The 121,896-nt window shown below is 39.6% G+C and overlaps 1 protein-coding gene across 2 annotated transcripts; it reads left to right on the top strand.

Annotated features, from left to right (window-relative positions):
* Positions 1-28,905: 28,905 nt before the first annotated feature.
* LOC121362576 (synuclein alpha interacting protein) lies at positions 28,906-116,951 on the top strand. Of its 2 annotated transcripts, XM_041484188.1 has the most exons (12): positions 28,906-29,115; positions 63,925-64,027; positions 75,117-75,189; positions 85,330-86,192; positions 87,818-87,997; positions 89,340-89,453; positions 94,802-94,927; positions 100,282-100,451; positions 106,949-107,041; positions 109,448-110,516; positions 112,056-112,123; positions 116,382-116,951. In XM_041484188.1, exons 2-12 carry the CDS (start codon positions 63,971-63,973, stop codon positions 116,464-116,466), a joined length of 2,898 nt encoding a protein of 965 aa, XP_041340122.1. In that variant the 5' UTR covers positions 28,906-29,115; positions 63,925-63,970; the 3' UTR covers positions 116,467-116,951. The 2 variants fall into 2 exon arrangements, with proteins under 2 accessions (XP_041340122.1, XP_041340123.1); XM_041484189.1 differs by lacking the exon at positions 112,056-112,123.
* The last annotated feature ends 4,945 nt before the right edge of the window (positions 116,952-121,896 follow it).

Here is a 121,896-nt window from a genome sequence, read left to right on the forward strand (position 1 = left end):
TGATCTATCATGCATGCCATATTTCAGCTCTGAATTTTCATAAACCAAGTACAAGGGTGGAAGTGAGCACCCACGGAACTCCACTTTTGCGTACTTTACCTTGACATGCCCAGGATCCCAAGAATGTTTTACAGACTTCATCTCATGTAGGTAACATAGCAGACTAGATACCAGATTCCTCATTGACGTGGCACTAAAAATATCTGGTGCAACTTCCAGAATATCAGCTTTAGCAAAATTTAGACTTCTGAAAAGACAAGGGAGGACACCCTTGTCATCTTGTCTTGGCTCTTTGAAAAAGTCTGTGGAAAAATATCAGCAGGTTCTCTAGTGTTTTCCTTTCAGTTTGGTCTGTGAAGCTGACCTGAATGCCAGAGAGAATAGAGAGTGATCCTCTCAAATACTAGTAGTCTGCTATTCTAAGGGAAAATTTGTCTGTGGAGAAGGGGAGTTGGTAACATAAGTCCCAAGGTCCTTATTCAGTGACTACAGACTAACTTCCTAGTCTAGGGGGCACACTAAATGTCAGTGTGTTCTAGGCAATCCTAGGAGTTTCACAGCACTCCAAAAAAGATCAGGGAGGACAACTCTGACCCTCACAGTTCCAGCAATCCAGCCTGAAATAAATGGAAAGATAAACTCAGTTATTTGAAGTCAAAGTTTAATAAAACACAGCCCTTTTTCTGTTTCTGCTGTTTCTTGAGAGTGTCCTTAATCCAGTTTATAGCCTCCATCTGTCTCTATTATCCACAGTTTGAGTCTGCATTTTTTTCGTGCCCAAAACCTGTTTACAACACCTCTCTTTGTAGATGGTTGTTTTGCTTGTGACTTAATTGGCTCACTTATGGGGTAGACTTTTGTATTCTCTTTTCAAATTTATTTTCATCCTGTGTTTTCATTAATTTAAATAAAATCATATAATAAAATGTTGTACAGTAAAGTACACTGATATAAGTAATTCGTTTCAAACAACCATATAAAGTAGCCGTTCTTTTGTCATCCAAAAGCTGCAGTGTCCTAGCAAACTGAACTAGCCCTTGCAAAACCATGTAGAGATATTTTCTATGGATAAAATCGACATGAAGGTATGTCAAAGTATCACTCCTCTCATTAGTGAAAATGGCTATGAAAACCCAGCTTAGCTAGTATTGGGAGTGGCAGTCTCCAATGCAAGCAAGATGTTTGTCATGAATAAAGGGCAGGAAAAGGATACCAGCTGTTGAGAGCAGAGTTACAGAACATACCCAGTGCTTTTCCACATTGTGGTAATACAGATGTTTCTGATCTGTTCTGCTTGGGTCAGTGAGGAGGTTTTTGCCTTTCTGAGAGGAGAAACTGCAACGGAAGCTGTCCAACCACACTGCTGCAGCACTGCATTTAAACATCCAGCTAAGATCAGCTCACCACGTTCTGACCTTGAAAGCATTCTAACTGTGATGATCCAAATAAGCTAACACATTCTATTCGCAGACAGATTTTGCAGCATGCGTGATGTCCCTTGCTCTGAGCTGCACATGGCTGAACTGCCTTAAAAAAGCCCCAGCTATTTCCACTCATGTTGCATTTCTCAGAGTGCATCACCTAAAGTCTAAGAGAAATAGAGGGTTAGAATCCTTTGATGAATGCCAAACATACATGTGAAGCACTTTTTTCAATCACATGTTTTCCAAGAAAAACTTGATTAAACAGCCATAAATCCTCTGACCTGGAAATTGAAAGAATAAAGCAAATACACAGGTGAAAACCAAGCATTTTTAGGGTTGGGTCTTTTGCTAGTTTTAGGAAGTTTGTCCCTGTTCAATAGCATAATGATCAAGGGACCAAAATCTGTTTAGGAGTAGAAGTAAAGGGCCAAACCACAATTTTGACTTTGATTTTGAATTTTTAAAAGTATTCTTCCCACCTCATTTTTTATTTCATCCAAAGAATTTTTAGATTTAAAAATCCCCCAAATATTCTGTGTTCTTAGATTCAGTTTCACTTGTTTCCTAAGATCTGTTTTTGTGGAAGAAAGAATATGTTTTTCACAGAACGTATGACTCTTAATTTGCAAAGTCTCATATGCAGCAATTTTCTACTAGTTCCCATTCTCATGACTTTTCTAAATCTAAAGAGAGAAAAGTGTTCAGGAAGCACTTTTCTTGCTGCAGACTTGTCACCAGTTTGGGCTATCACTCACATTTACACCAATTATGCTACATCATCTTGTAGATGAACTGCATTGCATATAACAGGACTAAATAATGCACTGCACTGACTCAGTTGACTACAGCTGGAACCTGATACAGTCTCACAGTAGCAAACATGGCCCTCTACAGTATTTGTACAACAACAGAAGCGACTAAAACAGCATAGAAGAGATGTAAATTATTCTATTTAAAAGGGTTCAAATACTTATTGTTACCCTGTCTTTGCAGTAGATACCGCACTGCAGGAAATCAGCCCCCCTATTCAGTATGTCAAATATATTTTTGTCCTGTCTTGTAAACAGGTACATTCACACGTGGTAAGAGTGACCAAACATGGACCTTAAAAATGGATTTACTTGTATTTTAACAAAAAACAACTTGTATAGTTAGTTTTCTGAAAAGGGGTTTGGGGATTAGTGAGAAGTAGTCTGCTGGAATTCCAAGCACATTAACACTGATAGGTTTTTTTAAGTGTTTTTGTTTTTTTTTTTTTTTTTCTGTGACTCTCTTTGTTCATTCAACATTAAATTATTGGCAACCCCGTATCTGCAAGAGGCACTTGAGAAACAGTGTGCTTTCTTGGCTGTCTTGTGTGCTTGTGAAGCAATGAAGCCCAGCAGGTGGCAATATAAGCACTTCTCCTAATTTGAAATTGTTGAACTCTTGTAATCCAATAGCATTATGATTTAGTCTTTCATAGGTCTGACTTGCATGGAAAATAAGTCTCAATACTGAAGGTGATTCTATTCACTAAAATAATGCAAATTCCACGTGTGAGAGTCTGGCATTCTTTCCATCTCTGGATCCTTCTTGTGTCTTTGGAATTTACCAAGTACTATTGCAGTCATCTCAGACTGAACAGTGTCTTGTAGCTGTGACCAGATTGCATGTAGAAACACACCTCAGATATTTTCTTTATTTCTGTATGTTGAAAGAATGACATCTGACCAGAAATTTCTTCTCAAGTGCTGTTCTAAGCAGGTTTTACATATGAGTCAACATGAAGTAAATATTCTCATATGGTTAAGGTTTCAAAAGGTCTGCTCTATCTGCAATTAATCAGCTTCCTTCAAAACTATGACCTCCTTCTGCAGTATGACTTCAAGATCACGTCTCCTAGTGGCTAACACTAATTTCCAGCTCTTTTTGTACATAAATGTACATCTTAAAGAGGAGTGAAATTACTTGACGTTGGACTAGAATAAAAGTCCTTCTAAAAAGACTCAAACAAAGAGTTTATGTGAAAAGGCATGTGAAGGGCACAAAGGATATATTGAGAGAAGTTGTTCATAGCCATAAACTACTCTTATGAAGTGTCCTGATTATCTGCATATGCATAGAGAAATATATTGAGAAAGTGAGTAGTAGTGGACATCAAGTTCTCTTCTGGGCTTCTGGGTACTGAAGTAACTGGAGAGTTCCCCAGGATGAAACTAAGAATCAAGAGAGCTACTAGGAACTCCACACAGACTTCTAAGGCATCTGGCAGCCATTCAGAAGAGTAATACTTTGTACTAGCACTGCACCTTCTCTTCAGGACTCTCCAAGTTCTTTAAAACCAGCCATTGGTTCAGGCTCAGAGCCCTTGCCAGGCAAGGCTCATTGCCACCACTCTAAAGCCGATGCAACTGATTGCTGGAGTGCAACGCCACAGCTCAGTCCTGTTTTCCTCTGCCCACTCTAACCTCCAAGAAATGGTTCACTCTAACCTGACTCCGTGGTTTGCTAGGAACTTGAAGTCTGCAGGAAGCCTGATCTTCTGAACTATAGCAGACAATGTAGAAGCTGAAATGAGTATTTAATGTTGCAAACCAGTTCTAGAAAAAGTCAGATGCAGATAGACCAATATGACTATGTACAGTCTTTTGTGTTTTCTGTAATGCTGATGAGAATCAGGTCTTTGCAAATGCATTCCCAAACAGGGATTATGGAGAACACACATGGTTGCTTCTGCTCAAGTAGTTGCTTGAGAAATCTGTTAAGCAACCTGCTCAATCCCAGGTCTTTTATTCCTCAGTACTATTTATCTAATAGCTGCTACTCACACTCCTGTCACATGTCTGGAGTGAAAGATGCACCCACCACAGACCAGTGTAGGAAGCAGTGGGAATGTAGCAATGTACAAAGGAGAAGACAGTTCACTCCCAGCATTCCTCCTGACTCCCAGAGGCCCCTGCTCAAGAAGGAATCCTTCAACAGTTTCTCAAAGCACCATGTGCCAGGATCCTTATGCTGTATGAGAACAATTCAGAAAATGCTATAAACACATTCATCTGACATACTGCACAGCATTTTCTTAACATTTAGGAACTTAGCTTTCTGGTATACGATTTGCACTTTTGGCTGTAATTATGGTTTTGGTTTTTGTTTCCTATTTTTCTCTTTTGTTTTCAAAAAATAATAAAATAAATTTTTAAAAGGAAAAAAGGAGGACATAAACCCCACAAAATGTGCTCTCTCAGGCCCAGTCACAGTCCTAGTCACACTCTAGGGGCTCAGGGGAAGTCACTGTCTGCCTTCTGACCAGGCTGTACCTCGAGAGGACTCATGATTTTCCAGTTAAGATTTGTTCCCAGAGGCAACACCGGGAACCTTAGCAGGTTGCTTCTGCTGGCTGTGACAAGAGCTGAAGCACTGTCAGTGAGAGAGATGAAGACCATTTCCTTTCTAAGTCCGACTGTCTGACAGAGTCTCATGAGAAGAGACCGCAGTCTGACAAGCAAATCTCAGCACTGTGTCACAGTGCTACTCATGGTCTGTGACTCCCTAGCCTTGGGGCCCAGACACAGACCCATGTGGAAAAAAAGCACCAGGACTGTGCTGTTTTCATCAAACCCATCTGGGTTTGATGAAAAGAGCTCAGAGGCAAGGCCACCCATTAAGGGAACCGGTACCATCCTCTTCCCAGCTATCCAACATTACATGCAGCCCTGTGCCTGGGAGGATGCATCTTGCCTGACGTGCTTCCACCTGGGGAAAGAGAGGTGGGAGGTGCTTGGGAGAAGGAGCAAATTTGGGAGTTGCTGGGTGGAACATGGGAACTGTCAGCAGCTTCCAGCCCTTTCCCACGTCACTCCTTCCTGCTGTGTACCACCCAGAGGCTGCACAGAGGGGCTCATTGGCTCAGTGGCAGCTTCCCATGCCCAGAATTGCCACCACTGTGTCACCACTTGGCTGCCCCGCTCACTGGGTAATGCACATGGTGACAGAAGTGATTTCTACTGCGTGCTGGTCTCCCTGACAGCCCTGCCAGGTATCCACAGCCTGCTGCAGACCGGGCACACATGGGAGATTCACAGTGACCAGTCACAAAGGATTGGATGAACATCTCTAAGAGATTTGGGTTCCCAAGTTTTGAAATATATTGAAGGACTATAATGGTCCTTAGGTTACTTTTCCTAAGAAGGGTAAATACACATCATGCTCATCAGTGTAGTGTCAAGAAGGCTCAAGTCTCTTGCTGCCCAAGCTACATTTGTTTAAAAACCTGGGTGTCAAAAATAAAAGACATACTAGTCATGAAGGTGAGCCTTTTGGATTCCATATTTTATCTTCTTCAAGTCCTTCCATCTGTTTTTTCCCCCTCCCTCCTATTTTTATTTATTGTCTATATATCTGACCATGTTTATACTATCCTGCTTTAAGTTTCAGCAGATATACTTTAAATATTGACAAATCTTGGTGGGTAGGATTTCATTGTGTATATCTGTGTATGCCACAGACTCAGAATTTCTGTGGATCAGAAACTTGGTGGAATATCATATTTTGGAGAGGAAAAAAAGGAAAGAAACTAAAGCCTGAACTTTGGTCTTGTTTATATCAGAGAAAGCAGTGAAATTGTTTTTGATTTCTGTGCATGTAATTTAGATCAGACTTTGGCTGAAGCCATGTATTTTGTCAAAGGCAGAAGACCACAGTCACCTTTGGGATATTGATTAATTATAACCACCAGGCTGTCTTTCCGGTGCAGGTGGTGCATAGTTATATCATGTGTTTTTTCTCCCTGAGTATCTAACTTACTGGATCTGCAGACTTCCCAGCCTTTATGAAGTGTTTTGTAACAAGGAAGAAATTAATGGCCAAAATCAGCAATGAGCCACAGAAGTCAAATCTAGATGGGATCTTTGTAAGAGCCGTGGCTGGGCTGGAAGGTATTGTTATAAGGTTTTATCTACTTACTATGGAGAAGTAATGGATTGGGGGAAGGTGTTAGGCATCTGCCAATGTCTGCAGGTGCTGAGCACCCGCTTAGGTAGGGCCCAGTGTGAGTACACACAAGTGTAGAAAGAAATTGGACTATTCCCCACACATGCATGTGGGATTACAGAGAACAGCAGGAATAGCATTTACAGAATCCTCCTGACCTTGAATTCACCTCATCCTTTTCAGTACATAAACTACTGTAAATATCTGATGTGACATACTGCAGCTTGATGCAAGCCAGTACAAAATTGCATTTAAAGAAGTACCTCCTCTTTTAGCAACTGGGTAGAATCAAAGATGACCCAATTTCCCCTGTTTCTTACATGCACCAGTTATTTGCTTCTACAAGGTCTCAGCTGCTACTAGAAACACAGCACGTTTTCTGCAGTAATGACAAAGAGAAAAGGCTTGCATTATACAGGAGAGTAGAGATTTTTATCCTGGTAATGCAGTTCACCTAAATACCTACAGGAAACCCCAAGCTGAGTATTATTTTAAAGGGCAGTGAAAAGATACATTTAAAAGACAGCCTTCCTAATTTCTGCCCCATTTCCTTACTGAAGAGAGGAGTGGAAGATGGGGTTCCTGTGGTGTATGAGAACACAGGTAGGGCCAATGAAGGTCCCACAGATGCTGCTTCCAAGAATATAGATTCAGATTTCTTAAAATGCTGAGCATGTACAAAGAGAACCCCTGAACCTCGTTGTGGAGAAGAACATGCTAGATCCCGGATGATTATCTGCATTGAGGAAGTAACTGCTAAATGGTATGTTAGCAGTGATTCCCAACAATCCCTCTGTATTCCCTTCCTCTGCAGTATCTCAGGATGCCAGGAGGAGCAGCTGCAGCTCTTGGAGGCAGATGTGTTAACCAACTCCATTTCTGAGATCCATCCCAGTTTTCAACAGCAAGAATGGCCAGCCTCTGTCTCTGTGCCAGAGTCTCTCTTAGGGGGATAATGTTTCCCTTGCTCACCAGGTGTCTGCAGAACTAACACCCTCCTTGATCTGCTACATCAACCTCAGTTTTAGCTGGGTTTCTTTCCCCACCAGGCTCTGTCAGGAGCAGTCTCCAACAGTGACTCTCCATGTGTTCTTGTGATGGCCCAGCATGGGAACAGAGCCTTTAGGTCAGGCTGAGGGGTGGAGACAAAAGAAAGGACTATAAAAGCTGAAAGTGATTTCATAAAATGCATCCTTTTCCTCCAGAAGAATTAACTATATGTGACTTCATCAGTACAAAATACATTTGAGAACAAAACCTATTATCTAATGTGGAGAGGAATACTTCTAACTCAACTCATCAGAAGAATTCCTACAGAAAATCACAGCTAAACTATAATGGGCAGTGTCAGGGTTTTACAAGTGATAACCAGTTAAACATTTTACAAAGGATCAACTGAGAGGGAGACCGGATATTATGAATCTGAATTATGGGTTAGCTTTTGCCAAACTCTTGTCTTTTATCTTTGTTCATATCACAAGCTCTGAATCCAATCTCTGTATCTAAAAATTGTTCTAGGAACAATAATAAAAAAGTGCAAGTACTGTGCATCACTAATGTAATTGATGCCTGACAGGTATATGGAAAAAATAACATTAAATACTTTGAAATTCATGCAAGTATTATTTTCTGTTCTATATTGCAGGCTTGAAAAATATTTAAAATTTTTGGTTGTACAATTTTAAAAAATATTTCTTTTATTAGTTACTAATATTTAAAGAGAAAATCACCCAACTTCCAGACTTTATAGTTATACCTCTGCAAACAAGCCAATATACAGTAGTAGTGTGCCTCTGTGTGTTTGTGGAAAAAAATCAGGCAAAGAACAGGAGGAACTAAAGACTACTTCAGAAGTGCTCTAAGGAGATGAAATATGTATGCAAGGCTTTTTTTGTTTCAGCATGTCCAAGGCTGTTTGTTATATAGCTCACTTGCTGCATTTTCGCAAAGTGTGAAATTTTTTCACAATTCTGTGTGCAATGCAAACCTGTCATTGTTTAAAAGTTGATGTATAGTACCAGGAAACACTGCAGGGATGAATTTTATCAAAAAATGGGCTGGGCAAACTTGGCAAGTTGAAAGGTACCAGTAGCCAAAAGATTATCATTTTTATACCAACTTCATTTTATCTTTGCTCTGTTGGAGCATAAGCTATATGCTGTTCCTGGAAGGAGACACTCTGCTTTGAAAACGAGGACAAAATCTTCTGACAAGCAGCAAAAGACTATTTGCTGGTGTCTGGAGCACTCCAGAGGGTCTGATCTCAGCTCTATCACTATTGTGCCATGCAGAGCCATGGAGTGCTTCAATTCCCACGTGGGATACTGCTACTCGGCCTTCCCAGTGATGTTATTTCTCTGTCTCAAGCATGCATTTCAATGAGGGGATTGCAGAAGTTCAGTTTACAGTGCTGCTGTTATTAGTCACAAAGCATAACAAAATAGAGACTAACTGCTTTCTTGTGCCACTGAAATGACCTTTTCCTTTCTTCAGGGCCTTGGATTTTATCTTTGTGTCTGCTGTGCCTTTGTGTAAATTTGGGTAAAGTCTTCGTAGCAAGAAGCCCCTAAAGCTAAAATCCTGACCCTGGAAGCCAGAAACAAAAAACTGCTATTGATTTTGATGCTGGCAAAAGATTCTGGGACATTTACCTGACATAGTTCTTTAAATGAGTTGAAGTATATTAATTTATTGTCCTCTGAATTTTCTGTCTTTTTATCAGGAAAGTAGCCATTATTTTCTTCTGTGGCATGGAGTTGCAAAACAGTCTTGGCTCATTACAGACACACACAAAGTTATGATGTGTTAGCAATAAATGCTTAAGTGAAGCAACTCTAGATTTTCAAAACAATACCCATAATCTGGATGGCTTTGAAAATTCTGCTTTTTCCTGTAGATCCAAATTTCTTACCATATCTTTTCAACCTTTTAAAAAATTGCTGTAGTTATCTTACCTCTAAAATACAATTTATTTAGATTGAAGATGGCTTGCTGTAATTTTTTTTTTAAATCTAAGTGGATAATAATAAGTGAATAATTCATTCATTTGAGCCATGATTTCAAATTTTAACAGCATAAATTCACCTATACTTTTCAAATCAAATCAAATCAAATTTAATGATTTTTTCTTTATTACAAAATGATAAGTTCCACTAATTATTCTCTGTCCTTTCATGCAAGAGGTTTTTCAGTACCTTTGATCATTCTTTATTTCTTCTCTTTATTGCCTAATGCATTTAATGTCCATTAGTTTTCTCTCTTTGGCAAAGGAATGAAACAACTGGTGATGCTGCACAGTTATAATCACCTAAGTGCTTTGTAGGAAAACACAAAAAAAAAGAGTCACTGATGTGTGAAATAAATGTAAAATACTGGTCTGTATAAAAATTGTTTTGTGGCACAATAAGATGCTTCAAAAATAACATTTTTAAACAGCAAAACAAGAAAAGAGATGGTGAAATATTATCTCACCATTCTCCTCATGCACCACTGCCCTGCATAACTCATGCCAGCCTCTAAAATGGAGCTCTGATTTTATCCTTTTTATTGTTTTTTTTTTTAAATATTCTTAATTTGCCAGTGCTTATAGGAACTGCTTTCATTAAAGGGTTGGAAAAGAAAAGATGTTTCGTCTTGTTTTCTTTTTATACTTATACAGCGTTTACTCTGTCTTGGAATGTTTCTCCAAAGCATACTTGTTTCCAAAGGATAATGGCACTAGGCCCTTCCCTTGGTGAAGTGGGCAAACTAAACAACATCATTTTTCAAGGAAGCAGCATCAACAAAAATAAAAATACAATCATCTTATGGAAAGTACCCGATTTCACTGTTCAGTCCTCCTGACTAGATGTTCTTTCCAATTTGAATTTGTGCCCACTGAGACCTCAGTTCTGCAGTTCTCTGCATGTTCAGACGCCAGCCCACCAGAAAACATCACCACAGCAGAAGTCACAACATCCTTTTTCTCTACATGCAGTACTGTTCACCTGTTTTAAAGTGACACATTTTAAACACTTAATTTACAGTGTATGAATAAAGGGTTTTGCAATTGCGACTAATGTCTGCATGTTGAAAACTTTCGATAAGAATGATATGGAAAGTAATTCACAGAAATAAGTTAATGATTTTTTCACCTGCGCTTTGAAAGCAGTTCCAGTACTGCAAGATGAGGATTTACATTATTGCCATGACCCTCATTAAGCTACAAAACAAAGACAGCTACCTGCACCCAGCTATTGGCTTCTCCTTGAGTGGCAATGCCATTTTGTGCGAACAGAATCTGGCTTACTGCCTAAGACAGTAAAACCTGTCCTGCAGCTTCTGTACTGACACAAAATACCTCCAAAGCTGCTATAGCTTATTAAAAAATTCTAGTATTTCAAAATAATAGTCAAGACTTGATCATCACAGCCTATATGAGCCTAAAATAAATACAACTAAAAAGAGGACATATACTGAGTTTTCTTGCAGTAAAACAAACAAACAAAACCACCTTCATACTTGGCATTTAATATTTCAGAGCCTGTTTCATGCTTGAAACCAAATCAGAGCATGCCAAAACTCACACTTGTCAGAAACAATGTACTTTCATTTTGGAGTACTTTTAAAAAATAATAAAACAGGAAAAGATATGACAGGTTGGGCAGGCTGACAGCAACCCTTTTTCATGGCAATTCAGTTATGAGAAAATACACCAAGACTTGCCAATTCCAGGATTCAGTCACATTGCCTGCCTTTGGGGATGTTAACAGTTCCCTTTAGTGTATTCCAGCCACCATGCAGTCCAATACCTGGGAAGTCTGGAAATGGGCTTGTGAACTGTTTTGTTTTAAAGCCTTCCACTTTGTATAATGAACAAAATAGTTATTGGAAGACACAAGCTTTTCCTCCCAAAAGAATGTGAAAGGCATTCATTGATGCAAAGCACATCTGCATCCTACTCCACAAAAAAAAAAAAAAAAAAAAAAAAAAAAAAATTTTTTGCTTTTTATGCAACATGAATAATCTCTCTTAGAAGCAGAGGAACTTTCTTGTTTGTCTAATCCTTTCTGAAGTGACCCAAAATTCAAATCTATGTGGAGCCTGAATAGTGTCAAGCTGAACTTGTCACTCATTTCAGGATGAGCTCTATCATATTTGATGGAAAAGGATAGCACTGCTCAATTAATTCCACACCATTTAGATTGTGACACTACAACCACGGATGAAATCTTCAAAATTTGGCCTACTAGTCATTAACATCAGCAGGATGCTGGATGTTCATCAGCAGGACATCTAAGTTTGGAAATGGGGGGTGAAAAATGGGTAGAAAAATACTTTGCTTTTTTTTCCTTCTGATTTTGCATGAACTCACAGTTGAAAATGTGTGTTTTTTTCTTTTTAATTTTTATTATTAAATATACACTGACCAGTAAAAGTGGATGTTTAAAATCTTAAGGTCTGACTTGTCTTTCATTTCCTGAGGCCAGTGCTTCAGTAGGTCTAACATTAGAGCCAGAACATCAGCTTAGCGCTTCTTTCTCTCAACACAATTGAAAATATTTAGGGTCGTGATTAAGCCCTGCCTGCCAGCCATGCCCATTTGGGAGGCTGAATCACACCATGATTAGTGGGACAGCTGAAAGCCCTGGTGACAGACACAGAGCACAGCACAGAGCTTCTGGGCAAGGCAGGAGCCAGAGCATCAGGAAGGGCTGCACTGTGGATCCTGAGCCCTCATTAAGCTGGTGGGCCCAAGGAGCAGCTTCCACCCTTCCCTCTCTGCCAGTAACAACTGCAGCTGACACAGGCAGAGAAGCCAGAACAAGTCTTCCTTGTGGCCTCCTCTACCTCGTTTTAGGAGGTAAGGGATCTCAGGGCAAAGGAATGTCTCAGTGTACCAGCAGCAGGAACTTGTTGCTGTTGTTACATGCTTCCCATACCATCTGATACAAAGGATAATTGATGTAGTTTTTCCTTAATTTTAAACACTGCACATACAGTAGAAAAAGACAACTCTTATTGTCCTTGTACACCTTCCAAAATCCAAAAGGATCAATTATATCCACAGGAAGCAAAGCCTCTGCCATTGACACTTGCCTGCAGCTTCTTTGAACCTGATACCTTTGGATCTGACACATCTGCAGAGCCATTAGCAGCGAGTGAGCGCCTTTTATGAGACATTGCCTCTGATATTTTTATCGTACTCCCCAGACATTATATCATTACAGCGCTGCCAGTGTGGTGCTCTGATACAGTGTGACACAAAGTTTTTCCATAATGTAGCTGAAACTGCCACAAGAATAGCTTAGCATGGGTGGTATGTGAGGGCATGCAGCTTGTGTGCTGGGGGAGTTGTTTAAAGTAGTGAAAAGCATAATTTTGTAGTAAGAACCAAGGGACTTAGTCTGCATTTCTTTTATTGTTGCCAATGGCTGCTTCTTTTATCCAGAGAGATTAAAATATGCTCTTAAGTGCCTGCAAAGCCCTGGAATGTGTGGTTTACAGCAGTATTAAGAACTGACCTATAATTACAAATAGACATGGCACTAGTAATTTATTTGGTAAGCTTCTGAAATGCTGACTGTTTCATTCCTTCTTATAGATTGAATTTAGGTTGTACAAAAGCAGACAAAGCAGGAGGTCATGGTTTCCCCCCCACGTCCCCTTTCCCCAGGAACTCAAACAAAGCATGTTATTTCTGGATGTAGTCTGGATCTGAACGTTTTCTTTCCTTCAGAATCCATGGCACCAACACATCCACGGCTTCATGTAACCCAGGCTGAAGCTGGTCAGTTGTTTCTTGTATGATACTCTTAGTGACAGGGGTTGTCCACTTTATAAGAATGGTCTCTGCAGATAAAGCAAGAGGTCAACAAGGAGACTTTACAGCGATTGGGAATAGCTTATAGACACCACCTTGCTGTATAAACCACCTTTTGCAGGCAACAAAGTCCAGGCACTCACTGCTTTCTCTGTGCCAAGTGAAAAGACTTTGGCAGAGACTATTCGGCAGAAAATGGAGGCCTTTGTCTTTACAGCTCACTTGATGTACTTGTTGTGTTACTCATGTAAGACTGAAATGTACCCAATCACCTATGGCCTCAAAATAAGGCCTAAAGAGTGAAACTGTGAATTCTGTCTTACATAGATGAACTAGTGACTGATCTTGTGGCTATTGTTCTAAATCAGCTCATCAATTTTTTAAAATAAATAAGATTTTTGGTAGTATATTGGACATTAGTAAGTGAAATACACTGTTATTTTCATCTTGTATGTTGACCTACTTACTTCAGCAATGACACATGCCGAACTGGAATATCCAAAATTAAGTATTACAGCAATAGAAAAAAAAAAACTAAGCTAACAGTGCAGCCCTGTGTCAAGAAAAAATAATTTGAGAATTTCAGGTTTAAGAGTTAAATAAGAATTCTTAATGTCAGTCCTAAATAATGAAATTATTTCAGGATCAACATTTTGGAAAGAGTCAGTAATAGCTGGATCAGTTTCTTGCTCTTATGCTTTTCTGCCACTTCCTTCTCATGCTCCTCATAATTAATGAAATTACATTAGCTGAAACTTTGACTCCTTCAAAAAATGTTTGCTTTTAACATAAAAAACTATCTTTAATGAATATTATGACAGGAAACACGGTCGTAAAACTGCATGATATGTCTTAAATGTTGTTTACTGTAAAGTAAGTGTTATGATGCTGTTTGCTAAAGAATCTTCTAATGGAAGATGTCCCTAAAGCTTGCTGGGGAGAAGGCTGGAAGTGTGTCTTCCTACACAGGTGCAAGCCCCACTGCCTGTGCCCTGAGAGGCAGATGGTGATGGGCCTGTTCCCATCTGGAAGTGCCCTCAGTAGTGACAGTCAAGTGCTGTAATTCAGTAGGGCCTGCTGAGAGTTTTGCTGAAGGGCAAACCTGCTACATCAGGCCCACTGCAATGCCAAGGCACTGTAGCTTCAGCCAGCCAATGGCAGACTCAAACTCAGAAACTGAGCTCTAATTTTGCTGTTCTTTTGATATATTTAAGAAATTCCAACTAATTCCATCACAGATTTTTCCCATGTATGGTTTTTAATGGGAAATTAACAGCAACAAAAAAGAGTTCAATTTTCTGGTTATTTGTTATAAATAAATAATGGAGAGTATCCAGCAGCAGCAGAAGACAAACTTCATCTTTTCTTCATGGATATAAAGGAGGTAGCATGGCAATCTTTACAGCAAAAAAATTTGGAGTTGTAAATGGGGAAGTAACACAAGAGATTTAACTTATGAATAAAACTTGTTGTCAAAGACTCCTAGAAAACAAAATATTTTGGTTCTGGTATATGGAAGAGCTTTACTCATTCTAGTTACAGGCATTAAGCAAAGCTAGGTGCCAGAAAAATAGAATAAATCTCCATGCCTCAGTTAAGATTTATTCCCCATGCCAAAGGGTAGCACAGAAACAGCAATGTGGATATTTTTATCTCCATACTGTCCAACTTTGGTGCAAGTTCTTCTATAATGCATTTCTAATTTGGTATCTTTTCCTTCATTTTGCTGCCCATCTTGTCTGTGGCCTGCTTTCTTTGGCTAGTTACTCCTTCAGTCTTCTCTACCATCCTGTGCAGAGTCCTTCTTTAATCTAAAATAATCTACTTGTTACTGCTTTCTCCATGGATTTGTCACTTTGAATCAAATATCACCAAGAATATAGTGAAAGTGACTTTTTGGATAATGTTGCTGGATATTTATAATTTCAGAAAAGGTGAATGCAAAGGACAGGTGAACTTTCCATGGTATTTTCATGATGTTTCTGTTTTCCTGAGGTCGACCAGTTTGCTGTGATTGTTACAGCTGACCAGAAAGTATGAAAATTCTGTGCTTGCAATCCCTTAATACACTGAGGCATATCATTGTTTCAGGAGCGAAGCTGGGAAAGCAAGTATCTTCCTTTTGCTGTTTGTAGTCACCCCCAGTAGCAACATGTGCAGTGCACCCAACCATTAGGGTCTTCAAAATTTCAGCTCATTGTAGAGTACAGGTGCTTGCATTTGCTCTTCTAATGTAAAAGCAAAAGTTACTGCTGTAAAGAGAAGATTGGTCTGATGCATTGTCCTTCATTTACCACAAAAATTCCTTTTTAAAGCAAATGAATGTACTTGCATGTTCAAACATGAGCTGATAGATCTAACTCCTGCCCTACTTTTTAGACTGTTAATCTCCTTGACTGAAAATCTTACGTGATAAACTTTTCATGAATTAGACTTCAAGGATTATAACTGAGAAAAACACTGACTTATAAAGGTGCTCTTTCGTGCGTAAGGAGAAAGGTTTATCCAGCTTAATCCTCTCTTTGCACAGCTTATACTGTTACCATGGCATGGGTCCTTAACACTTCTGTAGCTAAAAATTGGTCAGCATTTCTCCAACACTCATCTCATTGAACAGCTCCCACCTATTCCTTTCTGCCTCTTAAATTTCATAAGGATATGTGTTTTAAATAATTTGCCTTGACTAACCAAGGCCCATAGGTATTTATACCTCTAGTTGTGTGGGACTGTACGCTGCTTTATGGAGACTGAAAATATGCACTAATGTCATAAACATGAAAAAAACTAGACCAAAATCAAACCAACCACAAAGCCACCACAAAAAACCCAAAAAAACAAACAAAACAAAACAAACAAAAAAAAAAAAAAAAAAAAACCACCAAAAAACCAGTGGTGATGAACTTATTCCTTGGTTTTTAATAATGACACATTGGTGGAATAAATAAATAAGTGTGTATTCCCATCAACTATCTGCATTTTTTTGTCTTTCCACATAATTTCCTCCATAAATCTAAAAGAAAATAAACAAGCCTAGGCTTATTCCACTCTGAAATAAAGCATTTTTAAGACTATCTGGATAGCAGAACTGAGAGACCTGATACCAGAGTAACCTGAAATCTAACCCCATTACTACAAACCTGAATGTATCTTATTTTAAACAGTGGCAAGAGCTTAATTTCAGAAGTATAGAAATTTATCAAATAAAACTTTTTTTTTTTTTTTAGCAGTTTTGTTACATTCTGAATCCCTCAAAAAGAGCAGAACTTTATGGGTCTGTTTCACAGGATATGCAAAAAGCAAGCACAGATTAAGGGCCAAATGAGTTGACTTTTGCAATATGGAAACATGACATCTTTCAAAATGCTGACGCCACTGAAGCCAGTGGAAATGTTGGTTTTTTTCTTTTCACTAGAGCCAGAATTACATTCTGTGTGGGATCTTTCAACACTTCAACAAATTACTTTGAATCCTGTACGTCTTCTTAAAATATATGAGAGAGAGAAGCATGCTAAAAAGGATTATTTTAACTTAGTTAAGCCACTTCTCTTAATCATGGATTTACTGACAGTGTGCTATTTACTCTGAAGAACAATGTCAAAACAGCAAAACAAAACAAGAATTAGCAACATAAAATTACTAGTAGGTATTTCTTGAGACTTTGAATTGCTACTATCCATTGTAGAAATTGGAGCTGTTACTGCATGTTTCACCCATCAAAAAAAAAATAAAAAATTCATTATTCCACTTTCTTAAAGCACAAAAAATATTCCAACAGGGCAAAGTAAAATTATCCAACTGGCAGATGGCAGATGAAGAGAACTCGAAGAGGATATCTCTTATTTCTGTATAACATTTTTCCTTTAAAATAGTGAGGTCTCTGTAGGCAACCATAAACTTGACTATAAACCTTCATCCACTTAGATAGTGGGAGAGTTTTTCAGTGGATCATGATGTTCACAATATATGTAATACCTTCTGTATTTCTGACTCCTTATGTTGGAAATCTAGTTTGACTCTAACTCTGATATATAGTGTTTTCTAATAAACATGAATATCTAAGCATATAATGAATTTGTCTTTTCTGTTGTTGATGGAGTAGTTGATGGAATAATTGAAGTAGGTTAGGAGGTGAATGAATTCTTCTGCAGGATGACCACCAAACACACTATGCTTCCCTAGCACATTTAGGCTATGCCATTCTGCAATCAGAATGAAGTAGAAGAAATTCAGCTCTGAGTGGCTTGTCTACATTGTCATTTCTTGGCAGAGTGTTGTGATTCTGACTGTGAGGGAAAATGCAGGATAATATGGAGTGAAAGTATGGAAAGGCAGGATTCCATAAATTATACATCAAAATGAAAGGAGCTAAAATTGGAGAAGGAGATACAAGATGAGTGATAAATAGATCATGTCTATTAGGAAAATTATCAGGGAAATAAAAATTTTTATTTCATTTCAACAGCAACTATCTGCATAGTTATGTTGAGTCAGATGAGATTATTCTGTCTTTATCTTTTTCCTGATAATAGTCTTATTGAGTTTGTTTTCTGGGTTTTTGTTTGTTTGTTTGCTTGTTTTGTTTTTTTTTTTTTTTTTTTTTTTAATTTTTTTTTCCATATAGGAGAATGACATAAGCCAGCAAAAAAGAAGAAGCAAATAATGCAAACAGAAGGGATATGTCAAGTCAAGGATATAAAATCTAAAATAGCAGCTGGCTGAGACAATGTTTGGCAAGGAGAAGAACAATGCCAGAGATAGACATCTCACTGCTGGGTCAGGATTACTTCATATTCAACTGCATGACATATTTTACCATTTCCTTTAAGTCAATAAGGCATTGAAAAATCATCCATCAATGCAGGAACATCTGCTATTTCTATGCAATGTCACAGCAGATAATTGAGAACAATCTGACACTGGCAAAATTTTTTGATTTTTGTGTAGAGAAACAACCAAAGAAACATGTGGAAGAATTCTTCTCTTTGAGGTGAGGGGCAGCCTCACCTCGAGTGCTGGGGGCACTTTTGGGCACCACAACACAAAAAAGACATTGAGCTGTCAGAGAGTGTCCAAAGGAGGGTAACAAGTATGGTGAAGGGCCTTGGGGTGAATCCGTGTGAGGAGTGGCTGAGATCCCTTGGTCTGCTCAGCCTGGAGGAGAGGAGACTGAGGGGAGACCACATTCTAACCCTGCAGTCTCCTTGTGAGGGGAAGCAGAGAGGCAGGCACTGTTCTCTTCTCTGTGGTGACCAGTGACAGGACTCAGGAGAATCACAGGAAACTCTGTCAGGGGAGGTTTAGGTTTGGTATCAGGGAAAGGTTCTTCACTCAGAGGGTGGTTGGACACTGAACAGGCTCCCCAGAGAAGTGATCACAGCACAAACCTGACAGAGTTTAAGAGGGTTTGGACAATACTCTCAGGCACCATGGGGTGATTTTGGGGGTTATACTGTGCAGGCCTAGCAGCTGGACTTGACTGTCCTTATGGATTCCTTTCAACTCATGATATTCTATAATACTGTGAATACATTTTATAATTACTCCATATGGCCTGAAATTCCTTAAAGGAATTTCTGTTGCAGTTAACACTGCTCTGACCTATTTTCTCTCTGAATCTGCTGACTGTGTTCCCAACCCTCTTACATGCCGTAATCAGATTCTCACCCTCTCACACTGGACACAGTAAAATCCTTTTCTTAAATGTTTTGTATATTTCTAATTCTATCTTCCTTTTCCTGTTTTCATAAATCCTTCCACTTTCTTGTTTTAACCTGTGTTTGGAAAAAAATTGTGAAGTCAGCCTGTAATCTTGACAGGTGCTGAGAGTGCAAATTCCACAGCTTTTCTTAAATTGTGTGGCTTCAAATGGAGATGCAGGATTTTGGCACACATCCGTGTCAGATCACATTTGCTCTTGTTTTGTCTATTTTATCCTTGAAGTTCGTAAATCCTTTTTAGCTAAGTCACAGTTACCTCCATGGTCTCCAGTGCTCAAACTTCCACTTACATTTTGTTTCTACTGATATCATCCTTAAGTGAAAGAACTAACCTCACACGCTTAGGTCCAGTTCTAAACTTTGCCTTTTTATGCTTCATTATTTAAAGCAGACATTCAAAAGCAATAGCTGGCAAAAAAACACCTTGGGATTTTTGGCTGGCCAGGAGACAGCCTGTTTTGACTAATGGAGGATGGATGACCCATGACCCTGTGAGTCTTCAGGCTTCATAACTGCAATGTACCATACCTGGCCTGGGATAACCTCCCAAAGACCGAGGGATGTGATAGCCTGTTGCTGTACAAATTCTAATAGTACAGATAGAGCATCTGACTGAGTAGGTTTCTGGGTTAAACTCTGATTTTTGGCACAGATTGTCTGAGATGTTCAATTTGGTCTTGTCAGTCACACAAAGGGGTGTGGGGGAAGGAGGGCTGAATAGCTTGATCCTCATGATGATCCAAGGCCAGCTCCCAAACCATTTCAAGTGACCAAAAGGCATTTCTAAACTATACCAGCTGATAGTAGCTCTGGAGGAAACATCTGCCAGGTTGGCATATCCCAGTGCAATCATCCCAGCTTCTAGTTCTTGGACTGGGAGGACAAGTTGTATGTAAGGATTCACCTAGATGCTAATATAAAGCTTCCTTGGAAATTAGGAAATTCTGTTCTGGTAGATGATAAGTTTCAAACCCATTGGTAATACTTTCATATTGCTAAGAGTGTAGAAGAAGGAGATGATATAATTTCACATCTGCATTTTCCAAGCTCTCAAGAGGCTAAGTATTTTGGATTTTTTTCTCATTATGCAGGCACACCACAATAACAACCAGCATGTAGAACAATGGAGTTGTCACAAAGCACACAGACTGGTACTTGCATGGTGGCCCATAAGCAGGGAACTTGCTGCCAAGAGAGATTCAAAAAAGTCTGTTTTCTTCTGGAGAAAAAAAAATTGGAACCTGTTTCTTTGCCATTTCAAACAACAATAATATATCAAGGAAAAAGACACAAAAGAAAGAGGAGAAGAAACAGAAACAGCTGGAGAAAAGAGAAAAATAACACTAGTGCAGTACACAATAGTAGTAGGACAAATACAAATAGAACAGGAATACCATGCAAGGTGTGTTATCATTGGCTACTATTATCCTCCTTATGACATATTGTAAGGAAGAAAATAAAATATCAGAGTTGGAATCTTCACGATTGTAAATCAACATCATTCTTCTTTGATTAGAAAAGTTATGACAATTTAGAACAGCTGTTATTTGGCCCATATTGTTTTTAGACTTTTTTTCTGTCTTATTTTTGTAAATCACAACAGTGATCACGGGACAGAGGATGGATTGACAATACGAACTGTGAATCCCATGGGACATGACTGCTGTTTCGAGTTTTCAAAGTCTTTTGAATGCTTAATACAATGCTACTTGAATGACTAACTAAGTTTTCTTTGGCAAAAACCCTATTTGGTATCGAGAAACTAAATGATGCCTTCAAATGATAATTACCAATTTGTGTTATAGCTGGTTGATAATTGCACGTGTGAGTGTTGGGAGAGGGAAAAGTTGATTCTGTATTATTGACCATGTGGGGAGAACTTGTATTCTAGGTTTAGAGAGTATCCTGAGTTCGGAGGGATTTAGTTTAGACTTCAATTCAGCTTGTGTTTTGAAAATATGCCCTCTTCCTCATGAAGAACAATATGTTGTTTCTTAATTAGGTTTTGGTCTATTTTACCCACAGTCCTTATCTTGTTGTCAAGGGTATTTACAAAGAGTACCACAGTCTAATATGCCTTTATAATTGTGATTTTTTATGAATTATTTATTGCAGACAAATACTACTTAGTAGCAATGGCAGAGTAGTACAGAAAAAAGGACATAAATTTTTTCTTCTTTAGTTCCCAATATTTTAAATAGGTATCTGTTAGATATCAAAGATGGCAAAAAGATAGGTAAATTACAACAGTGGAAGAAAACAACAGTGGAATAGAACACAGAAGAGCCAAAGGAAAATGCTGTCTGAAATAAGCTCGTTTGTAACTGCCTCTATACAAGGTAAGAAAAGCAGGTTTTCCTGTGGTTCTGCCCTCTGCTCTGCTCTGGTGAGACTCCCTGGCATGCCTCATCCAGCTCTGGGGTCCCCAGCACATCAGCCTGTTGGAGTGAGTCCAGTGCAAGGCCACCAGGTTGATCAGAGGGATGCAGCACCTCTCCCACATGGAAAGGCTGAGAGAATTGTGATTGTTCAGCCTGAAGGAGAGAAGGCTTCAGACTGACCTAACTGCAGCCTTCCCTTACCTGAAGAGACCCTAAGGGAGAGGAATGTTTTCCAAGAACATGTATTGACAGGAGAAGGGATAATGGTTTCAGATTGGAAGAGAGCAGGTTTGGTTTAGGTATTAGGAAGAAACTCTTTGCTGTGAGGGTGGTGAGGCACTGGAACAGGCTGCTCAAAGCAGCTGTGGATGCTCTGTCCCTGGAAATGCTCAAGACTGGGCTGGATGGCCCTGAGCAACATGGTCTAGTGGGACGTGTCCTTGCCATGGAAGAAACTAGAGGATCTTTGAGGTCCCTTCAAACTCAGTCCATTCTATGATTCTGTGATTGTACAGAAATCAGCATGAAACCTGATTTCTTAACCTTAAAGCAGTCAGGTTAAGTCAACTTTAAGATTTGCAAGACATCTCCCCTTTTCCAAGAGGAATGCATAGTAATAAAAAAAATCTTTAATTCTAAATGTTAAGTATGGTAAAGGAAAGCAGAATTCTCCCATGTTTTTCTTTGTTCGCAGAACTATTTCCAATCTTACATATGGAAGTTCAGGCAGACAGGTGGCTTTAGTAAGCTCTAGTAAACACACATTTGCCAAATAAGGAGTCATGTGAATGGGAATTTTTATTCCTTATGTGAACATTAATGTTCTGAGGCATCTTGTCAGCAACTGAGAAGGTGGTAACTCTCAACATCTGATCACGGCAATGGTCACATGCTACAGGTGACCTAGTCTTCTTCCAGGACAAAGCAGCACCTTTACTAAAGGTGGCTGTAGCCTTCTGTTGGTGCTCACACACAAAATGCCTGTACTCAACCATCTGTGTAAATGCCACAATTTTTGCTGTCATCTCTCTCCATATATTGAAACTCCGTTACTATTTTTACCCAAAATAGTGCCTTTGATCATGAAAAAATCTTCTGAGAGGTTAAGAACACATCACAATGAGAGTGATCCATAATGGGAGTAGTGTGGCCACTGTTGGCACCTTTACTTTTATAAAAACCAAAGCAGACCACTGTATATTCTCATTTGTTGAGCTAACCCAGCAAATGAACCCCCTCTTCTAAGTGAGCTAAGAAGGATAAAGAACTGATGTTTACTTTCCATGGAATAATTTCAGGGCTAGTTTCAGCTGCCATTGTGTGAAGTTCTTCTCATATAGGCAGACATGCAGACAGATATGTGTGTGTGTGTGTGCAACTGCAAGTCCACACATGTCACCTGAGATTCGGTAAGACAAGAGAACAGGAAGCAGCCAACTCTCTAACTGCTTAGAAACACTTTGTTTTCCTCTCTGTCCCCGAGTTCCCTTTACAGAGAGTTATTGTAGAACTCTTCAATTCAACAGAGAAGTAACAGGCCCCAATACACTGGTCAACCCCCAAACTTGAAGCTTTTCTGCCCTAACTTTTTAATAGGAATTTGCCTTCCTTTCAGGCCTTTATTACAGTCAGCTGGTTTACAGAGTGTTTTCTCTAGAGTGTACTTTTAATCATTATTTTAGCAATTACTTAAAGACTGTTTGAAATGTCTTGCTTTGATCTAATTCAGGAAATAGAGTCTTCTGCCAAGGGATTGACAGTAAGCACAGATTTAAACTTTCTCAAAATAATGTTATTAATTGGGGTATCTTCAAAACAGTCAAATCAGTAGTGGTGTACTGGTTAAAGCTACAAAGTTTTTCATTAATTCACAGGGTTGCTGTGACCGGAATTCACTTCTGGCTCTTACAATAAGTTTATGGCGGTACAGATTTTGCTTGAGGCTCAAGTGAAACATAATATTTGGTCTTAATCCAAGTTAATGTGTTCCCCAGTCAGGATTTCCTCTAATGACTCATTCATACCCCTAATGAATTGAAAAGGATATGTGTAAATTGACATTGAACCTAAACTCCAAGGCTTTTGACTTTTTATCTTATCTCTGGATTGGCACCATATAACATCTTTATATTCTAATCACATTGAAAAACAACTCTTTTTCCTTGTTTTTCTTGCCTAATGAGGTCACATCAGAAAAAGCATGTCATATATACAGCATGGGAGAAAACTGGAGTGTAATTCTGTACAGCCAACCCCACGTATTCCCAGTATAAAACAGTAGCCAAGTAATCCCACAAAGCTCTAATACTGTAAGATAATGCAAAAAACGGTCGGGTTCAGCTGCTTTGTGGGATCTGCTTCTGTGCATGCTCTCATCCTTGGAAGAGTGCAAATTCACCCACCCCTTAAACAGGAGCATTCCCCTAGCAAGTGATCTGGCTTCAGCATGGGAGAGAGAAGGAGCTACACCAGGGCAGTTATGGAGCAGACATGTTATCCATTGCTTCAAATTCGGCTTTGCCTTGTGGCAGCTTGCCATTGTGGCCATATTCAAAGGTGGTCTTGGTACATAAAGCAGAGGAATAATTTGAGGAAAAAAAAAAAAAAAGAGAAATTTTATTATTATCTGTAATTTGTTGTGAGGATCACACTTAGAAAAATTTGTCAAAATTAATTTTCAGAATGAAAATCTGTGATGTCAAATATTCACAAATTCAAAGTTGTGGGCTTGTATTACTGTCAAAATATCAGGGAAGTTTTAAGAAATCCTTTATAATCTGTCCACAAAACTTTTGGAAGGGGGCTTGAAAACATACTGTAAATAGATGGTAAGAAAACCTATGAGAATGGACAGCTTCTTATTTATATTGGGCAAAGTCAGAATCTCAAAACTCAAACAAGCTGAATGAGAAGATGGACAAAGCATACATAATTTAACAGTGAAGCTAATGATCTATTACCACAATGTTGTTAGGAGTATAGTAATCAAGATTAGATCACTTTCTGAAAAACATTCTCTAGTTCAACCAGGAATTGAGGGGCTTTATGCCAGAAATCGTAGTAGCTGATTATGATAATTGTCCCTGACCTTTTGATGCAGTAATGCCATGTACTAGCTTTCCAACCATACATACTATGTTCAGTTCTTCTGCACAGCTGTGCCAAATGTGCGAGCAGGACCTTGGATGTCACATTGTGAAATTCTCTGTGTGATTTATCCAGCACAACAGATCAAATAAATAAGCATTTAATAAAGCCCAGGCTTGAGTCTCCTCTCCACCCACAATGCTGCCAACTAAATGGCCTCTTAAGATTGCAGAAAATACCTTCTGCCCAATCCCAGAAACAAAGCTATATGTGCTGAAAGATGGTTTTGAACTATTTATTTATGGTTTTGTAAGCCTCTCTCTTCCTATGGATGAGGAACCGATCTGCATTCTTTTCAAGGCAAACTCTTGCTTTATAAATTCTGCTGATGTGAGATTGGCCCACTGTGGGCTAACAGATCAGGTTCAGGCATTACAAGCACTGAAAACAATGCAAAAACACAGCAGAAAAACAATTGTTATATTGCAGTCTTGCCATATAGTCTCAATTTTCCTTCAGATGTAGCAGTTCCATGAATCCCAGATGGTCAACTTACTCGTCAGCATATGTATGTATGTGTTTGTCATAATCGAGGTGAAACAGTAAGTCTTTACTTCTAGCAGTCTATGAAACATTGTCATCATTTTCTCAGCCTAAGAGAAGTGTGCCTATACCATTATTTGCTATATTGTTTTGTGCTTCTAAGGATTAAAATGTTTTTTTCCAAATTGAGCAAAATATTTTATATATTTATGGTAGGGTAGACTGAAGGTGGGAAAAATTAGGAATGACGCTTTTCGAGAGTTAGATACAAGGTTGACTTGATCTCTGTCTCAGCATCTGAAAGGTGAAGCCAGGAACAATTCACCTGGTTTGGACTCACTCCTTTGAAATCAGTACATAAATTCTGTTATGCTCCAAAAATGGTAGCTGCTTTTACTGATACTCAAAGCTAAATGTGTTTTTAATATTTTTAGGGTTTTTTTTAAGAGAACATCTAAGTGGCCTGATGACTGCCTTGAATGACTGTGAGTCATCATGGTTCATCATTTGACCGAACAAAAGCTTGTTCTTTGTTATTTCAGGAGATACTTTCAGATTGTAATTGCTAGGTTTTGCTAATGTGATACTGTTGGTGATGTTCCTTGGTGGAGATATTATATATCAGCAGTCCTAGGTCACCACATGGAAGTTCAAAGGCTGCCTGCATGTATTAATTACATAAAGTCCCTAAGGTTACCAACTGTTAGAGTTACCTGTACAACACTGATTCCCAGCCTTAATGCTCTGGAAAAAATGGCAACGTACTCTATGTTGCTGGGCTCATCTCTTCCAGGCTTCTGCTGCCTCCTTTCTGTTCCTGCCTACCTTTTGCTTCACAAGACTGCTGCACATACCCAGGAACAAATATAGAGATACTACCACTGGTCCTGCACAGGCATAGAAAAATCTCCTGCAGGAAATGGCTCCAAGGGCTTTGTGCCTTAAGTACAATGTGGTCATGTCTTCATGATCAGTGTCACCAAGCACCACACCTTTACATCTCTCTCAAACTCATCTATTAGAAGAATTTCAAAAGTAATGGAGGGTTTTGTCTTGTTTATTACAGTCAATGTATATGACCACTGATGGATGCTGTGATTGCTGCTGACTGCCATGGGCCCTTGATCTGTGGGCCACAGATCAGTCTGTTCTCATGTGCATCCAGCCATACTCTGCAGCTGACACAAATACTGGCCTTGGCTTCACCACATAGGAATACCGAGGTTCAACAAGCCACTAAGTGATGCTGCAGAGACACACTAGAAGAACAACAGGCAACATATTTTTTAATCACTTTACTCCATTGGGAATAGGATTATCAATGACAAGCTTTTTACTATCTCAGCAAATGTTTGTATCTGCACACACAAGAAGAGAGATAACATTCTGTGATTTTATTTTAGACAAAAAATAATGATGGGGCCATATAACTGCAGTAAAAATCCATCCTGAAGTTCTTACAAGAACTGAAGTTGTGTATCATAATTTAAGGGTTTTTTACAGTCATACAGCCTAATCAGTACTTCTTATTTAAACAGTATTTTCAGTAATGATTTCAGAAGTCCATACACAAACAGGGTTATCAGTAATAATTGCGACACTAATATATAACACATACAAAGACACTGGCAAGCTTTTATCTTGCAAATTGTATTTGCATATGAATGGTATTCATAGACTCTAAATTAATTTTTTTTTGTTTTGTTTTTTCATCAGCACTGTTTGCCAGGCAGGTCATATTCCTATATGACATTGTATTCTGGAGCTGACCTGCATTCCTTTCAAACCGTTTAATCACACACAGCTGACCAACATTCCTGGATAAAACCACCTAATCAAGTGCATTGCAAATACCCCAAATGGTTACTGATCTCCATATAAGTACAAGTGTGAAATGTGCAGTATCCAAATGTCCCTTTCCTAAAGGTGAATTACATAAAAGCAGAAGACCTGTCCAAAGCACTCCTTTCTCCACATTCAGTATGCACTGGTGGTTAAGATACTGTTGCACCACATAGTTGTCTTTGCCCATAAACGCTAGAATCCATCACTGTAATTCACATTCCAGTTTGTTTTCTACACAGCTTGAAAATCTAATTTAAAAAGAAAGAAATATAACAGCTTTCCACTTCTGGGCAACTATGTTAAATAAGCTGAAAATGCATGATGCTGCAGCTCCTAGATAGCTCAAGTAATGTATCAAGGAGGACTGTATTTCTGTTCATGTCCAAGTCGCTGGGTACAGATGACAAGCTTCTCAAGGTGGTTACTGCCTGATGACTTTGTCTCAGGACTAAGCAAAATTAAAATGGGGGGAGTAGGGGAGTTTAGGCACTTTCACTAGAAATCCCTACACGAAGAACAGAGACCTACTTCGCTGGAGACTAGAGCATTTTCTCCATTTCCAGAGACACTCATCCAGAGCAGTGCTACGTGCTGACTGATGTGGGCATGCTTGTGGTAGTGCTGAGTGTGCTCTGTGGGTAGCAGTTTTTCCACAATGCCAAACTAGCATAAATTCACTTAAATTTCCTACATGCATCTCTCGGGCTTCTGCACTCCTCACTCATGCAAGCAAATGAAATTTAAGATGTTCTGTGTTGGAAAGGTAAAAGCACACAAAAGCAGTGGAAAGGTATATCAAGGGATACACTTTAAGACACAGGATGGAAAATGTGCCTATGAAAAGTAAGGGGGAAACAAAACAGGCTGAATCACAAAGAGGAAAACCCAGCCAAAGGGTTCACTTTTCTGCTGTCCTCGCGCTGCCATCAGATGCCTGGCTGGCAGGGCGCTACTCGGGCTAACCTGTTTGGGGGATCCATTCTTCCTGCACCCCTGCAGTGCCCGAGGGACAGCCGGAGGGGTTCTGCCCGGCTCATCGAGCACCGGCAGAGGCAGGGTGAAGAAGCACCTTTTCTCAGAAGCACTGTCTGAGAAAACGCTGGTTTCTTGCCAAGGCAGGTGGGACCCGCGGGATGGGAATGCGTACATGCGGATGCCACCGCCTCTGTCCTCGTGAACCTGTGAACGAGAGTGATGCAGAGAGCCTTTCCAGGTTTTATAGTAGATTAAAAAAAAAAAAAAAAAAAATCTACCCCAAACCGACGGAGTTTTATTTTAAACAGATGCGAGTGGATTGAACTCGGCATTTTCAGGCTCGAGCTCTGCATTTCCATTATTTTTAGCGCAGCGGCGTGCCACGCGATTCGCCCTGCTCACGCCGGAGCAGCGTTTTCAGACGCCGCGGGCAATCGCTCCCGGCGATTCAGGACCCGCGGGGCGGGGGCGGTGGCGGCGGGGCGGCAGCTCCGGGGCAGCGCGGCGGCCGTGGGCCCGGCCCGTCCCGTCGGGCCCGGCCCGTCCCGCCGCTCCCGCCCCAGCGCGGGGTCCCGCCCGCGCCGCCGGTCACGTGGCAGCGCCCCCCGCATTGTGACGCAGCAGGGCCGGGCGGAGCCGCCCCCTCCCCTCCCCTCCCTCCGTGCCTCGCTCCCTCCTTCCCTCCTTCCCTCTCCCCTCTCCCTCTCCTCCTCCTCCTCCTCCCGCTCCTGCCGACGGAGTTTTATTTTAAACAGATGCGAGTGGATTGAACTCGGCATTTTCAGGCTCGAGCTCTGCATTTCCATTATTTTTAGCGCAGCGGCGTGCCACGCGATTCGCCCTGCTCACGCCGGAGCAGCGTTTTCAGACGCCGCGGGCAATCGCTCCCGGCGATTCAGGACCCGCGGGGCGGGGGCGGTGGCGGCGGGGCGGCAGCTCCGGGGCAGCGCGGCGGCCGTGGGCCCGGCCCGTCCCGTCGGGCCCGGCCCGTCCCGCCGCTCCCGCCCCAGCGCGGGGTCCCGCCCGCGCCGCCGGTCACGTGGCAGCGCCCCCCGCATTGTGACGCAGCAGGGCCGGGCGGAGCCGCCCCCTCCCCTCCCCTCCCTCCGTGCCTCGCTCCCTCCTTCCCTCCTTCCCTCTCCCCTCTCCCTCTCCTCCTCCTCCTCCTCCCGCTCCTGCCGGCCGCTGCCCGGTGGCAGGGCAGGGGCGGAGGGCGGGGCGGCGGGGGCCGGGCCGCTGCCGGAGCGCTGCCTGCAGCGGCGGGGAGTGGCGGGGGGCGGCAGCCGAGAGGCGGCACCTGGGTCCTTCCCCCGTCTCCATCACCCCGGCTGCCGTGGAGCGGCCGCGGCCGAGCGGAGCGCAGGGGTGAGGTGAGCAGAGCGGAGCGGACGGGGGCTTTGTTGCCGCCGACAGCCTGCCCCCCGGGCGGTGGGAGAGGGAGCGCGGAGCCGAGCCCGGGGCGCTGGAGGCGCTTCCCCCGGCGAGGCGGCCCCGGGGGCAGCGGAGCGGCGCTGCCGGGCGGCGGGAGACGCGGGCGGCTGGCGGGAGCGAGCGGCGGCGGGGGGCGAGCCCCGGCCCTCGCCAGCCCGCCCCGGGGAAGTGCTTTCCGCATGAAATCAGGGCTGAGCGCGGGGGCTTTCGCTGGGGCTGAGCACATCGTGATGTCAGCCGCGCGAAGTGCCTGTAGCGCGGCGTAAGGCGCTGACACTCGCCCCCGCCGCTGCTCTGCCGCTGCTCTGCTCGGAGCCGGGCGTCCGGGCGGGCACCCAGCCCTCCGCACCCTCCTGTCCCGCCGGGCAAGCCGAAAGCGGGAAGAAAATCAAGTAGGAGTTGCATGTTTGTAACGGTGGGGAAACAAATGCCAAGTTGCCTGGTAGAAACATGCTCCAAGGCTTATTATACTTGGGTCAGTCCAAAATCGTGTTTTTGCGGCAGTGGGGATCAAACCTTTTTCATACCCCCATCAATGCGTGCTTTATGTGAGCAGATGTGATTTATATAAAGAAAAGCTCGAGGATCAGATTCCGATGGTACTGGATATATAAAGATGATTGGCTTAAAGCCACATCTCTTACAGGGATATCAATCAGTCACAACCGGTCCTCAAACAGTCCCCTCACCTCAAAACCCATCAAAAAACTGCTGGTGCCTGTGTTTTCCATAGAAAATCTTAGCATCTTAGCCTCGTTTTGTACCTCAGCATTCCAACAGCAAAAGGTAGCTGAAAAAATGTTAAAAAAAAATAATACTGAAGCAAATCGCTTGACTGTTGGACCCTTCTGTGTTATTTAAATCGCTGAAGAAAGATATACAATCATACCACTTGTAAATCAAAATAATTTTATATTTTGTGCAAATAGCACTGATCCTGTAGCCAGAAATTATATGGAATGATGTGTGTGCATTTAGCCTTGTGTAGCTTGCTGTAGCAGACTTTTAATGGTGTCCTTGCCCTTACTGAATTTAGGAGTTATGTGCACTGCATGTGCTTCCAGCAAGCCATAAAAAGCATGACCTCTTGCCTTACTACCACCCATAAACATGAGTTTCTTCACCCTAAAATCCTCTGCAACTTGCTCATGTGTGAGCTCATGGTTGGTGAACTTGGTAAACCACTTCAGTCTTCATAGCTGCTAAGCCTGCACATATGCCTTGTGGAATACTGGAGACATATTTTGAAGATTTAGCAGGTAAGCTGAAAAACTGGTTGCAAGGGCAAGCTTGGGGGATTGCTCAAGAGGTAGTTCAAACACAGTGAGAAACACTTTTCACCTGAATGAAACAATTAGAATTTGACCTGTTCAGTAGTCAAAGAGACACTTGCCTCATCACTATAGCCCATTTGTGGAAAGGCCTGTAGTGAAAAGGCTCCCTTTCTAAAGGGTATGTGGTATAAAACTGACTTGTGCAGGCTGGCCCTTCTGCTTAATGCAGTCACTTACACTGTCTTAAATTGACAGTTCACTTATTTTTCAGGTGTTTGTGATTTGTGGTCTGTGTCATTGATTCAGGGCACTGCAGAAAGCACGTGTGTGACTTGCAGCTTGTTGAAAAAGTGAATAAAATGAAACTACATCAGAGTGCTGGCCCAGTGTAGAGTTACCTCCAAATTCAAAGAGACTGGTTAAAAAAAATCTCCTTTTTTTGAGCAAGCAGTCCAGTGCAGGCTACTCAGAATGGTTTTAAGTGTAATTTTGGAATAAGGAGCTGAGCAGTGTTTCAGGTAAGGAAGTTCTGTACAAGATAGTAGCTTACATTAGCTAGATACTGCTTGTCTTGATATCTTTTTCTCTAATAACAGCAACATGGAAAGTAAGTATGTCATGTGTTCTTTGGGGCCAGCTTCCAAGTTTACAATGAGCTGCATGTAAAATTAGACTGCTTGGACAAGGTGACTGAAGGTACCCTTGAAGATTCAGTCCCTTAACAGAGTACTGTGAATTAGCAATAAGTCATTTTTTTCATAATTGCAAAACCACAATCCCAAATATTAGGTATTCTGTAAATGTTTCTTGACTGGGCATCAACAGAGCTTGAAAAACTATTAAGTGTCTCTCTGCTTCCCAACTGTCCATTTTTCCTCGCAGCTGAAATCTTTTCCCATGTGGACTCCATAGGTGCAAGAAGTCCCACACACACCTGAGGTGGAATACCACCTGCATTGGCACAGCTCTCTTTCTCGCAGTCCTCTTCCAGGATGTCTCAGACCTTTGCCTAATTCCAAGCAGCTCTGTCCTTGGACACTTGTCTGATTACAAGCAGGAAGGGGAAAGCATGACAGCCCCGCTGCAGCTGCTGTAGCTTCTGTCCTCTGAAATGGAGACACACAAGTAGCGCTGCCTCTGCGTGCTGGATATGCCAGCAAGAAAGGGGGAGCAGACAGCCAGAGGCAGCCCCGTGGGGTGGCTCATCTGTCACAGACAGCAGCACAAAAGTCCCCTTGGCAGTGGTGCAGAGATGATGGTCCTTGTGACATAGTTTGGTGTCTTGAAGTGGTGATGCTGCACCTCGTGAGCGCAGCAACAGTAGTTCAGCGGCCTTTGTGGGATGCAGCAAGTTATCTCCCTCATCTGGTGTTTAAACGTTTCAGCTGACTAGATGAGGTGTGTAGCAGAGCTTTATCTGAACGCTTGTCTGTCTGTGATTGTGTGTGTGAAGCTCTAGAGGCAGCCCATGAATCATGACTAAGGAGGCAGGGAACAATTATTTTGTTATTTCAATTTTACTAGAATAAACCATCTCTTTTCACGTAGATGTCAAGAGGAGAATATTCTCATCCTTCCTTATGCAGGACAATAATTAAAATTAAAATTAATGCCAAGTAAAAAGTTTATATTTTTCATGTGCAAGTCTGTAAGTAATCTATTTGCCAGTGCTTTACTGTGTGTTACTTAGCAAATACAGTGGTTTTTTACAGTTGAAAATATATTACTATATGATCACTGTCAAAATGAAAAATATGTTAGAAAAAGTTGAGAAACATTGGATTTTGGAAAAGCAAATAGTAATTCTTTTCAGCTCATGTCTGAATAGGACCATAACTAAACTAAACTGAAGGAAATGGCGCTTAGATAATTGGCAAGAGGACTTGGAGTAACACAGTGTCTGAGCTCCCTCTTTTTCTGGCAGATCTGTTGTTTCTCAAAGGAGGTAGAAAAGATAGGCTTACATGAAGCAGGTGCATAGTAAACACAAGGGAATTTCTCTTTAAATGCAAATGTGGTTCTATGATAGATTTATATGCACATTGGAACCATTGGAAACAAGAAGGTAGAACATATGCATCAGATAATTTATTGATTTAAGTCCCTAAGAGAGTTCTGAACTGAGGGGGGAAAATAACTAATTAATTTTTGTGGTAGAAATATTGTGTGCTGTTTACCTGTCCAAGGTGGAACGGTGATTTCATCTTCTACACCCAGTGATTCAGAGGTCTGAAGGTCTTCGAGTTATCAAAGAAAAGTACAATTCAGCCGCCACAGTTTGGCAATCAGGGAAATCCTTCATTCGGTATGTTTTCTTGTGTGTTAAGGAGTGTTTACAACAGCTTATTTTGAATATTAATATTGCTGATTTGCACTTCATAAAGGATTACAAAGTAGTGCTTGAAAGTGTATTTTTTCTGGTTAAAGCATAGCATTGGGTTTGTGAGGTTTGCTGTAATCATTTCCTTTTTGGTTCAATTTCCTCCTCAGTTCTTGTTTGTAGTCAAACTGCTGGCATTATTTTTGTTTATACCAGATAAAAAAGCATTGTCTTACTTATCTTTTAAACTCAATACCGTGTACTACATGACCTCTTCTTATATATAAATCTTCACCCTTCTCCCCCCTTCTGTTTTATTGTTACTGCATCAATCTGGAGCTTTCCATTTAAAATGAAATTCTAATCAGGAACTTAGCACTTCCCTTCAACCCCCCTCCCCCCCCATTTTAACCAACTTGTTTACATCTGTGACTAAAAATCAGGCTGTGCTGCATAGCTTTCTTGGAACAGGCTGCCCAGAGAGGTTGTGAAGTCTCCTTCCTGGACCAGCCTGGACATGATCCTGTGCAGTCTGCTCTGGGTGAGCCTGCTTTATCAGGGGGATTGGATTCAATGATCTCCAGAGGTCCCTTCCAATCCCTGCCATTCTGTGAATCTGTGATGTGCATGACAGGGGCATGCATGTGGTTGTGATTTGGGGCTGTGCTTCTCTGCAGGTTATTCATCCATGTAGTTCTTTTGCAGGATCTTGCCATACTGACTGGCCTCTTTTTCTTAGAGAATTAGGAGGTACCTTTAACTGCTTATATGTGCATGTACATTCCTCATGTTCTCTTTAACTAAAATTTGGATGTAAATATTCTGCTTTTTGTATGCTATGCTGTCAGTTCCAGTTGAGTCACAGTAGTAAATTTATGAAGATCCCACGAGCTGTTTTTGAATGGGCTCAAGATTTTAAATATTGAAGTTGTCAGCCTGTTGAGACGCTTATTTGAATATTTGTAGAAGCTGTCTCCAAGATGCTTTTAAAAGCAAACAAAAAAAAGGGCCAAACAAAATGAAGCAAAATATATCTCGGAAATATACCGCACACAGAAGCAGAAGGGTGCTAGTAAGATAAATAAACGGTGTCATATTCCCTGACCCACATTCTACTGTTCTAAGTGTACTCACTTCTCCTCTTGTTACATGGAAAGAGTCTTCAGTTATGTGTCTGAATTATCTTAGTATCTAGGATATTACCATTTTGCAAACTCATTTGCTGAGCTCTGAATAAAGCACAATATTTGAGTTGTTGCTAGGACATGGCCAAAAACTTACCTTGAGTTACAAAATGGAATCACCAGGAAAGTGAGTTACACTTACATCATTAATTATTTGCTTCTCATTAACATTGAAACTCTGACAGGCTTGGTGCTGTGACCACTTCCCTGGATAAAGAACCTTTACTGTCTGTGTGAAGAACTTTTTCCTAATCTCCAGTCTAAACTTCCCCTAACACAACTTCAGGCCACTCCCTTGTGTCCTGTCACTGTCACCACAGAGCAGAGATCAGTGCCTGCCCCTCCTCTTCCCCTCATAAGAAGTTGTAGCTGCAGTGAGGTCTCCCCTCAGTCTCCTCTTCTCCAGGCTGAGCAGACCAAGGGACCTCAGCCACTCCTCACACGGCTTCACCCCAAGGCCCTTCACCATCCTTGTTACCCTCCTTTGGACACTCTCTGACAGCTCAATGTCTTTTTTGTGTTGTGGCACCCAAAAGTGCCCCCAGCACTGGAGGTGAGGCTGCCCCAGTGCAGAGCAGAGTGGGACAATCCCCTCCCTTGCTGGTCTGGTGATGCTGTCCCTGATGCACCCAAGATATGGGGTGTTGTTCTTTTGTTGATAAGAACTGAGGGTAGTACTTGTGTAGTTACCAAATTCACATTTATAAGGCAGAGGAATTCTTCCATGTGCTTGATGCACCTCAGGATACGCTTGGGCCTTTTGATTGCTAGGGCATACTGTTAACTCATAGTCAACTTGCTCTTGATCCGAACCACCAGATCCTATTCCATGGGACCTTTCATTCCTTCTCCAGCTTCTCTGTCTGTCCTTACAGCCAGGAGTGCCCTGTCCCAGGTGCAGAACATGGCTCTTGCCCTTGTAGTGTTTCATATGGATGGTGATTGCCCAGACTTATAATTTGTCAAGGTGTCTGCAGGGGACCTCTTCAATGGAGTCAGCAGCTTCTCCCAGTTTAGTGGAATCTGCTGGAATAGCGCTGCTGGGTGACTGGAGGTTTTGCTGTGTTTGAGTGCTGAGATGCTCAGGTCCAGACACAGACACAGTTGGAGCACAACTGTGCATGTGCTCAGGGTTTCCACAGAGACAGGCAGCAGCACAGAATGTTTATCCCTGCACCCAAAATTTTATGTATTTTACTACCTTGCTTCTTCCCATGGTAAATTGGCCTGTATGTAATCCCTGCTGCTGTGATCCAGTTCCTCCCAGGTCTTTAATTGTCTGAGTTAACATTGGTGTGTCTTTATACTCTCCTGATAAGGCAGTAAAATATGCTGAATAACTGCATTCCTTCTTAACTTCTGGTTGTGATTTAGCAAAATGCACACAAAATCTCCTCAGAGTGAATAATTTGCCTGTGCAGTCAGTTTAAGAACATGCGTGGATCCCTTTGGTCACTTGCTGGACAAAAGATAGTAAGCCATCCTTGAGAAGATGTAGTGTCTGTCGTGGTTTGTTTTTTGTAGCCAGTAGAGTAATGTTACTGCCATGCAGCAAACCGCTGTTGGAGGAGAGGAGGTCCTGAATTTGAAGGAGTTTTTCAGCTCTGGGTTTCTGTATCACAGTAAGTTCTCCCCTTGTTAGCAGCACTAAAAGATAAAGAAAGGCACTGGTGTCTTGATGTCCTTCTGAAATGACTGTCCTTGAATCAGTAGATAGCTAATGTGCCTGCTTGGGTTAGGAGGTCAGAACGCAGTGTTGGCACTGTGTTGGAATGAAGAGGAATGAGTGTTGTTTATATGTCACAAGGTTTCTCTCAGCTGCCTGTAGAGTGTATGGTGTCTCTTTGGCAGATGGTAAAGCTGGGTGAATTGCAGTCCTTGAAGGTTCAGGTTAATCTGGCCCGACTCTGTGAATCCCCACAGGAGAGGCCAACCAACACATGGTACAGGAGTATAAGGGAAGTCCTCCACAATTCCAGCTAATGGAATTTAGCAAAATGGACACTCTCTCCAGCATATGTTCCTCATCAGGTCCCATATGCTTTACAGTATGCTTCCAGGCTTTTCTTTCTGCAAATGCAGTTTTTAGATGAACACATCTACAGTAGCACTATTTCTGGATGTGTCTGCACTGCGATTGAGTAGTGTGATTGCAGGACATGCAGACAGCTTTGTAATTGCTTTGATCTGTATGTGATGTGAAGACATGCCAGCCTAGACTTAAGAGAGGGCTTTCCAAGCCTTCTGGACAGACTATTAAACCATGCTGAAGTCTGCTTTCATCTGTCTCCACTGCTATTTTTGACTGTCTTTCTAGATTCGTGCTGTTGTGGATGCGCCTACACATGCTGACATAAACTCATGCCCGCTTCATGCCCCCTGCATCTGGCTGCATATCCCTTATTCTTTCTACTGAGGTAGTCTGCTTTTCTATGGAGTTTAACTGACTGTCTCACTACTTAATTCCCCTCTCTAAGGAATTGTAGAAAGGGCAGTAGAGTGTCAGAGAGACTTCTGGCAAATTCCACGCCAAAAATTAATTTTATAGTTCCTGTTCCAAATTTGATTGTTAAAGTTCAGCCTTAAAGAACCATCCCAGGCCATACATTTTTGCAAGTGTTAAAACCCAGATGAGAGACCGGTTTAAAGGAGCAGTGTTAGAAAGTGAGCATATTAAAATGTTCAGTATCAAAACATTGTATCTAGAGCACAATTATGAAGGGAAAAAAAGTGAAATTATATAAATGATAAGAAATATCAGCAATAGCACTAAGGTCATTATAATATATAAAATACAATCCAACTCTGTTAAAAGGATTTGGAATTATTTTTAAGGAAAGGAATGTGTATTGTTTTTCAGCATTTCAAGAAAATCCTTGCACTGCTAAGAATTTCTTGGTTTGGTTTGTGGGGATTTTATTGTTGGTTGGGGATTTTTTTTTTTTTTTTAGTTTATGTAGTAAGGGTTATTTTTGGTTTTTCACATTAATTGTTAAGTTACTCCATCTGCTTGAAAATGAAGTCAGTGTACCTTCTTATTAAGGTGCTCTTAATGAGTGAAGTTTGACAACAGGTATAGTTGCACATCAGATTTTAGTAAATTTTTTATGCAGAAATTGATTTTCTTTCTGCATTAAACAACAATCAACCAACCAACCAACAACAAAAAAACCCCGTTCTGTGTCTAAGGATATAGTCTGAAAACATCTGTCAAGTGTCTAATTCTTTCCATGCTATTTAACAAAGACAAGGGAGAAAACATGGCTTAAAAATTAGAACATAAAAGGATTAGTTAGTGCAATGGTTTTTTTTTCATGCCAAAAAAATGTTTCACATAAAATCTGTACTGTCAGACAAAGAGGAATACAAAATAGACTCTCATTTGTTACTGTGACATGAGATATGCTGTAGAGGAGTAAGGTGAAACTGAGCTTTTCAGCCTGGTGGAATGCTACAGCTTACTTGTCTGCCAAGAAAATATTCTGTTTCTAGATAAATGGTTAAATTGAAATAAATAAAATATTCTCTTATCTTACATCAAACAATTCTTTAAAAGATGTGTTTCTTACTTCTGTCCTTGACACCTTTCTGAGGAAAAGGAACAGCCTTAGTTCACTGGATGCTGCACAAGAATGCAAGCTAAGCCTGGTTTCTGCCAGTGGTCTTGAATAAATTATCTAATTCTTTTAACTTATGAGAAGAAAATATAGTGGAGAACTGCAAATTAATAGTAGCAACATCTTTTTGTAATGTGGCAATCAAACAGTGCCTAATATTTTTGTTATGAAAAGGATTAATACTTTATGTTGAACAGCTCCAGCACCTTCAAACTGTGAGGTTCAGAGTGCGGGACAGAGAGAGGGACATCCACCACTTCTCTGGGTAACCTGTTCCAGTGCCTCCCCAGTCCCACAAATTAGGATTTGTTCCTAATACCCAAACTAAACTGGCTCTTTTTTAGTTTGAAACTGTTGCCTCTGGTTTTATACATACAAGTCATGGTATAAAAAGCCTCTCCAACTTTGTTGTAGGCCTTCTTCAGGTACCAAAGAGCACAATGAGGAGGTTTCCTCAGAGCCTTCTTCAAGCTGAACAATTCCAATTCTCTCAGGAGACATGTTCTAACTCTTTTATCATCTTAGTTGGCCCCCTTCTGGGCTTGATACAGAAGGTCCTTGTCCTTCCTGTGCTGGGACCCCAGAGCTGGACACTGCAGTGGGGTGTCAGCAGAGCAGAGCAGAGGGACAGAATCCCCTCCCTGGCCCTGCTGCCCACGCTGCTTTTGGTACAGCCCAGGACACGTTTGGCTTTCTGGGCTGTGAGTGCCCATGGCCAGGTCATGTCCAGCCTCTCACCCACCAGCACCCCCCAGTCGTTCTCCTTGGGGCTGCTTTCAACCCCTTCATTCTCCAGCCTGGATTGATACTGGGAATTGCCCCAATCCGGGTGCAGCACCTTGCACTTGATCTTGTTGAACCTCATCTCGAGCCCATGTGCCCTCCTTTTGAGCCTGTCCAGGTCCCTTTGGATGGCATCCCACCCTTCAGGAGTGTCAACTGCACTGTCAGCTTGATGTCATCATCAGCCTTGCTGAGGAAACAGTTTATCACGGTGGCCAAGAACTGGCACAGGTTTCTCATCTCTCTCCATCCTTGGAGATACTGGAAAGCCACATGGATGCAGACCTGGGCAACAGGCTTCAGCTGAGGCATGGGCAAGGGGTTGGACTGGATGATCTCTAGAGCTCCTTTCCATCCTCAGCTGTTTTGTGGTTCTGTGGAACCCTGTGAAAAGAGGAAACATTGTTGTAATTAACGCGCTCAAGGCTATAGGAAACATCCTGTGTCTGTGGCTCTGTGATGGTAGCCTTGCCTGCTGCTGAGAACAGCCCAAATCATGGCATGGCTGTAGCCAGGAAAGATGTGTGCTTTCTTATTTAGGTTGTCTTCATTGAGCCTTTTGGTGTCAGGTATATGGGGTAAGTGAACTGCAGTGAGAGGCACCTCCCACTTCTGGCAGTGATCAGTACAGGCTGGAGATGTGGATGGATACACAGGAACACCTGTGTGCTCCCGTGCTTCTCGTTCTGGCCCTTCTGCTGTGGTTTTCTGTGGCTTCCTGTAAGCCCCTTTGTTTCCAGCCTCTGGATGGGAATAGTAATGCTTTCTTATCCTGTAGTAAGACTGTGACTGAGTTGAAGAGTGTTAGTGAAACACTTGGACATTACTGATGAGCATCCATGAAAAAAGCTGTAAGGATATCTTCCGCTTGCTGTAGGGCTTCGTCAGTCTAAAATTTTAAATAAATTTAGACTAGTTAAATGCTGGATGGGGGAACACAGGAAATTAAAATGCGCACCTGATACTTCTGAGTAGTTTGGATGTGGTCTGTGTAAGACAGATCACCTTTTGCAAAGCATTGAAGTGGGATCCTTCAGTTAGTCCCTGCATCAAAATCAGTACAAGCAAAGAAATGTGCTCATGCGTAAATTTTGTAACATTGTGGGTTTTCACATATTGAGGTAGTGAGGTTCATTTCTTTAACATAGTTACATTTCTTTTTAATGAAGGGTTTTAGGAATCTCTGAAGACACTACAAAATTTCAGCTCAAAATAATAGTACTACTTCTAATTGGTATTTCTGCCACCTCGTCCCACAGTTTATTACAGCGCTAATAGCTGCACAGCTGAACACTAGTGCTGGTTGTATCTGCTGCCCATAACATTTTAAACAAATAATATTGGATAGCAGTGTTCTACATAGAATAGCATTGTATAGCTGCAGATCTGCAGTTGCAGTCTGTTTCTCAAATGAGCAAATAATGACAGTTTGAGAAGACAGCATTCTGGTTTCAGGGGAATAGATGTCTCTCAGGAATAATTTAGCTGTTTTTCACTGAATATTTCAGTTTCCACCAAACTATAATGGAAATAAAAGGTTCTTTTTTGACAGTGCTTAAATTTACAGTAGTTTGCACTGTTTAATTTTTAAGAAGTTTTGCAAACAACATCATAGTCTGTGTTTGTGGAATAAAGTATGAAAAACTGTGCAGTTTCTCTACTGTCTTATTTTTAATTTTATCAAAATGAAAATATTTGCATAGATGTTAGTGGTCAAGTGTAATTTTTAAGTCAGAGGAAAGTTAATGTTTGCAGTAGAAATGATAAAATATATTTTTTTATTTTCAATGTTTTTTGCTTTAAGAGTAACTATATTAAAAGTATTAAAAATACATATAGTATTTCTCAAATTTATTTTATTCATCAAGTAGCCTCAAATGAAAGTGGATTGGTCTGAGTGACAAGGAGCATGAGTTCTGAGTTTTTTGAGTTCGGGGTTTGGTTTTTTGAGTTTGAGGTTTGGTTCTTTTGGTCTGAGGGCACCATGTGCACAGACATATGCTCTGTGTGAGGTGCCCTGCATAAGGCTGACTCACATCCCAAATTGAAGTATAGTGCTGGTTACCCACTGCTGCCCCTCCGTCCTGACTGTTAGTGGAATTCACCTTGTGTCAATGAAAAATTCAGCTTTGGAATTTGGAGTTTCAGAATTTGCTAGAGTGTAGCTCTTAGATGTCCTAGTCAGTTTCAGGGCACAAAGGATGGGGCAGTGGAATTGACAGTCCAAAAATATAAAAGGAGAGAATAAAAAAGGGTGTAGTTGAAAGACAGGAACCACAGGAAAGTGGTTGCAGAGAAAACAGGCCTCCCACAAGAGAGCAGGACAGTGCATAGGCTTCACACAAATGTTGGATACACTTGGCATATTCTGACCCTTGAAGCAGGGAATCTACTTACGTAGGAGTTTTCCCTTGACTTTAAAGCTCACATGAAGTAGAAAATCATCATGGGACTGAATGTAGGATTTTGGCAGGAAAATGTAAATAAGGCAAGTTCTAAATTTCTAACTTCAAGTACAGCTTTTGAATGTTGCAAACTTAAGAGCACTCTTTGGCATTAATTCTTTTCCAGGATATTTCTAGAAATAATTGAGCAGGCTACTATGGGGCTACAAGGTGTTGAAATTCTACTGGACTGTTATTGAATTTAGGTGAGTAATTTAAATGGGAAAAAGAAAGATGGAAGAAAGTGTTTGAAAAATTCCTTTTATTAATCTGTGTAAAAATAATAATGATTAAAAAATCTCAAACCCTAACATGATCTAACAGATGCTTTCAACATTAAAAGTATGCTAAACAAAGATATTTTCAATTGCTTGGTTTTATTGAAACAACACTTATAAATTAAATGTATTCTTCAGCAAAAAGAAAATGCAGCTTAGGAAGATTTATGGGGATGATACACTGATTAAATTGGTTCCATATTTTTCTATGATCAGTACCTGAAGAAGATAAGGTGAATAAGGATGCAGAGTACTAGGAAGAGAAACTAAAGTCAGGATTCGTGTAACAAAACTTAAGTATCAAATAATATAATTTAATTAAAATTATTGTACTGAGCAAAAGCTTATGAAGGATTGCTGCCCTAGTGCTACTGCCCCCAGTGCTGCTGCCACTAATTCATAGGAAGAAGAGAAACCTCAGTTTATGGTTTGAAACAAGAGTGCAGTGAGTCACATCTGCTTTATTAAAGATGTTGACACAGAATCCTCCACCTCCCCCTAAACCAAGGCATGATTTGGAAAGGCTGAGCTCTGCTATGCTTGATTTCATCCTAACATGAGTGCTGGAGCCTACATTAGCAGTGGCAGTTGCCATAAGGCCTATGTTGCTCTCTCCTACTTTGGGGCCAAGTATCTGGTTCCTTGTGGATGTGGTTACTAGGGTGTATTATTTTTGGATTTTTACATAAGAACTAGGCTACCAAAAGACGGCATATTTTTTATTTCTGTAGTTCATGAACTCACAACAGCTCTGCAGATGTTCGATATTCATTGCCTTTGCCAAAAGACTAGAAGTTGTGAGTGCTTTGACAGCACAGTATTTTTTAAATTGTACCTGGAGTAAAAAGTTGTTAAATCAAAATATCATGCATATTTTTATGTATCAGTTTCTTCTTGAGTTGATTTGGAACCATATCGAACCATTAATTTCTTAAATGTTCTGCTTAATTCTCCTCTAATGCATATCTCCAAAGTCTTGCTCAAGTAAGTATGAGGGTAGTGTACACACATATTTTTTTCTATGCTGTTTATTTACATTAGTAAGGTATTGTGCTGCTTTGAAGTGGTTCTAGGTGACACATATGCTTTACGCTTGCAGCCACCACTTAGGATGTACTGGTTGAATTTTGGTTTTTTCTGTCTATTTCCATGGAGGACATGTAGCGGTTGATGTCTTGAGAAGTGGCATATGGTATGCCACAAAGCCTGATAGGGAATGTAGAGATGCAGAGCAAGACATTATCAATATTCACATAGTTAATTCCTTCTTATTTGACGAAGTTACTGAAAGTTGGTTACACATCTGTGTTTTCTGTGTGTACATTAGCAGTGTGCTGGTTGTGTAAAATACCTCAGGACTCAGTTCAGCTGATTTCCCAGTCCTTGTTTAGCAGTTGCCTCCTGAATTTAAGGGCATAAGCACTGGCTTTATTATGGAATGCACTGTATTTGTCACTAATATTCTTTGAAATAATAAAGAGAGCTGCAAATAATCTTGACATGAAATAACACAGTATTTTATGTCTCTCAGTGTTCCAAGTGACCATGACGTGATCCATGTAAGTCTTTGGTTCAGTCTCCAATCTAGGTTTAATGAAGGATTTACAGAAATGCTTGTACTTTCATATGATTGATGCAGTGTTCTATATATATTTTACAGTTCTGCATTATAAATTATTTGATGTATAAAAAACAGATGCAAACCTATAGCTTTAATATTATGTGTGCAGAGAGGATGGATATATACATACATACTCTCTGTACTTGTGATTGCTGAACCTCTACATATTAAAATGTATTATTCATTTCTGCCAACAGTCATGAGTCAGTGGAAAATAATGGGCACAATCATTTGAAAAATGCGCATTCACTATTTGCTTGTATTCATCTCAAAGTTCAGACTGCAGATGTGTAACCATTCATTTTACTGTTCTCAGTGATGCATGTAAGCCTCCTGAGGATTCACATTTATGAACTTCCTGCATTGGCATTGGCAGAACAGAGAGGTAACATGAAATAAAATTTATTTCTGCTATAGAATTTAGTGATATAAGAGGCAGTTATTAAAAAGAATCAACACTCAACCTGATTTTGTTAGTTCAGCTGCTGAATTTTCACTAGTAAAGTAATAAATTTAATTTGCAGTGAACTTTTCCTACTAATTGCAAACATTATATGTACATTTTCTCCAGGGAGTCACACTTTGGAATAGCAGTGGGGGTTTTTTCCTGAAATTTTGCAGGAAGTAGAGAAAAAAGATGAATGTCTTTTAAGATTAGTTTGTAAAGAAAGCTTTTCTGGTCAGATTTCACTTCTAATGTGACTGAAGAACAGATTTGTTGAATTCCTGATGTTCTGCTCAATCTTAATTTTCCATGGAAAATTATGTCATACATAATCTCCAGATCTGTATATGAATGTATTATTTTAACCTGGGTTTGGTGTTAGCGTTGAATTACCAGTACTCAAAACAAATGTATTTGAAGACTCTTTGGCTAGTTCTGCTTAAGAAAATATTTTTAAAGCTCAGAGGAAGTACAATGAACTAGTTACTAACTGCACAATTTATACTTGAGCCTCTGTACATTCGGTGCTACAAAATATATCAATGGCAGGTTTCCCAGTGTTGTGTATGTTCTGTTTTATTACTGGTTGTTCCAGATTCTGCTTTTGGTCTAATTTAACATTATTCATGGCTTGATAGGATATGTAGTTTTTTCCCTTTGGTTCAGTTGCTTTTGTTTTGGTTTAGTCCACTCATTGATATGATATCCTTTATGGTTTTCACCATTCAAAAGCAAAGGAAAAAGCCCTTTCATAGACCCTGACAGAACTGCTTTTTACATGTTGCTGAGATCTTGCAGTTTCAGAGGTTGTGCTGATTATAGGGTAGTACAGTGTAAATCATAAATTCAATCTTACCAGAACCTCCATAAGAAAATATTGCACTATCAATTCATTGCTGTAATATTGGCTCTGGGAACAGTTTGGAATTCAAATTTAAAAAAAAATAAAAAAAAAGGCTTTTTTTATTTTATTAATATTTTAAAACATGTTAAGGCTCATGGTTGTGATGGGGAAGAAAGCAAAACCAATGTTTTAATTACAGGTATAGGGTAATAAAATGTTCCCCAAGTGTATTTTAGTCCTCCAACTGCAACGTAGAAAATACAAATTTCACCAGGACCAACAGAAATAAATATTCTTTCCTTATTCCCCATAAATGGAGTGGTTTAAACCAATCAAGATGCTTGAAAAATTACAGCACTTGCACAATATTTTAAAAATATTTACAGTTACAATTTTTCTAGACATGGGCTTGCAGAATGGCAACATAATAAATAAACTGCTTTGAGGGAGATGGCTTCCATGAAACTGAGAAAGTGAGAAAATCTCCAGTGCTGATATTTACGTCACTGTAATTCTGCAGAGCAAAGGAAGTAATTATCTTTTGTGCTTCGTAAACTAAATCTAGTGTACATTAAAAAAAGAGATAGTAATAATTGTTTTGCATCCCTCACTCAAACCCTGTGGCATACTTTAAGGTTCCCTGTCCTGTTGATGGAAGTGGTGATGATTTGGAATCAGCACAGCTGCTTATAGAACATCTACATCATTCACTGGTGAAAGTGGAAGGGTAATCAGTGCTTGCTCTTTTCTAGACTCAAAGGGAGCTTTTTATATATCTGAATTGAAAAGTACGTATATGTTACAAGTTCACTTAAGTTCATTTTTGGAGGCTGGCTGATGCAGCAGCTCTGGATTTCAGGTGGTTGGGTGAATCTTTTACATTAAGAGCAATTCCTGCCTTCTTCCTCAGTGTAAATCTGAATTTTAGGTTCTGTGGTAGATTAGGCAGAGTGGAATACTCTGTAGAATTGCTTATTATATTCAGTCCTGGTTGCTATATGTACAGTATGCAACAGTGTATTTTCTGTCTTAGTGAGACTGCCAGCTGATTCTGAAAGATCTTACTTCGGTCTGGCTTTCCTTAAGGAAAGAGCCACTCTCCTCAGCATTAAAGGATTAAGCATTTCTTACTTAAAAGGTCCTGCTAGGGCTTTAAAGAATTTGTACAAGCATTAACTAACTTGCAGGCAAAAGGAAAGTTGCTGTGATCATGCAGTGAAGAATGTAGCTTCCTAAGTATTTTGGTGATAGGCTCTTTGGATCTATCAAGTTGAGGGAGAGATTAGTGTCTTTATCGCTTACAGTTCTACAGATGTGCCTGATCTCTTGTGGAAGCTCTTTCATAAGCTGCTTAGTAGTTTCTTTGTGTGACTTTCCGCCACTTTATGGCTCTGCATGCATTTCTGCAAATCCTCAAAGAATGGTACTGCTACAAAACTCAGTTTTGCTGGTCTGCACTTGTGACGGTGGTGGATCTGTGAGTGTTTGAACAGCCAAAGAGGGTGAAATTCTTCATTAATGGTCAGAACTTTGAAACTTGGCTCTGAGGGCTGGAAACAGTTGGATCCAGAATTTCAGACAGGACTCTGACAGCTGCAGACAGTATACTCTTTTCTTTGCCTGGCGTGGTTCTGCTGGAATTGTAAGGAATCGTCTCTTATCTCCTAAGAGCATTTGTGAGAGTAGCAACTGACTTTTGAATAGCAAGACTATACTTTTTCAAAGACAGATTTTCTAGATAACAAGTAGCCTAAGATCATATTCATCAGTAGCAGCTAACTCCTTAACTGACATAGCCATCCAAAGTTCCTTTTCAGACTGTATGGCTATGATAAATATCAGTGAATCATCTGTGTAATTGAAACACCATATGAACATCCTGGACCACATAAGGTTCATAACTTTGTCAGTATGCCAAAATTCAATTTCTGGGATTGGCAACGCTTTCTTCTGTGTAGTAGGATATACAAAGCAGGAAATCCTTGTTCCTTTTTCTCACCAGATGTAATGCCCCTTCACCTTGCAACAAGTGAATAGAAAGGATTGGAGCTTGTTTAAAAGGAATAATCTCTTAAACAGTTGCAACTGGCACTGATTTGCTCTAAGTAGTGTTAAAGCTGTTTTCCCTTCCCAAAACTGGGAGAGATCCTAACTGGTTCCTTGTTTCAGTGTATATGTGCGTGAAAAAGAGACAGTAAAAGAAGTACTCCTCTGTTGGGAAAAAATGGAATAACAGTCTTACAACACTGCCAACTGCCAACTGGTTGTTGAATAAATGCAGCCAACTGCATTTATACCCAGTGAAGCGACTCCACTTGTACCTTGGTCACATGCCAAGACTAATGATTTGTTTTATAGATGCTGAAAGTTACGTTAATAAAACTACAAATTATAGTCTAGTATAGTAATCCACGAGCACAAGCTTTCCTATGACAGTATTGTTTACTGGAAAACTAAACATTCTACCATTGATGCTTAGTTGTTTGCATAGGTTTTTGAACCAAATCTAGCCAATCAGTGTTTCTGCTTACTTTTCAGTTGCAGACAAGTAAATACTTGCTTGTCATGCTAAACTGCTGTTTGCAAAATATTGTCAATTTGGGCTGGGGGGGTTTCTTCTATTCCCAGTTTTTAATTTTTATTCTTTTACATCCTCCTAGAACTAGGAGTAGAAATGTTCATTGGCAGAATTTTTGAGTGAAAAAACAAGAGAGTGTGGTATTTGGCCATACATTCTTTCAAATCCCTGTCAATAGATTATGCTAAATGTAACAGCTGTTCTTGGTGGGCCCAAGAGTCATGACTTGAAAAGAGTTTGTGAGTGCAGTTCAGGCCATCACAGTGGAGGTGGAGGACTTGAGGAGGTCTGGAAATGAAGATGATAGTTCAGTGGTGAAAGATCAGTTCTTCACTATGTATGATAAGCAATTTGGGTGTACAGCTTATGCATTTTAAATTGTAGTCCTTCTCTGAGGTCATCCTAAGCTATATGTTTGTTTCACCTGTGAAAGCCAGCAGCTAGAAACTAGAATGGGGTATTAGTTAATATAACCAGAGATCAGAATTACCTGGTTTTGGCATGCTTTTCTTGTTGCTGTGAACAGAAATGTAGTTGGAGTGGATCAAAAATGAGGCTACCACAGAGGAAAAAGCTTAATTTCAAATCAGTCAGTAAGTAAGTGTGTCTCTAGTTACTCCCTAGTGGTTTACTGCAAGGGCCTATCTGATCATCTTTAGCTATTAAACATCCTAATTCACTCTTTATAGCTGAATACATGGTTTGGTATGTTTGCAAATGACTATAGGTATGGTGATGTTTGAGTAGAACATATAAAAGAAAACAAAATACGTTTTAATTTGCATAGACTATGTAAAAAGTAAATGAAATTTCTTTTAACAGTTGTGATAGACTCATCCTTACAATGTCTTGAGGGGTTTGGATACATTTGAATCTTTGAGGTCATTGCCCCAATTTTCCATTAATTTGCAGCTACATTTTGTTCATTCAGCTTCATATGCTTTAAAATGAGGCTCTAATTAAACTGTTTCAGTAAGCTGCAAACATTTCCTGTTAACCAGCTCTGATTTTCCTACCGTTGTCACTCGTGTCCATGTATTCTGATGTTTTTCCAGACAACAAGGCTGCTTTTTGGCTCCTTCATTTCCTTTCCATGTGTCGTTGATTAACAGTGACACCCACAGAAGTAGCTAGAGCCCTCTAGGCAAAGCACTTCAAGCCTTGGACTTTAAAGAGTAACATGTAACACAGAGAAGAGAGGTCTGAATAGTTTCTGGAGAGTAGAGTCCTGGATGGAAAGTAACAGAAATGCAAATGAAAAGTTTTCCTGTTTATTTTAGTCATTTATATTGTGTAGTCAAAACCAAGAGATAGATTTAAACTTTAGTGGTAGAACATTTGTGGTCTGCTTTCCAACTGTAGTAGCAAGTCATTGTGGCCAACTAACATCAAAAAGTTAAAAATACTATTGCAATATTTTCGCATGTGGTAAAGGAAAGCACAGTCATTTAAAAATTAATCTTACCATCTGTGATATTTCAATGTCAAGGACATTGGTTATGAGTTTCTGTATGTTCATTAAAGATCTGACTTTTTTCTTTCCCTCCTGCATTTTCTGCAGCTATTTTTACAAATGCAGCCTAAGAATGAGCATAACACTGGTAAATCAGAATAGAGGGGTTGTAAATCCACTTTTTACAGATTTAGTAAATTACACAGATCAGAAGTGTACCATCCCCTTTGTTATCCATGCTGTCTTTTGAACACATAATTTCAAGTTGCACAAACTGCAAAGGTCAGTTTTGTTCCAGTGAGTAGAAGACAATGAGGCATGACTGTTCATCTGTCTGGTAAACAATTCCAGAAAAAACAACAGTTGAAAAAGAAGGTGAGGCATGAGACAACATACACAGTAATCCTGGCAGACTTCTCATTGCTACTGATTCTGGTTTTGATAAAAATAGATAATTACAGTAGGTGATACTGGATCATAGAGCTTTTCAGAAAGACTAATTGCTAGGTTTCTGATTTGGAATATCAAAGAAACTATATTTAAAATAGAAGGCTCCAAATACTTCTTGAGTTTTTCTCTGGTTGCACTGAGAATTTTTCCATGTCTATAATGTGGTCTCATTTTCTCTAACTGAATTGTCATGTTTGATGCAAGAGGGCAAAAACCCAGTTAAGAAGTAGTGAAGAAAAAATAGTTGAGAAAACTGTTCCATTCATTTTAGATTGTGCGATCTACATTTTTCAAATGGTGAAGTTTATTAAAATTTTCATCAATGTTAGTGTTCCTCATCCAGAAATTTGTGACTTTTATATGTCCCTAATGGCTTATAGATATTTAGCTGAATGACAATTAGTAAGAGAGCTGTATTGGTCTGTTTGTGTTCTTTTTGACATATCAGTCAATAGTAATAAAAAAAAAAAAGAAAAAGAAAAAAGTGAGTTCAATTTCAAAACCTCTTAGCAACCATATAAAAAATAACTACTGTATTGATTTTCAGAACCTCTTAGCAACCACATAAAAAATAGCAGCTGTATTGATTTCTCTGATAATTGCCCTGGAAGAATGGTTGGAGCTTAGTGGTACAAACGTAATGAAATGCATTTATCAATAGTCTGTGTTTTGGATAGGCTGCATAAGAAGCCGACAGTAAGATGCTGTCAATAGGCGGTCTAGTTGTAAACTTTCACAACCTCTTTTACAGATTCATGGTAGTGCAGAAACCATGAAAATAGGAGAGAAAATAAATATTACAGAATACCTGTTACAAGAGGTAGACATTTGGAAGGAAAAGCAAGAGTAATGTCCTCTTCCTTAATCTTGCAAATTCCTTAAAAGGATGTGAAGTACAGTCTGCTCTACATATGTTGTAGATTTTATGTAAGAGACTTTGTGAGAAATATTTTCAGGGCCTGCTGGGATATAGTGAGGATTATGGCAATTTCCCATAAGAACATGTGTTTACCAGCTACAGCTTCCTTCTGAAACACTATTAAAGAATTGCTTTCATAAAGGGTTGGGTTTTTTTCTGTTTCAACAGGCAGAACAAACAGGATATCTTGGTCATAATGAGCAGCATAATGAAATTATAAGTACAGTCTAATTGCAGCTTGTTTGTCTCATGATTATGCAAACAATTCTTTTGATAGGTATTTCTGTTTCTACATCTGTTGAAAAGCCTTTAAACAGCATTATCTCTTTTTTGTTCTTATCTCTGCTAAATACTTCAATATATAAAAAGGACATGAGAATGAAAAAGCATTGAAACCCTGCCAACCTGAAAAAAATGCAAAATTAGTCCTCACCTCTGCCTGGGATTTAGTTCTCAGTGTTGGATATCTTACATTACTCGTGTTATGGTATCCTGTTTGAAATATAAATTTCCTATTACTGCGTTTCACACACATTTACAAACTAGCAAAATAATAGAAAATAAATACTTAGAGGAAGAAGTCATTGTTAGTATAAAAGCCACCAATACTATTCTATACATAACTTCAGAGTCCTGCTTGAAAGAATCCCATGAGTGCAGCCCTGGAAAGAAGAGTTGGAAAGCACTTGATGATCAGAGAATTGTAGAAAGGTCTGGGTTGGGAGGTACCTTAAGGAACGTGGGCCATGGTGGGCTACACCCCAGAATAATGAGGGAACTGGCAAAAGAACTTGCCAAATCACTCTCAATCATTTAACAGCAGTCCTGTTTTAGTGGAGAAGTTCCAGCTGACTGGAAATTAGCAAATATAGTGCCCATTTACACTAGAAGATAATCCAAGATAATCCAGAGAACTATAGCCTTGTCAGCCTGCCATGGATGGGAGTGGGAGCTTCAGATGAAGTTTATTAGAGTAGCTGTCCCGTTGAGTCATGAGGTGCGGAAAGGACCTCCTTGCTTTCTAAACTCCTCATAAGAGGGGCCTGAATGCAGCTGAATCCAGTCTTAGCCCCAGTCTTTTGTCAACAGTTTAAATAAGTTTGTCTCACAGAATTAAAGGTGGCAACTCAGACATATATGTTATTTATGATGACAGATGATCAGACAAAATATCTTAATCAGAATCATTTACTACACAGCATAAAATCTAATCTAGTCTAGTAGAATATAGTATAAAATAGGATACTGCACTATATCAGAGGAATGATATTAAAGCTAGCAAAAAGAAACAATTATTAAGTAGAGATTGATGTAACTCACCACACCAATGCTTGTGGGCATATCTTACAAAGGAGTATCCTTGAAGCGACATTCCCACTTTAGAGGGGGAAACTTCATACATACTGCAAGAGGGAATATGTTAGAAGAACCTAACCACATGAGAGTAGACTGGACTTTTATAGTATGAAGTGATTGATTGCCAGTCACATGTCTCCAGTTGCCTCAGTAATCAGGATGTTAATTTGGATTTAGTGAACCAGACTGGTTTTAGCATAATTCAACACCAAAACCAACACACGATTCCCCCTCTCAATCCACTACTGAGAGCCTTGCAAATAGGATGTAGTCCAGTGGCTGAACCACATTCCAGGGCAGAGCATCCTGCTACACATCCTAGCCTTGGCAAGGTCAAGTCCTGGGCAAGGTCATGGAAGAGATCATCCTGAGTACTGCTGCATGGCACATGCAGGACAAGCAGGGAATCGTGCCCAGCCATCATGGAGTTATGAAATGAAGCTCCTGCTTGGCCAACCTGATTCACCTTCTGTGACAAAGTGACCTGCTTAGTAGTTGAAGGGAAAGCTGTGGATGTCGTCTCACTAGAATTCAGTAAAGCATTCTCCATCTCCCACAGTATCCTCACATAGAAAAGCTGGCTTGGATGGGTGTATTCTTCAATGGGTAAAAAACAGGCTGGATGGCTGGGCCCAGAGAGTTGTGGTGAATGGAGCAAATCCAGTTATTACTTTGTTCCTAGCAGTGTTCCCCAGGGCTCAGTTTTAGGGGCACTCCTGTTTAACATCTTTATTGATGATCTGGACGTGGGGATTGAGGATAGTCTCAGTGAATTTGCAGATGGCACCAAGTTGTGTGGGCGTGTTGATCTGCTGGAGTCTAGGAAGTCTCTGCAGAGAGACCTGAACAGACTTGGTCAGTGGGCTGAGGATACTGCAGGATGTTCAGCTGCAGATTCTGCATTGGGATTGCAGTAATCCCCTGCAGAACCACCGACTTGGGCAGAAGAGTCTTGAAAGCTGCTCAGCAGAAGGACCTTGGGTGCTGATTGATCAGCCAGTGTGTGTGCTCATCTGCTGTACTCAGCAGTGATGAGGCCACACCTGGAGTTCAGTTCTGGGCCCCTCACTTTAAAAAGGACATGGAAGTGCTGGAGCACATCCAGGGACAGGCAGCAAGGATCTTGGAAGGTCTAGAAAACATGTTTTGTGAGGAACTCCTGAGGGAGATGGGTTTGCTTAGTCTCAAGGAGAGAGAGAAACCTCATGGGTCTCCACAACTCTCTGGAGGTTGTGGTGAGGTGGGCCTGGTCCCTTCCCGTGCCTCCAGTGAGAGAACCAGAGGAAATGGCCTTAAACTGAGACAAAGGAGATTTAGCTTAGATATTAGAAATTTGTTTCCCTCTTAGCAGGGTCAGGCATTGGGATAAGTTGCCCAGGGTGGTGGTGCAGTCACCATCCCTGGAAGTGTTTAAGAGAGATCTGGATCAGACGCTGGATCATGTGGTTTAGGAATTACAGCAGTGGTGCTGAATTGATGGTTGCACTTAATGACCTTAAAGGTCTCTTCCCACCTTGATAGTTCTCTGCCCCGAGTGATGGGGCGGAACAACTTTCACTGCCTGAGATTCTTCCCATCCAGCTAGACCTCAAGCCTTCCAGGATGGGGCATCCGCCACTTTTTTCACAACCTGTTCTAGTGCTTCACCACCTTCACATTGAAGAATTTCTTCCTAATATCTAATCTAAGCCTACCCTCTTTCAGTTTGAAATCATTGCTCTTCTCCTGTCACTAACTTATTAATAGTCCCTCTCCATCATTCTTGTAGGCATCCTTCAGGAACTAGAAGGCCACAGTAAGGTAATCCCTAAGCCCTCTCTTTTCCAGACTGAGATAGAGTGAAGAAGAGTGAGGCTCTTCTCCGTAAAGACTTCTGCAGTGCATGCTGACAGAACGAGAGGCCATTGGCACAAAGTGAAGCACATGAAATTCCATCTAAACACAAGGAAATGCGTTTTCACTGTGAGGCTGGTCACATACTCGACAACATTGCCCAGGGAAATTTTGGAGTGTCCATTCTTAGAGATATTCAGAAACCAGCTGGGTGCAGTCCTGGGTTTAAACTGCTGTACCTGAACTTTGTGAGCAGAGGGGTTGAGCTAAATGAACTCGGGCAAACCCTTTCAGCCTTTTTCATGCTGCTGTTTTGGGTGATAATGTTGATCTATCTGCTGGTTATTTTTGAGGATATATAAAACTATTAAAAATGTCTTTGCTCATTTTTAATTTTTTTTCTTTGAGAAAATGTATTTTTCTCTTTTATAAAAATCAATTTTTGTTGATGGAAAATAATTTTTTAATTGAGTTTTTGCTGTTACAGTTTTTTCTTGTAAATGCAGTGTTTACCTCAAGTGTCCTTTTTGAAATTACAAGAACATTTCATTTGAGAAAATGAATTATATTTCATGGAGGTGATGTTGGTCTTTTCTGTGGGAAGTGGCCATTTCATACATGAATGATAAGAATTTCACACTTTAAGTAGATTGCTTTATTTGCAACTATTTCTTGTGCCTCTGGGTGACAGGTCTTTAAACTTACAAGTAGGTAATTTCAAATGGACATTATTATTTCTCTTGTAATAGAGATTTGAGAATTTTTATTTTCTGTGCTAAACAGAAACGCTTTGTTATTTTAGAGTCATGCTGTCACAAAAATGTTTAACGGGAAGACTGAACAAATCCATTTTGAGAACAAACAGTAACTGAATGTAACATGACAATAAATACATATTCACAGAGCAGTATAAAGGAAGAAGCAGAACTTCATGCTTCCATTTAAAGACTGTTTCTAAACAAGTGAAGGAAGCAGCCCTCATGCCCAAGTAGGGCCAGTGGCTGGCAGGAAGAAGTACTCCACATCTTAGGTAAGTGTCATGAAAGCAGCAGTAGAAATAAGTAGAACTACAGGCTATTTTCCATGCTTGACTAGTTTAATGGCCATTAACAAAAAAATGGCTAAGAATGAATAGTGCATTATTTCATTTAATCTCCTCTCACAGGTAAAGCCTCTTTTTTTAATATGGAAAATTACTAAAAAAGGAATGAGCTTATAGACATTAATGGTTAAAGTTACTCTGTGGTCCCTGTGTGCAAATATAACAGCATGTCACAGTGAAGGGGAGAGGATGCTGCTGCAGCACACTCAGCAGAAGCTGTACCTCTGTGTGTGGTACCTGGATAACACAATGCTTTTCTTACTGGCATCAGGTGACAACTGGAAAGTGGCAAAGCCAGACCCGATTCCACTTCTAGTGCAAAAGTTAAGACATTAGAAGCTGAAGTAAATCCCACCACCTGCTTTTCTTGCAGTTTGTCTGGGACTACATCCAAGGCAGCAGCTGTGTGTTTCACCCCAAACACAGGGTGTCCAGTGTGGGCACTGTCCTGCTGGAGATCTCTACCAACAGTGGTATTGTAGAAACAAGTTGTGATAATGGAGATAGTGTTTATTCTTGCTCTGTCTTCTAGTGAGGTTTTTGCCCTGTCTTTCCCTGCTTTTACACATATATGTACATGCATTATTTACAAAGGGAGGTGGTTTGATCTGGATTTGATCTGCATGTCAGTAAATCCTAAAGCATATAGAAGGAGTTAGCTGGTCTGAAATACTGAAACGGTTGCCATATAAGCAAGATTGCAATGAGATAAGCGTATTAATTTTGCATGACTGTGGGATATTTCATATTAAGAACAAATAACCATGTCGTACTTCAAAGGGAATAAAACCATAAATTAATCAACTACAGCCAATTAAATATGCTTGAACAGATCAGTTGACCTCTTATTTGTTTTGATCCTGTCATCAAAGTTAAGCAGGCACTGTATTAACTTTTTTACAGTGCTTGAATCATATGCTGTGGCTGTTTTGAAATAAAAGTTATTAATTTTCAACTCCTAAGGTTTCTCTTTCAAGGCTAAGTGAAACAAAAAACTTTATTTTTCTAGGCCTTACTCCAAAATGCTCAAGTGCATATTTCTGGCTGAGTGCTTGGAGTCCCTGTTTCTTTATGCTTGAATATTGAAGGAATATAAAATTATTGAGTGGGAAGAATGTTTTTTAGTAAGAAATCTGAGGTGGTTTGCAGTGAGCAGATGCCTTTCCAGTTGGATTACGGTAAAAACAACTCTTCAGTTTGTCAGATTACTCAGTAGCCTGAATATTAGTTTCTTCTTGCTAGGTTGCTATGTTATTTTGGAAATGAAGGAGTAGAATCCCTCTCTTTTAATATGAATGTAATGATTGTTGATAAGACAACTAAATGGACCAGAATTTAAAAAGCCAGGAGATGCTTCCAGCAGCCAAATAGACACTCCTTGCACTGAGGTGGGTAGGCACCTTAGATGGGTATCTGTCTTAGACACACAGATATCAATGGCAAAGCTTGCTTTTATGTTACTGCAGCTCACAGGCAGTAGGGTAATACTTGCAGGAAGTTATCTGAAGTATTATTCAGCGTGCTAAAAAAAAACAAACCCAAAACCATGAGGAACTGTGTCTCAATAAGCATGCTTTATCTTCACTCTCTGTATGCTGACACACATCTTACAGATGTCAGTCTTTGTAGTAGTTAAATATATTTGATGTTAAAATGCCTGAGGTTGTGATGAATTTTCCATTAATTTCATGGAAGTAGAAGACTACGTGAACCATATATTATTACCTGCTTCCACATGACTTCTTCAGAATCATAGTATCATAGGGAATTTGAAAGGTCATCTAGTCTAAATCCCTTGCAATAAGGAGGGATGTCTTCAACCAGGTCAGGTTGCTGAGAACCCAGTCCAACCTGACCTTGAATGTTGGCAGGGGTAGTTGGCAGATGACAACTTGTCAACTTGTTCCAGTGTTTCACCACCCACATTGCAAAAAAGTTATTCCCTATGTCTAGTTTAAACTAACTTATGTTATGTTTTGTTGTATCTCTACAGTCCCTACTAAAAATCTGTCCCCATCTTTCTTGTAAGCCCCCTCCGAAGTATTGAAAAGCTGTGTAAGGTCTCCTTGGACTCTTCTTCAGATTGAACACCCCTGACTCTCTTGGCCTTTTCTTGTAAGGAAGTTTTTCCCTCTCTCTAGTTATTTTCATGGCCTTCCTGCAGACCCATTCCAACAGGTCCTTTCCTGTGCTGAGGATCCTAGAACTGGTCACACTATTTGAGCTGAAATCTCATGAGAGCAGAGTAGAGGGGCAGAATCTCCTCCCTTGACCTGGTGGTCACTCTGCTTTTGGTTTGGACATGTTTGGCTTTCTGGGCTGCAGAAATTGTGCAAATTGTGCATCTCTCTTAAGGCTCCATGGGATTGAATAATAGAATTATAGAAGTGTAGCAAATCCCAAGTCAGTAGATAAGCATGAGAATCATCAAAATCCAGCTCCAGGCCCTGCACAGGACAGCCCCAAGAATTGCAGCCTGTATCAGAGCACTGTCCTAACACTTCTTGAGATCTGTCAGGCTTGGTGCTGTGACCATTTCCCTGGGAAGCCTGTGCCCCACCACCCTCTAGTTGAAAAAGCTTTTCTAGATATCAAACCTAAACCTCCTCTGGCAGCGTTTCATGCCATTCTCTCAAGTCCTGTCACTGGTCACCATGGAAAAGAGATCAGTGCCTGCCCATCTGCTTCCCCTCAGAGGGAAACTGCAGAACTAGAATGAAGGCTTCCTTCAGTCTCCTCTTCTCCAGGCTGAACAGACCAAGTGACCTCAGCTGCACCTCCTATGGCTTCCTCTCAAGGCTCCTCACCATCTTCATCCTTCTCCTTTGAACACTTTCTAATAGCTTTAGATCATTCTTACATTGTGGTGCCCAAAACTGCACACAGGCGTCAAGGTGAGGTCACCCCAGTGCAGAGCAGGGTGGGACAGACCTGCCCTTTATATGCAACCCATATGGAAGAACACATGTTCTCAAGGTCTGTGTATATAATCAGGAGAAGTTCAACTATGTTTGGCCAGGAATAAATACATTTGTTCTTGTCTCAAACCAGTCCTCTATTTATGCTCCTTCACTAGGATCAGAACTGGGCTCAGTATTTGGGACTATTCAGGGCTGTAGGTGGATTGTTTCCTTATGTCTGGAATACAGAATTTTTCTGAAGCAAAATTTTGCAAACAGCATCTTTTGAAAAATTGTGCTCTGCTCAGTTCTGTCTTCTTGTTCTATCTGTGTAGCTTGTGCACTGATAGTACTTGAGTGGTGATTAAAAGCAGTGCTTTTATTTTTACTTGCCTTAGAGGTATCATATTATGATGGATTGCTGTTGTGAACTTTTAAACTCAGGAGTATTCCTGAATAAGTGTGATAAGGGATTAGGTAATCTTAGTTGAAGAATACATTCCTTTGCTGAAATAAATCACATAATTTTCCAGCTTCACTGTTGCTTCTTCTTTTTTTTTTCCAATAAATTGTTACTTAAAATTCATCTTAACTCTTTAATATCTCCTACCACTCCTATTGAGCCTTCCCTTTATATTTTTATGTTTAAGGTCTGGCTTGATAGGTAATTTCAATGACAAGTTGTAGAAAAAATGTTACATCGCATAATCAGAAAAAATACTTTGGGAAATCTAGGGGGTAACAAAAATTGGTTGCACAATGCAGTTCAGAGGACATTATATTATCACAAACCCTTATATGACTTAAAAATACCAATGTAGTCTAACGTGTCATGTTGTCATTTTATTTGAATGCATGAAGTTACAGTAGTATGCCTGCAAAGGAAATCAACCTCCATTTGAGCTTCATTGTTGCTCTTTATATTCCTAAAATCACTGCTTAAAAATTTATTGATTATATCCAAGTAATTTCCCCTTTAGAGATGATGAAGATAATAGAAATATGAGTTGGAAGCTGGGGTCTTCTAAAAGTGGATATAAGTATAGTGTTAAATTTAAACAATTACTCATACCTGCATGATCATGGTAGGTCTCTTTTAACTCAACTGTTCTCTTCTATTCTAATGAAACTGTATGCTTCCTATGTGATCAATGCTTTCTATGTCTTTGATGCTTTCTCTTTGACTTTGGCATTTATCACCTGCAAAGGCACCGTCTGTATTTAGTGAATAAAATATTGCATGTTGTCTACAAAGCTTCAAATGTGTCCTCTTCCAGGGCCCACTCCAGTGTATCTGCATTATGTTTATATTTAACTGGATTACTCTTGCACCACAAAGCTCTGTTAATGGACAAGGACACCAGCTATACGAAAAACCAGACAAATGTAGAGTGACCATGCAATCCCTGTCTCAAAGAACATGTAATCTTTAATAGGAGACAGCACACAGCCAGGTACGAGGGAGCATAAGAAGTGATGGCATAGCTAGAGATGGTGGCGTAGCCCAGAGTAGCTAAGCTTTCTTGCCTTCATTCATCAGTCCAGTTCTCACATCCTCCAGCTGTGGCAGTGCTCGTGGGCTTACTGTACTGCTATCTGACATTGTGTATTAAATAGAGGTGGAAGGCCAAATTAATTTTTGGTAGAACTTGGATGTTACAATAGAATATGAGGATGGAGGAACTAAATTCAGCTTTAGGCATTTCCTTATGCTGACGTCCCTTCCTCAACAGTAGATTTTAATTGTGTGCTGGGCTTTTCATTGCATGCAGAATAGATTTAACATAATGTAATGTTACACTGTTGTGTTTGTTTGAAAGTGAAGAAATCTGGGGTTATCCCCCAAATCTTGGTATTTCTTAATGGTAGGGAACAAAAGTCAGATGCTTACTAGATTTCAAGCATTAGTTGAAATGCATACTGTGTGCTTAAATTAAAGATGTAGTGTCTTTCATGTCTGCCCACAGATTTTGTTCATCCTGAGCTACTATAGCTCCTGGTGCTTAGGAAACGACCATATGTTTATTTTGTTATCTTAGACCTATAATTGGAAAATGTAACCTTATCCCCTAATTAAAAGGCAACTGTCATGGCATTCTAGCATTTAAAGCCTAAATCTTTAATATTGACTGTGCTAAAGGAAACTTAGAAGTATTTTACATCTGATACACTTTATATTTAAAGTTTAAGTAAATCCCCAAATATTTTGTTAAAGTAGTCCTGACTTGTGGAAAATAAAATCCCATGTGGCATTTAGGAGGATTTCTTTGACTTGCAACTGAAATAAATATTTAATTGACAGCAGATCTTTTATTGTTATTTGTTCTGGGTTTTTATGTATCCATAAATAATTAAAATTATGCATTTTCAATTACATGTTTTATTTTGGCTCAGTAAAGGACATTTTCCCTGTGCTCCCTCTTGGATTTAGCCTTTCACATGCTATACACTGAGTCTGCTTTCATCTGAGGCACTGGATCAGTTTGCTTTTGAAGCTACTGAATTCGCTGCAGCCTTGTGGCAGAGGCATTGCTACAAATCAGTTACGCTGTTTTGTTCCACAGTTTTGCACTGAGCAGTCAGAACGAGAGTCTGAACCTGATGTTTGCACATATCCTGCCTCCTCTTGTCAGTCTTCTCATTCACTTAGTTAATTGCCTGACAGCAGATGCTCACCTGTAGGACCATGTTCTTGCCTATGAGCACTAGTATGGGTTGTGTGATGGGACTGATCCGACTCTTAAAGCATTCCTGCCATACCTGTGTTGAGTCTACTTCATCCTCAGAAGGCACACCGGGCCCTGGGGATTGCTGATGGTGTGACTGTTTGTCTGAGACTGTGTGGAGAGAACAACCCAAGGCTTGATCTATCTTAGAAACTAAATCTGTGAACAATTATAAGCATTACACCTTGGTAATATGTTCCATCAACCCAGAGTGGGCTTTCAGTGTTTGCAGGAGTTTATGGATTTGTTCACTGCATCTAATACTTCATTGTTACTATTATTAGTAATATTAGTATTATTCTAGAAATTGCTCTTTTTGTCCCTTTTTTCCCTAATTCATCTGATTGTACTGAATGTTAGCAACAGGATTTGAGCTCAGGTGTCTAGTTTTAGCTGAGAAGGAAAACAGCAGAGGAAATCTGTTTTGAAAAAACAGTGTTTGAAAAGGAGAAGGATGAGTTGGGTTCCAAATACTGCTATCTGTTGCAATGCAACATATGTAATATGTTATTGTACTGATAATCCTAGTATTACCCCATTTCTTTGTAGTAGTTTTTAGCTTGATTTCTCCTGCTGAACTGATTCACAAAATTGTAAAAAGTTACTTTTTTCTCTGAGGATATTTGGGTGATGTTTATGTGGTTTTCTTCTTTTAGCTGTGAATTCTGAGAGCGGACCGAATTTCATTAACCTGTATAGAACATACACGTGTGTGCATATGTATCTCTGCAAGTCAAATTGCCAGACAGAAATGCCCTTTTTGGGATTAAAATTTTGTGGAATATTAAATTACTAGCTTCCAAAATACAGTTAGGAACATTTATAGGTTAAATGTCAGACATTTCTGCTGACAAGCTAGAGACAGTCATCTGTATTGCTTTGATGTTGGTAGTGGAAACACATTATTCATCTCACGTCAGCCACTGCTAGCAGCTGTAATTTTGGTTGCAATTATTTCTACCTTGAATTTGACCAGTTGTGCTTATGATCCTCCTATGAATCCTATTCAGATTGTTTCTGCTTCTGGTGTTGTGCTGTATTCAGCCATCACAAAGCTCTAAAAATAGTCACAGCTCTGAGTACCATCGTTCCCATATGGTTTGGATTATGCATGGTGGAGTTCTACTGTGTTAAATTGTATCCAAAAAGTACACCTTTTGCATAAAACTCCAAGTATAGTCATGAGCAATCTTTTTTAGTAATAATAATTGAATTGAGGTGCTGTTCAGTTTTACTCTGGATCACTTCTTGGTTCTTCCTTACGTGACATGTGTAAAGTAGCTTTATTTATCTCTTCTGTAGGCTGTTAAATATAGTGGGTGGGCAGCTTTTAGTCCATTTAGTTCCAGTGGAAAATGGAAACTCATTGAAGCTTTGGTTTGATTTCAGACTATTTCTGTGTTATATGGTCCATATATGTTTTTAACATTTAAACTTATTTTTTAATGCTCATTCCTTCTTCATACATTTATCACCTTTTGTAGTAACACAGTCCTTTAATTTGTCTAGGACAGTACATACAGAGTCCTGGAAATATTCTGAGTTGGAAGGGGACCAAAAAAGGATCATAGAATCCAGCTTTCTACACAGAAAGCCTCAAGAGTCACACCATGTGTCTGAGCACATTGTCCAAATAAACCTTGAACTCTGTCAGGATGGGTGCTATGACCACTTCCCTGGGAAACCTGTTCCAGTGCCCAGCCACCCTCTGGTAGCTGGCACATAGAGCCAGAATTTGTCAAATACATTTGGCATAGACAGTCAGCCTTTGTCTTGCTTCAAAAACTGATAATAATTTGGTTTGAGCTGGTGTCAGTAGTCACAATGATAGACTGACAGCTAGTCTCTACTTCTCTGGAGGGAGGTCACAAGTCCTGCCTGCAAGCTGCTTCTGTATGGTCTCCACTCTCCACATGCTCACAGGTTCTGCAAAAGACCCTGCTCCAGCATGGACTTTCTGTGGGATCACAGCCTCCTTTTGGCTTCCAGCTGCTCTGACTTGGGGACTTCCACAGACTCCTCCATGGGCTGCAGGCACACAGCTGCCCTGCCATGTCCTTCACCATGGGCTACAGGGGAATTCCAGCTCTGGCACCTGGACCATCTTGTCCCACTCCTTCACTGACCTTGGTGTCTGCTGGGCTGTTGCTCTCATATTCTCACTCCTCTCTCCTGGCTGCTGTTACACACTAACTTATTCCCTCTCCTAAAACTGTTGTCCCAGAGGTGCCACCACCATCAATGACAGGCTCCGGTCTGATCAGCAATGGATCTTTATTGGAGTGCTCTGTCTGGAAATGGCTCCATCAGACACAGCAGAAACTTCTAGCATCTTCTCTCAAGCCAACCCTGTAACTCTCCCACTACCAAAACCTTGCCTTGCCAATCACTGCAATACAGTACCAGTGCACAATTTACCTGTAATGTCTACAAAATATGTAAATCTTTAAAAAATATACTGACACTTTGTGTTTCTGTAAAGGAAAATCTGCAGTGCAGAAATTTTTAGACTTGAATGTGTCATGCCTTTTCACTATAGCTATTTCCTTTCATTGTCAGGCTTTTGTCTGATTTTAGTGGGTCCCTCTGAGAATAAACTTAGCATTTGGGAATGTGCAAAATAAAAAGCTTCTGATGTGTCTCACAATAGAGACACTTCTGGTTTTACCTTTCTGTAGCTTTTTCCCACTGCTTCACTCAAGTCTAAGAGTCACGGTGAGAGAAAATTGTAGGTTGTTGAGATTGTTCTTAAATGCTGCTTTCCTCCAAAGTGTTGCCACACAATTGCTTGGAGAGTTGAAGTGAGAAAACCCATGAGTTGAGATCAAGACAGTTTAGTAGGGAAGGGCAGAAGCTGTGCATGTAAGCAGAGCAAAACAAGGAATTAATTCACCATTTTACATGAGCAGACCAGCCATCTCCAGGAGAGTAGGGCACTATCATGCATAACGCTGACCTGGGAAGACACAAACTCAACCACTCCAAACATTCTCCTTTTCCTTTCTTCCAGCTCTCTATGCAGATCATGATGTCATCTGCTGTGGAATATGTCATTGAGTTAGTTGGGATCATCTGTTGTGGCTGTCCCAACTCCTTTTGCACCCCCAGCCTGCTCACAGGTGGAGAGGGGTAAGGAGCAGAAAAGTCTTTAGCTCTATGTATGCCCTGCTCAGCAGTAGCAAAAGCATCCCTGAATTATCAACTCTGTTTCCAGCACAAGTCCCAATCCCAGCCCCATACTATCTGCTGTGAAGAAAATTAACTCCACCCCAGCCAAAACTAGAACATTGACTTAATGACAGAATGATGCTGATAGAGCTTCAGTAACTTGGTGAGAAACAAACAATTGGCTTTTCCGTCTATTTCAGCATATTACTGGAGTTTTGCCTGCTGGTTCTCTTTCTAATAGCTTCTCAAGAACAGGTGTATTAAGGTCAGCTTTGTGCTTGGATAGTGTATTATTAGGGAGATAAATTACTGAGGTTTTGTTTTGTCTGACACTTACAGAAAAGCTTTTTCTTTCAGACCCTGTATCCTAGGACATTTTTAAAGGCATGTGAAAGTTTCACACAGTGGTTTTATTTAGGTCTACACAGCTGATTTCATTATTCACAGACATATTTCTTGGTAGTTGTCATATGAATAAATTGGGTTTGTGTATTTTTTTTTCCTTAAGGTTTTTCCTTTGCTATGTACAAGTACTGGAGGATTTAATTTTCTTCTATAATAATACTCAATCCTTATGTGATGACTCAGATTATTTAAAAATGCATTGTGCTTTTGTTTTTCAGTTTCCTTTAAAATACCTTCCTTTTTTCCTTTACTTCTGTGGCAGTTGTTTGTATGATAACACACACCTTTATTATAGTTAGGATTGACAATGAGGGATTTATTGTCTTTGGTCTTTTGATTGTTGAAGCTTCAGTTTATTCAGATCTAATATTGACTTCCTGACAAATTTACTTTGCAAGAGAATTTGGTCTTCTTTTCCTCTCGCTGTAAAAAAATGGTTAATGCCCCTGATAATTAGTGCACGTGATATAATTCTGGTATTGAATTTGTTGCCCTTCTGGGGGATGTGCACTCAGAGCCTAAGGGGTGGTAAACCATTAATCTGTAAAGCACTGTCTGCATTGTGTTAGTCTGCTTGTAAGCAGAGATAAGGTGCGATAGGACTTTGTTGTCTGTGCACAGCAGGAATCTCAGCTCTTTTCTGCCATCTTGGGCAGAGGAAAACTACAGTAACTGGAGTTGTTGTGAGTAAGTGTCTCGTCCTTATGAGAAGGCACATCATTTACACAGCTATGGTTGCAAGGTCGTGAGGGTGTTCAACAGCTTAGGTCCTTATACCTGTATTGAACTTCTGGAGGCACTGAGTGGTGCTGAGCCAAGTATTTTTTACTTCTACTTCAAGTAGCACTTAGCTGTTCTCCCAGAAAACTGGAATGTCTGATGTACAATGTGCCAAGTAGAGGTGGTAAATTGTATTTGCCTTCTAAGATAAAGTTATGAAACACTTTACTATTCAAGTTAAATGTTTCAGTTTTGTAGCAACTATATGAAAACTTTTCTGTGTGATTTTGGCTCTCTAAAGGCAACACATTTATCTTTTCTTAATTAGGTCTTTACTAATGTGCTGACTCACCCAAAATGTCCATAAGAGAATAATGGAAGCTCCTGAATACCTTGATTTGGATGAAATAGATTTCAGTGACGATATATCGGTAAGTAGAAGTCTTATTTTATTTGTTCAAGTTGAGACCATCTTAGATATCTCAGTCCTGGTGTACAAAGCAATACTCTTGTTAGAAGCCACACTTCTTTTTACTTCGTTTAAGGGAATGTTTAAATAGGTTGAATCTAGAATAAAAATCAGATGTTTTGTAAAGGAAATCTCTCCACAAAGCTTGGAATGAAAGGAAAGCTTGATTCCTCTCCTTCAGGCAGTAAAAATCACTTGTAGACAAAATCAATAAATTAGTTTCATTTCTGGGTTGCTTCTCTCCTGAATGTTTTGTTTTGTCCTGAATGAGCTATATGTGCTGTAGTGCTGGCCTTAGACACCAACATTTTAAGTTTACTTTTTAAAATCAAATGTATTTCAGTTGTAGAAAACCTGTTTCTCTCACCTTTGCCTTTTTCACGAGTAGCCATTTCCCAGAACAGCTCGATTTTATCAATAGGTGTGATGTGGTAGTGTACAGAAAGAGATAGAAAGACTTCGAGACAGTCATAGGCAGCAGTGATCCTTAGAGTCACAAATAAATCAGCCCTAATTGCAAACAAAAATATGTGCTACTTTCTACATTTTTAGTGTTTTTATAGGAGGCACTGATACTGTATATTTCTCTACTACTTATAATACTACTCCTACTGCTAGTGTTTTAGCTTTTTGTGCAGTGGAGTTGTTCATGTGTTCAATAAAAAATAACTTGAATACATCAATTAAATCTCCTGTAAGAGAATGTATTAATTCTATTTTCAGATTAAAGTTTCATAGTTTTATAGTAATTTTTTTTTCCACAAAGGTCCTCGTTTTCCAGTTAGCATTTGGGACTCCTGATTCATTTTAAAACATTCCAGATGCTTTATTCACTGACAAATTCCTTTTGAAGAGATTTTTTTTTCCTACCTATTGTACTGTTGAATTTTTATTAAAGCAGAGTATGGCAAATGCCCAAAATATTACAGGACAATGAGCCAATCTTGAGTGAATACCTTATTGTGGGCAACTTTCTTTATATTGCTGTTATATGCCAGATTATGTCCTGGTATCTGTTTCTATACTCAGTTTAGTAAAACTGTAAAACTTAATAGATGTAACCTTTCCATGTCCCTCCCATTGTGGCTGTTGCTGCATACTGGTGGGTTAGGTTACTCACTTTTCTGCTGGATAGCCCACGCTGCCTGCTCTCATAGGCTGTTCTTTCAGTGGATGCTGAGCATTAAATAAAAAATCATCACAAGTGATGGAGGTAGCAGTTTTACTCCCTGCTTTAACAAGTAAGAGGACAAAGCATTTGTTGCGAGAACCCAAATCAACAAGAGAATTCATGGTTATTCTAGTGCTCTACTCATATCTTATCATACACAGTTTAGAAATACCTGACCTTCACATTTTATCATAAGCCTGCTCTGGTAAGAACAGCTGCATAACATCTGTATTAGCAAATTATATTATTCATGTTAGCCCTCTGGTTCTAATCCAGTGCAGAAAAGTGACTAATAATAATGGCAGCAAGAAGGCTGTTAAAATGATGCACTTACAGATGTACCTCATTTAGAAAGCCACTGTTTGTAGTCCTGATCCTTGTCGTCCATTTCAGCAAAACTGACCAAAGTGTAATAATCAAAAAAGATAGACAGAAAGACAGGAATTATATTTAAAAGGCAAATATTTAATATAAGTAAGGGAAGGGGGTGGGGGGAGTGTGTTTGGGTTCTTACTTTATTTTCCTTTGTTTTGTTTGGTTGATTTTTTGTTTGTGGTTTTTGGGGTTTTTTTGTTGCTTTGTTGGTTTGTTTTTATGTTACATTTGTACATGAGAAACGGAAACTACATTTTTCCAATATCATGGAATCCTAGAATGGTTTTGGTCAGAAGGGACATTCAAAGGTCATTCCTTTCTAATCTCCCTGTCATAGGCAGGGATGGATACCTTCCACTAGATCAGGTTGTTCCAAGGCTCATTGTGATGGGTTGACATTGACTGATCATCAGGTGCCCACCAAGCCACTCTGTTAATCCTACTCCATCAAGAAACTTGTGCTTTAAGGAGAGGGACACCACTCACCAATCAATGTAATCAGAAAAAAAACCTCCTCTTGGTGATATTAATTTATTGCCAATCAAAGAGCACAGGATGACGAGAAAAAAGGACAAATCTAGAAGCACCTTTTCCCCACCCCTCCCTCTTCATAGTCTCAACTTCACTCCTGAGTGCTTTGCATTGCCACCTCAATAAGCACAGGGGGATGGGGGAGGATGGGGTTTGCATTCAGGTTAGGTACTAGTTTGAAAGCAAACCAGTGGGAGATCCCAACTCAGAAATTCAATTTAATATGAAAATTAAAATTACTGCAATAATACAGAAACACTGACAGAGTCCAAATATGACCTGACACCTGTTGGTCAGGTGTTGGTAGCAGTCTGATTAAATGGTGGCTGCAGTCCTCTGGAAGTGATATATGTGGTTCTGTTGAAGCAGTGATCCTGTAGAAGGGCCTGATCTTCCTTCAAAGATCCAGTGGTGGTTATGGAGCTCTTGTCCTCTAGGAATTCAGTGGATAAAGCTGCCTGTTGTGTTCCAAAGTTCAGATGATATCCAGGTAGGAATGCTTGGATCGTCCTTCTGGGTGGAGCATCTCACAATGGATGATGTAATTTTATCAGTCTTGCAGTGACACTTGATGGCTCATTAGCAAAAGTTACCCCCTGGAGTTATCAGGGATAAGTCATGAACTAGATAAGGAGCACTGTCCTACCTGGTTTTAACAGCTTATGAAGATCGTGATAGAATACATTCATTTTGGGGTGCATCTTACATTGTACCCTAAGACAGGTTATCACAGAGTGTCTCTGCTGTTCCCTCCTCATCCTCTTCATGCTTATGGCAATGTGGGACCCCACCCACAGAAGGCAGTCCTCTGTGAACTTCACCAGTGTGAGTTCTTCCCAAGGACCAGCATTCTTCATGGACTGCACCAGCATGCATCCTTTCCATGAGATAGAATCCTTCAGGAGCAGACTGCCCCAGCATGAGTCTCCCACAGGGTCACAGTTCCTGCCAGAAAACTCCAGTGTAGTCTCCTCTCCACAAAATTTAGTTCCGGCCAGGACCCTCTTCCAGCACTGTCTTTCTGCAAGCTGCAGGTTTCTTCAGGGCACGTCCACACACTCCAGTGTGAGGTCCTCTGTGGTCTGAAGGCTGGGTATCTGCTCTACTATGGTATTCTCCTGTGACTTCTACGGCATATGGAACTCTGCCTTTTGCTACTTCTTCACTGACCTTGGTATCTCACATTTTATGGTTCCTCTCTTCCAGCTGGTTTTATGCGGTGGTTTTTACCCCCACCTCAATAAGCACAGGGGGATGGGGGAGGATGGGGTTTGCATTCAGGTTAGGTACTAGTTTGAAAGCAAACCAGTGGGAGATCCCAACTCAGAAATTCAATTTAATATGAAAATTAAAATTACTGCAATAATACAGAAACACTGACAGAGTCCAAATATGACCTGACACCTGTTGGTCAGGTGTTGGTAGCAGTCTGATTAAATGGTGGCTGCAGTCCTCTGGAAGTGATATATGTGGTTCTGTTGAAGCAGTGATCCTGTAGAAGGGCCTGATCTTCCTTCAAAGATCCAGTGGTGGTTATGGAGCTCTTGTCCTCTAGGAATTCAGTGGATAAAGCTGCCTGTTGTGTTCCAAAGTTCAGATGATATCCAGGTAGGAATGCTTGGATCGTCCTTCTGGGTGGAGCATCTCACAATGGATGATGTAATTTTATCAGTCTTGCAGTGACACTTGATGGCTCATTAGCAAAAGTTACCCCCTGGAGTTATCAGGGATAAGACATGAACTAGATAAGTCTGATTAAATGGTGGCTGCAGTCCTCTGGAAGTGATATATGTGGTTCTGTTGAAGCAGTGATCCTGTAGAAGGGCCTGATCTTCCTTCAAAGATCCAGTGGTGGTTATGGAGCTCTTGTCCTCTAGGAATTCAGTGGATAAAGCTGCCTGTTGTGTTCCAAAGTTCAGATGATATCCAGGTAGGAATGCTTGGATCGTCCTTCTGGGTGGAGCATCTCACAATGGATGATGTAATTTTATCAGTCTTGCAGTGACACTTGATGGCTCATTAGCAAAAGTTACCCCCTGGAGTTATCAGGGATAAGTCATGAACTAGATAAGGAGCACTGTCCTACCTGGTTTTAACAGCTTATGAAGATCGTGATAGAATACATTCATTTTGGGGTGCATCTTACATTGTACCCTAAGACAGGTTATCACAGAGTGTCTCTGCTGTTCCCTCCTCATCCTCTTCATGCTTATGGCAATGTGGGACCCCACCCACAGAAGGCAGTCCTCTGTGAACTTCACCAGTGTGAGTTCTTCCCAAGGACCAGCATTCTTCATGGACTGCACCAGCATGCATCCTTTCCATGAGATAGAATCCTTCAGGAGCAGACTGCCCCAGCATGAGTCTCCCACAGGGTCACAGTTCCTGCCAGAAAACTCCAGTGTAGTCTCCTCTCCACAAAATTTAGTTCCGGCCAGGACCCTCTTCCAGCACTGTCTTTCTGCAAGCTGCAGGTTTCTTCAGGGCACGTCCACACACTCCAGTGTGAGGTCCTCTGTGGTCTGAAGGCTGGGTATCTGCTCTACTATGGTATTCTCCTGTGACTTCTACGGCATATGGAACTCTGCCTTTTGCTACTTCTTCACTGACCTTGGTATCTCACATTTTATGGTTCCTCTCTTCCAGCTGGTTTTATGCGGTGGTTTTTACCCTTTCTTAAGTCTGTTATCCCAGAGGTGCTACCAGCATCTCTGATGGGCTCAGCCTTTGTCAGCAGCCAGTCCTACATGGAGGCAGCTTCCACTCTTAGTTTGCTACATAAACCAAATACAATCATGTGTGGTGGGCACCCACAACTTCTCTGGGCAACCTGTTGCAGTGTCTCACTACTCTCATTGTAAAAAAATGTCCTTGTTGTATTCAGTCTAAATGGATGTTTTTTCATTTGTGCCTTGTCCTGTCACTACAGGGCCTGGAAAACAGTCTTTCTGTATTTTTCTTACAAGCCTCCTGTATATATTGGAAGGCTGTAAGAAAATCTCCCTGCAGCCACCTGTTCTATAGGATGAAGAATCCAAACTCTCTCTCAACCTTACTTCACAGAAGAGGTGACCCAGGCCCCTGGCTATTTTCATGAACTTTTCGTGGATGCACTGAACATGTCAATGTAATTTTTGTCCCAGTGGAGACAGTACTCCAGGTGGATTCTCCCAAGAATGAAGTCCCTGGGAGGATTGCATCCCTTACTCTGCTGGCCAGACTTTCTGTGCAGCCCAGGATATGACTGATTTTCTGGTCTGCAAGTGAGCCGGTTTATGTCAAATTTTTCATCCTCCAGTATTCCATGTCCTTCTCTACAGGGCTGCTCTCAGTATCTGAGTCTGTGTGGATACTGGGCATTGCTCTGACACATGGACACAGGCTCCTGACCTTGTTGAACTTTATGATGTTCACATGGGCCCACACCACAACCTGTCCCAAGGTCCCTGTGGATGGCATTCCATCCCTCCAGCAAATCAACCACTCAGCTTGGTGTCATGTGAAAACTTGCACCTGATCCCATCATCTATGTCCTTGACAATGATATTAAATGCTGCTGGTTGCAGTATGCATCCTTGAGGGACACCACTCATTGCTGAGTTTCACTTGGAGACTGAGCTGCTGATTGTAACTCACTGGACATGGCCAATTCCTTGTCCATATATCCGTCAAATCCATATATCTCCAAATTAGAGGCAAGGAGGTTGTACTGGTATACAGTGTGCCAAAGGCGTTACAGAAGCTGGGGCTCTCTCTGTAGCTCTCTACTTTGTTGTAGGAGGCCACTATCTTATCAGGCACAATTTTCCCTTTGTGAAGCCATGCTGGCTGTCTCTAATCACCTCTCTGCCATCCATACAGCATAACTTCCAGGAGGATCTGTTCCATGCTCTTACTGGGCACTGAGGTGTGTCTGCCCTACTAGTAGTTCCTGGGAGCTTTCTTTTCATCCTTGTTAAAGGAGAATGTAAATATGACTTTTATCCAGTCATTGGAGACTGACTGCTAGGACTGTTAAAATATTATTGAGAGTGGCTTAGCAGCTACATCTACGAACTCCATCAAAGTTATGGAATGTAAATATGATGCTCATTTTATAAACTAAGATATTCCTGATCTAAATGGTATAGTATATTTGACTGTAGTTCAGACAGCAGAATAGGTTTCTGGGGCTCTTCTTTACGTTAAACAAAAGTAATATTCTGTGTGCAGTAACATTAACCAACCCAGCTGAATATTTTCATTTATTTCTTCATTAATAACTGCTTACAGAAAGGAAGGGGGAAAAAAAAGACCTTTAGGTTGAATTAAATGATAGATACATTATCCAATGTATGTTTTATGCTTTCACCTTTTTGCTATTTCTCCTGATTTTGGCTATAAATTTATTCCTGCTCTGAAGTTTTATGCTGTTGGTATGGTTACCTGAAGGTTTCCTAACCCTTTGGTTGGAATGCAGGATTTATATTGCACTGGAAAATTGAGGAAATTGAAACAATTTTATTTTTTGGTTTACAGAAACAGTACAAGATAACCTCATCATAACCAGAGTTCCTCATGCTAAGATACTTGTAAGCTGCTAGAGATTGAGTGTGTAGATAACTGCTGTGATCGTTCTCTTAGCTCTGGGTGAATGAAAGCCAGGTTTAGTGGTGCCACTGTGAGACTGCACCTGATTTAAAGGTTTGTGAAATGCAAGTGCAGTAATTGATCAAATCTAAGTAAACAGCTGTTGAATCATCAAGAATTTTGGAACAGCTTTAAAAACTTCTTGTGAATCCTTGCCTGGCAGGGAAGACATAGACTCTGTGTGGTCAGGAGTATGCCCAAGCTGCTAGCCTCCCATTTACTCAACAGAGGGCCCCTCCTGAGCCTGCTGCACCCTTCCTTGGCCACAGGAAGAGCTGGGTCACCCCTCAGGCTCACACACAGCCACCAGTCCTGCTGGGCTCAGTGTGCGGGCTCCTACATCTCTGTGCAGGCACAGCCATTAGCTCCAGCAGATCGATTAGTTTACCATCCAGCTGAAGTTCTCTTTTACATCTCTCTTTTCTTCCTGTCTCCTGTTTCAGAATGAAGCAAAATGCAGATGTCCACTGGGTAGCTCATAGAAAGTGTTAGTTTCAGACAGACATTTTGTACCCCCAACAGTGTTAGAAGTGTCTATATAGGTCCCCTTTTAAGCTAAAGGGAAGAATAACATATCAAGTGTCTATGTAAAATGCATAACACATAGCATAAATAACTTAACTAGTGCTCCAAAGATGTTCATCACAGCTGTAAGAAAGATATTTAGTTTGAGGAGGTGATATTTCCCACATGCACCATACCAGTCTAATCTCTTTCATTCTCTGTTTTTTGTTTGAAACCTGCTTAAATTGACACTACTATTGAGAAAAATTTTCCTGCAACATCAGGCCAATTATTGTTCCTTTACTTTTTCTCAATATATCTTGCTATTCCCAAATAAATGTCTCAGAAATATGATGGCATTGCAGTTAAAAAATTATTAAGAAAATGCATTGTAAAGTCACTAATTTAGTAGATTTTTAATATCAATGAAAATTTTTTTTTCCACTATCACAAATAAACTGAAATGAGACTATTTGCTTGGACACACTTGGAAAAAAACTGCTGTAATGAAGGAATGTGTCTGTTTTCAGTACCAAAATGAAAACAAAAGAGCTCTGCATTTAGGATCAGGACAGGGTCATTGGTGGCAGTAAATTATTTGAGTTCTGATACTGCAAACAGTTCTACGTGGTCCTTCATGCTTTGGTGGTGTCATGGTTGTGACAATGTGGTCTGAAAATCACACTATGTATACAACTTAGCACTTGGAGTCCATTTAGGATAGAGCAGAATGTTGAAAAGTCACTTTTGTTTCTTAATTTACTTGAGGTTTTTACAGTTTTCTGTAATATTCCTCTGCTACTACTCATGATCAGTTATTTCTTCTTTCTGATACTTCTAGACTGTAAGTGCATGTGCAAGTGGTAGACAAGTGGCACAGAGCAGAACAGCCCTATTAAAGATATTTTTTCTCATGTGTCTTGTTTAAAATTCATTGCATTAAAATTTGAAAACCATGTGAAATTTGAAAGGTTAACATTGGCATTAATTCAGATTCTGCAGTGCAGTGTTACATCATGAACAAATGTATTGTATTATAAGGAAGTCCCATTTTTCCCTGTCTGTTGCAAAAATATCTGGGAATACCTTGCATTTGCCTGGAATGCTTGCTACTGTTTCTTGTCTCATTTGCTGTTGATACTGCTCTTTCATCTTAAAAACTTCTTTAGGGGCTTATTAGAATTCACTCTTTCATCAGGCCTTAAATGCAGAAAAGGAACCCAGACCTCAAACAGTAATCAAAAATTCCATTTAATGTGTTATCTTAGGAACAAGCTCTTAGTTTGTTACTGAAAGTCACCATCAACCACAACAGACTTTAATTACATACCAAAGATCACAGTAAGCATAACTGAGGAAGTAACACGATGTTCTCAGTTCTTACATGGTCAGTTATGCCCATTGGCTTGTCCCTCAGCTGGTGATATGTGAGAAGTGGTGTTTAATTTTGCATGAAAACAAAAAAATTGAAATTATTGAATGAAGAGTTGGAAGTAATTAATTTTAAATGCAGATGAATAAGCATTAAGTCTTAAATTCTGTTCCAAGGAAGAGTTGCAATCTCAACTTCTTTTGATGTCCTATGTAACCTTGAAATTTACGGTTGAAGAAAACATTACTGATTGTTAGAACTGGAGCTAGATATGTGAGACAGTTCTAGTGGGAAGAGCTGGGAATGGATTGTTTTTATGGTTGGGAAAGGTCCATTTGAAAAAGTAATTTTATTTGTTTCGTGGACCAAAAGCTGGTTCTTTGCATTTTAACCACAAAATACAGAAGGCAGAAATGTAAATTTGCATAAATATTTTTGAGAACAGAGGTACATGGGAGGAAATCTGTTAATGAAATCAAACCAATATAATTAAAATGCATAACAAATTTATAAACATTCAATAGATTTTTGGTGGTGGGATGACTAACTGAATACATTTTAGAGAAATGTTGAAACAGAAAAAAAATCTGGTTTTCCAAGAAAGAACAGGAAAAAGACAAAAAGAAAGACGGCTTTCTGTTTTTGAAGTTGTCTGACAAAATACATAGCAATAGAATACAAAAGGCCTCTTTCTAATTGAATTAGAAACTGTGTAATAGTTTAAACTGCAACAGCTGGTCTTATGAAGCTACCATATTCCTTGGAGACATGCTCCTTGGGTTCTTTTAAGAATCTTACTAGACCAGTTCAACATTGCATTCTAAGTCTTTGTGCGGAAATAGCAAGATGTATAGCTTAACAGCTCAGGCTTTATTAAACAATAACTAAAGTGAAGCACAGCACATGGTGTTTGTCCATGTATTAATTTGTCTTCAGTAGCATCCTTCTCCCTGTCTCAACTCTGTTCTTTTTTGCTTTAGGCTGTCATATCCTGAAGCAGTCACAGCCTTATAGACAACCCCTTGTTTAATGGGGATTGGAATCACTGGGTAGTTTTGGAGTGCTGCTACACATTTTAATTAATAAGTTCAGTGTTGATCCTGGTAATACTTACGAGGGTTTCTTCTTGTGGTTGAGGTTTCTCAATGCATCCCTGAATTAGGTCAGCAAGGGAAAAAGTAGGGCCTGGGAGATTTTCTAGGCTTAATGAAGTAACTACAGTCATTTGAGTAACAGTCTTAAACTTGCACCAGAAAAGTATGTTACTCTGCAGTTGGTTACAAATGAGCTTGAATTTAGATTATTTTGAAGGAGATTGCCAGCTGTGCTTTAGGAACATTCAAATGTCAAACACCGAATGACAAACTGTCAGCAAAACCCAAGACAATGTATCACCATTTCTTCTTTTTTGTGTGGAAAGTTCATATGGTTTTATGTGTAGTTGTTTTGCTTCATTGGTGAACAGCACACCAACTAAAAATATCTGTTTCTTTGAAAACATATGGTGTTTATGTATTCTTAGAAAAATTTCAGTTGTGCTAATCCTAAATGCTTTTTTGATATTTATATTTCCAAAATACTGCTTTTATAGGGTCTTTTTTTGTATAAGCAAAGTAATTGATATTTCTTTCACAAACATAATGATTTTCATTTGTTTAAGTGGAGATTCCTGTAACGTTTAAACATTCAATTTAGAAAGACTTGCTATAAAGCAACTGCGTATGTATGGTTTTGTAACACTGGATCCTGTGTCTTTCTAAAGGTATTCCACAAGTACATCAACAAAAAAATTCTGTTTAGTAAAACACTTATGGCACCTCTGGGTTTTGGTTTTTTTCCATTTTTGAATGGTCAATGTGGAGAATAACATGCTGATTCATAATTGATGTGTTTTATTTTGTAAAAATTTTATTTACCTCAAAATAGCAGTACAAGTTTACTGTAATAAAGCCCAGGTTAGGGAAATGAGCCTGTTGTCTGATGTGTGTGGGTACACACCCTCCTCTCTGAAATCAAATCTCTGCAGCACAGATATTCTGCATCCCTTTTACATATTGGTTTGTGACAGCTTGAACTGTAATTTTTAAACATGGTAATTGTTGCACAGGTGCAACATGGTAATAGGTGCACAGGTGGGCGAAGTGAGACCCTTGAAGCCTGAATGTGGTCTGACCTCTGTATATCTCACGTTGTGTTTGTGCCTTAAGTAATGGTAACCTGCAGGAAGGAGAAATCTGAGGTGAGGAGGTGCTTTGCTCTGCCTTTGAAAGTCTGTTTCGTATGTCTCCAGGTGGGAAACAAAAGCAGGTGCCGTCTGCTGTTCTCATGCAACCTAAGAACATCAGACTGCCAGAAGCAGCCTTGGTTTGTAGATTTACTTCGTGTCCATCACACTTGAACCTCTCGAAAATCTTAACTTTTTGTATTTTTTAATTATTACCTCTATACATTTTTTCTCCTTTTTTGCAGTATTCTGTAACTTCTCTGAAGACCATCCCAGAATTATGTAGAAGGTGTGATTCACAAAATGAAGACAGATCAGGTATGATGCCCACTTCTGTCCACCCATAATATTGTAGGCTTTGTTTAATCCTGTACAATTTGGCAACAATAACTTCTTGGCAGTGTCCTGTTGTTTTGTTTTTTCTCATTTATGTACAGTGTTCTGGAAACATGAGTTTCTTTTTTTTTCAACAGATGTTAGTTCATTAGAAAGAAAGAAAGTTCCAAAAAAGGATTTGGCTGTATACAGATAAATGTAGGGCTTCATCTCAGCAGCTCCAAACCACAGTATGTGCAACAATTTACTTGAAAACCCGAGAAACCATTGGTGACAAGACGTAATAATGTAGGCGCCAATGAAAAAATGTTGGATACATTTACTACCCATATGGCCACGACCAGTCTGAGGGATGATGTTTTGCCAGACTCTGAAACTGTATCAAGGATGCTACATGATAGAATCTACTCTAAGGCATACTGTAATGGTTAAGATTAAAGCAGAGTTTTTTAGTTTAATAGTGTAAACTAAATGAAGAATCATGGCATATAGATGAGAACCAGCTGGAGACCTTCCCCCTGCCCCCTGACAAAAAGTGCATTCACCGTTGTTTTTCACTCTGTAAATCAGATTAATCCACTTTTATTTTTCTCTTCCTGATGGAGGAGCAATGAATTGGTAAGAGAAGCATTTTTGTTGAGCTATGAAAAGTTTATTGTGCTTTTTTGATCTTTTAATTGAACTTTTGTTAATGTTGTTTCATCAAGTACTTTTATAACAGAAACAGGAGATCTGGAATTGATGGGATGATACAAGGACTTAAGAACCATGCTATACTTCAGCAACTTTTATTTCTATATTTCCTTTTAGACTTTTAAAAATTTCTACTGTGTTTAACTTAAGTGGAAACTTTCTGATTGCTGCTTCTTCTAACAGAGTTATTAGAGGCCAGGTCACCACATGCCACTGTCCTTGGCAATGAAGAGATGCAGAGCTCTCCTTACAGTACTTATTTGCATATTACTTTCACAGTACTTACTTGCCTACACAGGGCACAGCAGTGATTGCACACGCAGTATTACTTGTTACAAGCAAGAGTAGGGCAGAAGTGTAATGGGTGAAGACTCATGATGCACCCCCCTCAAATTGCCCTATCTCCTCCTACCCCAGTCTCTCCCCATCCGCCCCTATCCTCTCCTCCATCCTCCCCGTCACATTCCCCTCTTTCTTTCCATCCTGCCTCTTCACGTCCTTCCCATCTCTTTCCTATTCCTCTTCTTCTGTCTTCTTCCTTCCTTCTTGCTGGTTCTTCCCCCCTTCCTCATCCTTTGCATCCTGCCGTTTCCCCCCTTTCTTCCATTTCCTTCCCACCTTCTTCCTGTCTCCTTCCTTTCTTACCCATTCTTACTCCCACCCTCCCTGTTTTCCTATTGTCACACCATTGCTCCACACTATTCCTCTCCCACTCTTCTCTCATTCCTCCTGCCTCCTTCTCTCCTCTCTTTGTTTTCACCCACTTCTTCCCCCTTCTGCTCATTCTTCTTCCCTGCCATTCTCCATAACATTTAATCCCTCATTGCTCCCCACATGCTCCCACCAGTCTCTCCCATATTCATCCTCCCGTTCTTCTTTCTCCACTTAAATTTAAGGTGGTAGTCATAAAGTGAAATGTAATCCAGTAGTAAGGATGAAATTCTGGTTATGAGCTCTTCCTTTAGATTGTGGGATGCTGACAGCATACTGTGTATTTCTCTTGTTCCGTGGTTGCCTCTGCAGATGGACATTTTTTGATTATGATTTTAATTACATCAGTACTCATCTGTTCCTTTAAAAAGGGGTAGACAGAAGCAAATACAGGGATTGCTGGAAGACAGTAGTAGCCTTGGGGAGTCCGCCAGTAGAAGTTAATTGCAGATTGGTTAAAAGTCTTGAGTAAAAAAGAGGTCTTTTGCGCTGTTAGTAGTATTGGCAAAGTGGAAACAGTACTAAAAGCTGGGTTTTCTTGTACTTACCACTTATTTTGGTGAATAGGAGATAGTACTGAAATATTTTTATTTTTACCCTGTTTATTTACTGAGTAATAATACAGTGTGGAACAGGAGTGTATCACTTTACATGTCTGTACAGACACCAGTATTTCAAGTATCTTGAAATATCAACAGAGCTGGATTAGTAAACATTATATAAGGCTCCATTTGATAACTTTTCACAATTGCTTTTGACACAGTCTTTCATCTTCCCTATACTGTAGATCATTCAAATAATGTTGCCAAAGTATTGATTATATCTGCTACTTTTTATGAAAATGGGTTATATAATAAATCTTTCATACTTTAGCATGAAGCATTCATATTAAGTTATATCTGCATCCCACTGTTAATTCAAGTAGTTACGAATAGAAAAACTCAGAGGTTTTACAAAGTGCTGATCCAGCTTTTTACCTCATACTGACTCCTGCTTAGTTAGAGGTTGCATTTCTCCTTTAAAACAGAGAGGACTATAAAAGTAGCTATCCAATAATTCTTTCTTCAGAAGAACTAAAAGGTAAGCAAATGTTGACCATAGATAAGACATGTCATAATCTAAAAAGTAATTGTCTGTCATCTTTGTCTTAGGAAAATATTTAGTTCACTAATACAGTTAAGACAAAATTGTAGAGAAAGTAAGATTTGAATTTATACTTGGAAAAATAAATATGTATGTATATATATATATATATATATATATATATATATATATATATATATATATATATATATATATGCAACTATTTTCACCAGCAGGATTGTTAGAACAGATATAAACCAGACCAGTTTCTTGTTATGGAATTACATTTCTTAACTATGGCTAATAATATGGAAGTGTTACTATTCATTTTTTGCAGATAAGTTTGGTAAATAGCGCTGTCATTGTGATTTTCTTTCCCCCTTTCATGTAACATTTTAAAGTATTTGGTTACATTGTTTTCAAATTACTCCAAGCACTTTTAATCCTAGGCAAGTACATTGGGAAGGTCTTGTTCCTGCCTCGCTCTTTTGCAAGGTGTGCATGACACCATGAAGCAGCACAGTCTCTGTCCCGACTCAGAATCAAAGAATCACAGAATATTCTGTGTTGGAAGATACCCACAAGGGTCATCAAAGTCCAACTCCTGGCCCTGCACAGGACACCCCAAGAGTCAGCCCATGTGTCTGAGAGCACTTCCCAAACAGTTCTTGAGCTCTGTCAGGTTTGTGCTGTGATCACTTCTCTGGGGAGCCTGGTCTGTGCCCAGCCACCCTCTGGGTGAAGAACTTTTCCTGATATCAAACCTAAACCTCCCCTGAAAGAGTTTAATGCCATTTTCCGGAGTCCTGTCACTGGTCACCACAGAGAAGAGAACAGTGCCTGCCTCTCTGCTTCCCCTCACAAGGAGACTGCAGGGTTAGAATGTGGTCTCCCCTCAGTCTCCTCTCCTCCAGGCTGAGCAGACCAAGGGACCTCAGCCACTCCTCACACGGCTTCACCCCAAGGCCCTTCACCATCCTTGTTACCCTCCTTTGGACACTCTCTAACAGCTCAATGTCTTTTTTGTGTTGTGTCACCAGAACTGTCCCCAGCACTGGAGGTGGGGCTGCCCCAGTGCAGAGCAGAGCAGGACAATCCCCTCCCTTGCCCGGCTCTGATGCTGTGCCTGATGCCCCCGGGCACGGGGCCCTCCTGGCTGCCAGGGCTCTGCCATGTTCAACTTGCCATTCACCAGGACCCACAGATCCCTTTCCATGGCTCTTCCGTCCAGCCTCTCATTCCCCAGTCTGTCCATTCATCCAGGGCTACCCCATCTGAGGAGCAGAATGTGTCACTTTCCCTTCTTAAGCTTCATACAGCAGTTGGTGATTGCCCTCTGATTTGTCGAGGTCTCTCTGCAGGGCCTCTCTGTCTTCAGAGGGAGTAATTTACTCCTCCTATTTTGTATCAGCTGCAAACTTCCTTAGTATTCCTTCAAGTCCTGCATCCAAGTCCCTTACGACTTCTCTGAGTCCTTCTTGGATTTAGGGAATTCTGACTCAGGAAAGTTCCAAGGGATCCTTTGAGCCAAAGTATATGTGTTCAGTACAAGGGGAAAGAGATACAGTATTGGCAAAAAATTGCAGGGAAAATTATGGTTTATCCACAATAAAGTGTGATTAAGGGTGATTGTTTTTTCTACAATCATGCATCAAGATAATGATCTTTTAGGTAGCATAATAACCAATAAGGTGGACATTATGTCAGCTGATTAGAGCAAGGTGCTAATTAGCTCCAAGACTGTGGGTTTCAGCCCTGTACAGGCCATTCACCTAAGATTTGGCCTCAATGATCCATGTGGATCCCTTCCAGCTCAGAATATTCTGTGATTCTGTTGTTATTTTACCGTCAAAGATAGAAAATTAAAGAGTGTGGTTTAGAAATGGAACAAGCTAGCACATTTTTCTTGAAATGAAGTGTTAGCCAGAGTGTCCATTGATTTCCAGCATTGTTTAATATAGACTGATGAACCAAAACAGAAATCAGTCCTTTATGCTTTTGTTATTAAGCATGAAATTGGTTCAATTCTTTCTGGTCAAATTTTCCAAGGACACTTGAACAGATGGTTCAAGACAACAATATCCAACAAGCTTCACTGAACCATGTCATTGTTGAAGTATATTCTGTCATCTGTGACGACTTTCAGTTGTCTTTAAATGGCTGTTTCCAATGAAGGCAATATACTACTCTAGATCTTTATTCACTGATTGGTAAAAACAAATTCACTTTTAATGTCCAGCAGTTATCCTTCTGCACTGCTTTATTCATTCCCAAAGAAACTGCCATTTGAAAAATTATTCAAAGTATTAGTTTCCTAATTGAGGAAGATAAATCAACGAGCAGAAATATCGTGTCTCAAGCTCTTGGTAGTATTTAGTTGTATGAGAAAATAAAGTAAAATTTGGTTTGGAAGCAGTGCTAAAAACCATCAATTTCACTGACTTGTTCTCCAAATATCTCCCAGGTAAATATGTCTGAAACAATAAAATACTGATTGGATCATTCCTTGGTAGAATACGAAAGAATTTTCTTAGTAAAAAAAAAAAAATTGTGCTAACTACATACAAGTTCTTTTCCTACGTAATTTTTGCATCCTTTATCTTCTTTTTCACACATTTTGTGCCAGAATAACCTCTTCTGATTTTTCATTAGAACTTTGCTTGCTACCTTCCTTTTACATCCATAGAACACTCTAAACAAGAGTAAACAAAATTTATTGATTTCAAAATTTTATTTGCCTTTCCGTTATTATTTATTTGACAATGACAGCTTTTGTATTATTCTTCCTCAAACCAAGATAAGAAAAAATATTCATTCACTGAGATGCAAAATGTTTGAATTACCTGGAAAAGATGCACTGTTATTTAAAAGCATTAATTAATATTTACACTGTATACTCTTCCTTTCTTCTTTAGAGTGACTTGAAATTCCACTTAAATGGGAGCAAACCTCCTCCATTTTTATCTGTGCAGGGTTGTTCTTTAATTGAGATTCTCATGGTATGCAGTTTATGTTAAAGAACTCCAGTATGTTCAGGTTATTGATATATTAAAACTGTAAAACAGTGCCACCTTCAGTCAAAATGAATTCAGTTAAATATGAATTTTGTGATATTAATAAAGGAGTAAATAGATATTTGGATCTGGCTCTGATTATCCATTGATTTGTAAGAAACACCCCTTCCTCTATCACATGGAGCCCAGATACTTCTCTAAGTGCTGGCAATACATTGGTGATAATAAACATGAGTTTTTGGAAAGTTTCCCTAGAGTAGTTAACACCTTAGCACCTGTATACAAAGTCAGAATCACAGTGCTTTATTTAGACCTGGAATTAATGCGGGTCTTATTTGATTCAAGTCTCTGCTGAAGGCATATCACAAGGAAGAAGCTCAGGCATTTCTTTCAGATGACAGTAAAACTCCAAACATGAAACTTTGTGTAGACTTGCTGCAGGTCCCCTCCTAATATTGCATGAGCAATATGTTGAAATATTGCATTTAAAAATGTACGGGCAGTGGTCAGTGCTATTCACAAACTTCCTTAAAGTAAAACATGATACTAATATTTTCATTATACTCAGGACAATTTAGAGGCATTTTGATGTTTGGCATTAGACTGTAAGTATCACAGAAACTGCCTGTCACAAGTGGAAAATTTCATCTGTGCATGATTTCCATCTTGATGATTGGAAATTCAGTTACCCTGTAGTTCTACAGATGCTTGTATACCAGACAAAACTCCACCTTTCAACATGCTCTAGACATAGAAATGATTGAAAAATACCCTAAAGTCAACAGGTGCTTCCAACTGGAGACATGTTATAAGGATCAATTTTGATTCCTGAAAATAGAATCTGGTGGGGATTAAATTGAAAGATAAGTTGCTTCCTTGTTGCCCCCTTTTCTGCTTATTTGCCCCCAGTAGTTCTAGGACATCTCTAAGTAAATAAATATATAAGAAAATCTCTAAATAAGCCTGCAGGCCTCTGGACTCATTTGCATTTTGTCTTCTTCAAAAAAAACCCCAAAAACTAGAGCACAATGTATGGTGAGGAACTACATCTCCAAATTGGCCCTTGCAGGCTTGTGTCAGATAAAGTTTTTTTTGTGCCAAAGAAATACTTTGACACCTCAGGTGTATCAGGCAGCTAACACTTCTTTACCAATGCAAAAGAAGTCTGCAATTTTTGTTCCTCACTCTTTTTGCCTCAGTAATACAATAGTAGGATAATCCAAGTCTCTTATATTAATGAATAAAAGTTTGGGAAACAATTTTGACACATAGTTGGGGAAAAAAAAATTTCATCACCTTTTAGGATTATACCAGAATTATTTGTCAGATTCTGGAATCAAACTAGCTGCTCCGCATTCTAACCCCTTGCCTTAAACTCAGGCCATCTTTTACTGTTGTTTATAAAATAATCAAACAGTATTTATTTGACCCAGACTTTTAATAGCCCCTGTCTGAGTTCATAAGTATGGAGAGATGAGCAAGAGGCTTTTCCTCTGGAGCAGCTGTTTAAGACTACTCAGTGTAACTCCTGCTGTGCTGGTGCTTTGGGATTTATAGGCAACACTTGTCTTTGCTTCTTCAGGGAGCAAGCATCTGAAAGCAGAATGAAAGAGATTCAGGCCATGTCGTGGTCCACTCCAGCCTATGGCTGTCATGTAGAGGGAAATCATGCTCTAACTGCCTGAGGACTGATGCAGCTCCCAAGGAGTAAATGGCACAAAGAAATACTGAGTCTGCTAGTCTGACTTGCTAGCTGTTCCTTCAGCTATAGGGTTAAATGCCAGTTTCTAATCCTTTATTAAAAACAGTGGAAATTCATCATCTCAGTTAAGTGAAGAGGATGTTCTTAAGTCAGTGAAAATATTGCTAACAGGTTTCGGTGTTCCAGTTTGGTTCTTTTTCCCTGAAAAAGCTGTGTTTGTAAGGAGATTATGGGAAAAAAAAAAAAAAAAACAAAACAATGAAAAATGGAAGTTCCTTACTCTGCTCTAACTTTAATGAAAGAAAGGAGAAGTACATGACTTCACAATTATCTAAGGCAGATTAGTAACAAACGTCATTGCTTCTTCTCAGTGCTTGATTGTACAGTTTGGTCACCAGTGGTTTATGTAAATGCATGTTATTAAAGTTAAAAAGTGGAGAGACTGAAGCAGCAAAATAAATGTAATCTTAAATAAAGTGACGACAAACAAAATGTTGATGCCTTTTCCTCTGTCTAGACCCCTGTGTTGAAAGCACTGTTTTCATAAAACTCAGACAGAATTCATTTCCATTCTGAGTGCTTAATAGTTCCTGTCAGAACAAAACAGCTGGGAAACATATGGTATCCATTTCCCTGTATCACTTGGAAAAAATTTCACATGTAAATAAAACCGACATAAAAGTGTAGGCCTTTGAACCTAGAATCTTATACAATACATAAATAAGTCAGTACAGTGCGTTCTTTGTATTGGCCCACTAAGTTACATGCCTTTTGATTATTATTATTTTTATTTCTTCTTCGGAAATGTTTTCTTAAGCACTTCCAAAAGCATTAATGTAATTTTCAGATATCCATAACTACTAAGCCATACTAATCTTTTGCTTCAGATATTAATGTTGCACTGAAAGTGTATATATCTGTTTCCTTAGGAAGGTGTTCATGGCAAATTGTGTGTTTTGACCACAAATTAGATCCCACTGATATGCAGTTAGCGCATGTTATAAATCTGCTTTGTTTAAACAGTATTCTTGACTTTTAGACTGCATTAACTCTTAGTGTATGTTGAAAGAGGCATAGTAACCGCCTGCCTAAATGCTTTTGTGGTTTTAGTGCTGTCTCTCAACTGAAAATAACAAGAGAAAGAAAACTATTTGCCAGAATTCCACTTTTTATGAAGATCATCAATATTACAGGATGATGTAATAGGATGCAGATGGCACTATTTCTGAAAGAGTACAAATTCAGTAGGATTGAGTTCAAGTTCATTTGGATTAAGAGTTCAATTGACTTGAGCTCCTTCCCTTCTCTCAAGTCAGATTCACTGGTCAAACTGTCCTGCATTGCACTGAAATAATTGTCTGGAAGGTCCAGAACTATAGGTGTGGATGTGGGTGTGAGTGTACAGAGGTTATACATTTAAGAGCTGGAAAATTTGACAGAGAAGCCAAACATAGAGAGGAGAAGTTCAGAAGGAACATCACACCTCAGTAAGTAGGCTTAATTTTTAGATCAGAGAATGACAGAATTGTTTAGGTTGGTTAGAGCAGGTTAAGCCAGATCTGCGTCCAGTTGAATTCTGAGTATCTCTAATGATGGAGAAAAGTCTCTGGGCAACTATGCCAGTGTTTGACCAGCCACACAATTTAAAAAGTGTTTTCTTGTGCTCAGATAGAATTTCTTCTATTTCGCTTGGTGCTGGTTGTCTCTTGTCCTGTCATGGAGAAGAGCCTTGTTACCTCTTCTTAATGATGAGATTCCTCCTGACCCTTTCCTTCCCCAAGCTGAACAGTCCCAGCTCTCAGTTGATGTACAAGAGTTTCTAGTTCTTGTAAGAAAAATACATCTTCCAGAGGAAACAGGCCTTAAAAATTGAATTGTTTTTATTGGTGCTGAAACAAATCCACTAAAAAGCTTTGGCTATCTCTTTTGTTGCCCTCTCAGAAAATCATCCTACTCTTATGATGCCTCTCAATGCAGAGCAGAGTACAAACTAACATAGTTGGACAGGATCCCTGTAAATGCCACTAGGCTATTACTCACAGAATGAATCAGGTTGGAGGGGACCACAGGAGGTTATGTGGTCCAATCTCCTGCTCAAGCAGGGCCATCCCAGAGCACATGGCACAGGATTGTGTCCAGATAATTCTTGAGTATCTACAGTGAAGGAGATTCCAAAATCTCTCTGGGTAACCTGTTCCAGTACTCAGTCACCTGCACAGTAAAGGAGTTCTTCCTCATGTTTGAGTGGAACTTCCTGCACATCAGCGTCTGCCCATTGCCTCTCCTGCTGTTGCTGAGCACCTCTGAGCAGAGCCTGATCCCTCCTCATGAAGCCCTCCCTTCAGATAGTCATAGTCATTGATGAGGTCCTGCCCCAGTTGTCTCTTCTCAAGGCTGAACATGCACAGCTCCCTCAGCCTTTCCTGGTAAAGAGAGATGGTCCTGTCCCGTACTAGTAACAGCCTTCTGCTGGACCCACTCCAGGAGCTCCGTGTCTCTCTTGTACTGAGGAGCCCAGAACTGGACACAGCACTCCAGATGTGGCCTCATCTGGGCTAAGTAAAGGGTGAGGAACACCTCTACACCATTGCTGGCAATTCTTTTCCTGATGCACCACAGAATGCCATTGGCCTTATGTGAGCCTTGTTGGCTCACAGACAACTTGTGTTTTTGGTTAGAGCTTGATTAGAACTAATTATTTGTAATGATTACATTATACATCCTTGAAGAAAGTTTCTTTTAGGAATGTAAAATTCTTCAGTTTTGATAGAGATGCCATTAAGCTGTTTAGATACAAATCCGGCATGTTATCATATAATTCTTGTTTCTGGTGTTTGGCCAGGTGTATCTTTAAAGCATGCTATCATGTCACATATCAGGTAGCACTCACTGCTAAATCAAATTCCTTTATTTCTCTAGTTTCCAGCAGCAGCTGGAACTGTGGGGTCTCAACTCTTCTTGGAAATGCACAGAAACCAACAGGAATTGCAGATGCGTGCAATAAATTCAGACCAGTGAAGAGGGTTTCTCCATTAAAGCACCAGCCAGAAAGCTCTGAGAACAATGAAAGTGATGACCAGAAGAACCAGAAGGGAGAATATCAGAAAGGCAGTGATTCTCAGTCTGCACCTCCAAATGATGACCAGAGTCCAGGAGAAGGAGAAAGCCTTAAAAGCAAAAGCAGCGAGCCTGCTGTTCTGCTTGGGGAGCTGGAGCACTATGACCTGGATATGGATGAAATTTTGGACGTGCCTTATATTAAATCAAGTCAGCAACCTGTTCCTTTTACAAAGGTAGCTCCTGAGAAAAAACTTGTAAGTCTGTGTTCAGCCGTGAATGGTCTAAGTGTCAAGACCTGTCCTGCAGGGAGCACAGAGAGCTTGCCTGCTGGCGGGACGCAGTTCTGTGTGCTGTCTGCTGTGAAAGGCGCTCAGCTGAGAAAAACGCAGCCCATTGTCCATGATCAGCACAAGCATTCAGCAGAAGAATTAGAGCTTTCCCAGCCTTTAGTTAAGTGTAGCTCAGCCCATGAATCTGAAGCCCAAGGCAAGGGCTTCTTCAGCAGGACACCTCCTGATCCTCTTGCTCACAAAGCTGAGAAGAATATGCCAAACTGCCACCGGAGGACTTTCCACCTTCAGACGGCAGTGGCAGAAAGCAAGCAGCTAGAGGAGCCGAGTATGACCTGGAGCAGTGCAGGGGGCCCAGAAGAGAGGAGCGAAGAGGTGAAAAAAGTTAAGAGCATCTTAAACATTGTAAAGGAAGGCCAAATATCTTTACTGGTAAGTATCATCTTTTTCATAAGAAACATGGAATAAAAGTGATTTATGATTTATGGTGGTGGTTTATTAGGCTAGCTAAGCTGATACTCATATTTTAAACCACTGCCCTTTTTATCTTGTAGACTCCTTAGGAATTAAGCTTATAGGCTTCCAAATGAAAAGTGTTAATATGTAGCAAAACCAAGATACTAGGTTTGTGTATGCATGGCCAAGATTGCTGTTTTATGCAGTACACTGAAATTGTAAAGAAGGCAGACAGTTTAACTAACAGGATCACCTAAATATCAAATTTAAATCCTAACTGAGTTTTGCCTTTCACATTTGTGGGTCACTTTGCTCAATTATTGCTGGTTTACCGCTGTTGTTAGGTAGAGGTTGATGATGGGAACAGAGAGGCTTCTGTTGTATTCTGATTATTATTCAGGAGTGTTTATGCTGTCTTGTTGCAGTAGCATTCTCAGGGAGGAGCTTTCTGTAAAGCCTTGTTGGCCTCTGACCCATATGAAGGTTTTTTTAGTAAATTCTAGCACTGTGATCAGGCACTGTCAATGATGGTTTCCAAAGTAACTGACTGCAAGTTAGCACAATGATGCAGAGCATGTGATCTCCACACGGAACAGCTGGTGAAGGCACAGTGTATGTATAAAAACTGTTTTTGTTAGATTTTTGTTTAGCTTCTCTGTTTAGCAGTCTAGCTCAAGCACAAAGGCATGCCATTAACATAGAAACAAGGACAAAGGAAGATATTCAAAACTAGACAGAGGCAGAAGAGAGTATTAGATTACTCCTTAAGAAATAAAAGCAAGTTAAATTCATCCTGAAATAGAAATTAGGGGGAAAAAAGAGGACATCGTAGGTAAGAAAATACTTATTTTTTCCAAACTGGTTGAAATCTCTTAATGAAGTACACTTATGGAACAATACTCTGGCGCAACTACATAACTCTAGGAACTTTGTTATTGCTACTTCTTGACTCTGTCTTCAGTCTTCTGTTTTTCTTTTGGAGTGTCTCAATTCAATTGTTTTGTCTTTAAATTAGAATTGGGCAGAAATAATGTGTTACATCATAGTGGTGTTGAGCTTTGAGTAAATATCTCAACAGTTTTTTTCACAGAAACAAGCTATCACACAAAAGTCTTCTACTACTTTTTAAACGGTGCTTAGCATAAGCTATCACTTTTGTGATGAACAGAATTAATCAGGAATGTCTTTCATAAGTCATGAATATTTTCTCTTCAATTACTTATCAGTATAATGCCAAAAAAATTAAAAAGGAAAGAAAACTCAAAATATACAGAAATTATTAAAACGTGGGTATTTTTGCAGCTACTTTGTTGATTAGACTAGTGCAAAGATTTAAACCACTTAAGATCTTGCACTGTTGCATGACAATTGCATGAGAAGGAGAGAAACTTCACAATAAATCAAGCCAATGAACACCCCACTTCTGTCCTTATGCTGATAGTACCCAGGTTCTGTACAGTGAAGTGAAAAGCTCTGGATTTTGACCTGTAGAAGAACATGCCTATTGGGAAACCTCCTTGTGTTTGGCTTGTGTCTGGGGCTGTGAGGATAAATGTATGTTTTTATCCTTAGCTGTAACTAACATAGGCTTTTTTTAACAGCCGCATTTAGCAGCAGATAATCTGGATAAGATCCATGATGAATGTGACAACAATTTGTTGCATGTAGCAGCATCAAAGGGACATGCAGAATGCCTGCAGCATCTCACTTCTTTGATGGGCGAAGACTGTTTGAATGAACGAAACATTGAGCAGCTAACTCCAGCTGGGTTAGCAATAAAGGTAACGGGCCCTTTCTCTTCTGTAACGTGACATAAAGGTCGTTTAGTTTCCTCCTGCGATGGCAGTAAGAAATGCATCCAGCAGGATGTTATTTTTCAAGCTTTGTAAGTGAAGAATAAAAACCCCTGTTGGCTGGTACTATATAAGCAAAGTAAAATGGATTACTACACAAGATGTAATACCCACTGTATAACAATGACAATTTTTACATTGTTATCAATGCATATGCATTAATTTTTAAATCAGTCTACTAAATCTAAAGACTATTTGTTATATTTCAAGCACCTTTCTCTTAACTTAGATTCAGTTGTTTCTTAGGGAGCCTAAGCGTTTCTTGGTTTTTTACAAATACTGGTGTAATCGTGTAAGGCAAGTGTGAGATCAAGTTTACAAAGCATAAAAGCACCCTGAGTTGAAAATTCCTGGTTGTCTAAAGCAGTTGAATCAAGAAAATTTCCAGTTGTCTAAAGTAGTTGATTTAACCATAGTGGTTCTTGTTCTTTAGTGAGAGTGAATGGTTAAATGTTATTCCTTTTATCCTCTAAATACATTAAGAACAAAGAAGGGAAGGGGTGAAACATAATACAAGAGTTTCTGTTTCTTTGAGGGGGTTTATTGTTACTTGCTTCCTGAGAAAGTTTTGGAAGCTGAGAAGACTGATGGATTCCAACCTGCAGTTTGCATATTTGGGACATCGTTTCAATGATCTAGGGCTCTAGTGCAGGTGGCAGGGTTGGCTTTTTTTATTTTTCTGGGCCAAGACATATGATTAGAAAATTAAACTGATCCTGCTTGTACTAATGAAATGCTCTGAAATCTTAGCCTGTATAAAACTGTATAGTTACACTTTTGTGGAAAAGAGGTGCACACCCCACGCAGTACAACATTATAGGAGTTACGGTGATATAAAGGAAAGGCAAGAAAAATAAATATCATTGTATCAGTGTTGAAAACCACTCTGGAAGTAAGAATCAAGAGCCACAAGATTTAGTTAAGCCAGATGACTTAAAGGCTGTTCCAGAACTTTGCAATGACCCAGGACATGTCCAGTTATGTAGGTCATCATTAGAAATACTTCTGCTGAGGCACCCTCACTTGCAGGACGAACTCCAGCACATTCACACTCTTTTCTGTGAATGACAAAGAATGCTCAAGTATTATTGGAAGTAAAGGAACCATTTGTTAAATAAGCCAGCCTTTCTGCAGAAAAAGACAAAAGGTGTTTTTGGCTTATTCTTTAAATTCTTAAACAAACTGGATTTTTTTAATAATTCTGATAACCTTTTGCTCTTCAGTAGAATAGAAACAGCTGGAATTTAGACTTTTTTATTTGCTTGTTTAGAATGGTCAGCTGGAGTGTGTTCGGTGGATGGTGAGCGAAACAGAAGCTATTGCAGAACTCAGTTGCTCAAAAGACCACCCAAGCCTTATTCATTATGCAGGTTGCTATGGCCAGGTATGACTTTCTTTTACTTCTTCAAATAGATTACTTGGATGCTTGTACAAGAATTTGAATTAAAGTTTGTGTGTCATTTTGTGGATTTTAATTACAGGTGTTCTGGATAAGTTGAAGTATATCTAATCTTTCCTAACTTAACCTGTATAATTTTTTCAGCATTTTCCCCTCTAAAGTTGTTTGTTTCTTTCATTGATTGTTTTTTGGTTGTTTGGGTTTTGTTTTGTAAGGTTTGAATAATGTCTAGGAGAAGATTAGCTGGCATATTAGGTCAACCAGTTAATCCTAAGAATGTCTTCACAGAATACCTGTCATCTTGAGGACTCCTAGGATACATCAGAAGAGCAATAAAATTTTGCAATTTAAGAATTCATTATATTGGTAGTGAAGTATGGTGGAACTTCAACATCATCTGTCTAGCTTTAGCCACTTTAGTTGAAAACTACATACAAAAGTAAGTTGTAGATTCACAGAATATTCTGATTTGGAAGGGACCCCCAAGAATCATCCAGTCCAGCTCTTAAATAAAGTGGCCCATATAGGGCTTGATCCCATAAGCTTGCTATTATTAGTACCATGCTCTAGCCAGCTAATTGTAAATCAATCCTGTTTCATACCTAACTTGTCTATTAATATAACAATGAGACAGCACTGAAGTACAGTATTCTAGTGCTTTGCTAATATCTGGAAAAACATATATGCCACTTAGTTACACTACATTCTGTTCTGTTTTCTCCTAAGTAGATCTTGCAATAACCCATCTTCAAGGGACCTTCTCCAGGATCTACTGTGAAAGAAATAGTGATCAGTTATTCTTCTCTAATCTCTTTGGCAGATGGACCATCTTATCCCACTGATTCTTTGACAGACATTTAAGATAAATCATGAAATTACAGAATTATAGACTGGTTTGGGTTGGGACCTTAAAGATCATCCAATTCCAACTCCCCAAACATTGGCATAGACACCAAACATCACTGATTTTGTGCTAGTGCTTTTTACTTTTCTTAAGAGACAGCAAACAAAGTATAACCGCTGAGAAACTAATTCTTTGCTGTGTGTGGTTGTCTCATTCAATGCCATACAATTATTGTGGCATATTTCTACTGCTATCTGCTTCTGTCCAAGCATGAATTTACTGTAGGGGTAGCGAAGGAGAGGAGGCAGGTTTGGATGGCTGTGGAGGGGAGTCTACCTTTTCTCCTGCTGTTTCCATAGTCACAGAGATGCCCTTGTTTTCATGCTGTGCAAAGATCTCCTTTTTTCTGCACTTTCCTACTATACAGATGTTACGGATGCAGGATAGGACCCTGCTGGATATACAGATTACCAGTGTTAGCAAGTTTGCTGTAAACCCAGCTCTGAGGATAGACAATATGTGAGCCAGATCAGAACTGGATTAGAGAAAAGAGTGCTTGCTACTGGGAAGAAAAAGTTTGGAAGAGAAAGTTGCATGTGAACTTAAATTCATATCTTCACTTGATTAACCTGATTTTGTCCTCATCTCTAAAGATATTTATATAAACTAAAGCCAATGAAATTTTGGGTTTTTTTCAGTGAGCTGTGCTATCTACTGCCAGAAGCAGATCTGGCACAATTTATCTAGATTCTTTTCAAAGCAGAACGGAAGCTCTACCACTTAAGAAACACCAGCTACAGTCAGCCACCCATGAAATTTGAAAAGGTGATATATAAATTGCTGCCAAATTTTCTTAGTTAGCTGAATGCCAAACAAAGTTCATGTGTAATGCCTATTATCTTTTTTTTTATAATCCATAAACAACCTTCAAACTTGAGAGAATATTGAGGCTGAAGGGTTGCCAGACTATCTTACCCAATGTGTTAAGGAAAAGAAAAAAAACAACTTCAAGAAATTTAAATGCTTACTTGGCGCTGTCCTGGAATCTTTAATTTATTCTACCATTACTTACACAAGAGATAATCCATGTAAACACTGGTCTTGGCAGAATTACAAGAGTAATATTTTTACAAGGAAGACCTGTTATTGAATCTTTTTCTAAGAGAGTCAGTCCATCCATTGTTTTTCCAGGCATTAGACATGCACGCCATATTTTTCTTCAAGAATTATAATTTCGAATGGACAGCAGAAGGGAGTTCATAGCAAAGTTCCTGTGTTAAAGGTCATCAAACTACAGTCATGGCCTGCCTCCAAGGACATGTCAGCAACATTCTATTTTTCCAGTGGGAGAGGGGACCGCATAAGTTAATCTGGTTGAAGAGAACAAAAGCTCAAAGTCAACCTGTAGCCTAGTCAGCATAGCTCCTAGCAAGGGCTTCTTTAAGCATGAGATTGTGCAAGAGAAACCATGATGGCTGGCAGGCCTTTTCACACTGGGCTTGCCAGCTGTGTCTGACTCAGTTCACCAGTGACAGGAAGGTGGTGGTGCAGTCCTGGGTGCACATTGTTCTAGTCCTGACATAGAGCTTCCTGGGGCTGGAATGTCTTTCTGTCAGGGATGTTGTGGTACTGTGGACTGCACAGGTAAGAGCCAGAGGGTGGGGAATGCCAAGGGTTTGTGGTTTCTCATCTCCAAAGAATCTAGGAAGACTTTGGGCAACCAGTCTGAAGCATGTCTGAGGATCTAGAAGGGATCCTGTGCACGCCTTGATAGTGGTACAGTTCTGGAGAGTACAGTGTATGACATTCCGATATGCAGATCCCTAACAAAACACCTTTGTTTTACACATCAGGACATTTGTCTTCCTGTCTAATGTCATTATTACAAATGCAATGTGTTGTTTTCACTCACTCCTACTCCTCTACTGTGAAGGGATACTGGGAAGGCCAGCTTATTTAATTAATATCAAGTGATGGGGCTAGGATTAGCTGTAGAGTCAGTACTCTTCAGCATGCTACCCCTTCCTTTTGTAGGCCATGTAATGATTTAAGTGGTCCATGTTGAAAGAAAGAAGAAAGTTGTACTTTCTTCTCCAAAAGTCATCTGATGGAACCAAAGTCAGCAGCATCTCCCAAATTTTCTTGAAATCTTTTTGTAGAGAGATTTGAATTATTGTTGGTCTAGATTATGCCAGAGAGGTATTAGTAACTGCTAAAGCATAAGCATTGTAGGTCTTAAAAGTAACAGATATACTGAATATATCAGTTCCTATTACTTCACAAAAAAAGTGTTTGTTTTTCATTGTCTTAATCTGATGAATTTTCTTACTATCTTTCCTTTTGTCTGAATAAATTGAAGACTATAAATCTGTTCCCAAAACCGTTTTTCCTGTAAATGCATATTATGAGTGAAATGTGGCATATTTTGATATATGATGATTTTGTTTTCCCTAGTTTTAAGTGAAAAAAAATTTGTTTTCTTGGGTTTTTTTGGTCAAGGATAAATTTGTTGAAACACAAACTGTTTCAGTAGAGCTATGATGTGATCACTTGCCTGTGATCACTTAGTGTACAGGTAGTGCTAAGTACAGGTGATTGAATAGGGCCACACACTTGATTTCCTTGTTGATAAGATAAATGACTAGAAAGCATCATTTGCTCCATGCTGATTGTGATCATAAAATTACAGAACATGCTTAACATTCTGGTCCCTAATACGTTCCAAAGAAATATATTATTTCAAAGCTATGGTTGTCTTCCAATTCTGCAGATAAGTTTTGCTAAAATATTTTTCTTTTAATTATTAAAACATAGGGGCAATTCATAGGAGTAGTATAACCCTTCTTCCTTGCTGGCCAACACCACTGGCATATTGAGAAAGGCTCAAAAGTATTTTTAAAGGGATATGTGATCTGTAGTCATCTCTCCATGCTGGCTGTCAGCTATGTTGGACATTCAGCCAAGGAGAAGTGAAAATACCTATGCCTTCACCCTGTAATAAGAACAAAATTGCTGCTAAAGTGAAGATATGAAGAAGATAAGCACCAGACAGAGTAGCCCTCTGAAGCAGTAAACAGAGACTCAGATGCGTGAATGGTCAGAATCATCCTGGCGTGGCTCTAGAAGGGTCCTCTCCTTTTCACTAAGATTAAAATTTCTGTAGTACTTTTACACAAAAAATGCAGGTTTATATCCAACCTTTTTAGAATTTTCTTTCTTCATTTTTATTCTTTCTCTTTTCTACTTAATTACTGCTCAGAGTCCTTTGTGTGCTTTCAGTTCTGTTTTATTTAGGTCTACTTTAGTTTTCCACATTTCTAATTTTGGGTGATTATGTATGTGTCACTGAAGCTACTGAGGTGCTGCAGGTTAAGTCTGTGGATCAGCATTTGCCTCAGCAACACTAGAATCCACAAAACTCCCTTGAACTGGAGCTCTGAGTTGGTATAACATGATAGATATCAATGCAAGGTATTAAAAATACGCGTTTAATTAAAAAAGTTTTATGCTAGGAAGTAATTTCATCTTTTTACCTTTTCAGATAGAAAAAAACTGGGAAAGCAGCTGTAGTTAGCTTTCATGGACCCCGGTTTTCTATGTAATCTGTAGATTTAGTCTAGATTTTCAATATGTATTGTATTCATTATGGCAAAATGAAATTTAATCTGGAATGGCATGGGAAGTTCCTAGAGAGAAGAAATTTTTTTTCCAAATAAACTCCCTGGGGAAAATAAGAAATCAAAAAAACTTAGTGCACATATGTAACTCTCCACTGTTTTAAAAGAATACCCAAATAAATGTGTATTGCACCTACATACACACAAAAAGGGTGGTATTAAAAAAAAAAAAAAAAAAAGTTTCTACTTCAGTTTTGGCTTCCAGACCTTCAGTGGCAAGTTTTTGCAGTCCACATCTCCCCATCCTTCCCAACATGCAGGGCATACAAATGGTCCATGAGTCAATACACTGAGTTCTTAGGGTAGCTTTATTTTCTGGTTTTAGTTGTGCTGCTTCTTCTTTAGCACAACCACACAGAGATGGGGAATGATTGTAGATTTGAAGAATCTAACTCCTCAGCACTGTGATCTGGGCATAATCCTATTTTAATTTTCCAGTGAGGCTTTTGTGAGGTCTGACCAAATTTCTCAACCTGATTTTCAGCTTCATATATGGGTTATTCTTCCTCAGGTTTCATCACCAACCCAGAGGCTCACACAATCTTCATGTACAGTTTCTCAGAATGTGCTACAGTACTCATATTTTTTCTATTGTTTCTTCTTATAAAATAAAGTATTTCAGCTTTTTTTCCTGGGGGGGAAAAAAACCTCAAAACCCTCCAAAAGACAAACCAGATTTCCATGATGCACTAAACCTACAAAGGTAAGAGGGACTGAAAACAAGGAATTGTTGGATAGTATTAGTAATAGATGACAGCACCAGTATTTATTTTCATTATTTCTTATCTTTTGTGACATTTTTTTTCCCTTAGGAGAAAATCCTTCTGTGGCTTCTTCAGTTTATGCAAGAACAAGGGATTTCGCTGGATGAAGTTGACCAGGATGGAAATACTGCTGTTCACATAGCTGCTCAACATGGCTATCTAGGATGCATACAGGTAGAATGACAGCTATAGCAGAAACCTCTAAACTTCAACCTTGAATGACCAAAAAAAATTATTAGAAATCTAAGTGGGAGTAATTATTGATACATTAAAATATATCAGAAGGAAGAACTTTAAACCAGTAGGAGTCAGACTGAAATCCTGAAAAGCTGCAGGGTTTGATTCTATTCTCAAGTATGCTGTTGTAAGCCTAAATTAACTTGTATCGCAAGATGAAAGCATGATTATATTGTTTATATATAAGCAGCTAGTGTGTATGTTTTTGTGTTACAAAAGGGCAGCCAGTGCAGATATGCATACTTTTCTCATTACTCTGATATTTTCCTTCTGTTTCTTTTTCCATTGAAAAAGGATTGTTGTAGCTATCCAGCTCAGAGGAAGTATAAAAGATAGTTTTGTTGAACAATTTACACCTTGAATAAACCATCCTTCTCAGACTTACCATCCTGGAATGAATCTGTGCTATACAATGAAGATTGGTGCTGATTTCTAACTAATTTTCAGTAAATCATCTTGGCCACTGAAAACAATATAGTTCTGTTTACAGAGGTGCTAAAAATGGTGTAATTTGTTCAGCTGAGAAGGCTTACATATCTACAGTACTTACAGGAGCCAGACTAAACCAGTTTAGATACCTCCGTCCAGTATCTGTGTTCAGTGCAGATACACCAAAAAAGTCATGGAGTTGAACTGGATGGCTGGTCACAGAGTCATAGAACCATTGGAGTGGTAAGGCTGGAAAAGACCTCAAAGATCATCAAGTCTGACCAAACTAGCACCACCACCATGTTCACCATTAAAGCATGTCTTCAAATGCAACACCCACACTGGTTTTTTGTCCACTTCCAGGGACAATGACTCTACCACTTCAGCGGTCAGTCTGTTCCAGTGCTTAACAACCCTTCCTGTGAAAATTTTTTTCCCAATAGCTGTTCTAAACTTGTGGCACAACTTGAGGCCACTTCCTCTCATCCCATTAACTTGTTACCTGTGAGTAGAGGCCAATTCCTACATGTCTACAACCTCTTATCAGGCAATTGTAGAGAGCAATGTTCCTCTTCAGTGTCCTTTTCTCCAGACTAAACAACCCCAGCTCCCTCAGCCTCACAAGGCTTTTGCTCCAGACCTTTCCCAGCTCTGCTGCACTTCCCTGGGTTTGCTCCAGCACCTCAATGTCTTCCTTGTTGTGAGGGGCCCAGAACGGGTCACAGGGCTTAGGGTGTGGCTTCACCGGTGCCCAGTACAGGGGTATGGTCACTGCTCTGGTCCTGCTGGCCACACAGTTGTGGACACAGGCCAGGATGCCATTGCCCTTCTTGGCCACCTAGGCACAGTTGGAGCATGTTCAACCCCTGTCAACCAGCACCTCTAGGTCCTTTTCTGCCAGGCAGCTTTCCAGCCTCTCTGCTCCAAGCCTGTTGTGCTGCTTGGGGTGGTCCAAGTGCAGTTGAATCTCACCTAGCTGGCCTCAGCCCATCAATCCAGTTTGTGCAGATCCCTCTGCAGAGCTTTCCTGCCCTCCAGAAGATCAACACTCCTGCCCAGCTTGACATATCTGAATTTATGCACTTGATCCCCTTGTCCATGTTGCTGATCACATTAAACAGGACTGGCCGCAGCCCTGAGCTCTGGGGAACACCACCACTGACCAGCCACAATCTGGAGATAAATACACTCACCACTGCTCTCAGGGCTCTGCCATCCAGCCAATTTTTCACTCAGTGAACACCATAAGCAGCCAAATTCTCCAGAAGAATACTCCTGTGGGGAGTCATATCAAAGGGTTTATGAAAATCTAGGTAAACACATCCACAACCTTTTCCTCATCCATTAGGCAGGTCACTTTGTCACAGAATGAGATCAGGTTGGTCAAGCAGAGCCTGCCTTTCATAAACCCGTGCTATGGGTGAGATTCCCTGGTTGTTCTGTACTTATTGCCTGAGGCTGGTCAAGGTGATCTGCTTTATTAACTTTCTGGCACTGAGATCAGGCTGACAGGCCTCTTCTTCTCTGGATCCTTCCTTCTTCAAACCCTTGTTATACATGGGTGCCAAGTTTGGCGACTTCCAGTCACTGGAACCTCCCTGGCTGATCAGCATTTCTGGTAAATTATTGGAGGTGAAGCAACTTAACTTTGTGTTAATTGCAGATGTACCCTCTGTCCATCAAATTTGCTAGAACCATTAGTCACAGGAGTGCATTTCAGTGATTGTGTTGTTGGCACTTTGAGCAAAAGTGTTTTGGAGAAGAAATAATAATAAAATTATTCCAGGAAATTGCAGAGAAGTATTTGATAAATAAACGAGTCATTGCAGAATAACAGATAAAAAAATAAATAACCTCTTGGCAGAAAGGCAAGAAATAAAAATTAAAGTTATTAAGTCAAGTTAGGGAGGAAAACATGTCTAAGAAGGAGCAGGAATTCTCCAAGGACTCAGATATTATCAGTAAACATGTTATTCCTGTTACCACACAGAACCAATCCACATCACTCTTTGGACTACTGCAAATACAGAACATTTGTATTAGTACAACCCTAAAAGAAATACAGAGAGTTAATTTTCATTAGCTAACCTCTCCAGAGAGCTAAGTATATTTGTGCACACTGTTATGTTGGATCTACAGCTGCAGAGCTATTATTATTACTATTACTATTACTATTATTAAAGTCTATTTATAAATTTAATCACCCAGAAGACATAACTCTGTAAAAGCCAGTTTGAGAATATCACATAATAAAAAAAGAAACACAGGTTGAGCTGAGTGAATAGACTTGAAAAGAAGACAGTCAAATAGATTTGGATGACATGGCCATCTCTGCATTTTCTTACTGAGGGAACATGTCTTTTTTCTTAAAGACTTGAGGAATGGATCCTGTAAAAACTCATACAAGAATAAAATAAAGAAACCATCACATCCATGCTGAATCTCGTGGATTTACTATTGTATTGTAGCCAATTGCTATGATCAGTTAGAAAAAATGGATAGAAGAAATGATTATGATTTGTTGGTGGGGGGCACTGTTGTGGTAGAGGGTGTGCTTAGGGATTCTGTGGAGTGTGTGTTTAGGGTTGCTATCTCAACAGTGCCTCATCAAGATGTGCAGTGCATTTGAAAGAGAAATGGGTATAGATTACTTTGAACAGAGTAGTGACATCTGCAGGCTGTTTTCATGGATAAAACTAAACAAAGAAGAGACTAGCCCTACTTTCCCTGTGAAGAACAAACCTTAATAAATGGCTTAGAATTCTAAAGATTACTTTATTTTAGTAAATATGCAATTCAACAAGTGAGTTTTGTTGAAGTGAGGCCATGAGAAATAAGTTATGAAAGTATCTAGTGGTGATAAAAATATGCAATGTCAGTAATATCACTTCACTAACACCTCACAGTCTTAAGTGTAGTTGATATTTTGAGCTGTGAAACAAAATAAGCTCTGTGCCCAGTAAGCTTACAGTCTAATTTAAAATAATGTACTGTGAATAATCTGGTAAGAAGAAAGAAGTGATAAAGGAAACAGAGAAACTATAGGCAGCAGCATAAAAAATGAAGAATCACAGGCTGTCAGTGATTCTCTGGCCCACTTACTCACCGTGCTTATGAGCATATGACGCTCCTATCATGTTTCAAACTGTATGATTACTTTCTGCAAGGTCATAACTCTCCTTTGTTTTCTTTCTTGACAAATTAAGTCCAACCTATTGACACGAGATGCAGTGCTAGAGTTCATAACTTTCCTTTCTGTACGGTTTTAGCAGACCAGACAGACCACCCATTCCACTTCTCTCTCAGCAGACATCACGGATCTTTGTGATCAGCTGAGTCACTCCAACCCTCAGTGAGGGTTGGATAAGTCCAGCTCTGCTTGGATAAGTCAACCAAGAGCACAGCCAGGCAATTCCTCTTCTGCATGTGTATGCATAAAGTTAATGATGCTGTAGCTTCTGGCTGTACAGAATCACAAGTTTTCGTAGGGGTTGGTATCAATGCGTATCAAAGCATTGCTGAGAATATTAAGGTCCTATTTTACCTACTCCATCAATGCAAACAGCTCCTAACTCTGATTATCACAAACAGATCATAAGGAGGGAAGACTTGGTCTCAGATCTTGTTTCAGTTATTGGATGTCTTCAGGTCAGCCAGACAGAACTTTTTTTGCACATAGAATCAGAATAACTCAAATGTCATGCTTACAACCTGGATGGTTCTCCAGCAGCAAGCTGAGTTCTCTGCTGGTGCTGTGAGTAACACAGGGATATACATCAGAATGTAAGATCTCATTTTTCTTGAAGACTAAAAGCTGACACGTATTTCAGTATGTCTTTAAAAGAAAATAGTGACTAACCAAGCCAAATGAAGGCAATGGGATTCTCTCAGCATTAAAAAGCCACAGTGACCTAATCCCCGCAAAATTCCAGCTAGATTGATATAGTCTTTGTTCTTATATATGATATACAGTTCTTTATGTGCAATAAGAAATTTGTGCCTATCTGACCTAAAGTATCTGCCCTATCTTTCATGTCTAAGCATTACTTAGTTAAGGAGTCAGGACACTGAGATATCCCTGTGGAGTGTTTTAAACATAGGGATTCTGCTGTGGTAGAAAATGGAGAGTTAAACCGTAAAAGGAGTCAGCAAATACTGTAGAAAAACATTACTAAAATGAGATTCTAAGGGCATGTTGCAATACCTTGCAGTGTGCAGATCCCAAGAAAAGACCTGGTAATCTATTACAGCTCATCACTACCCACTATAAACTGGCTAGCAATGTGTTCATGCTGCTGCTGATCTGGACCCAAATGCCATCTAGAACAGGTGTCCTGTGTCTTCTTTTCTAGGTCTGCCATGTGTAAAGTTATCACAATGTTCTGTAATGCACAGATAGGTGCATCTGCAAAAGTTTGTTTCTGTGGTACAGGAGAAAATCAATGCATGGCCAAATAAAAATCCTCTGTTTTCATTTGGTAGTCCCACTCTCTCTATGAATGCTATAAGAGATGCTATGCTGTACAAATGAATGAACAGAAAACAAATTAATTTAGTAGAACTTCAAGGGGAGAGGAAGGAATAACATATAAAATGTAGTCTCTTTATAGCTCTTCTGAATGGCAGCTCACTCTTCTATGTTACTCTTGCACCTTAGTGGTAGATTTTATTGGTATGTGGTTTGAATTCAAGCCGCAAACAGATTTGTCAGTGACTGAATTTTAAATGTTACTGGCTTAGACTAATGTTTTTCAAGCATTTTATTCAGGGGTGCTTTTTTTTCAACCATTCTTGTGCTGATGAGAAGTTACAGCAGAGATTTACACTTAGAGATGTCATTGTTCCCTTTTATGTTTTTACAGACATTGGTTGAATATGGAGCAAATGTCACCATGCAAAACCATGTGGGAGAGAAACCCTCTCAAAGTGCTGAGCGACATGGGCACACCATGTGTTCCCGCTACTTAGTAGTTGTGGAGACATGTATGTCACTGGCCTCTCAGGTTGTCAAGCTGACTAAGCAGCTGAAGGAGTAAGTGTCTTATTGTTAGCAAGAGGGATTGATCTTAAAACAATACCCTAATTCATTTTCAGTTTATTCACAGTGTCTGTTTTCTTCTTCTTATATATGACATTTTAAAGTTGGGTTTCTACCTTATTTCTCCACTCTTTCCTGCTCTTGAGTATTTGTCCCATCACCTTTAGCAGCTCAGTTTTTCAGCTGTTCTTTTTGTGGCAGTTTCCTGTGGGCATACATGAAGGGAGTGGCAGCTGAAAAGGGTATGTATGAAGAAATCCAGTCCCTTTTCACTTTGCATATCTGGCAATCACATCATTACAGATCATTGTTTCTGCTCATATATCATGCTTTTATCTACAGGTTACAGTGCTGGGTGTTGATGTTGGGAGAAATAGTAGAGACAGTAAATGCAAGGAATGTTTTTTTGGTCTTGGAAAGTCACCTAAACCTACAGTGGCTACTCAGGAAATATCTTCTGTTCTATATTTCTTCATATGAACTGATTTTAATATTTTGGTATGGTTTTTATTAAATAGTCTGTAAAGAGCCTGTTATTTTGAACCACAAATTATTCTAGTTGCTTGCTTTAATTGTAGATGCAGTTACTGTGGCTTAACATGTTAGTATCCTCATAAGACTCTTAGAAACCATCAGCACTGACCTGACATTGTTCCAGCATAGATATGTGATCAAGATGTCAGCTATCACAGTCCATGAAAATGACTTCTAATAACCCATGTTTCAAGGAGACCATATCATTTTATGATGATAAATGTGTAGCTAATTTTATTGGATATAAATTAGAGTACTCTGCTAGCAGGAGAGCTGCAGAGTGGCCTCAGTGAGAATGAGTGAGGGGTTTCCCTTTGCTAGATGGAGCTCTCTGAAACAGACCCACTGCAGGACACAGCTAAACCCCACCGGTCGTTCTGTGAAAACATACCTAAAAAAGAGCAGAAAATGCCAGACAGACAAAGGAAACAGAAAAGTGACAATCAGAGAGAACAGCAAGGTCAGAGGAGCTGGAGGTGCACCAAGGTGGAGAAGGCTTACCCCCAAGTGGTCCTTGGACTACCCATGGATGGATGGAACAGGTACATCCATCCCTTGAAAGGGCTGCAGCCCATGGACAGGCCCAGAGCCAGTGATACCCTGATTGGAATGCAGCCTGTCAAAGACCCACCCTAGAGAACAGGAAAGCGGGGGGAAGAAAGGAGCAACAGAGACAAAGTGCTGCACATGAACCCTGACCTGTGCTGCTTATTGAAAAGACTGGGGGTGACCTGCAGCAATGAAAAGAGGGCAAAAGAGATGTCTGGAGTGAAGCCTGAGAATGGTGAAGAGTAGCTAGGTGTGCAGATGAATCTGGAAGAGAAGTTGAGCTTGGAAAAGGGGAGGATAGATGTTTTAAATGTCTGTCCTTCTTTGTTTCCCAATACCTGAACCAATAATGAAATATTTATGCTAATAAACCATGAATTAAGTTAAATTCCCCATGTTGAATCTCTTTTGTCCATGACAGTAACAGGGAAGTGAACTCTGTCTTTACATTTATGTTTTCCCTTTGCAATATTTTTCTGCTTTTACATTTATACTGTCAAAAATACAAACACTGAACTGAGGACCGTTACAACATTTACCATTTTCACAATTTTATAGCCTGACAATGTTCCCTGAATATGTGAATGTACCTGGTTGTACTTGGTCCATTTGCTGAAAAATACTATAAACTGACATAAAGGAAAAAAATAAATATAGGGCATTTCCCTAGAAAACAGAATTAGCAGCTGACTCATATCATGAGTAATATAATGAAATATATTTTCTCCATAATTCAGTAGAAAAAAAACCCAAACAAACACACACACCAGGAAGTTGAGGCGACAGCTACAGAATACCCATGTTTCAGTTCTTTTCTGTTCTCACCCAGTACTTGATAAAAGTTTTGCCCCATGTTTGGAAAGAAAGGAGTTAAGCAGGCTGCTTACTCCCACAGAAATAGTCTAGTTGTGACTTTCATGACAAAAGCATTAACACTTTACCGAGTATCCCTGTTGTCTCACAAACCACGTCCATAGGAAGTATTTTAAATTATTCTTATCTGGCTCCTGATGAGTTGCTTTGCTTGTTTCAGCTGGAGTTAAACCTTCTTCCCTTCAGCAGCCTATTTTTTCAAGCTTCAGATTAGCGTCAGTGCAGCAGCAGCCTTTTCTCCCTCTTCCACAGAGATACGTCTCTTGTGGAACCCTGTTGCAGTTTACTGAGGCAGTGAAAGAATCTATTTTCTGCTTGAAGGAGCAGCTTCTACGTGGCTATTTGGGCTGCAGGCCTCAAGCCACAAGAGGTTTTGATAAATGCAATGGACCATGTTCAGAGGGTCATGCTCAGGAGCCAGAAGGGATGATGGAAGAAGACTTGCTCTGTTTTGCAGTCATCATCCTTATGAAAAATCCAAGGATGGTAAAAAGTGCATCCGTGGAGCAGCTTGTCAAGGGGGCCTTATTCACAGCAGGAGAATTCACTGTCTGCAACACCTGAAAATCCTGAAAGCAGTTCTGAATATCCTGAAGGCATTAGACGTCAACAGATGGAAGTCAAGTTTGCTATCTAGTTCTTTGAAACGTACATAACAGCTGTTACATAGGAATAACTGCAACCCGGGCAGTTGAGCTGGCTTTCCTGGATTTTCACCAATACTTCTCCCAGGGTTAATGAACACTGTTCTAGAGACAAAAGAGATATGATTGTATCATGATGGATTACCTGAACTGTCAAAACACTGAGGGCTCTTATGTGTTTCCCAGCCTTCCCTCAGCTTCCATAAACACGAGCTGATATACAGTCTTCTTTGTTTTTGAGTGCCTTGTTGATGAAATAAATGAGCCTCATCTTGTAATACTGTTTCTCCAACCTAAGAAACACTGGAATGGTTGATATTCTGCAAGAAGAAAAACAGTGCAGAAACTCTCTTAGACCAGTACTTATCAGGAGCTATATCTTAAAAGGTTTTAACCCGAAGAAGGATGTATCCTCTTCCATTCCCTTTGTATGAGTTCTTCCAGTCATCAAGCAACAAAGAGGAGTTCTAGAGAGAAGTTATTCCTAGCTATCATAGCATTTGGAGCCATTTGCTAACAGAAGACATAAAATCAAAACAATAACATAATTTTTTTCCAGTCTTTACATATTTCAGCTCTTTGAACCAAAGCAGCTCAGATGACAAATACAGAGGAGTATAGTAAAATATTCTGAGCTGAGTCTAAGTCCCATTCAGGGACAAAAGCCTTTATTTTTGGAAGAAGAAAATAAGTGGAAATTACTAATGTTCCATCAAATCTTCACAAGAGGATTAGCTGAGGGTTTCCCCTAAAAGGGAAAAAACCAAGCAATTCTTTCCATAGGTAGAAAGGAAAGTGGCCCACAAAGACCTGCTGTTACTGGTTTCTAAATGCAAGCTTTGCTTTAATTCTCTTGCTAATTACAGAATTTTTTCAATTGAGTATGACTTTCTGAGCTAAATAAAATACTTAGAACAGTCACCAAAGTTTCCTATAGAGGCTATACAAAATAATTTGCTTTCATTTTACTTCCTGAGGTCTTCATAGTTCTTACAATCTTAGTTATTCTCTCACTTATTTCACCTGCCCAAAAAAATCCATAGTTGCCAGTGTAGAAAATTCCTACTTGCAGTATATTTTGTATTATTTGGGCTTTCCTGGTCTGAAGAAACCATGTCAGAATTAATGACATAAAGTGAGTGCTTCTATAGACTTCTTTTGCAATGCTGCCTGAAAATAGACCTGCATTTCCAGATGGTACTGTCCTACATTTATGGACCTGGATGGACAAATCAACTAATGAGTGAGACACCTACTGATTCTTCTATATGCTGTCAGGCCAAAATCTCTGTCAAGTCAATCAAAGATCAAAACAAACCATGAGTCAAAAGATGAGGCTGAGAAAACCATCTAATATTCTCTGTTGTAGGCACTTTTCTGTATTGTATAAAAGAAATCCATTTTATTTTCTGGAACATCTTAGGAACAGCTGTAAAAATAACTGAATAGAAAAATTTTGTAGTGATATGGTAAAGTGTGTGCTGGTTGGTGTGGTTTTTGGTTGTGTGGGGTGGAGTAGATCAGGTTATATAGACATATAGTAAGAAACCCAATATAAACTTTGAAATGTTCATCTCTTTTTCACTTAGTTAAGCCATTTTATGTTCTGCTTTGTAGCATAATCATTCTTGTGTTATTTGAAAAAAAAAACCCACAAAAACAAAACAAAAACAGAGAAACAAAAAAACGTGCTATGAGAGATACTCCTGCAGAGCTCAGTGCCTCAGCCTATTCCCTGTGCAGTTACTGAGCTCCCTGATTCCATAGGGAAGTATTTGGGGTCCCCAGATGTCTAACTAGACACCAAAGAATCCTTACATATTACTAACTGGGAACATTGGCTAAGCTAAGATCCCTACAATTTGGCCATCAATTATAATAAAACTAGTATGCCTTCTTACCTCTGAAGCTTCAGTGATCTTGTCTCCTAAGTCAGTCTGGCTTTAATACTTTGCAGTATTGCTATTCCAAGAAGTCATGATCCCCTGTTTCCATTGTTATCTTGGAATATGTATGTGCATGTTATTTATCTTTAGGGATAGTGTTGGCAAGAAGTGTGGGTGTCTGTGACTTACGTACTAACTAGTTAAACTGTGAAAATGGAGTAAACTCTTTTAGCACAATAAATTGTTTAAGTGGAATGAGCATTACCTCAAGAGGCAGACATGTTATAGATCTCCACTGAAGCTAAAAACAAAAAACTTTTAGCTGCATTATTTAGAAAAATAAATTGAAGGAATGATAAAATGAAAAGAAAACAGATGAATTGCACCACAACCTAAAAAGAATTTCACTGGCTCTTATGGGAGAGTATCTGGGGATCTGCAATATAAGCTAATGTTGACAGATGGTAGAAGTAATTTTAAAATAGTCTAAGGAAGTGTGTAGGCCAGAGGAAGAAAGATGGAAAATTAAAGGAAGAAAGGATCTACATAAAGCATGGCTGTGTTGTAAAATGCAAGGCAGTATGTCAAGATCACACCTTTATTTCTGTTTCACTTTTCAAACTCACTTTGATATATTAAAAGTAAAACATATTTTTTCTGTGAGCCCTGTAAGTACAACCTCTAAAAAGTGATCTGGATTCTTTCTGGCCTTGACATTGCCAGTTATAAGGACTGCATTTGGAACGCAGCTAAATCTTTTGCTGATGGCATGTGAGCTAGGAAAGTGTCCAGCTTGCTGGTAGAGAACTGCCTTAGTTCTGCATATCCAACAAGAATAAAGTATAAAAACATAGACAGCAACAGAAGCAGAGCCTGAGGAAAGCAGATAAAAAGTAATTTTCCCATGGTCATTTGGTCAGGACCGGGGAATAAAAACCTCTAAATCTCTAATTTTCTAGACGTTTTCAAATAATTCTGCCTGTGCAGTGTTTAGATGCACTGGAAATTACAGATCACTAAACAGATGTTACCTGTGGTTGTCAACAAAAAGGGGTGTTTTGATGTAAGAGTGGAATGTCTGAATTGTATGGAAGCAGGGAAAAGATGATCTTTTTGTGACAAATTGATCTGTCATTCTTGTACTTGAGGGTTTGCAGGTTATAATGCTCAACTGAGACTACCCAAGGGAAATAAATATGTTGCAGGACAAACAGATGTGATTACAGGTGACAAATGGAAAATGGAGTTTGTGCTGTGGATATCACTCTCATTAACAATTTTTAGGTACTATTGCAATTTTTTAAGTGCTGGTCTCTAAAGTTATTTGAAAAACAGTGTAGATCACAACATCACACTGAAAGTGATAAAATTTGGTAGGTATAGTACAGGGATAAGATGTATGCAGAGCCCAGGTAGGACCTTTGAAAAGGTTGCACAACAAGCAGATGTGGTACAGACATCAAACACCCAAATCCATCCTGCAGCTGTAGTTTGGACCAGTCCTTTCCAGTGGGCAGAAACTTTTCTCTGAGTTTATTTGCAAATAGAAAGGGAGAGAGCAGTTTCCTGAGCTGTTGCTCAGATGATGAAGGTCATCCACTGAACGTAGGAAGTGACTGCTTAATCTGTGTGCTTTCTATTCTTTTCTATAAACAAGAAACAAATGGCCCTAAGTTTACCATATTTTTGTGTCTGTGTGTCAGTTTGAATTTACTGGTGCTTATGATCATACACTTGTCCTTATATGAGGTATAATAAATAATCTGACAAATAAGTTTTTCTCAGTTGTTCTTTTACAGCGATCACAAAATGTTAGCAGAGGTTCAGACAGAAGCACAAACTCTCTATGTTCTTATTTATAAGTTCTCTATTCAGTATATAAAGTACAGGTGAAGAGGACTTATTTCTTTAATTCAAAGTTGAAAGGGTAGCATCAGTTTTCCTGTAGATTACTTATACAGTCAGTTTTACAATTTGAGGTAAACAGTCTTACATTTTCTTGCAGGCAGACTGTGGAACGTGTGACATTACAGAACCAGCTCCAGCAGCTTTTAGAAGCCCAGCGGTCAGAGGGCAAGTCACTGCCCACATCCCCAAGGTAAGGTGACTGGAACTGTACTGCTGCCTGTATTTGCACATTTTCATAATATATCAGTTATCAGGAGGGGTTGTGATCTGGCTAAATAGTAGATGTGTTCTGTAAAGAAAATGTGGGGCTACCTCGTGGACTTGAAGCTGAGCTTCTAGAGTTTGACAGTAAGTAATGGTGATAAATATTGGAAATTTCTGAGTATAAATAGTCCCTGTTTCCCAATAGAGTGGAAGCCAATTTTACAGTGGAATGTAGTATGTTTTGAATTAGATGAACAGCAGAAGATCCTAGAAACCCTAGGAAAGATGTAAAGTTTGATGATTTGTTGGTCTATCATACATTTAGCAGTAAGATATAAAAAGTTACCAAAAACCCCTGCTTTCTTATGGATAAGGTTCATTATACTCATTAAATCTTCTACCTGCTCTAGCTTGTATAAAAAGTCAAAACTCTGGAAACTATTGCATCCTATCAGAAGTCACAGAAAGAAGCACAAGTTTCAGACATTAAAAGAGGGAGACAGAGGACTGGGTCTGACAGTGAGAGATCTGCATGTAAGCAGATGAAGCAAGCATGACTTCACTCTCGCAGCAATCTGAAGATGATTTTGAGAGAAATAAAGTGACTCACATGCAAATAGAGCTCAGTTTATCCTTATTTTTTAATCTATTTTCCTCTCTGGAAGCCATATGCAGCGCTTTTCCCTATTTCAGAGTTTTTAGGGGGCTAGATGTATGTGAAACTGTAAAGCCGGCATAAAAGCTTCTGCAGCTATTGACCATCACAGCTGTGGTCATCAAGTATGAACTGGTAGGGTCAGTGACTGCTTTTTTTCAATTCTCACACAATCCTGAGCATTTTGCTGTACAAGTGTTCCTGGCCCTGAATTTCATGTGTCACTATTTCAGACAAGTGCAGAGAGTTGCAGTTGTAGATAACAAAGACATTAGGATTGGAGACGCATTTTTGTAAAGGAACTTCAGCTAGGAAAGGGTTGTAAACTCCAAACTCCTGCTGAAGTAGAAAACCACACTGGAAAAAGGGGTGTTTGCCTTTTTTCAGGAATCTTTGTCTTCCTTGTGTGCCAGCTCAACAGAGACTATGGGATGAAAAGCTGTTTTCCAGCTCGTTTGGTTTCTGTGATTTTTGCTGCTTGATCTTTCCAAGTGGTCTCTCATCTGAGTTCTGGTGTGCACCAGGACTGTTTTGCTTTCAGTATCAGATAGGATCAGGTGAAAGCAAATCCCTCATCATTCATTACTCCTGTAAAAGAGTAGGCTTCAACATCATTTTTTTTAAGTCACCAAGTCTAAAAATTACAGTCTATTTATTTTATTTCATAGTTGGCTACTACTTTTCCCTCTAGTTGGAACTCACTTGTAGATATTTTCATCATCCAAGGAGGCAGTAGCAGATCTAAGAGAACATATCCCTTTTATTATGAATGTGCATTGTAGATAAATGCATATTCTTCAGAGTATGTAGGTTTGCCTCAGGAAAAAAAAAGCATAAAATTAGCTGAAAATTAGGCATGTGAATTTATAGGCATGTGAATTTTTACACTGTGAAAACTATGGACTCATCAGAGCAGAAGGTGCTTGCCAACCCCACAAGAACCTAAATTTTGTCACCTTGTCCTTGCTTAGAGGAAAAGTGGTTTAAAGTAAGAAAGTGAAGTGTTACGAGCTCTAGCATATGTCACAGGAAAAGAAAGTTCTATGCAATTTACATTCTTCACAAATCAGGCATTGTTGAAATTGCTGTTTCCTTCTGTAAAACTGTTGGAGTTCTAAATTTAATTTATTATTCTATTAGTATTGAAATACATTCATGTCACCTTTCTCTTGCTTTTCAATATTTCATATCTGAAAAGGTTTTCAGTGCAAATTGCCCTGATTTTTTACGAGGTCTTGTATAGTTGTTATTATTAATACCAGATGCAGTTTAGATTTATGAAATCAATGCTCTGCAGAGAGGTGGTACTTTCACAGGACTTAGAATAAGCTACTTTTGTATTATGATGTGACTTGAATGGTAGGCATTTGGCCTTGTGGATTTTTGTTGCATGTCAACTCACACAAACAGGAGTCGTTTCTCTAGAGTTTTCCTCATAAAGTCACATTTGGTGTTTGAATAACCATTCTAAGTTTTGATTTTAAGCAGGTTTGGGTTCTTTTTTTTTTTTTTTTTGTTAGAGAAAGTGAAGATACTCAAATTCTGCATAGGAGTAGAAACAGTATTACATCCTTCTCTATGGAATCTTTGCTGGCATCACAGTAATGAATTCCATGTGAGTAGCGTTGAAAAGGATAAGTAACAATAAACTGAGAAAGACACATATATTAGAAATGCCAGTTTCACATTTTAGATATGCCTTAATTTTGCTGTACATTTCCTCTTTATTTCTTTAAGCTTGCCATCATCTCCTGCTTCTGGCAAACCCCAGTGGAAACCATCTGAAGCAGATGAATTGTCTCCACCAAAAAGTAAATTGAACACCCAAGATGGGATTCAGATTCTTGGCAGCTTGGGAACGAGCACATCTACTCGTGCTCGAGCTAAGATAAAAGATGAGGACTCCGATAAAATCTTGCGCCAGTTGTTGGGGAAGGAAATCTCTGAAAATGTCTGTATGCAGGAAAAGCTGACTTTGGAATTTCAGGATGCTCATGCATCCTCCAAGAACGTGAAGAAGATTTTGCCAGAGAAAAGGGAGCTGAAATTAGCCCGACTGAGGCAACTGATGCAGCGGTCTCTCAGCGAGTCTGATACAGATTCAGCTAATTCTGAGGACCACAAGAACACCCCTGTGAAAAGAACTGACAAACCAAGACCTCAGCCTATAGTGGAGAGTGTTGAGAGCACAGAGAGTTTGAACATGATTCTTAAGAAGCACACTTCCACAGCAGGACGGCGCTTCCCTTTTGGTATCAGGGTTTCTAAGTCTGTGGATGGCCACAGTCCTTCCCCAACTTCGGAGAGCAGCGATGCGGATAATGAAGCCCCGTATCAGTGTGGTACAGTACCTCAGAGCCAGTTCTGTGGAGACAACTCTCCGTCCAGCACGGACAGTGCTACTGCCCAGAAGGTTGCCACCAGCCCAAAGAGTGCTCTCAAGTCTCCATCCTCAAAGCGCAGAACCTCTCAAAATTTGAAACTTCGAGTAACTTTTGAGGAGCCTGTGGTGCAGGTGGAACTAGGAGAGTCAGAACTAAATGAGGAAAAGGATAAAGACCGGAGCAAAGGACTCATGCGGGCTCCAGCCAGCTCTGGGGAGCATGCAGGGGACCAGCTGAAAAGGCCTTTTGGAGCCTTTCGGTCCATAATGGAGACACTGAGTGGTAACCAAAATAACAACAACAACTGTCAAACAGCAAACCTCATCAAAACTTCCTCAACGCTGCCTTTTACCTCACTAGGAAGGAAGACAGCAGAAAGCAAGGGAAATCCAGCAGTTGTCTCAAAAGGAAGAAACAAGCCAGTGAGTACACTGAAAGAAGGAGGGGTCTTTTTTTTCTTGTCTCATTAAGTAATGCCTAAGTTCGACAGCTTCTTCCTTTTGCCTTCCTATTGCAAAAATTTTCTTAGGAGTAAATAACTGAAGGATTATCCTTGTCCTGTCCTATAAAGACTGATGAGGCCGAATTGCAGAAGTGGTCCTTCCTGCTTCTGTGGGAGCTACAGCCAGCCCTAGGTGTTGAAGCTGTCAGCAGCAAGTCTTCTTTGACCACCTTTTTCTCATAACACAGATTCTTCTTGTGTCAGAGCATATGGTTGGCCTGTCAGAAATCATACTGGGTTCAGACCTTTCCCTCTCCGCAGTGAGCAGAGTGCCCTTTCTGGGAACCTAAGGGAAAGAGGGATGTGTGCACTAAAAGGGCTGGTCCTCTTGTTTAAAAGATAGGAGAAAATACTTGGAGAAAATGCATCTTTCAAGGTTTTAGGTCTTAGGTTGGACTCGATGATCCCAAAGGTCTTTTCCAACATAGTTAATTCTGTGATTCTGTGATTTTGTATTAAATAGAAGAGACAGATGTAGGAAATACTGTGGGTGCAGTATGTTTGTGGAGGGGAGAGAAGTGTGAGCATCTGGAGTTACAATAAAGATGGGTGAGAGGGAACTGCAGATGATTTAATCCTCTGTGGAAGACAGGCAGGGAGGGAAGCAGTAGATGGAAAGACATGAGGCGAAACAATAATCTCAAGATGAAAAAACCAATGAAGCAGGCCAAGAGGAGGAGGGGCAGCAGTAATGAATTATATACTGTAAAAAGTATGACAAGTTAATGGGAGAAAAATACAGGAAAATCTTAGGCAAAGAGGATGCAAAAGAAAGAGTGGAAAGAGAGAACTGGGAAATAGTGAATAGTCCATATTAGTGGGTGCTGTTAGACCAGTAATGCTATTGCAAACTGAAATGAAATTAAATGAAACTGAATGAAAAATTCAAAGGAGACCTAAAGGGCAAAATAGAATTGGGACTGCATTTATTAAATGTCTACTTAAAATCACAATACAAACTACTGATTTGAGTCTTTAATGACATGCACCATCTAGCTGAACAGCCAATTTAACAGAGAAGTTTTTATAACACAATGGCTTTTTTTTTTTTTTTTTTTAATGGGTGATTCAGATTTTGTAATGATGGGAAAAGACAGTCTGTTTTCAAAGATGTTCTGATAGGTTGCAAGGCCATGAGCATTTTTTGTAGTTCCCTAAGAAATTTGAAGGATTGTATGAGGTAATTCTAACAGTATTGATGCTTGCAATATAAAATGCTCGTTCTGTGAAAAGACCATGTTTGCATGTCACTGCTGCCAGCATCAGAACTGTGGGAAGAATAAATTTTCATACCAACCCAAAGGACCACAGCACACATCTCAAAGAGGCAACAGATTCAGGTGCAAAAAGAAATTTGTTTAAATGTTACTGTGGCTATCTGACTGCATGTTTTTAGTAGATTATGCATGTGGGAAGCTCTGTGCATGCTCTTAATTGTTATGATGTTGTACTTCTTTAGGATCCTTACTTCAGCTACACCAGTCTTTCTTCTAGCACGTTGAATGAAGAGCTGTGTAACTATGCTTGGTATGTGCTTACGCGTGGTAATGTTTAGCATCTCTGTTGCCTTCTCTTCTCAAATTGTATGTGTTTGTTAACATTGTAACTGAAGCACTCAAATTGATTCACAAGAGGGGAAGTAGATGAACATCTAAATTCCTAGAAAAGCAGAAATTGATGATGGATTTCTGCTGATGTCACCATTGAACTGGCTACAGGATTTCAGTTCCAAGCAAGTACAGAAAGTATTCATGCTCATAAATCCACCAGGGTGTATAGCAGACTTTGGCTGAGTATTCTGCCTCTGTTGAATAAAAGTCAAGTATCAGATGAGAATGGAAATTAAATTTCCCCTCATGAGAAGAGCAAAAAGACCACAGTTCATCTCTAAAGAGAGTACAGAGAACATGAAGCAGAATGATTTACTGTAAGTCTAAGTGCTCTTCTATTTTCACACATTTTTCCTACTTTCCCTTAGACTTTGAAGTTAAATCTGTTTTTTTTAAATTCTGATTAACTCAGACTGTATTCAAACTCCTTAATTTAGTCTGGTTCCATCAAGATTATTCAGGCAGATAGAAACCAGCCCGTCAATTCCATAAAGATATGTTGGAAAAAACAACACTTGATAAAATGTTTCTTTTATAAGCAAATGCTCTCTAAAAATGACCTGTCATTTTCACTTAATTCTTAACACTCATAAGTTCCTTTTTTCTTTTCCCGTTAAACTGAGATGTAAAGTTAGTTTGATATTAGTTATTCTGCAGTTCAAAACCCTAAGTCACTTTCAAGTTAGTGTTTTCTAAATGTCTAATGCATGGAGAAAGGGGGGTCCATTCCCTAGTTTTCTATTGTCAGGACCTTCCCATGCTTAAAAACTCAATTTCTGTAATGGAAATGTGAGTCTTGTTCAGAAGCCATTGGCACAGTGTATGTGAAACCAGAAACTGTAAGATTTCCAAGAGGTTTCATTCTCTCCTGAAAAAAAAATAGGGAAACTTCTGTGCAGAAAATTGGATGGTAGCAGTTTGAGGGAGCATCAGTGGGCAGCTTCGAGTCAAAACATCCTGCCTGTCCAGATCATAGAGTAATACAAAACAATTAATCTCATCCTTATGTTAGAGACATCTCCTAGGTGTAGGCAGTTGTAATTTGTCACTTGTCTTGTGTAACTGCTCTTGTGTGAGAATGGCAATGTGGCATTTTCCCAGAAATGAGAGACAGGAAATGTCTGGCTGCCACTGCAGGGCTGTGGAGTCACTTGCTGGGAGGGTGGTGGTTGGCACAAACTCCAGGCTATCACTCCAGGCACTGCTGGTCCAGGCACCATGTCCTAAAGCTGCCCCCATTTCCACGGACACTTGGAGAACCAGAGAGTAGGAAGCAAGGAGCAGAGCGCATGGATGGCGCAGCTTGAGGAGGCTGTTACAGTACCCACAAATTAGGAAGTGGTCAAACTATGTGCCAAAGTCTGTGGCATGAGATTTCCAAATGTCACATAAGAATGGAAGTTGTATTTTGCTTTTCAGAAACCAGGACACAGGCCTGAAGGTTCTCAGAGCTTCTAAGCTAGCCTTTGTAATGACCTTTAGCATATTTGTGATTTTTGAATGGCAAAATGGGTGCCTGTCATTTGTCAACTACATGATGCCCAGTAGTTGTAACATTTAAATCTTAAAAGAACATCACCATTGTGCACCGCAACCTCCTGGATACTGTTTGAGGTTTTCCTGGATAGTCTGGGGACGCTATGGACGCTACCATTTCAGAACTATTTAAAAAAAATATTTTAAACACAATTTAAAATATTAAAAAATTTAAAAATATTTAAAACACTATTTTTGGAAGGACCACAGGATGGTCTTTGATGGTTAAAATCTTTACAGATTTTTACATTGGGCAGTTATATTTCTGAACACTGGCCCAAGGCCATTGTGACACTCCCGCTTATAATAGGGAAAATTAGCATTTCAGAAAATTAGCATTTTCTGAAATCTGAAGTCATTATACAAAATCTGCTTTCAGTGAGATTGCATTCCTGCCAACTAGTTCCCAGCCCTTTTTCTTCAGCTTCTGTTATTTTCATTTGGTTTTGTTTTGTTTCTTTTTTTTGTTTTCATTCAAAATATCCCAAAGTACACTAAGGCTTTGTAGTTTACATCTTTGAGTTGGTCACAGTAGAGGACAGTTCTAAATTTTTAAGTGGCCTATTTAAATTTTATGTACTCTATTTTTCTTAAAGCCTTGGAGGGAATTTTGGATGTGCAAGGTGGTTTGGGATATTTTTTCCTCTTTTGGAGGGATTAGCTACTTTTTGCACATTACAACTCGAAGCAAATACTTGTAGTATTTTTCCACCTTATATGTATGCCAATGAGCAGTTCTTTCCCACGCTTTGAATCATCTGAGATCTGCATTACATTAAAATAAACAGTAACTCACCATATCAATATAAAACCCTGTATTAGGTATAGCTATGAGCAGCAAAAATTGCTTCCTACCTGGGCGCACTCAGCAGAGTCCATCATCAGATGTTTGTCAGATAGTAAAATGGGCATGCTTCTAAAACAGAAAGTTTAACCTAATACGTATCCCACTCCTAGGCCTAAACTGGATAAATTACAACTTCAAATATATTCTCCAGAAAAAGAATGCTTATCTATATGTCCAACAAAATAGTAACCATTCATATTAGTAGAGTATAACATGAATGTGAAAGTAACTTTGTTGCAGAAGATTTACATTTGTTCTCTTGTGAACTGTTGTGATCATGCGTCACTGCTTGTTGCATGAGAGGATGTATTAGTGGTGATACAGGCACCAGAATCTGTTAGAAATTCAATTAGAAATTTGGTTACTAATTAGCAATATTAGTAATACATTTTCTCCAGATCAGGAGCCACAGTTGTAAAAAGCATATCTCTTCAGTATTGTCACCTAGAGACATCTGCATTGGCCAAAAATTTTCTTCTTTGAGGTCACACTGCAACTGTAGAGCTGCCAAAGGGGCTTTTGGTGTGCCTAGTGAGCCTCTACATGGGGAACTCGCCCACAGGCTCTTTTGACACTGCAGGCCTAGGCCAATGCTGCAGGTTAGTCTTGGCCTTATGAAGCATCCTTTAGCAAAGATACATGGTTAATGCTATGATAACAGCAATGCATGTGAAATGCCACCATGTAGGTATGGCAAAGAGTTAAGCTCATCTTTTACCTCCTCAGACTCAGTCCTGCAAAACCTGTTTCGTCTGGCTCAATTCTGTGCCTTTTGCTTTTGCTTTGGGTATGTGACAACTGTAGTTTAGATGTATAAAGGGGGTTTTAAAATAGAATGATCACTCATGCACTTCTTATTAGGACCCAAAACCATGAGGTCAGCTTCTGTTAAACCCTGAAGTAACCACCAGGTTAACTAACCATCCCAACTATAAGTTTCTTGGGAATATTAGGTTCTTTGTGATGGTTGTAGAGTGAAATAAAGCTGTCCTGGCTTACAAGAGTCAGGCTCATGAGTTAAAGGCAAACTTCTTCATACACACTCTTGCTCTCACTCTAGTGTCTGTCCTTAGCAGCAGCAAACCAGCTAGTCATGGTTGTATGTAGTTTTGCTCTTCGGTAGTAATAACTAAAAGTGAGGCTCTTAACGGGTTTGAAAATTGCCGTGGGTTGGATGCTTAGTGAACAATCAGTTGGAAGGTTAATTGAAGAGAAGGGGAACATACTGGGAATTCAGAACAAGAGCATATGAAAGGAAGTGAAGAAAATAAGTACTACAAATATGTTGTGCTTAATTTTTCTACTCTAATTGGCAAGTTGTCATTCAAATCTCCTACACAATAGATAGATAGGTTAATTTCTCTCTGATGATTATTAACAGTGATAATTCTTTTACAGGCAGAGTCAGAAACCAATAGGATATGTCTGATGTTGATTGTAGAGGATCCTTCTGTCACTGTGATACTTTTCTTTAAAGTAAAAGGATTTTTTTTATATTCTTTGCATTATTACCAGAATGTGACAACAGCACACTAATTAGTGACTTAAAAAGCACCTCATCATCCCATTGGTTTTCAGGCTTGATTTCAGAATGAAGTTATAACTCAGAAAAAATCCGCGATATTAAAAAGTGTTTTGTTTAGCATATGTCTAGAAAAAATAAGCCCAGAGAGAAAGATTAATTCAGATTTGAATACATACAAGTAAAACAAAACAGGGTAAATAAACACACTGCCAACCCCTTTCTATTTTAGTGTTACCACTGAGTGATTTTCTCCTTTTTTTTTTCCAGGCATGATGACATCAACTGGAAAATCCAGAAATCTGACAGTCAAAAGAGTATTGAAGAGCCAGACCTGCAGGAATTCTTCCTCTAAAACATGTCATGATGTCTCACTTTGTTTGAGATACCTGAAATATAGCCTTTTGAAACACTAATATGAGACATACCACTCACCAGCAAAACAGCAGCTGTTAGGATGCCTTAATTTGTATCAGTTAGACCATATACAAATCTTTTTTATGATATATGTGTATATGTAACTTGTTTGTAAGCTGTGCTGTGTAAAGGCATGGGTGAGCAGAAGTAACAATTTGAAAATTGTTATGACACTTGCAACCTCCAAAATGTTTGTTAGGCCATGGAACACGTTTTGTACTTTGTGTCTTGCATGGATATATTGTCATATATCTTTATTTCCCTTTGTCAACAGCATATACTGTCAAAGTTTCATCCAGGACTCTGCCTGCGCAGCTCCTCAGTGAGATCAAGGCAAAAGCGTTGATATTTTTTTTTTAGTATGTTTTGTCTGTTGTTATTTCTATTTTTTGTAAAAAGGAAATAAAGATGGTGTTAATAGGATACACTGAGTGCAGATACTTCATGTAATTCATTTCCTCTTTGAGGTATAAGGTTTTTTTGTTCTTTTTGATGTTCATTTGATAATTAGACAACATCCACTTTCTGGATTTCAGTCAATTAGTTGTGTCAAGAGTTGCTTTAATGTTTAGTAGTCCTTTATCAGCTTTAAAATGTGTAGAAATAAAAAGTGTAAATGCAGTTTTAAGTTACCAATTACTGATACTTGCCAAGCACTGGCAGTGTGCTCAGCTTTATTGAAGTTACTGCATAATCTGCTGAAACTTTAATCCACATTCCCTCAAAGCTGTCATGATTCCTTTACTGAATGTTATTTTAACTTTTCAGAGAAAATGAATCAATTCACTTTGTTTCTGGTAAACTATGAGTACATTCTTCAAATGCATGCTACAGCACAACATCCAAAAGCAGACTACTAGGCAATCTTTACTTGTCAACATTTATTTAGAGCAAATATGTGTACGTATATTTGCTTTATTATGTTTTGATTATGTTGATTTATTTCCATTTGAAGACTACTACAGTTTGCTGAGAAAGATTCAAATTAATGAGGATTTGTTTTGCTGACTGTTCTAATATAACACAGGGAAGTCAAAGGAAGTTTGCCAAGGAAGTTTTTTCTTTGTCACAAAGACAGTCATAGAATCATGAAGTGGTATGGGCTGGACAGGACTTTTATAGATCATTAAGTTCCAACCTCCCAGTAGTGAGCAAGGACATAAAAATTATGATTTTGTGATAATTAAATTCCTGCAAATGCAGAACTAGTAACTGAAAAAATGTGGGCGCATGAGGGGTTGATTTTTGTACTGTTTCTCTTGCTTTTTTTTTTGTGTTTATCTTGACTGTTGGGCTTCATTTATGGTCAGTAAGGAGGGAGAAGCTTCCTCTTTATGATTCATTCTACCTATTAGATATGTCATATTTGCCAGGAGAATCAGCTAATCCCTTCCTATTAAGGGAAGCTGAGATAGTAAAGCTATAGGAATAATTACTTACTATTTGGATGCCTTTAATTAGGTGTGATAAATGTCTTTTTTTGTGTCAGTCTTCAGGGCAATGTCACATTTGGCCACACAGCTTGCATGGGCCAAGATGGCTGAATGCCCCAGGGTAAGCACAGAGTACTACTGGATAAATACAGGGCCAACTGAGACATCAGAAAAACAGACAAACAAACAAGAAACAAACAAACAAACAAAACCCCAAACAAAAAAAAAAAAAAAAAAACCAAAAAAACCAAACCAAACAAACAAAAAACCCAATACACACACATACACACAAAAAAACCACCCCAAAGCTCACACAATATAAAAAAATAAAAGCCTGAACTTGCAGAAATGAAATTCAGAAATTCTTTCCACAGTTCTTATCTGCCACTTGGCAGCGCTCTGATTTTTTTAGTTAAAGTGATAAACCTCGCACGCTAGCTGACCTGTTTAAAGAAACAACCAAACCTCCAAAAATATCTGTGATTCAGGAACAGCAATACCTCTAACTGGGCCTCCTGTCATCTGTGTGCATATGAAAAATCTGAAAGCAAAATGAGAAGAGACACATGTGCTGCAATTGCCAGAGTGGTGAAAGAGAGCTAAAAAGGAGAGATTCTGTGTCTGGTAGAGAGGCTTAAAACAAAGTGGCAATCTGCATTTTTGAGAATGTGAAGAGAGTTGACCATGTTCATGTGAATGGCAGAAGCAGCAATCCTGCTGAATGATCTTGACTGACTGGAGATGTGTAAAGTCTGCCACAGTCTGTTGTACCTAGCTGAAGGAGGGGATAAAACTGAATTTCAATGAAAGGGTTTGAAGCAGACCAAGATGTAAATATTGTCAAACCCTGGAAGTAAGAAACTGCCTACTCTGGAGAGTAGGATTTAAAAGTTATCTGCTCTCTGCAATGTAGCAATTTTTAAAATTATATACTTATACAGCATGTGGAGAATCTGCTGTATAATGCAAGTATGCTAGGGCAATGCAGATTGCTACATGAGATAATATGATGCCAGGAGATGTTTGGGATCTGTGCTTAAAGATAGACACGGCTCCTGAGCACATTGCAACAGAAAGATATTTTGGGGCAAGCTAGTGCAAAAGAGAGGCCAGCTTGATGTAAACATGAAAAGTAGTGTCTGGAAGGCTTATGAACTCATGTTGTATAAACTGCTGATTTTATTGTTCCTTATTGCTCCTTATTCCTGTAGTCTCTTTCCTACCCAGGGCCCCAGAGCCTGCACATGGTACAATCTGATGTCATGCCTTTTAGAGAAATGCTGATTCTGTGGTCTTCAGCTGGCTGATGCCTGTGTGCTTTGTGTATTTGTATCCTTAGTAGCTATAAAATCCAGGTGCTGTTGCTTCTCCTGTTTAGTTTATAGTCCTCGAAGCATATCCCTTCTGGCATGAGTATATGTCAGGCTTCTGTCAGCAAAGCATAAGCATTTCCCAGAGGCAGAAGAGATGATCAGGGAATTTACATCAAACATCTTCAGAAAATGTCACTTACCCAAAGCTTTTAGCAGGAACATAAACCCCTTATGATTACAGCTCTTACATAAAAGATCCTCCTCCATCCACTCAGAAGTTTTTGATCCAAGAAATCAGTGATTTGCTAATGAACCAATGTATGTCCTAGTAAAATTGTACCTGTGGACACCACAGATACAAAGAATAACTTTTTATGGTCTGTCACCCAGAAGATGTCAGAATAAGCCTCGTGGTGTTTATCCTGCAGTTCTGTACCAAAGGTGATAAACAGGGTGCCAGAGAGCAGTAGTGACTTCCCAATTTCAGGTAATCTCTGACTCCTTTTTTGAAAAATGAAAATAATTTGCTAAGAGCCTTGTGATTTTTTTCATGGTTGACTGATTTATTTTGTTCTGGTATTTGAGACAAGCAGCATATGGACACACATGCAGCATCAAAACTGCAAGAATGGTGCTTTAATTTCATCAGCAGAATGGTGGGTTGTGCTTTGTCCTGCATTAGTAAAGCAGCATTTTCATAATACTCCATTTGTCTGCCTTAAAATGTCCCAGTGAGAGGTCAAATACATTGGTTTAGAAAGGTATTAATAAGTAAACTGTAGTCAGCATAGTTGTATGATGGAAGAGACTAGCTAGACAGTTTAGATTTAATATTCACTTCACTGTAACTGTCACTCAGAAACCTTTTTGTAACATCAATCTGGCATAAGATCAATAGCATAACAAAATATGACTGACAGCATAACAGTAAAAAAATACTCCAACATGCACTTATTTATAACAAGATGGTAACTGTCTCAGAAATATGCTGAGAGCTGATTTGTTGCATGTTTCATCACCTACCATCACAAGAAACCTCAGAATATGATCATTCAACATGATCAAAACTAAAGTAAAAATGTCAGCACATTATGTGCCAGGTGTGAGTTAATGGATTAGTGAAGGGATCTCAAAGGGGAGACAACTTTGCATGTAGACTAAGATTCACCTCATATGCTTGAAAAATTTCTTAGCCTTTTAAAAACCTAGTTAATGAAAAATCAACAGAAAGATTTGTTTTAAATGTAGTCCCTGCATTTGTAGCATCAAACTGCAAGGCTTAATTGTCTGTATGAAATGTTTTTTCAATGACATAGTAGGAATGATTTCTCAAAATATATTTCATTTCCTATCGTAAGTTCTGAAGTGTCTTTCCCACTGTACAGCAGTGCGCAAGTATGGGCTGTTCCTTAGTTAGCTTTTGTATAACTTTATCTCTTCATTTTGAGGTTAGAAGTAAGCAAACAGTTGTGCAGGAGAAGTACAGCACATACCCTGCAACCAAAATATCTTTCAGACATAGAACTACCGTGAGCACTCCATGCCCAAGTGTAAAAGCCCAGACAGGGGATTACCCACAGTCCATCCTCTGCCTCTGTAGAATATCACTGCCCTATCACCTTCTTGCATACACCAGACGTACTATTCACTATTTGTGCCCATCTTTTCTTCATTATAATGGCTACTCAATATGTAGCTTTGATCCAAATATCAGAGACTTTAGACAGGAGAAAGCAGATAGGTTCTTAATATGCCACACAACCTCTTCCAAGTAAAGAAGGGTGCTGCATACGCAGCACAAACCCGTCCTCTTTGCACACATTTAGTAATGCATCACCACTTTTCCAGATACTCCAGATTTTGTAGCGTGGATGGCTTTTGTCTAACATATATGGTCAGCTGTAAATAATAGCTCTAGCCATCTGGAGATGGCTAGAGCTCTGTTTCCTGGAGAACATTTTTTTGACAGCTGCAGAGTCACTTCCTTTCCCACTCTAACAGTTAGGTGTTTTGCCAGTGTGCTTACTGGCAAACAGTGCACAGGAAGAAGGAAAATAATTATTCAGGGTATATTTGGGAAACTGATAAGAAATCCTGATGCTGTTAGAACACAGAGCTAGCTTTTTATCTCTGTTTTCGGAAGGCAATACGGCTCCAAGAAAAGAAAATCATGTGGGTCTGGAAGTAAAAGGAAAAGGCCCAAAAAGAGTTTGCCCTCTTTCCTGTTCAGACATGAACATAGCCTTACGTTTAGATAGGGTATGGAAAAGCTGCAGCTTAGGGACAAATTTAGGGGCTTTGCAGTTCAAAAAGCTGTGACCTGGCCATATACCTATGTGTTTGCAAATGCATGAAAATGTTAAGGCCACTGTCTTCCAGTACACAGCTAAAAAGGAGGCTGGAAATAATCCTCCCTTGGAAATAACCTCTCCTTGTTGGTCTGCACATTGTCTGCTAGGGGCAGAACAAGAGGCAGTAATTATAGAACTGTAGCAAATGATACGGGGGTCATGTGTTAGCAAAATTTTCCACAAGTAATGATAGCACTGGAAACAATAGCCAGGGGGAAAATGGGAGAGAGTTGTAATCAGAGGATTTTAAGAACAGGTGGGAGAAGCAACT

Source organism: Pyrgilauda ruficollis, unplaced genomic scaffold (assembly GCF_017590135.1).
Source record: "Pyrgilauda ruficollis isolate IOZ18807 unplaced genomic scaffold, ASM1759013v1 scaffold64, whole genome shotgun sequence".
NCBI classification, from domain to species: domain Eukaryota; kingdom Metazoa; phylum Chordata; class Aves; order Passeriformes; family Passeridae; genus Pyrgilauda; species Pyrgilauda ruficollis.

What these genes read in the sequence shown, in the direction of transcription:
- LOC121362576 (XM_041484188.1), top strand. Translation starts at nt 63,971, where the DNA reads ATGGAAGCTCCTGAATACCTTGATTTGGATGAAATAGATTTCAGTGAC. An exon ending in ACAAAATGAAGACAGATCAG is followed by an intron (nt 75,190 to 85,329) that starts GTATGATGCCCA and finishes TTATTTCTCTAG; the next exon opens with TTTCCAGCAGCAGCTGGAAC. An exon ending in GCTATCTAGGATGCATACAG is followed by an intron (nt 94,928 to 100,281) that starts GTAGAATGACAG and finishes ATGTTTTTACAG; the next exon opens with ACATTGGTTGAATATGGAGC.